The sequence below is a fragment of the Hypanus sabinus genome, chromosome 5 (genome assembly GCF_030144855.1).
Source record: "Hypanus sabinus isolate sHypSab1 chromosome 5, sHypSab1.hap1, whole genome shotgun sequence".
Lineage (NCBI taxonomy): Eukaryota > Metazoa > Chordata > Chondrichthyes > Myliobatiformes > Dasyatidae > Hypanus > Hypanus sabinus.
In genome coordinates, this window is record NC_082710.1 from 157,692,294 (window position 1) to 157,836,472 (window position 144,179).

Here is a 144,179-nt window from a genome sequence, read left to right on the forward strand (position 1 = left end):
CATTATGTAGGCAGAGAATGGAGGTGCATGCACATTGTGTAAGCAGAGGATGGAGGGATATGGACATTCTGTAAGAAGAGAATGGGGGGAAGTGGACATTGTGTAAGCAGAGAATGGAGGGACGTGTACATTGCGTAGGCAGAGAATGGAGGGACATGGACAATTTGTACACAGGGAATGGATGCACATGAACATTGTGTAGGCAGAGAATGCAGGAACATGGATATTGAGCAAGCAGAGAATATGGGGAAAATGGACATTACGTAGGCAGAGAATGGAGGGACATGGAATATATGTAGCAGAGAATGGAGGGACATGGACATTGTGTAGGGAGAGAAAGGAAGGACATTGTGTAGGCAGAGAATGGAGGGACATGGTCAGTGTAAGCAGAGAATGAGGGGACGTGGACATTGTGGAGGCACAGAATGCAGGAAAATGGACAATGTGTACTCAGAGAATGGAGGGACATGGGCATTGTCTAAGCACGGAATGGGGGAAATGGACATTGTGTAAGCAGAGAGTGGAGGGTCCTGTACGTTGGGTAGGCAGAACATGGAGGTACTTGTACATTCTGTAATCAGAGAATCGGGGCATGGACATTGTGTAGGCAGAGAATGGAGTGAAAAGGACAATGTGTTACGAGAGAATGGAAGGACATGGACATTGTGAACAAAGAGAAGGAGGGACATGGACATTCTGAAAGCAGTCCGTGCAGGGACATGGACATTGTGTAAGCAGAGAATGTGGGGAAAATGGACATTGCTTAGGCAGAGAATGGAGGGACATGGTATTTGTGTAAGCAGAAATTGGATGGACATGGACATTGTGTAGGCTGAGAATGCAGGGACATGGTCAGTGCAAGCAGAGAATGGAGGGGACATGGACATTGTGTCGGCACAAAATGCAGTGAAATGGACAACGTTTACAGAGAGAATGGTTCTACATGGACATTGTTTAAGCAGAGAATGGGTGGAAATGGACAGTGTGTAAGCAGAGAATGGACGGACGTGATCATTCTGTAGGCAGAGAATGGAGGGAAATGGACAATGAATACACAGAGAATGAATGCACATTGACAATGTGTAGGCAGAGTATGGAGGGAAATGGACATTGAGTAGTTCGAGAATGGAGGGACATCGGCATTGTGTATGCAGAGAATGGAAGGATGTGGACATTGAGTAGTCAGAGAATAGGGCGACAATGAGTACACATAGAATGCATGCACATGGACGATGTGGAGGCAGTGAATGGAGGGGCCTGGACAATGTCCATACAGAGAATGGGGGGACGTGCACATAGTGTAAGCAGAGAATGGAGGTACATGTACATTGTGTCGGCAGAAAATGGAGGGACATGGACAATGGGTAAGCAGAGAATGGGGGACATGGACATTAGTTAACCAGAGAATGGGGGGACATGGACATTGTGTAGGCAGAGAATGGAGGCACCTGCGCATTGTTTAATAAGAGAATGGTGGCACCTGTGCATTGTTTAAGCAGAAAATGCAGGGGCATGGACAATATGTAAGCAGAGAATGGGCTGATATGCACATTGTGTAAGCAGAGAATGGAGGGACAATGACAATGTGTACACAGAGAATGGAGGGACATCAACATTGTGTAAGCAGAGAATGGGGGTCATTGACATCCTGTAGGCAGAGGATGGAGGGACATGGACAACGTGTAAGCTGAAAATGTGTGCCATGGACAATGTGTAAGCTGCAAATGGGCTGATATGCACATTGTGTAAGCAGAGAATGGAGGGACAAGGACAATGTGTACACAGAGAATGGAGGGACATCAACATTGTGTAAGCAGAGAATGGGGGTCATTGACATCCTGTAGGCAGAGAATGGAGGGACATGGACACTGTGTAAGCAGTGAGTGGAGGGACATGACAATCTGTAAGCAGGGAATGCGGGCATATGGACATTGTGTAAGCAGAGAATGGAGGGACATGGAAAATGGGTAAGCAGAGAATGGAGGGACGAACAATGTTATGGCAGAGCATGTGGGGACATGGACTGCAAGTAAGCATAGTATGTGAGGACATGGACATTGTGTAAGCAGAGAATGGGCTGATATGCACATTGTGTAAGCAGAGAATGGAGGGACAATGACAATGTGTACACTGAGAATGGAGGGACATCAACATTGTGTAAGCAGAGAATGGGGGTCATTGACATCCTGTAGGCAGGGGATGGAGGGACATGGACAATATGTAAGCTGAAAATGTGTGCCATGGACAATGTGTAAGCTGAAAATGGGTGCCATGGACTTTGTGTAGTCAGAGAATGGGGGGACATGGACAATGTCTAGGAAGAGAATGGAGGGACATGGACATTGTGTAAGCAGTGAATGGAGGGACATGACAATCTGTAAGCAGGGAATGCGGGCATATGGACATTGCGTAAGCAGAGAATGGAGGGACATGGACAATGGGTAAGCAGTGAATGGAGGGACGGACAATGTTATGGCAGAGCATGTGGGGACATGGACTGCAAGTAAGCATAGTATGTGAGGACATGGACATGTGTAAGCAGAGAATGGAGGGACATGGACAATGTGTACACAGAGAATGGAGGTACATGGACATTAGTTAACCAGAGAATGGGGGTCATGGACATTGTGTAGGCAGAAAATGGAGGAACATGCACATGGTGTAAGAAGATAATGGGTGGACATGGACATTGTGTAAGCAGAGAATGGAGGGGCATGCACATTGTGTAAGCAGAGGATGGAGGGATATGGACATTCTGTAAGCATAGAATGGAGGGACGTGTACATTGCGTAGGCAGAGAATGGAGGGACATGGAATATATGTAAGCAGAGAATGGAGGGACATGGACATTGTGTAGGGAGAGAAAGGAAGGACATTGTGTAGGCAGAGAATGGAGGGACATGGTCAGTGTAAGCAGAGAATGGCGGGACGTGGACATTGTGGAGGCACAGAATGCAGGAAAATGGAAAATGTGTACTAAGGGAATGGAGGGACATGGGCATTGTCTAAGCACGGAATGGGGGAAATGGACATTGTGTAAGCAGAGAGTGGAGGGTCCTGTACGTTGTGTAGACAGAACATGGAAGTACTTGTACATTCTGTAATCAGAGAATCGGGGCATGGACATTGTGTAGGCAGAGAATGGAGGGACATGGACATTGTGAACAAAGAGAATGGAGGGACATGGACATTCTGAAAGCAGTCCGTGCAGGGACATGGACATTGTGTAAGCAGAGAATGTGGGGAAAATGGACATTGCTTAGGCAGAGAATGGAGGGACATGGTATTTGTGTAAGCAGAAATTGGATGGACATGGACATTGTGTAGGCTGAGAATGCAGGGACATGGTCAGTGCAAGCAGAGAATGGAGGGGACATGGACATTGTGTCGGCACAAAATGCAGTGAAATGGACAATGTTTACAGAGAGAATGGTTCTACATGGACATTGTTTAAGCAGAGAATGGAGGGACATGGACAATGAATACACAGAGAATGAATGCACATTGACAATGTGTAGGCAGAGAATGGAGGGAAGTGGACATTGAGTAGTCAGAGAATAGGGCGACAATGAGTACACAGCGAATGCATGCACATGGACGATGTGGAGGCAGTGAATGGAGGGGCCTGGGCAATATCCATACAGAGAATGAGGGGACGTGCACATAGTGTAAGCAGAGAATGGAGGTATATGCACATTTTGTAAGCAAAGGATGGAGGGACATGCACATTGTGTCGGCAGAAAATGGAGGGACATGGACAATGGGTAAGCAGAGAATGGGGGACATGGACATTAGTTAACCAGAGAATGGGGGGACATGGACATTGTGTAGGCAGAGAATGGAGGGAAATGGACACATTGCACACAGAGAATGGAGACACCTGTGCATTGTTTAATCAGAGATTGGTGGCACCTGTGCATTGTTTAAGCAGAGAATGCAGGGACATGGACAATATGTAAGCAGAGAATCGGCTGATATGCACATTGTGTAAGCAGAGAATGAAGGGACAATGACAATGTGTACACAGAGAATGGAGGGACATCAACATTGTGTAAGCAGAGAATGGGGGTCATTGACATTCTGTAGGCAGAGGATGGAGGGACATGGACAATGTGTAAGCTGAAAATGGGTGCCATGGACTTCGTGTAGGCACAGAATGCAGGGACATGGACATGGTGTAATCAGGAAATGGAAGGACATGGACACTTTAACCAGAGAATGGAGGGACATGGACATTGTGTAGGCAGGAATGGAGGGAAATCGACATATTGTACACAGAGAATGGATGCACCTGTGCATTGTTTAAGCAGAGAATGGAGGGACATAGACAATGTGCAAGCAGGACATGGCGTGATATGGACATTGTGTAAGCAGAGACTGGAGGGACATGGACATTGTGTAGGCAGAGAATGGAGGGAAATGGACACATTATACACAGAGAATGGAGACACCTGTGCATTGCTTAATCAGAGAATGGTGGCACCTGTGCATTGTTTAAGCAGAGAATGCATGGACATGGACAATATGTAAGCAGAGAATGGGCTGATATGCACATTGTGTAAGCAGAGAATGGAGGGACATGGGCATTGTTTAAGCTCAGAATGGGGGGACATGGACATTGTGTAGGCAGAGAATGGAGGGACATGGACAATGTGTAAGCAGAGGTTGTAGGACATGGACATTGTGAAGGCAGAGAATGGAGGGACATGGACAATGGGTCAGCAGAGAACGCGGGGACATGGACATGGTGAAAGCAGAGAATGGCCGGATATGGTCTTTGAGTTGGCAGGGAATGGAGTGACATGGAAAATGTGTACACAGAGAATGGATGGACAAGGACATTGCATAAGCTGACAATTGGGGGTCATGGACACTGTGGAGACAGAGAATGGAGGGACATGCACATTGTGTAAGAAGAGAATCGGGGGACAAGGACATTGTGTAAGCAGAGAATGGAGAGAACTGGACAATGTGCACACAGGGAATGGATGCACATGGACATTGTGTAGGCAGAGAATGCAGGAACATCGATATTGAGCAAGCAGTGAATATGGGGAAAACGGACATTACGTAGTCAGAGAATGGAGAGACATGGGCTATATACAAGCAGAGAATGGAGGGACATGGACATTGAGTAGGGAGAGAAAGGAAGGACATTGTGTAGGCAGAGAATGGAGGGACAGAGACAGTGTAAGCAGAGAATGGGGGGACTTGGACATTGTTCCGGGCACAGAATGCAGGAAAATGGACAATGTGTACTCAGAGAATGGAGGGACATGGACATTGTCTAAGCGCGGAATGGGGGGAAATGGACATTGTGTAAGCTGAGAGTGGAGGGTCATGTACGTTGTGTAGGCAGAAAATGGAGGTACTTTTACATTCTGTAATCAGAGAATGGGGGCATGGACATTGTGTAAGCCGAGAATGGACTGACATGGACGATGTGTAGGCAGAGAAAAGCGCGACATGGACAAGGTGTACACAGAGAAATGAGGGACATGGACATTCTGAAAGCAGTCAGTGCAAGGACATGGACATTGTGTAAGCAGATATTGTGGGGAAAATGGACATTGCTTAGGCAGAGAATGGAGGGACATGTTTTTTGTATAAGCAGAAAATGGATGGACATGGACATTGTGTAGGCTGAGAATGCAGGGACATGGTCAGAGCAAGCTGAGAGTGGGGGACATGGACATTGTGTAGGCACAAAATGCAGTGAAATGGACAATGTTTACAGAGAGAATGGTGCTACATGGACATTGTTTAAGCAGAGAATGGGGGGAATGGATAGTGTGTAAGCAGAAAATGGAGGGAGATGGACATTGTGTAAGCGGAGAATGGAGGGACGTGATCATTCTGTAGGCAGAGAATGGAGGGACATGGACAATGTGTACACAGAGAATGAATGCACATGGACGTTGTGTAGGCAGAGAATGGAGGGACATGGATATTGTGAAAGCATTCAATGCAGTGACATGGACATTGTGTAAGCAGTGAATGTGGGGAAAATGGACATTGCTTAGGCAGAGAATGGAGGGACCCTGACAATGTGTAGAAGGAGAATGCAAGGACATGGACATTGAGCAGGAAGAAAATGGGGGGACATGGACATTGTGTAGGCAGAGAATGGAGAGACATAGACAATGTGTACACTGAGAATGGAGGGACACGGACATTGAGTAGGTCGAAAATGGAGGGACATCAGCATTGTGTATGCAGAAAATGGAGGGACAAGGACAATGTGTAACGAGAGAATGGAGGGACATGGACAATGTGTAACGAGAGAATGGAGGGACATGGACAATGTGTAAGCATAGAATGGAGGGAAATGGACAATGAGTACACAGAGAATGAATGCACATGGACGATGGTAGGCAGAGAATGGAGGGAAATAGACAATGAGTACACAGAGAATGGATGCACATGGATGATGTGTAGGCAGAGAATGGAGGTACATGGACATTCTGTAATCAGGTAATGGAGTGACATGGACAATGGGTAAGCAGAGGAAGGACGGAAATGGACACAGTGTAGGCAGGAAATGGAGGGACAAGGACAATGTGTAACGAGAGAATGGAGGGACATGGACATTGTGTAAGCCGAGAATGGACTGACATGGACGATGTGTAGGCAGAGAAAGGCGCGACATGGACAAGGTGTACACAGAGAAATGAGGGACATGGACATTCTGAAAGCAGTCAGTGCAAGGACATGGACATTGTGTAAGCAGATATTGTGGGGAAAATGGACATTGCTTGGGCAGAGAATGGAGGGACATGGTTTTTGTATAAGCAGAAAATGGATGGACATGGACATTGTGTAGGCTGAGAATGCAGGGACATGGTCAGTGCAAGCTGAGAATGGGGGGACATGGACATTGTGTAGGCACAGAATGCAGTGAAATGGACAATGTTTACAGAGAGAATGGTGCTACATGGACATTGTTTAAGCAGAGAATTGGGGGAAATGTACAGTGTGTAAGCAGACAATGGAGGGAGATGGATATTGTGTAAGCGGAGAATGGAAGGACGTGATCAGTCTGTAGGCAGAGAATGGAGGGACATGGACATTGTGAAAGCATTCAATGCAGGGACATGGACATTGTGTAAGCAGTGAATGTGGGGAAAATGGACATTGCTTAGGCAGAGAATGGAGGGTCACTGACAATGTGTAGAAAGAGAATGCAAGGACATGGACACTGTGTAGGCAGAGAATGGGTGGACATGGACATTGTGTAGGCAGAGAATGGAGGGACATGGACGTTGAGTAGGTCGAGAATGGAGGCACATAGGCATTGTGTATGCAGAAAATGGAGGAATGTGGACTTTGAGTAGTCAGAGAATGGGGTGACTTGGACAATGTGTAAGCAGAGAATGGAGGGAAATGGACCTTGCATGAGCAGAGGATGGAGGGACATGAACATTCTATAAGCAGAGAATGTAGGGACATGGACAATGAATACACAGAGAATGACTGCACATGGAAGATGTGTACGCAGAGAACGGAGGGAAATGGACAATGAGTACACCGAGAATAAATGCACATGGACGATGTGTAGGCAGAGAATGGAGGGAAATGGACAATGGGTAAGCAGAGAATGGGGGGACATGGACATGGTGTAATCAGAAAATGGAGGGACATGGACAATGTTATGGCAGAGAATATGGGGACATGGACCGTAAGTAAGCATAGAATGTGGGGACATGGACATTGTGTAGGCAGAGAATGGAGGAACATGCACATTGTGTAAGAAGATAATGGGTGGAAATTGTGTAAGCAGAGTATGGAGGTACATGCAAATTGTGTAAGCAGAGGATGGAGGGATATGGACATTCTGTAAGCAGAGAATGGGGGGAAATGGACATTATGTAAGCAGAGAATGGAGGGACGTGTACATTGCGTAGGCAGAGAATGGAGGGACATGGACAATTTGTACACAGGGAATGGATGCACATGAACATTGTGTAGGCAGAGAATGCAGGAACATGGATATTGAGCAAGCGGAGAATATGGGGAAAATGGACATTACGTAGGCAGAGAATGGAGGGACATGGAATATATCTAAGAAGAGAATGGAGGGACATGGGCATTGTGTAGGGAGAAAAAGGAAGGACATTGTGTAGGCAGAGAATGGAGGGACATGGTCAGTGTTAGCAGAGAATGGGGGGACGTGGACATTGTGGAGGCACAGAATGCAGGAAAATGGAAAATGTGTACTAAGGGAATGGAGGGACATGGGCATTGTCTAAGCACGGAATGGGGGAAATGGACATTGTGTAAGCAGAGAGTGGAGGGTCCTGTACGTTGTGTAGACAGAACATGGAAGTACTTGTACATTCTGTAATCAGAGAATCGGGGCATGGACATTGTGTAAGCCGAGAATGGAGGGACATGGACATTGTGTAATCAGAGAATGGGAGGACATCTACAATGTCTAGGCAGAGAATGGTTGGACATGGAGATTGTTTAAGCAGTGAATGGAGGGACATGACAATCTGTAAGCAGAGAATGCGGGCACATGGACATTGTGTAAGCAGAGAATGAAGTGACATGGACTTTGTGTAGGCAGAGAATGGAAGGACCTGGACAATGTATATACAGACAATGGGGGGAAGTGCACGTAGTGTAAGCAGAGAATGGAGGTACATGCACATTGTGTAAGCAGAGAATGGGGGGACATGGACAATGTATAGGCAGAGAATACGGGCACATGGACATTGAGTAAGCAGAGAATGGAGGGACATGGACAATGGGTAAGCAGAGAATGGAGGACATGGACATGGTGTAATCCGAAAGTGGAGGGACATGGACAATGTATATACAGTGAATGGGGGAACGTGCACATAGTGTAAGCAGAGAATGGAGGTATATGTACATTGTGTAAGCAGAGGATGGAGTGACATGGCCAATGTGTAATCAGAGAATGGGGTGATATGGACATTGACTAAGCAGAGAATAGAGGGACAATCACAATGTCTACACGGAGAATGGAGGGACATAGACATTGTTTAAGCAGAGATTCGGGGGACATGGACATTGCATAGGCAGAAAATGGAGGGACATGGACAATGTGTAAGCTGAAAACCGGGGGACATGGACATTGTGTAAGCAGAGAACAGAGTGACATAGTCATTGTGTAGACAGGGAAAGGAGGGACATGGACAATGTGTACACAGAAAATGGAGGTACATGGACATTGTATAATCAGAGAATGGGGGGACATGGACAATCTCTAGGCAGAGAATGGAGGGACATGGACATTGTGTAAGTAGTAAATGGAGGAACATGACAATATGTAAGCAGAGAATGCAGGCACATGGACATTGTGTAAGCAGAAAATGGAGGGACGGACACTGTGTAAGCAGAAAATTGCACGTAGAATGGAGGGACATAGACATTGCTTAAGCAGAGATTCGGGGGACAATTGAGTAGGCAGAGAATGGAGTGACATAGTCATTCTGTAGACAGGGAAAGGAGGGACATGGACATTGTGTACACAGAAAATGGAGGTACATGGACATTGTGTAATCAGAAAATGGGGGGACGGACAATGTCTAGGCAGACAATGGAGGGTCATGGACATAGTGTAAGCAGTGAATGGAGGGACATGACAATGTGTAAGCAGAGAAAGCAGGCACATGGAAATTGTGTAAGCAGAGAATGGAGGGACATGATCAATGGATAAGCAGAGAATGGGGGGACATGGACAATGTTATGGCAGGGAATGGGGGGACATGGACTGTAAGTAATCATAGAACGTGAGGACATGGACATGTGTAAGCAGAGAATGGAGGGACATGGACATTGTGTAGGCAGAGAATTGGGTGACATGGACATTGAGTAGGCAGAGAATGGGCTTCATGGACATTGTGTCAGTGGAGAATGGGGGACATCGACATTGAGTAGGCAGAGAATGGAGGGACATGGACATTGTGTAAGCAGAGAAAGGAGGGACATGGCCAGTGTGTAAAGAGAGAATGGAGGGACATGTACATTGGGCAAGCAGAGAATGAATAGTCATGGATATTCTCTAAGCAGAGAAATCGGGACATAGACAATGTGTACACAGAGAATGGAGGTACATCGGCATTCTGTAACCAGAGGATGGGGGACATGGACATTGTGTAGGCAGAGAATGGAGGGAAATGAACACACTGTACACAGTGAATGGATGCACATATGCATTGTGTAAGCAGAGAATGGTGGGCCATGGACAACGTGTAAGCAGAGAATGGTGTGATATGTATATTGTGTAAGCAGAGAATGGAGGGACATGGACATTGTGTACGCAGAGAATGGAGGGACAGGGGCATTGTGTAAACAGAGAAAGAGGTGACATGGACTTTGTGTAGGCAGAGAATGGAGGGACATGGATAATGTGTCAGCTGAAAATGGAGGGACATGGACATTGTGTAGGCGGAGAATGGGGGGACACGGACATTGAGTAGGCAGCGAATGGAGGGACAAGGACATTTTGTGCACTGAAAATGGCGGGACTTGGACAATGTGTAATGGAGGTACATGCACATTGTGTAAGCAGAGGATGGAGGGACATGGACATTGTGTAGCAAGAGAATGGAGGGACATGGACAATGGGTAAGCAGAGAATTCAGGGACATGGACATGGTGTAATCAGGGAATGGAGGGACATGGACAATGTTATGGCAGAGAATGGGGGTACATGGACTGTAAGTAAGCATAGAATGTGGGGACACTGACATGTGTAAGCAGTTGATGGACGGACATGGACATTGTGTAGGCTGAAAACGGAGTGATATGGGCATTGTGTAAGCAGAGAATGGAGGGCCACTGACAATGTGTAGAAAGAGAATGCAAGGACATGGACATTCTGTAGGCAGAGAATGCGGGGACATGGGCAATGTGTAAGCAGTGAATGGAGGGACATGACAATCTGTAAGCAGAGAATGCGGGCACATGGACATTGTGTAAGCAGAGAATGGAGAGACATGGACAATGGATAAGCAGAGAATGGGGGGACATGGACATGGTGTAATCCGAAAGTGGAGGGACATGGACAATGTTATGGCAGAGAATGGGGGGTCATGGACTGTAAGTAATCATAGACTGTGAGGACATGGACAAGTGTAAGCAGAGAATGGAGGGACATGGACATTGGGTAAGCAGAGAATGGATGGACATGGACATTCTGTAAGCATAGAAAGGGGGACATGGACATTGAATAGGCAGCGAATGGAGGGACAAGGACATTGTGTACACTGAAAATGGAGGGACAATGTGTAATCAGAGAATGGGGGGATAGGGACATTGACTAAGCAGAGAATGGAGGGACTTGGTCATTGTGTAGACAGGGAACGGAGCGACATGGACAATGTGTACACAGATAATGGAGGTACATGGACATTGAGTAATCAGAGAATGGGAGGACATAGACAATGTCTAGGCAGAGAATGGATGGACATGGAGATTGTGTAAGCAGTGAATGGAGGGACATGACAATCTGTAAGCAGAGAATGCGGGCACATGGACATGTGTAAGCAGAGAATGAAGTGACATGGACTTTGTGTAGGCAGAGAATGGAAGGACCTGGACAATGTATATACAGACAATGGGGGAAGTGCACATAGTGCAAGCAGAGAATGGAGGTACATGCACATTGTGTAAGCAGAGAATGGGGGGACATGGACAATGTATATTCAGAGAAAGCGCTGATATGCACATTATGTAAGCAGTGAATGGTGGTACATGCACATTGTGTAAGCAGAGGATGGAGGGACATGGACTTTGCCTAGGCAGAGAATGGAGGGACCTGGACAATGTATACACAGACAATGGGTGGACGTGCACATAGTGTAAGCAGAGAATGGAGGGACATGCACATTGTGTAAGCAGAGGATGGAGGGACATGGACATTGTGTCGGCAGAGAATGGAGGGACATGCACATTGTGTAAGCAGAGAATGGAGGGAACTGGACAATGTATATACAGAGAAAGGGCTGACATGCACTTTGTGCAAGCAGAGAATGGAGGTACATGCGCATTGTGAAAGCAGAGGATGGAGGGACATGGGCATTGTGTGAGCAGAGAATGGGGGGACATTGACATTGTGTAGGCAGAGGATGGAGGGACATGGACAATGTGTAAGCTGAAAATGGGGGGCCTTGGACATTGTGTAAGCCGAGAATGGAGGTACATGGACATTAGTTAACCAGAGAATGGGGGGACATGGACATTGTGTAGGCAGAGAATAGAGGGAAATGGACACGTTGTACACAGAGAATGGAGGCACCTGAGCAATGTTTAATCAGAGAATGGTGGCACCTGTGGACTGTTTAAGCAGAGAAAGCAGGGTCATGGACAATGTGTAAGCAGAGAATGGGGTAATATGCACATTGTGCAAGCAGAGATTGGAGGGACAATGACAATGTCTAGGCAGAGGATCGAGGGACATGGACAATGTGAAACCGGAGAATGGTGGGACATGAACATTCGGTAAGCAGAGAATGGATGGACATGGACATTCTGTAAGCAGAGAATGGAGTGACATGGACATTGGGTAAGCAGAGAAAGGAGGGAAATGGACATGGTGCAAGCAGAGAATGCAGGGACATGGTCACTGCGTAGACAGGGAATGGAGCGACATGGACAAGGTGTACACAGAGAATGGAGGGACATGGACATTGTGTAATCAGAGAATGGGAGGACATGTACAATGTCTAGGCAGAGAATGGTTGGACATGGAGATTGTTTAAGCAGTGAATGGAGGGACATGACAATCTGTAAGCAGAGAATGCGGGCACATGGACATTGTGTAAGCAGAGAATGAAGTGACATGGACTTTGTGTAGGCAGAGAATGGAAGGACCTGGACAATGTATATACAGACAATGGGGGGAAGTGCACATAGTGTAAGCAGAGAATGGAGGTACATGGACATTGAGTAAGCAAAGAATGGAGGGACATGGACAATGGGTAAGCAGAGAATGGGGGACATGGACATGGTGTAATCCGAAAGTGGAGGGACATGGACAATGTATATACAGTGAATGGGGGGACGTGCATATAGTATAAGCAGAGAATGGAGGTATATGCACATTGTGTAAGCAGAGGATGGAGTGACTAGGCCAATGTGTAATCAGGGAATGGGGTGATATGGACATTGACTAAGCAGAGAATGGAGGGACAATAACAATGTCTGCACGTAGAATGGAGGGACATAGACTTTGTTTAAGCAGAGATTCGGGGGACATGGACATTGCATAGGCAGAAAATGGAGGGACATGGACAATGTGTAAGCTGAAAATCGGGGAACATGGACATTGTGTAAGCAGAGAACAGAGTGACATAGTCATTGTGTAGACAGGGAAAGGAGGGACATGGACAATGTGTACACAGAAAATGGAGGTACATGGACATTGTATAATCAGAGAATGGGGGGACATGGACAATGTGTACGCAGAGAATGGAGGGACAAGGGCATTGTGTAAACAGAGAAAGAGGTGACATGGACTTTGTGTAGGCAGAGAATGGAGGGACATGGATAATGTGTCAGCTGAAAATGGGGGGACATGGACATTGTGTAGGCGGAGAATGGGGGGACACGGACATTGAGTAGGCAGCGAATGGAGGGACAAGGACATTGTGTGCACTGAAAATGGCGGGACTTGGACAATATGTAAGCAGAGAATGGGGTGATAGGGACATTGACTAAGCTGAGAATGGAGGGACATGGTCATTGCGTAGACATGGAATGGAGCGACATGTACAATGTGTAAACAGAGAATGGAGGGACATGGACATTGTGTAATCAGAGAATGGGAGGACATGGACAATGTCTAGGCAGAGAATGGATGGACATGGAGATTGTTTAAGCAGTGAATGGAGGGACATGGACTTTGTGTAGGCAGAGAATGGAAGGACCTGGACAATGTATATACAGACAATGGGGGACGTGCACATAGTGCAAGCAGAGAATGGAGGTACATGCACATTGTGTAAGCAGAGAATGGGGGGACATGGACAATGTATAGGCAGAGAATACGGGCACATGGACATTGAGTAAGCAGAGAATGGAGGGACATGGACAATGGGTAAGCAGAGAATGGGGGGACATGGACTGTGCCTAGGCAGAGAATTGAGGGACATGGACATGGTGTAATCAGGAAATGGAGGGACATGGACAATGTTATGGCAGAGAATGGGGGGGACATGGACTGTAAGTAAGCATAGAATGTGGGGACACTGACATGTGTAAGCAGAGAATGGAGGGTCTTGGACATTGTGTAGGCTGAAAACGGTGGGATACGGACATTGTGTAAGCAGAGAATGGAGGGACATGGTCATTGTGTAGACAGTGAATGGAGGGACATGGACATTGTGTAAGCAGAGAATGGGGTGATATGCACATTGTGCAAGCAGAGATTGGAGGGACATTGACATTGTGTAAGCCGAGAATGGAGGGAAATGGACAATGTGTACACAGAGAATGGAGGGACATGGACATTCTGTAAGCAGAGAAAGGGAGACATGGACAATGTTTAAGCTGAATATGGGGGGCCATGGACAATGTGTAAGCTGAATATTGGGGGCCATGGACATTGGATAAGCCGAGAATGGAGGGACATGGACAATGTGTACACAAAGAATGGAGGTACATGAACATTGGGTAAGCAGAGAATGGATAGACATGGATATACTGTAAGCAGAGAAAGGGGGACATGGACAATGTGTACACAGAAAATGGAGGGAAATGGACACGTTGTACACAGAGAATGGAGGCACCTGTGCAATGTTTAATCAGAGAATGGTGGCACCTGTGGACTGTTTAAGCAGAGAAAGCAGGGACATGGACAATGTGTAAGCAGAGAATCGGGTGATATGCACATTGTGCAAGCAGAGAATGGAGGGACATTGACAATGTGTAGGCAGAGGATGGAGGGACATGGACAATGTGAAACCGGAGAATGGGGGGACATGGACATTGTGTAGGCAGAGAATGGAGGGAAATGGACAACGTGTACACAGAGAATAGAGGTACGTGGATATTGTTTAAGCTGCGAATAGGCGGACATGGACATTGTGTAAGCAGAGAATGGAGGGACATGGTCATTGTGTTGGCAGGGAATGGAGAGACATGGAAAATGTGTACACATGGAATGGATGGACAAGGCTATTGTATAAGCTGACAATGGGGTTCATGGACATTGTGTAGTCAGAGAATGGAGGGAACTGGACAATGTATATTCAGAGAAAGGGCTGATATGCACATTATGTAAGCAGTGAATGGTGGTACATGCACATTGTGTAAGCAGAGGATGGAGGGACATGGACTTTGCCTAGGCAGAGAATTCAGGGACATGGACATGGTGTAATCAGGAAATGGAGGGACATGGACAATGTTATGGCAGAGAATGGGAGGGACATGGACTGTAAGTAAGCATAGAATGTGGGGACACTGACATGTGTAAGCAGAGAATGGAGGGTCATGGACATTGTGTAGGCTGAAAACGGTGGGATATGGACATTGTGTAAGCAGAGAATGGAGGGACCTGGACAATGTATATACAGACAATGGGTGGACGTGCACATAGTGTAAGCAGAGAATGGAGGGACATGCACATTGTGTAAGCAGAGGATGGAGGGACATGGACATTGTGTCGGCAGAGAATGGAGGGACATGGAGATTGTTTAAGCAGTGAATGGAGGGACATGGACTTTGTGTAGGCAGAGAATGGAAGGACCTGGACAATGTATATACAGACAATGGGGGACGTGCACATAGTGCAAGCAGAGAATGGAGGTACATGCACATTGTGTAAGCAGAGAATGGGGGGACATGGACAATGTATAGGCAGAGAATACGGGCACATGGACATTGAGTAAGCAGAGAATGGAGGGACATGGACAATGGGTAAGCAGAGAATGGGGGGACATGGACTGTGCCTAGGCAGAGAATTGAGGGACATGGACATGGTGTAATCAGGAAATGGAGGGACATGGACAATGTTATGGCAGAGAATGGGGGGGACATGGACTGTAAGTAAGCATAGAATGTGGGGACACTGACATGTGTAAGCAGAGAATGGAGGGTCTTGGACATTGTGTAGGCTGAAAACGGTGGGATACGGACATTGTGTAAGCAGAGAATGGAGGGACATGGTCATTGTGTAGACAGTGAATGGAGGGACATGGACATTGTGTAAGCAGAGAATGGGGTGATATGCACATTGTGCAAGCAGAGATTGGAGGGACATTGACATTGTGTAAGCCGAGAATGGAGGGAAATGGACAATGTGTACACAGAGAATGGAGGGACATGGACATTCTGTAAGCAGAGAAAGGGAGACATGGACAATGTTTAAGCTGAATATGGGGGGCCATGGACAATGTGTAAGCTGAATATTGGGGGCCATGGACATTGGATAAGCCGAGAATGGAGGGACATGGACAATGTGTACACAAAGAATGGAGGTACATGAACATTGGGTAAGCAGAGAATGGATAGACATGGATATACTGTAAGCAGAGAAAGGGGGACATGGACAATGTGTACACAGAAAATGGAGGGAAATGGACACGTTGTACACAGAGAATGGAGGCACCTGTGCAATGTTTAATCAGAGAATGGTGGCACCTGTGGACTGTTTAAGCAGAGAAAGCAGGGACATGGACAATGTGTAAGCAGAGAATCGGGTGATATGCACATTGTGCAAGCAGAGAATGGAGGGACATTGACAATGTGTAGGCAGAGGATGGAGGGACATGGACAATGTGAAACCGGAGAATGGGGGGACATGGACATTGTGTAGGCAGAGAATGGAGGGAAATGGACAACGTGTACACAGAGAATAGAGGTACGTGGATATTGTTTAAGCTGCGAATAGGCGGACATGGACATTGTGTAAGCAGAGAATGGAGGGACATGGTCATTGTGTTGGCAGGGAATGGAGAGACATGGAAAATGTGTACACATGGAATGGATGGACAAGGCTATTGTATAAGCTGACAATGGGGTTCATGGACATTGTGTAGTCAGAGAATGGAGGGAACTGGACAATGTATATTCAGAGAAAGGGCTGATATGCACATTATGTAAGCAGTGAATGGTGGTACATGCACATTGTGTAAGCAGAGGATGGAGGGACATGGACTTTGCCTAGGCAGAGAATTCAGGGACATGGACATGGTGTAATCAGGAAATGGAGGGACATGGACAATGTTATGGCAGAGAATGGGAGGGACATGGACTGTAAGTAAGCATAGAATGTGGGGACACTGACATGTGTAAGCAGAGAATGGAGGGTCATGGACATTGTGTAGGCTGAAAACGGTGGGATATGGACATTGTGTAAGCAGAGAATGGAGGGACCTGGACAATGTATATACAGACAATGGGTGGACGTGCACATAGTGTAAGCAGAGAATGGAGGGACATGCACATTGTGTAAGCAGAGGATGGAGGGACATGGACATTGTGTCGGCAGAGAATGGAGGGACATGCACATTGTGTCAGAAGAGAATGGGTGGACATGGACATCGTGTAAGCAGAGAATGGAGGGAACTGGACAATGTATATACAGAGAAAGGGCTGACATGCACTTTGTGCAAGCAGAGAATGGAGGTACATGCACATTGTGAAAGCAGAGGATGGAGGGACATGGGCATTGTGTGAGCAGAGAATGGGGGGACATTGACATTGTGTAGGCAGAGGATGGAGGGACATGGACAATGTGTACATAAAGAATGGAGGTACATGAACATTGGGTAAGCAGAGAATGGATAGACATGGATATTCTGTAAGCAGAGAAAGGGGGACATGGACAATGTGTACACAGAGAATGGAGGGAAATGGACTCCTTGTACACAGAGAATGAAGGCACCTGTGCAATGTTTAATCAGAGAATTGTGGCACCTGCGGATTGTTTAAGCAGAGAAAGCAGGGACATGGACAATGTGTAAGCAGAGAATCGGGTGATATGCACATTGTGCAAGCAGAGAATGGAGGGACATTGACAATGTGTAGGCAGAGGATGGAGGGACATGGACAATGTGAAACCGGAGAATGGGGGGACATGGACATTGTGTAGGCAGAGAATGGAGGGAAATGGACAACGTGTACACAGAGAATGGAGGTACGTGGACATTGTTTATGCTGCGAATAGGCGGACATGGACATTGTGTAAGCAGAGAATGGAGGGACATGGTCATTGCGTTGGGAGGGAATGGAGGGACATGGACATTGTGTAGCAAGAGAATGGAGGGACATGGACAATGGGTAAGCAGAGAATTCAGGGACATGGACATGGTGTAATCAGGGAATGGAGGGACATGGACAATGTTATGGCAGAGAATGGGGGGACATGGACTGTAAGTAAGCATAGAATGTGGGGACACTGACATGTGTAAGCAGATGATGGAGGGACATGGACATTGTGTAGGCTGAAAACGGAGTGATATGGGCATTGTGTAAGCAGAGAATGGAGGGACATGGTCATTGTGTAGACAGTGAATGGAGGGACATGGACATTGTGTAGGCAGAGAATGGAGGGCCACTGACAATGTGTAGAAAGAGAATGCAAGGACATGGACATTCTGTAGGCAGAGAATGCGGGGACATGGGCAATGTGTAAGCAGTGAATGGAGGGACATGACAATCTGTAAGCAGAGAATGCGGGCACATGGACATTGTGTAAGCAGAGAATGGAGAGACATGGACAATGGATAAGCAGAGAATGGGGGGACATGGACATGGTGTAATCCGAAAGTGGAGGGACATGGACAATGTTATGGCAGAGAATGGTGGGTCATGGACTGTAAGTAATCATAGACTGTGAGGACATGGACAAGTGTAAGCAGAGAATGGAGGGACATGGACATTGGGTAAGCAGAGAATGGATGGACATGGACATTCTGTAAGCATAGAAAGGGGGACATGGACATTGAATAGGCAGCGAATGGAGGGACAAGGACATTGTGTACACTGAAAATGGAGGGACAATGTGTAATCAGAGAATGGGGTGATAGGGACATTGACTAAGCAGAGAATGGAGGGACTTGGTCATTGTGTAGACAGGGAACGGAGCGACATGGACAATATGTACACAGATAATGGAGGTACATGGACTTTGAGTAATCAGAGAATGGGAGGACATAGACAATGTCTAGGCAGAGAATGGATGGACATGGAGATTGTGTAAGCAGTGAATGGAGGGACATGACAATCTGTAAGCAGAGAATGCGGGCACATGGACATGTGTAAGCAGAGAATGAATTGACATGGACTTTGTGTAGGCAGAGAATGGAGGGACCTGGACAATGTATATACAGACAATGGGTGGACGTGCACATAGTGTAAGCAGAGAATGGAGGGACAGGCACATTGTGTAAGCAGAGGATGGAGGGACATGGACATTGTGTCGGCAGAGAATGGAGGGACATGCACATTGTGTCAGAAGAGAATGGGTGGACATGGACATTGTGTAAGCAGAGAATGGAGGGAACTGGACAATGTATATACAGAGAAAGGGCTGACATGCACTTTGTGCAAGCAGAGAATGGAGGTACATGCACATTGTGAAAGCAGAGGATGGAGGGACATGGACAATGTGTAAGCTGAAAATGGGGGGCCATGGACATTGTGTAAGCCGAGAATGGGGGGACATGGATATTCTGTAAGCAGAGAAAGGGGGACATGGACAATGTGTACACAGAGAATGGAGGTACATGGACATTAGTTAACCAGAGAATGGGGGGACATGGACATTGTGTTGGCAGAGAATAGAGGGAAATGGACACGTTGTACACAGAGAATGGAAGCACATGTGCAATGTTTAATCAGAGAATGGTGGCACCTGTGGACTGTTTAAGCAGAGAAAGCAGGGACATGGACAATGTGTACACAAAGAATGGAGGTACATGAACATTGGGTAAGCAGAGAATGGATAGACATGGATATACTGTAAGCAGAGAAAGGGGGACATGGACAATTTGTACACAGAAAATGGAGGGAAATGGACACGTTGTACACAGAGAATGGAGGCACCTGTGCAATGTTTAATCAGAGAATGGTGGCACCTGTGGACTGTTTAAGCAGAGAAAGCAGGGACATGGACAATGTGTAAGCAGAGAATGGGGTGATATGCACATTGTGCAAGCAGAGATTGGAGGGACAATGACAATGTCTAGGCAGAGGATCGAGGGACATGGACAATGTGAAACCGGAGAATGGTGGGACATGAACATTCGGTAAGCAGAGAATGGATGGACATGGACATTCTGTAAGCAGAGAATGGAGTGACATGGACATTGGGTAAGCAGAGAAAGGAGGGAAATGGACATGGTGCAAGCAGAGAATGGACGGACATGGTCACTGCGTAGACAGGGAATGGAGCGACATGGACAAGGTGTACACAGAGAATGGAGGGACATGGACATTGTGTAATCAGAGAATGGGAGGACATATACAATGTCTAGGCAGAGAATGGTTGGACATGGAGATTGGTTAAGCAGTGAATGGAGGGACATGACAATCTGTAAGCAGAGAATGCGGGCTCATGGACATGTGTAAGCAGAGAATGAATTGACATGGACTTTGTGTAGGCAGAGAATGGAGGGACCTGGACAATGTAGATACAGACAATGGGTGGACGTGCACATAGTGTAAGCAGAGAATGGAGGGACATGCACATTGTGTAAGCAGAGGATGGAGGGACATGGACATTGTGACGGCAGAGAATGGAGGGACATGCACATTGTGTCAGAAGAGAATGGGTGGACATGGACATTGTGTAAGCAGAGAATGGAGGTACATGCACATTGTGAAAGCAGAGGATGGAGGGACATGGGCATTGTGTGAGCAGAGAATGGGGGGACATTGACATTGTGTAGGCAGAGGATGGAGGGACATGGACAATGTGTAAGCTGAAAATGGGGGGCCATGGACATTGTGTAAGCCGAGAATGGAGGGACATGGATATTCTGTAAGCAGAGAAAGGGGGACATGGACAATGTGTACACAGAGAATGGAGGTACATGGACATTAGTTAACCAGAGAATGGGGGTCATGGACATTGTGTTGGCAGAGAATAGAGGGAAATGGACACGTTGTACACAGAGAATGGAGGCACCTGTGCAATGTTTAATCAGAGAATGGTGGCACCTGTGGACTGTTTAAGCAGAGAAAGCAGGGACATGGACAATGTGTAAGCAGAGAATGGGGTGATATGCACATTGTGCAAGCAGAGATTGGAGGGACAATGACAATGTCTAGGCAGAGGATCGAGGGACATGGACAATGTGAAACCGGAGAATGGTGGGACATGAACATTCGGTAAGCAGAGAATGGATGGACATGGACATTCTGTAAGCAGAGAATGGAGTGACATGGACATTGGGTAAGCAGAGAAAGGAGGGAAATGGACATGGTGAAAGCAGAGAATGGAGGGACATGGTCACTGCGTAGACAGGGAATGGAGCGACATGGACAAGGTGTACACAGAGAATGGAGGGACATGGACATTGTGTAATCAGAGAATGGGAGGACATGTACAATGTCTAGGCAGAGAATGGTTAGACATGGAGATTGTTTAAGCAGTGAATGAAGGGACATGACAATCTGTAAGCAGAGAATGCGGGCACATGGACATTGTGTAAGCAGAGAATGAAGTGACATGGACTTTGTGTAGGCAGAGAATGGAAGGACCTGGACAATGTATATACAGACAATGGGGGGAAGTGCACATAGTGTAAGCAGAGAATGGAGGTACATGGACATTGAGTAAGCAGAGAATGGAGGGACATGGACAATGGGTAAGCAGAGAATGGGGGACATGGACATGGTGTAATCCGAAAGTGGAGGGACATGGACAATGTATATACAGTGAAAGGGGAGACGTGCATATAGTGTAAGCAGAGAATGGAGGTATATGCACATTGTGTAAGCAGAGGATGGAGTGACATGGCCAATGTGTAATCAGGGAATGGGGTGATATGGACATTGACTAAGCAGAGAATGGAGGGACAATCACAATGTCTACAGGGAGAATGGAGGGACATAGACATTGTTTAAGCAGAGATTCGGGGGACATGGACATTGCATAGGCAGAAAATGGAGGGACATGGATAATGTGTAAGCTGAAAATCGGGGGACATGGACATTGTGTAAGCAGAGAACAGAGTGACATAGTCATTGTGTAGACAGGGAAAGGAGGGACATGGACAATGTGTACACAGAAAATGGAGGTACATGGACATTGTATAATCAGAGAATGGGGGGACATGGACAATGTCTAGGCAGAGAATGGAGGGACATGGACATTGTGTAAGTAGTAAATGGAGGAACATGACAATATGTAAGCAGAGAATGCAGGCACATGGACATTGTGTAAGCAGAAAATGGAGGGACGGACACTGTGTAAGCAGAAAATGGGGTGATATGGACATTGACTAAGCAGAGAATGGAGGGACAATAACAATGTCTGCACGTAGAATGGAGGGACATAGACATTGTTTAAGCAGAGATTCGGGGGACAATGACATTGAGTAGGCAGAGAATGGAGTGACATAGTCATTCTGTAGACAGGGAAAGGAGGGACATGGACAATGTGTACACAGAAAATGGAGGTACATGGATATTGTGTAATCAGAAAATGGGGGGACGGACAATGTCTAGGCAGACAATGGAGGGTCATGGACATAGTGTAAGCAGAGAATGAATTGACATGGACTTTGTGTAGGCAGAGAATGGAGGGACCTGGACAATGTATATACAGACAATGGGTGGACGTGCACATAGTGTAAGCAGAGAATGGATGGACATGCACATTGTGTAAGCAGAAGATGGAGGGACATGGACATTGTGTCGGCAGAGAATGGAGGGACATGCACATTGTGTCAGAAGAGAATGGGTGGACATGGACATTGTTTAAGCAGAGAATGGAGGGAACTGGACAATGTATATACAGAGAAAGGGCTGACATGCACTTTGTGCAAGCAGAGAATGGAGGTACATGCACATTGTGAAAGCAGAGGATGGAGGGACATGGGCATTGTGTGAGCAGAGAATGGGGGGACATTGACATTGTGTAGGCAGAGGATGGAGGGACATGGACAATGTGTAAGCTGAAAATGGGGGGCCATGGACATTGTGTAAGCCGAGAATGGAGGGACATGGATATTCTGTAAGCAGAGAATGGGGGACATGGACAATGTGTACACAGAGAATGGAGGTACATGGACATTAGTTAACCAGAGAATGGGGGGACATGGACATTGTGTTGGCAGAGAATAGAGGGAAATGGACACGTTGTACACAGAGAATGGAGGCACCTGTGCAATGTTTAATCAGAGAATGGTGGCACCTGTGGACTGTTTAAGCAGAGAAAGCAGGGACATGGACAATGTGTAAGCAGAGAATGGGGTGATATGCACATTGTGCAAAGCAGAGATTGGAGGGACAATGACAATGTCTAGGCAGAGGATCGAGGGACATGGACAATGTGAAACCGGAGAATGGTGGGACATGAACATTCGGTAAGCAGAGAATGGATGGACATGGACATTCTGTAAGCAGAGAATGGAGTGACATGGACATTGGGTAAGCAGAGAAAGGAGGGAAATGGACATGGTGCAAGCAGAGAATGGAGGGACATGGTCACTGCGTAGACAGGGAATGGAGCGACATGGACAAGGTGTACACAGAGAATGGAGGGACATGGACATTGTGTAATCAGAGAATGGGAGGACATGTACAATGTCTAGGCAGAGAATGGTTGGACATGGAGATTGTTTAAGCAGTGAATGAAGGGACATGACAATCTGTAAGCAGAGAATGCGGGCACATGGACATTGTGTAAGCAGAGAATGAAGTGACATGGACTTTGTGTAGGCAGAGAATGGAAGGACCTGGACAATGTATATACAGACAATGGGGGGAAGTGCACATAGTGTAAGCAGAGAATGGAGGTACATGGACATTGAGTAAGCAGAGAATGGAGGGACATGGACAATGGGTAAGCAGAGAATGGGGGACATGGACATGGTGTAATCCGAAAGTGGAGGGACATGGACAATGTATATACAGTGAATGGGGAGACGTGCATATAGTGTAAGCAGAGAATGGAGGTATATGCACATTGTGTAAGCAGAGGATGGAGTGACATGGCCAATGTGTAATCAGGGAATGGGGTGATATGGACATTGACTAAGCAGAGAATGGAGGGACAATCACAATGTCTACAGGGTGAATGGAGGGACATAGACATTGTTTAAGCAGAGATTCGGGGGACATGGACATTGCATAGGCAGAAAATGGAGGGACATGGACAATGTGTAAGCTGAAAATCGGGGGACATGGACATTGTGTAAGCAGAGAACAGAGTGACATAGTCATTGTGTAGACAGGGAAAGGAGGGACATGGACAATGTGTACACAGAAAATGGAGGTACATGGACATTGTATAATCAGAGAATGGGGGGACATGGACAATGTCTAGGCAGAGAATGGAGGGACATGGACATTGTGTAAGTAGTAAATGGAGGAACATGACAATATGTAAGCAGAGAATGCAGGCACATGGACATTGTGTAAGCAGAAAATGGAGGGACGGACACTGTGTAAGCAGAAAATGGGGTGATATGGACATTGACTAAGCAGAGAATGGAGGGACTATAACAATGTCTGTACGTAGAATGGAGGGACATAGACATTGTTTAAGCAGAGATTCGGGGGACAATGACATTGAGTAGGCAGAGAATGGAGTGACATAGTCATTCTGTAGACAGGGAAAGGAGGGACATGGACAATGTGTACACAGAAAATGGAGGTACATGGATATTGTGTAATCAGAAAATGGGGGGACGGACAATGTCTAGGCAGACAATGGAGGGTCATGGACATAGTGTAAGCAGTGAATGGAGGGACATGACAATGTGTAAGCAGAGAAAGCAGGCACATGGAAATTGTGTAAGCAGAGAATGGAGGGACATGATCAATGGATAAGCAGAGAATGGGGGACATGGACAATGTTATGGCAGAGAATGGGGGGACATGGACTGTAAGTAATCATAGAACGTGAGGACATGGACATGTGTAAGCAGAGAATGGAGGGACATGGACATTGTGTAGGCAGAGAATTGGGTGACATGGACATTGAGTAGGCAGAGAATGGGCTTCATGGACATTGTGTCAGTGGAGAATGGGGGACATCGACATTGAGTAGGCAGAGAATGGAGGGACATGGACATTGTGTAAGCAGAGAAAGGAGGGACATGGCCAGTGTGTAAAGAGAGAATGGAGGGACATGTACATTGGGCAAGCAGAGAATGAATAGTCATGGATATTCTCTAAGCAGAGAAATCGGGACATAGACTATGTGTACACAGAGAATGGAGGTACATCGGCATTCTGTAACCAGAGGATGGGGGACATGGACATTGTGTAGGCAGAGAATGGAGGGAAATGAACACACTGTACACAGTGAATGGATGCACATATGCATTGTGTAAGCAGAGAATGGTGGGCCATGGACAACGTGTAAGCAGAGAATGGTGTGATATGGATATAGTGTAAGCAGAGAATGGAGGGACATGGACATTGTGTACGCAGAGAATGGAGGGACAGGGGCATTGTGTAAACAGAGAAAGAGGTGACATGGACTTTGTGTAGGCAGAGAATGGAGGGACATGGATAATGTGTCAGCTGAAAATGGGGGGACATGGACATTGTGTAGGCGGAGAATGGGGGGACACGGACATTGAGTAGGCAGCGAATGGAGGGACAAGGACATTGTGTGCACTGAAAATGGCGGGACTTGGACAATGTGTAAGCAGAGAATGGGGTGATAGGGACATTGACTAAGCTGAGAATGGAGGGACATGGTCATTGCGTAGACATGGAATGGAGCGACATGGACAATGTGTACACAGAGAATGGAGGGACATGGACATTGTGTAATCAGAGAATGGGAGGACATGGACAATGTCTAGGCAGAGAATGGATGGACATGGAGATTGTTTAAGCAGTGAATGGAGTGACATGGACTTTGTGTAGGCAGAGAATGGAAGGACCTGGACAATGTATATACAGACAATGGGGGACGTGCACATAGTGCAAGCAGAGAATGGAGGTACATGCACATTGTGTAAGCAGAGAATGGGGGGACATGGACAATGTATAGGCAGAGAATACGGGCACATGGACATTGAGTAAGCAGAGAATGGAGGGACATGGACAATGGGTAAGCAGAGAATGGGGGGACATGGACATGGTGTAATCAGAGAATGGAGGGACATGGACAATGTTATGGCAGAGAATGTGGGGACATGGACTGTAAGTAAGCACAGAAGGTGGGGACACTGACATGTGTAAGCAGAGAATGGAGGGACAATGGCAATGTGTAGGCTGAAAACGGTGGGATACGGACATTGTGGAAGCAGAGAATGGAGGGACATGGTCATTGTGTAGACAGTGAATGGAGGGACATGGACATTGTGTAAGCAGAGAATGGGGTGATATGCACATTGTGCAAGCAGAGATTGGAGGGACATTGACATTGTGTAAGCCGAGAATGGAGGGAAATGGACAATGTGTACACAGAGAATGGAGGGACATGGACATTGGATAAGCAGAGAATGGATGGACATGAACATTCTGTAAGCAGAGAAAGGGAGACATGGACAATGTGTAAGCTGAATATGGGGGGCCATGGACATTGGATAAGCCGGGAATGGAGGGACATGGACAATGTGTAGGCAGAGGATGGAGGGACATGGACAATGTGAAACCGGAGAATGGGGGGACATGGACATTGTGTAGGCAGAGGATGGAGGGACATGGACAATGTGTACACAAAGAATGGAGGTACATGAACATTGGGTAAGCAGAGAATGGATAGACATGGATATTCTGTAAGCAGAGAAAGGGGGACATGGACAATGTGTACACAGAGAATGGAGGGAAATGGACACCTTGTACACAGAGAATGGAGGCACCTGTGCAATGTTTAATCAGAGAATTGTGGCACCTGCGGATTGTTTAAGCAGAGAAAGCAGGGACATGGACAATGTGTAAGCAGAGAATCGGGTGATATGCACATTGTGCAAGCAGAGAATGGAGGCACATTGACAATGTGAAACCGGAGAATGGGGGGACATGGACATTGTGTAGGCAGAGAATGGAGGGAAATGGACAACGTGTACACAGAGAATGGAGGTACGTGGACATTGTTTATGCTGCGAATAGGCGGACATGGACATTGTGTAAGCAGAGAATGGAGGGACATGGTCATTGCGTTGGCAGGGAATGGAGGGACATGGAAAATGTGTACACATAGAGTGGATGGACAAGGCTATTGTATAAGCTGACAAAGGGAATCATGGACATTGTGTAGTCAGTGAATGGAGGGAACTGGACAATGTATATTCAGAGAAAGGGCTGATACGCACATTGTGTAAGCAGTGAATGGAGGTACATGCACATTGTGTAAGCAGAGGATGGAGGGACATGGACATTGTGTAGCAAGAGAATGGAGGGACATGGACAATGGGTAAGCAGAGAATTCAGGGACATGGACATGGTGTAATCAGGGAATGGAGGGACATGGACAATGTTATGGCAGAGAATGGGGGGACATGGACTGTAAGTAAGCATAGAATGTGGGGACACTGACATGTGTAAGCAGTTGATGGAGGGACATGGACATTGTGTAGGCTGAAAACGGAGTGATATGGGCATTGTGTAAGCAGAGAATGGAGGGACATGGTCATTGTGTAGACAGTGAATGGAGGGACATGGACATTGTGTAGGCAGAGAATGGAGGGCCACTGACAATGTGTAGAAAGAGAATGCAAGGACATGGACATTCTGCAGGCAGTGAATGCGGGGACATGGGCAATGTGTAAGCAGTGAATGGAGGGACATGACAATCTGTAAGCAGAGAATGCGGGCACATGGACATTGTGTAAGCAGAGAATGGAGAGACATGGACAATGGATAAGCAGAGAATGGGGGGACATGGACATGGTGTAATCCGAAAGTGGAGGGACATGGACAATGTTATGGCAGAGAATGGGGGGTCATGGACTGTAAGTAATCATAGACTGTGAGGACATGGACAAGTGTAAGCAGAGAATGGAGGGACATGGACATTGGGTAAGCAGAGAATGGATGGACATGGACATTCTGTAAGCATAGAAAGGGGGACATGGACATTGAATAGGCAGCGAATGGAGGGACAAGGACATTGTGTACACTGAAAATGGAGGGACAATGTGTAATCAGAGAATGGGGTGATAGGGACATTGACTAAGCAGAGAATGGAGGGACTTGGTCATTGTGTAGACAGGGAACGGAGCGACATGGACAATGTGTACACAGATAATGGAGGTACATGGACATTGAGTAATCAGAGAATGGGAGGACATAGACAATGTCTAGGCAGAGAATGGATGGACATGGAGATTGTGTAAGCAGTGAATGGAGGGACATGACAATCTGTAAGCAGAGAATGCGGGCACATGGACATGTGTAAGTAGAGAATGAATTGACATGGACTTTGTGTAGGCAGAGAATGGAGGGACCTGGACAATGTATATACAGACAATGGGTGGACGTGCACATAGTGTAAGCAGAGAATGGAGGGACATGCACATTGTGTAAGCAGAGGATGGAGGGACATGGACATTGTGTCGGCAGAGAATGGAGGGACATGCACATTGTGTCAGAAGAGAATGGGTGGACATGGACATTGTGTAAGCAGAGAATGGAGGGAACTGGACAATGTATATACAGAGAAAGGGCTGACATGCACTTTGTGCAAGCAGAGAATGGAGGTACATGCACATTGTGAAAGCAGAGGATGGAGGGCCATGGGCTTTGTGTGAGCAGAGAATGGGGGGACATTGACGTTCTGTAGGCAGAGGATGGAGGGACATGGACATTAGTTAACCAGAGAATGGGGGGACATGGACATTGTGTTGGCAGAGAATAGAGGGAAATGGACACGTTGTACACAGAGAATGGAGGCACCTGTGCAATGTTTAATCAGTGAATGGTGGCACCTGTGGACTGTTTAAGCAGAGAAAGCAGGGACATGGACAATGTGTAAGCAGAGAATGGGGTGATATGCACATTGTGCAAAGCAGAGATTGGAGGGACAATGACAATGTCTAGGCAGAGGATCGAGGGACATGGACAATGTGAAACCGGAGAATGGTGGGACATGAACATTCGGTAAGCAGAGAATGGATGGACATGGACATTCTGTAAGCAGAGAATGGAGTGACATGGACATTGGGTAAGCAGAGAAAGGAGGGAAATGGACATGGTGCAAGCAGAGAATGGAGGGACATGGTCACTGCGTAGACAGGGAATGGAGCGACATGGACAAGGTGTACACAGAGAATGGAGGGACATGGACATTGTGTAATCAGAGAATGGGAGGACATGTACAATGTCTAGGCAGAGAATGGTTGGACATGGAGATTGTTTAAGCAGTGAATGAAGGGACATGACAATCTGTAAGCAGAGAATGCGGGCACATGGACATTGTGTAAGCAGAGAATGAAGTGACATGGACTTTGTGTAGGCAGAGAATGGAAGGACCTGGACAATGTATATACAGACAATGGGGGGAAGTGCACATAGTGTAAGAAGAGAATGGAGGTACATGGACATTGAGTAAGCAGAGAATGGAGGGACATGGACTGTAAGTAAGCACAGAATGTGGGGACACTGACATGTGTAAGCAGAGAATGGAGGGACAATGACAATGTGTAGGCAAAGGATGGAGGGACATGGACAATGTGAAACCGGAGAATGGGGGGGCATGGACATTGTGTAGGCAGAGAATGGAGGGAAATGGACAATGTGTTCACAGAGAATGGAGGTACGTGGACATTGTTTAAGCTGAGAATCAGCTTACATGGGCATTGTATAAGCAGAGAATGGAGGGACATGGTCATTGCGTTGGCAGGGAATGGAGGGAAATGGAAAATGTGTACACATAGAATGGATGGACAAGGCTATTGTATAAGCTGACATAGGGGTTCATGGACATTGTGTAGTCAGAGAATGGAGGGAACTGGACAATGTATATTCAGAGAAAGGGCTGATATGCACATTATGTAAGCAGTGAATGGTGGTACATGCACATTGTGTATGCAGAAAATGGATGATGTGGACTTTGAGTAGTCAGAGAATGGGGCGACTTGGACAATGTGTAAGCAGAGAATGGAGGGAAATGGACGTTGCATGAGCAGAGGATGGAGAGACATGAACATTCTGTAAGCAGAGAATGGAGGGACATGGACAATGAGTACATAGAGAATGAATGCACATGGACGATGTGTAGGCAGAGAAAGGAGGGAAATGGACAATGAGTACACAGAGAATAAATGCACATGGACGATGTGTAGGCAGAGAATGGAGGTACACGGACATTCTGTAATCAGATAATGGAGTGACATGGACAATGGGAAAGCAGAGAATGGGGGTACGTACACATGGTGTAATCAGGAAATGGAGGGACATGGACAATGTTATGGCAGAGAATGGGGAGGGACATGGACTGTAAGTAAGCATAGAATGTGGGGACACTGACATGTGTAAGCAGAGAACGGAGGGTCATGGACATTGTGTAGGCTGAAAACGGTGGGATATGGACATTGTGTAAGCAGAGAATGGAGGGACATGGTCATTGTGTAGACAGTGAATGGAGGGACATGGACATTGTGTAGGCAGAGAATGGAGGGCCACTGACAATGTGTAGAAAGAGAATGCAAGGACATGGACATTCTGCAGGCAGTGAATGCGGGGACATGGGCAATGTGTAAGCAGTGAATGGAGGGACATGACAATCTGTAAGCAGAGAATGCGGGCACATGGACATTGTGTAAGCAGAGAATGGAGAGACATGGACAATGGATAAGCAGAGAATGGGGGGACATGGACATGGTGTAATCCGAAAGTGGAGGGACATGGACAATGTTATGGCAGAGAATGGGGGGTCATGGACTGTAAGTAATCATAGACTGTGAGGACATGGACAAGTGTAAGCAGAGAATGGAGGGACATGGACATTGGGTAAGCAGAGAATGGATGGACATGGACATTCTGTAAGCATAGAAAGGGGGACATGGACATTGAATAGGCAGCGAATGGAGGGACAAGGACATTGTGTACACTGAAAATGGAGGGACAATGTGTAATCAGAGAATGGGGTGATAGGGACATTGACTAAGCAGAGAATGGAGGGACTTGGTCATTGTGTAGACAGGGAACGGAGCGACATGGACAATGTGTACACAGATAATGGAGGTACATGGACATTGAGTAATCAGAGAATGGGAGGACATAGACAATGTCTAGGCAGAGAATGGATGGACATGGAGATTGTGTAAGCAGTGAATGGAGGGACATGACAATCTGTAAGCAGAGAATGCGGGCACATGGACATGTGTAAGCAGAGAATGAATTGACATGGACTTTGTGTAGGCAGAGAATGGAGGGACCTGGACAATGTATATACAGACAATGGGTGGACGTGCACATAGTGTAAGCAGAGAATGGAGGGACATGCACATTGTGTAAGCAGAGGATGGAGGGACATGGACATTGTGTCGGCAGAGAATGGAGGGACATGCACATTGTGTCAGAAGAGAATGGGTGGACATGGACATTGTGTAAGCAGAGAATGGAGGGAACTGGACAATGTATATACAGAGAAAGGGCTGACATGCACTTTGTGCAAGCAGAGAATGGAGGTACATGCACATTGTGAAAGCAGAGGATGGAGGGCCATGGGCTTTGTGTGAGCAGAGAATGGGGGGACATTGACATTGTGTAGGCAGAGGATGGAGGGACATGGACATTAGTTAACCAGAGAATGGGGGGACATGGACATTGTGTTGGCAGAGAATAGAGGGAAATGGACACGTTGTACACAGAGAATGGAGGCACCTGTGCAATGTTTAATCAGTGAATGGTGGCACCTGTGGACTGTTTAAGCAGAGAAAGCAGGGACATGGACAATGTGTAAGCAGAGAATGGGGTGATATGCACATTGTGCAAAGCAGAGATTGGAGGGACAATGACAATGTCTAGGCAGAGGATCGAGGGACATGGACAATGTGAAACCGGAGAATGGTGGGACATGAACATTCGGTAAGCAGAGAATGGATGGACATGGACATTCTGTAAGCAGAGAATGGAGTGACATGGACATTGGGTAAGCAGAGAAAGGAGGGAAATGGACATGGTGCAAGCAGAGAATGGAGGGACATGGTCACTGCGTAGACAGGGAATGGAGCGACATGGACAAGGTGTACACAGAGAATGGAGGGACATGGACATTGTGTAATCAGAGAATGGGAGGACATGTACAATGTCTAGGCAGAGAATGGTTGGACATGGAGATTGTTTAAGCAGTGAATGAAGGGACATGACAATCTGTAAGCAGAGAATGCGGGCACATGGACATTGTGTAAGCAGAGAATGAAGTGACATGGACTTTGTGTAGGCAGAGAATGGAAGGACCTGGACAATGTATATACAGACAATGGGGGGAAGTGCACATAGTGTAAGAAGAGAATGGAGGTACATGGACATTGAGTAAGCAGAGAATGGAGGGACATGGACTGTAAGTAAGCACAGAATGTGGGGACACTGACATGTGTAAGCAGAGAATGGAGGGACAATGACAATGTGTAGGCAAAGGATGGAGGGACATGGACAATGTGAAACCGGAGAATGGGGGGGCATGGACATTGTGTAGGCAGAGAATGGAGGGAAATGGACAATGTGTTCACAGAGAATGGAGGTACGTGGACATTGTTTAAGCTGAGAATCAGCTTACATGGGCATTGTATAAGCAGAGAATGGAGGGACATGGTCATTGCGTTGGCAGGGAATGGAGGGAAATGGAAAATGTGTACACATAGAATGGATGGACAAGGCTATTGTATAAGCTGACATAGGGGTTCATGGACATTGTGTAGTCAGAGAATGGAGGGAACTGGACAATGTATATTCAGAGAAAGGGCTGATATGCACATTATGTAAGCAGTGAATGGTGGTACATGCACATTGTGTATGCAGAAAATGGATGATGTGGACTTTGAGTAGTCAGAGAATGGGGCGACTTGGACAATGTGTAAGCAGAGAATGGAGGGAAATGGACGTTGCATGAGCAGAGGATGGAGAGACATGAACATTCTGTAAGCAGAGAATGGAGGGACATGGACAATGAGTACATAGAGAATGAATGCACATGGACGATGTGTAGGCAGAGAAAGGAGGGAAATGGACAATGAGTACACAGAGAATAAATGCACATGGACGATGTGTAGGCAGAGAATGGAGGTACACGGACATTCTGTAATCAGATAATGGAGTGACATGGACAATGGGAAAGCAGAGAATGGGGGTACGTACACATGGTGTAATCAGGAAATGGAGGGACATGGACAATGTTATGGCAGAGAATGGGGAGGGACATGGACTGTAAGTAAGCATAGAATGTGGGGACACTGACATGTGTAAGCAGAGAACGGAGAGTCATGGACATTGTGTAGGCTGAAAACGGTGGGATATGGACATTGTGTAAGCAGAGAATGGAGGGACATGGTCATTGTGTAGACAGTGAATGGAGGGACATGGACATTGTGTAGGCAGAGAATGGAGGGCCACTGACAATGTGTAGAAAGAGAATGCAAGGACATGGACATTCTGCAGGCAGTGAATGCGGGGACATGGGCAATGTGTAAGCAGTGAATGGAGGGACATGACAATCTGTAAGCAGAGAATGCGGGCACATGGACATTGTGTAAGCAGAGAATGGAGAGACATGGACAATGGATAAGCAGAGAATGGGGGGACATGGACATGGTGTAATCCGAAAGTGGAGGGACATGGACAATGTTATGGCAGAGAATGGGGGGTCATGGACTGTAAGTAATCATAGACTGTGAGGACATGGACAAGTGTAAGCAGAGAATGGAGGGACATGGACATTGGGTAAGCAGAGAATGGATGGACATGGACATTCTGTAAGCATAGAAAGGGGGACATGGACATTGAATAGGCAGCGAATGGAGGGACAAGGACATTGTGTACACTGAAAATGGAGGGACAATGTGTAATCAGAGAATGGGGTGATAGGGACATTGACTAAGCAGAGAATGGAGGGACTTGGTCATTGTGTAGACAGGGAACGGAGCGACATGGACAATGTGTACACAGATAATGGAGGTACATGGACATTGAGTAATCAGAGAATGGGAGGACATAGACAATGTCTAGGCAGAGAATGGATGGACATGGAGATTGTGTAAGCAGTGAATGGAGGGACATGACAATCTGTAAGCAGAGAATGCGGGCACATGGACATGTGTAAGCAGAGAATGAATTGACATGGACTTTGTGTAGGCAGAGAATGGAGGGACCTGGACAATGTATATACAGACAATGGGTGGACGTGCACATAGTGTAAGCAGAGAATGGAGGGACATGCACATTGTGTAAGCAGAGGATGGAGGGACATGGACATTGTGTCGGCAGAGAATGGAGGGACATGCACATTGTGTCAGAAGAGAATGGGTGGACATGGACATTGTGTAAGCAGAGAATGGAGGGAACTGGACAATGTATATACAGAGAAAGGGCTGACATGCACTTTGTGCAAGCAGAGAATGGAGGTACATGCACATTGTGAAAGCAGAGGATGGAGGGCCATGGGCTTTGTGTGAGCAGAGAATGGGGGGACATTGACATTGTGTAGGCAGAGGATGGAGGGACATGGACATTAGTTAACCAGAGAATGGGGGGACATGGACATTGTGTTGGCAGAGAATAGAGGGAAATGGACACGTTGTACACAGAGAATGGAGGCACCTGTGCAATGTTTAATCAGTGAATGGTGGCACCTGTGGACTGTTTAAGCAGAGAAAGCAGGGACATGGACAATGTGTAAGCAGAGAATGGGGTGATATGCACATTGTGCAAAGCAGAGATTGGAGGGACAATGACAATGTCTAGGCAGAGGATCGAGGGACATGGACAATGTGAAACCGGAGAATGGTGGGACATGAACATTCGGTAAGCAGAGAATGGATGGACATGGACATTCTGTAAGCAGAGAATGGAGTGACATGGACATTGGGTAAGCAGAGAAAGGAGGGAAATGGACATGGTGCAAGCAGAGAATGGAGGGACATGGTCACTGCGTAGACAGGGAATGGAGCGACATGGACAAGGTGTACACAGAGAATGGAGGGACATGGACATTGTGTAATCAGAGAATGGGAGGACATGTACAATGTCTAGGCAGAGAATGGTTGGACATGGAGATTGTTTAAGCAGTGAATGAAGGGACATGACAATCTGTAAGCAGAGAATGCGGGCACATGGACATTGTGTAAGCAGAGAATGAAGTGACATGGACTTTGTGTAGGCAGAGAATGGAAGGACCTGGACAATGTATATACAGACAATGGGGGGAAGTGCACATAGTGTAAGAAGAGAATGGAGGTACATGGACATTGAGTAAGCAGAGAATGGAGGGACATGGACTGTAAGTAAGCACAGAATGTGGGGACACTGACATGTGTAAGCAGAGAATGGAGGGACAATGACAATGTGTAGGCAAAGGATGGAGGGACATGGACAATGTGAAACCGGAGAATGGGGGGGCATGGACATTGTGTAGGCAGAGAATGGAGGGAAATGGACAATGTGTTCACAGAGAATGGAGGTACGTGGACATTGTTTAAGCTGAGAATCAGCTTACATGGGCATTGTATAAGCAGAGAATGGAGGGACATGGTCATTGCGTTGGCAGGGAATGGAGGGAAATGGAAAATGTGTACACATAGAATGGATGGACAAGGCTATTGTATAAGCTGACATAGGGGTTCATGGACATTGTGTAGTCAGAGAATGGAGGGAACTGGACAATGTATATTCAGAGAAAGGGCTGATATGCACATTATGTAAGCAGTGAATGGTGGTACATGCACATTGTGTATGCAGAAAATGGATGATGTGGACTTTGAGTAGTCAGAGAATGGGGCGACTTGGACAATGTGTAAGCAGAGAATGGAGGGAAATGGACGTTGCATGAGCAGAGGATGGAGAGACATGAACATTCTGTAAGCAGAGAATGGAGGGACATGGACAATGAGTACATAGAGAATGAATGCACATGGACGATGTGTAGGCAGAGAAAGGAGGGAAATGGACAATGAGTACACAGAGAATAAATGCACATGGACGATGTGTAGGCAGAGAATGGAGGTACACGGACATTCTGTAATCAGATAATGGAGTGACATGGACAATGGGAAAGCAGAGAATGGGGGTACGTACACATGGTGTAATCAGGAAATGGAGGGACATGGACAATGTTATGGCAGAGAATGGGGAGGGACATGGACTGTAAGTAAGCATAGAATGTGGGGACACTGACATGTGTAAGCAGAGAACGGAGGGTCATGGACATTGTGTAGGCTGAAAACGGTGGGATATGGACATTGTGTAAGCAGAGAATGGAGGGACATGGTCATTGTGTAGACAGTGAATGGAGGGCCACTGACAATGTGTAGAAAGAGAATGCTAGGACATGGACATTCTGTAGGCAGAGAATGTGGGGACATGGACAATGTGTAAGAAGTGAATGGAGGGACATGACAATCTGGAAGCAGAGAATGTGGGCACATGGACATTGTGTAAGCAGAGAATGAAGTGACATGGACTTTGTGTAGGCAGAGAATGGAAGGACCTGGACAATGTATATACAGACAATGGGGGGAAGTGCACATAGTGTAAGCAGAGAATGGAGGTACATGCACATTGTGTAAGCAGAGAATGGGGGGACATGGACAATGTATAGGCAGAGAATACGGGCACATGGACATTGAGTAAGCAGAGAATGGAGGGACATGGACAATGGGTAATCAGAGAATGGGGGACATGGACATGGTGTAATCCGAAAGTGGAGGGACATGGACAATGTATATACAGAGAATGGGGGGACGTGCACATAGTGTAAGTAGAGAATGGAGGTATATGCACATTGTGTAAGCAGAGGATGGAGTGACATGGCCAATGTGTAATCAGAGAATGGGTGATATGGACATTGACTTAGCAGAGAATGGAGGGACAATCACAATGTCTACAGGGAGAATGGAGGGACATAGACATTGTTTAAGCAGAGATTCGGGGGACATGGGCATTGCATAGGCAGAAAATGGAGGGACATGGACAATGTGTAGCTGAAAATCGGGGGACATGGACATTGTGTAAGCAGAGAACAGAGTGACATAGTCATTGTGTAGACAGGGAAAGGAGGGACATGGACAATGTATACACAGAAAATGGATGTACATGGACATTGTGTAAGTAGTAAATGGAGGAACATGACAATATGTAAGCAGAGAATGGGGTGATATGGACATTGACTAAGCAGAGAATGGAGGGACAATAACAATGTCTGCACGTAGAATGGAGGGACATAGACTTTGTTTAAGCAGAGATTCGGGGGACAATGACATTGAGTAGGCAGAGAATGGAGTGACATAGTCATTCTGTAGACAGGGAAAGGAGGGATATGGACAATGTGTACTCAGAAAATGGAGGTACATGGACATTGTGTAATCAGAAAATGGGGGGACGGACAATGTCTAGGCAGACAATGGACGGTCATGGACATAGTGTAAGCAGTGAATGGAGGGACATGACAATGTGTAAGCAGAGAAAGCAGGCACATGGAAATTGTGTAAGCAGAGAATGGAGGGACATGGACAATGTTATGGCAGAGAATGGGGGGACATGGACTGTAAGTAATCATAGAACGTGAGGACATGGACATGTGTAAGCAGAGAATGGAGGGACATGGACATTGAGTAGGCAGAGAATTGGGTGACATGGACATTGAGTAGGCAGAGAGTGGGCTTCATGGACATTGTGTCAGTGGAGAATGGGGGACATCGACATTGAGTAGGCAGAGAATGGAGGGACATGGACATTGTGTAAGCAGAGAAAGGAGGGACATGGCCAGTGTGTAAAGAGAGAATGGAGGGACATGTACATTGGGCAAGCAGAGAATGAATAGTCATGGATATTCCCTAAGCAGAGAAATCGGGACATAGACAATGTGTACACAGAGAATGGAGGTACATGGGCATTCTGTAACCAGAGGATGGGGGACATGGACATTGTGTAGGCAGAGAATGGAGGGAAATGAACACACTGTACACAGTGAATGGATGCACATGTGCATTGTGTAAGCAGAGAATGGTGGGCTATGGACAACGTGTAAGCAGAGAATGGGGTGATATGGATATTGTGTAAGCAGAGAATGGAGGGACATGGACATTGTGTACGCAGAGAATGGAGGGACAGGGGCATTGTGTAAACAGAGAAAGAGGTGACATGGACTTTGTGTAGGCAGAGAATGGTGGGACATGGATAATGTGTCAGCTGAAAATGGGGTGACATGGACATTGACTAAGCTGAGAATGGAGGGACATGGTCATTGCGTAGACATGGAATGGAGCGACATGGACAATGTGTACACAGAGAATGGAGGGACATGGACATTGTGTAATCAGAGAATGGGAGGACATGGACAATGTCTAGGCAGAGAATGGATGGACATGGAGATTGTTTAAGCAGTGAATGGAGGGACATGACAATCTGTAAGCAGAGAATGCGGGCACATGGACATTGTGTAAGCAGAGAATGAAGTGACATGGACTTTGTGTAGGCAGAGAATGGAAGGACCTGGACAATGTATATACAGACAATGGGGGACGTGCACATAGTGCAAGCAGAGAATGGAGGTACATGCACATTGTGTAAGCAGAGAATGGGGGGACATGGACAATGTATAGGCAGAGAATACGGGCACATGGACATTGAGTAAGCAGAGAATGGAGGGACATGGACAATGGGTAAGCGGAGAATGGGGGGACATGGACATGGTGTAATCAGAGAATGGAGGGACATGGACAATGTTATGGCAGAGAATGTGGGGACATGGACTGTAAGTCAGCACAGAATGTGGGGACACTGACATGTGTAAGCAGAGAATGGAGGGACAATGACAATGTGTAGGCAGAGGATGGAGGGACATGGACAATGTGAAACCGGAGAATGGGGTACATGGACATTGTGTAGGCAGAGAATGGAGGTAAATGGACAATGTGTTCACAGAGAATGGAGGTACGTGGACATTGTTTAAGCTGAGAATCAGCTTACATGGGCATTGTATAAGCAGAGAATGGAGGGACATGGTCATTGCGTTGGCAGGGAATGGAGGGACATGGAAAATGTGTACACATAGAATGGATGGACAAGGCTATTGTATAAGCTGACATAGGGGTTCATGGACAATGTGTAGTCAGAGAATGGAGGGAACTGGACAATGTATATTCAGAGAAAGGGCTGATATGCACATTATGTAAGCAGTGAATGGTGGTACATGCACATTGTGTATGCAGAAAATGGAGGGATGTGGACTTTGAGTAGTCAGAGAATGGGGCGACTTGGACAATGTGTAAGCAGAGAATGGAGGGAAATGGACGTTGCATGAGCAAAGGATGGAGTGACATGAGCATTCTGTAAGCAGAGAATGGAGGGACATGGACAATGAGTACATAGAGAATGAATGCACATGGACGATGTGTAGGCAGAGAAAGGAGGGAAATGGACAATGAGTACACAGAGAATAAATGCACATGGACGATGTGTAGGCAGAGAATGGAGGTACATGGACATTCTGTAATCAGATAATGGAGTGACATGGACAATGGGAAAGCAGAGAGTGGGGGTACGTACACATGGTGTAATCAGGAAATGGAGGGACATGGACAATGTTATGGCAGAGAATGGGGGGGGACATGGACTGTAAGTAAGCATAGAATGTGGGGACACTGACATGTGTAAGCAGAGAACGGAGGGTCATGGACATTGTGTAGGCTGAAAACGGTGGGATATGGACATTGTGTAAGCAGAGAATGGAGGGACATGGTCATTGTGTAGACAGTGAATGGAGGGACATGGACATTGTGTAGGCAGAGAATGGAGGGCCACTGACAATGTGTAGAAAGAGAATGCTAGGACATGGACATTCTGTAGGCAGAGAATGCGGGGACATGGACAATGTGTAAGAAGTGAATGGAGGGACATGACAATCTGTAAGCACAGAATGCGGGCACATGGACATTGTGTAAGCAGAGAATGAAGTGACATGGACTTTGTGTAGGCAGAGAATGGAAGGACCTGGACAATGTATATACAGACAATGGGGGGAAGTGCACGTAGTGTAAGCAGAGAATGGAGGTACATGCACATTGTGTAAGCAGAGAATGGGGGGACATGGACAATGTATAGGCAGAGAATACGGGCACATGGACATTGAGTAAGCAGAGAATGGAGGGACATGGACAATGGGTAAGCAGAGAATGGAGGACATGGACATGGTGTAATCCGAAAGTGGAGGGACATGGACAATGTATATACAGTGAATGGGGGAACGTGCACATAGTGTAAGCAGAGAATGGAGGTATATGTACATTGTGTAAGCAGAGGATGGAGTGACATGGCCAATGTGTAATCAGAGAATGGGGTGATATGGACATTGACTAAGCAGAGAATGGAGGGACAATCACAATGTCTACAGGGAGAATGGAGGGACATAGACATTGTTTAAGCAGAGATTCGGGGGACATGGACATTGCATAGGCAGAAAATGGATGGACATGGACAATGTGTAAGCTGAAAATCGGGGGACAATGACATTGAGTAGGCAGAGAATGGAGTGACATAGTCATTGTGTAGACAGGGAAAGGAGGGACATGGACAATGTGTACACAGAAAATGGGGGGACGGACAATGTCTAGGCAGACAATGGAGGGTCATGGACATAGTGTAAGCAGTGAATGGAGGGACATGACAATGTGTAAGCAGAGAAAGCAGGCACATGGAAATTGTGTAAGCTGAGAATGGAGGGAAATGGACAATGTTATGGCAGAGAATGGGGGGACATGGACATGGTGTGCACTGAAAATGGCGGGACTTGGACAATGTGTAAGCAGAGAATGGGGTGATAGGGACATTGACTAAGCTGAGAATGGAGGGACATGGTCATTGCGTAGACATGGAATGGAGCGACATGGACAATGTGTACACAGAGAATGGAGGGACAAGGACATTGTGTAATCAGAGAATGGGAGGACATGGACAATGTCTAGGCAGTGAATGGATGGACATGGAGATTGTTTAAGCAGTGAATGGAGGGACATGACAATCTGTAAGCAGAGAATGTGGGAACATGGACATTGTGTAAGCAGAGAATGAAGTGACATGGACTTTGTGCAGGCAGAGAATGGAAGGACCTGGACAATGTATATACATACAATGGGGGACGTGCACATAGTGTAAGCAGAGAATGGAGGTACATGCACATTGTGTAAGCAGAGAATGGGGGGACATGGACAATGTATAGGCAGAGAATACGGACACATGGACATTGAGTAAGCAGAGAATGGAGGGACATGGACAATGGGTAAGCAGAGAATGGGGGGACATGGACATGGTGTAATCAGAGAATGGAGGGACATGGACAATGTTATGGCAGAGAATGTGGGGACATGGACTGTAAGTAAGCACAGAATGTGGGGACACTGACATGTGTAAGCAGAGAATGGAGGGACAATGACAATGTGTAGGCAGAGGATGGAGGGACATGGACAATGTGAAACCGGAGAATGGGGTACATGGACATTGTGTAGGCAGAGAATGGAGGGAAATGGACAATGTGTTCACAGAGAATGGAGGTACGTGGACATTGTTTAAGCTGAGAATCAGCTTACATGGGCATTGTATAAGCAGAGAATGGAGGGACATGGTCATTGGGTTGGCAGGGAATGGAGGGACATGGAAAATGTGTACACATAGAATGGATGGACAAGGCTATTGTATAAGCTGACATAGGGGTTCATGGACATTGTTTAGTCAGAGAATGGACGGAACTGGACAATGTATATTCAGAGAAAGGGCTGATATGCACATTATGTAAGCAGTGAATGGTGGTACATGCACATTGTGTATGCAGAAAATGGAGGGATGTGGACTTTGAGTAGTCAGAGAATGGGGCGACTTGGACAATGTGTAAGCAGAGAATGGAGGGAAATGGACGTTGCATGAGCAGAGGATGGAGAGACATGAACATTCTGTAAGCAGAGAATGGAGGGACATGGACAATGAGTACATAGAGAATGAATGCACATGGACAATGTGTAGGCAGAGAAAGGAGGGAAATGGACAATGAGTACACACAGAATAAATGCACATGGACGATGTGTAGGCAGAGAATGGAGGTACATGGACATTCTGTAATCAGATAATGGAGTGACATGGACAATGGGAAAGCAGAGAATGGGGGTACGTACACATGGTGTAATCAGGAAATGGAGGGACATGGACAATGTTATGGCAGAGAATGGGGGGGGACATGGACTGTAAGTAAGCATAGAATGTGGGGACACTGACATGTGTAAGCAGAGAACGGAGGGTCATGGACATTGTGATGGCTGAAAACGGTGGGATATGGACATTGTGTAAGCAGAGAATGGAGGGACATGGTCATTGTGTAGACATGGAATGGAGCGACATGGACAATGTGTACACAGAGAATGGAGGGACATGGACATTGTGTAATCAGAGAATGGGAGGACATGGACAATGTCTAGGCAGAGAATGGATGGACATGGAGATTGTTTAAGCAGTGAATGGAGGGACATGGACTTTGTGTAGGCAGAGAATGGAAGGACCTGGACAATGTATATACAGACAATGGTGGACGTGCACATAGTGCAAGCAGAGAATGGAGGTACATGCACATTGTGTAAGCAGAGAATGGGGGGACATGGACAATGTATAGGCAGAGAATACGGGCACATGGACATTGAGTAAGCAGAGAATGGAGGGACATGGACAATGGGTAAGCAGAGAATGGGGGACATGGACATGGTGTAATCAGAGAATGGAGGGACATGGACAATGTTATGGCAGAGAATGTGGGGACATGGACTGTAAGTAAGCACAGAATGTGGGGACACTGACATGTGTAAGCAGAGAATGGAGGGACAATGACAATGTGTAGGCAAAGGATGGAGGGACATGGACAATGTGAAACCGGAGAATGGGGGGGCATGGACATTGTGTAGGCAGAGAATGGAGGGAACTGGACAATGTATATTCAGAGAAAGGGCTGATATGCACATTATGTAAGCAGTGAATGGTGGTACATGCACATTGTGTATGCAGAAAATGGATGATGTGGACTTTGAGTAGTCAGAGAATGGGGCGACTTGGACAATGTGTAAGCAGAGAATGGAGGGAAATGGACGTTGCATGAGCAGAGGATGGAGAGACATGAACATTCTGTAAGCAGAGAATGGATGGACATGGACAATGAGTACATAGAGAATGAATGCACATGGACGATGTGTAGGCAGAGAAAGGAGGGAAATGGACAATGAGTACACAGAGAATAAATGCACATGGACGATGTGTAGGCAGAGAATGGAGGTACACGGACATTCTGTAATCAGATAATGGAGTGACATGGACAATGGGAAAGCAGAGAATGGGGGTACGTACACATGGTGTAATCAGGAAATGGAGGGACATGGACAATGTTATGGCAGAGAATGGGGAGGGACATGGACTGTAAGTAAGCATAGAATGTGGGGACACTGACATGTGTAAGCAGAGAACGGAGGGTCATGGACATTGTGTAGGCTGAAAACGGTGGGATATGGACATTGTGTAAGCAGAGAATGGAGGGACATGGTCATTGTGTAGACAGTGAATGGACGGACATGGACATTGTGTAGGCAGAGAATGGAGGGCCACTGACAATGTGTAGAAAGAGAATGCTAGGACATGGACATTCTGTAGGCAGAGAATGTGGGGACATGGACAATGTGTAAGAAGTGAATGGAGGGACATGACAATCTGGAAGCAGAGAATGTGGGCACATGGACATTGTGTAAGCAGAGAATGAAGTGACATGGACTTTGTGTAGGCAGAGAATGGAAGGACCTGGACAATGTTTATACAGACAATGGGGGGAAGTGCACATAGTGTAAGCTGAGAATGGAGGTACATGCACATTGTGTAAGCAGAGAATGGGGGGACATGGACAATGTATAGGCAGAGAATACGGGCACATGGACATTGAGTAAGCAGAGAATGGAGGGACATGGACAATGGGTAATCAGAGAATGGGGGACATGGACATGGTGTAATCCGAAAGTGGAGGGACATGGACAATGTATATACAGAGAATGTGGGGACGTGCACATAGTGTAAGTAGAGAATGGAGGTATATGCACATTGTGTAAGCAGAGGATGGAGTGACATGGCCAATGTGTAATCAGAGAATGGGGTGATATGGACATTGACTAAGCAGAGAATGGAGGGACAATCACAATGTCTACAGGGAGAATGGAGGGACATAGACATTGTTTAAGCAGAGATTCGGGGGACATGGACATTGCATAGGCAGAAAATGGAGGGACATGGACAATGTGTAAGCTGAAAATCGGGGGACATGGACATTGTGTAAGCAGAGAACAGAGTGACATAGTCATTGTGTAGACAGGGAAAGGAGGGACATGGACAATGTATACACAGAAAATGGATGTACATGGACATTGTGTAAGTAGTAAATGGAGGAACATGACAATATGTAAGCAGAGAATGGGGTGATATGGACATTGACTAAGCAGAGAATGGAGGGACAATAACAATGTCTGCACGTAGAATGGAGGGACATAGACTTTGTTTAAGCAGAGATTCGGGGAACAATGACATTGAGTAGGCAGAGAATGGAGTGACATAGTCATTGTGTAGACAGGGAAAGGAGGGACATGGACAATGTGTACACAGAAAATGGAGGTACATGGACATTGTGTAATCAGAAAATGGGGGGACGGACAATGTCTAGGCAGACAATGGAGGGTCATGGACATAGTGTAAGCAGTGAATGGAGGGACATGACAATGTGTAAGCAGAGAAAGCAGGCACATGGAAATTGTGTAAGCAGAGAATGGAGGGAAATGGACAATGTTATGGCAGAGAATGGGGGGACATGGACTGTAAGTAATCATAGAACGTGAGGACATGGACATGTGTAAGCAGAGAATGGAGGGACATGGACATTGAGTAGGCAGAGAATTGGGTGACATGGACATTGAGTAGGCAGAGAGTGGGCTTCATGGACATTGTGTCAGTGGAGAATGGGGGACATCGACATTGAGTAGGCAGAGAATGGAGGGACATGGACATTGTGTAAGCAGAGAAAGGAGGGACATGGCCAGTGTGTAAAGAGAGAATGGAGGGACATGTACATTGGGCAAGCAGAGAATAATAGTCATGGATATTCTCTAAGCAGAGAAATCGGGACATAGACAATGTGTACACAGAGAATGGAGGTACATGGGCATTCTGTAACCAGAGGATTGGGGACATGGACATTGTGTAGGCAGAGAATGGAGGGAAATGAACACACTGTACACAGTGAATGGATGCACATGTGCATTGTGTAAGCAGAGAATGGTGGGCTATGGACAACGTGTAAGCAGAGAATGGGGTGATATGGATATTGTGTAAGCAGAGAATGGAGGGACATGGAAATTGTGTATGCAGAGAATGGAGGGACAGGGGCATTGTGTAAACAGAGAAAGAGGTGACATGGACTTTGTGTAGGCAGAGAATGGAGGGACATGGATAATGTGTCAGCTGAAAATGGGGGGACATGGACATTGTGTAGGCGGAGAATGGGGGAACACGGACATTGAGTAGGCAGCGAATGGAGGGACAAGGACATTGTGTGCACTGAAAATGGCGGGACTTGGACAATGTGTAAGCAGAGAATGGGGTGATAGGGACATTGACTAAGCTGAGAATGGAGGGACATGGTCATTGCGTAGACATGGAATGGAGCGACATGGACAATGTGTACACAGAGAATGGAGGGACATGGACATTGTGTAATCAGAGAATGGGAGGACATGGACAATGTCTAGGCAGAGAATGGATGGACATGGAGATTGTTTAAGCAGTGAATGGAGGGACATGACAATCTGTAAGCAGAGAATGTGGGAACATGGACATTGTGTAAGCAGAGAATGAAGTGACATGGACTTTGTGTAGGCAGAGAATGGAAGGACCTGGACAATGTATATACATACAATGGGGGACGTGCACATAGTGTAAGCAGAGAATGGAGGTACATGCACATTGTGTAAGCAGAGAATGGGGGGACATGGACAATGTATAGGCAGAGAATACGGACACATGGACATTGAGTAAGCAGAGAATGGAGGGACATGGACAATGGGTAAGCAGAGAATGGGGGACATGGACATGGTGTAATCAGAGAATGGAGGGACATGGACAATGTTATGGCAGAGAATGTGGGGACATGGACTGTAAGTAAGCACAGAATGTGGGGACACTGACATGTGTAAGCAGACAATGGAGGGACAATGACAATGTGTAGGCAGAGGATGGAGGGACATGGACAATGTGAAACCGGAGAATGGGGTACATGGACATTGTGTAGGCAGAGAATGGAGGGAAATGGACAATGTGTTCACAGAGAATGGAGGTACGTGGACATTGTTTAAGCTGAGAATCAGCTTACATGGGCATTGTATAAGCAGAGAATGGAGGGACATGGTCATTGGGTTGGCAGGGAATGGAGGGACATGGAAAATGTGTACACAAAGAATGGATGGACAAGGCTACTGTATCAGCTGACATAGGGGTTCATGGACATTGTTTAGTCAGAGAATGGACGGAACTGGACAATGTATATTCAGAGAAAGGGCTGATATGCACATTATGTAAGCAGTGAATGGTGGTACATGCACATTGTGTATGCAGAAAATGGAGGGATGTGGACTTTGAGTAGTCAGAGAATGGGGCGACTTGGACAATGTGTAAGCAGAGAATGGAGGGAAATGGACGTTGCATGAGCAAAGGATGGAGAGACATGAACATTCTGTAAGCAGAGAATGGAGGGACATGGACAATGAGTACATAGAGAATGAATGCACATGGACGATGTGTAGGCAGAGAAAGGAGGGAAATGGACAATGAGTACACAGAGAATAAATGCACAAGGACGATGTGTAGGCAGAGAATGGAGGTACATGGACATTCTGTAATCAGATAATGGAGTGACATGGACAATGGGAAAGCAGAGAATGGGGGTACGTACACATGGTGTAATCAGGAAATGGAGGGACATGGACAATGTTATGGCAGAGAATGGGGGGGGACATGGACTGTAAGTAAGCATAGAATGTGGGGACACTGACATGTGTAAGCAGAGAACGGAGGGTCATGGACATTGTGTAGGCTGAAAACGGTGGGATATGGACATTGTGTAAGCAGAGAATGGAGGGACATGGTCATTGTGTAGACAGTGAATGGAGGGACATGGACATTGTGTAGGCAGAGAATGGAGGGCCACTGACAATGTGTAGAAAGAGAATGCTAGGACATGGACATTCTGTAGGCAGAGAATGCGGGGACATGGACAATGTGTAAGCAGAGAATGGAGAGACATGGACAATGTGTACACAGAGAATGGAGGTACATGAACATTGGGTAAGCAGAGAATGGGGGGACACGGACATGGTGTAATCCGAAAGTAGAGGGACATGGACGATGTTATGGCAGAGAATGGGGGGTCATGGACTGTAAGTAATCATAGAATGTGAGGACATGGACATGTGTAAGCAGAGAATGGAGGGAAATGGACATTGGGAAAGCAGAGAATGGATGGACATGGACATTCTGTAGCAGAGAAAGTGGGACATAGACAATGTGTAAGCTGAAAATGGGGGCCATGGACATTGTGTAAGCCGAGAATGGAGGGACATGGACAATGTGTACACAGAGAATGGAGGTACATGAACATTGGGTAAGCAGAGAATGGATGGAAAGGACATTCTGTAAGCCAACAAAGGGGGACATGGACAATGTCTACAAAGAGAATGGAGGGACATAGACATTGTGTAAGCAGAGGATGGGGGGACATTGACATTGTGTAGGCAGAGGATGGAGGGACATGGACAATGTGTAAGCCGAAAATGGGGGGACATGGTCATTGTGTAGGCAGGGAATGGCGGGACATGGACAATGTGTAAGCAGTGAATGTAGGGACATGACAATGTGTAAGCAGAGAATGGAGGTACATGCACATTGTGTCAGCAGAGGATGGAGGAACATGAACATTGTGTCAGTAGAGGATGGAGGAACATGAACATTGTGTGAGCAGAGAATGGGGGGACCTTGACATTGTGCAGGCAGAGGATAGAGGTACATGGACAATCTGTAGCTGAAAATGGGGGGCCATGGACATTGTGTAAGCCGAGAATGGAGGGACATGGACAATGTGTACACAAAGAATGGAGGTACATGAACATTTGGTAAGCAGAGAATGGATAGACATGGACATTCTGTAAGCAGAGAGAGGGGGACATGGACAAAGTATACACAGAGAATGGAGGTAGATGGACATTAGTTAACCAGTGAATGGTGGTCATGGACATTGTGTAGGCAGAGAATGGATGGAAATGGACACCTTGTACACAGAGAATGGAGGCACCTGTGCAATGTTTAATCAGAGAATGGTGGCACCTGTGGATTGTTTAAGCAAAGAAAGCAGGGACATGGACAACGTGTAAGCAGAGAATGTGGTGATATACACATTGTGCAAGCAGAGAATGGAGGGAAAATGACAATGTGCAGGCAGAGGATGGAGGGACATGGACAATGTGAAACCGGAGAATGGGGGGACATGGACATTGTGTAGGCAGAGAATGGAGGGACATGGTCATTGTGTAGGCAGGGAATGGGGGGACATGGACAATGTGTAAGCAGTGAATGTAGGGACATGACAATGTGTAAGCAGAGAATGGAGGTACATGCACATTGTGTGAGCAGAGAATGGGGGGCCATGGACATTGTGTAAGCCGAGAATGGAGGGACATGGACAATGTGTACACAAAGAATGGAGGTACATTAACATTGGGTAAGCAGAGAACGGATAGACATGGACATTCTGTAAGCCAAGAATGGAGGGACATGGACCATGAGTACACAAAGAATGGAGGTACATGAACATTGGGTAAGCAGAGAATGGATAGACATGGACATTCTGTAAGCAGAGAAAGGGGGACATGGACAAAGTGTACACAGAGAATGGAGGTACATGGACGATGTGTAGGCAGAGAAAGGAGGGAGATGGACAATGAGTACACATAGAATAAATGCACATGGACGATGTGCAGGCAGAGAATGGAGGTACATGGACATTCTGTAATCAGATAATGGAGTGACATGGACAATGGGAAAGCAGAGAATGGGGGTACGTACACATGGTGTAATCAGGAAATGGAGGGGCATGGACAATGTTATGGCAGAGAATGGGGGGGGACATGGACTGTAAGTAAGCATAGAATGTGGGGACACTGACATGTGTAAGCAGAGAACGGAGGGTCATGGACATTGTGTAGGCTGAAAACGGTGGGATATGGACATTGTGTAAGCAGAGAATGGAGGGACATGGTCATTGTGTAGACAGTGAATGGAGGGACATGGACATTGTGTAAGCAGAGAATGGAGGGCCACTGACAATGTGTAGAAAGAGAATGCTAGGACATGGACATTCTGTAGGCAGAGAATGCGGGGACATGGACAATGTGTAAGCAGAGAATGGAGAGACATGGACAATGTGTACACAGAGAATGGAGGTACATGAACATTGGGTAAGCAGAGAATGGGGGGACACGGACATGGTGTAATCCGAAAGTAGAGGGACATGGACGATGTTATGGCAGAGAATGGGGGGTCATGGACTGTAAATAATCATGGAATGTGAGGACATGGACATGTGTAAGCAGAGAATGGAGGGAAATGGACATTCTGTAGCAGAGAAAGTGGGACATAGACAATGTGTAAGCTGAAAATGGGGGGCCATGGACATTGTGTAAGCCGAGAATGGAGGGACATGGACAATGTGTACACAGAGAATGGAGGTACATGAACATTGGGTAAGCAGAGAATGGATGGACATGGACATTCTGTAAGCAGAGAATGGAGGGACATGGACAGTGTGTAAGCAGAGAATGGAGGGACATGGACATTGGGTAAGCAGAGAAAGGAGGGAAATGGACATGGTGCAATCAGAGAATGGAGTGACATGGACAATGTTATGGCAGAGAATGGAGGGACATGAACATTGTGTAAGCAGAGAAAGGAGGGACATGGCCAGTGTGTAAGCAGAAAATGGAGGGAAATGGACATTGGGTAAGCAGAGAATGGATGGAAAGGACATTCTGTAAGCCAACAAAGGGGGACATGGACAATGTCTACAAAGAGAATGGAGGGACATAGACATTATGTAAGCAGAGGATGGGGGGACATTGACATTGTGTAGGCAGAGGATGGAGGGACATGGACAATGTGTAAGCCGAAAATGGGGGGACATGGTCATTGTGTAGGCAGGGAATGGCGGGTCATGGACAATGTGTAAGCATGGAATGTAGGGACATGACAATGTGTCAGCAGAGGATGGAGGAACATGAACATTGTGTCAGCAGAGGATGGAGGAACATGAACATTGTGTGAGCAGAGAATGGGGGGACCTTGACATTGTGCAGGCAGAGGATAGTGGTACATGGACAATCTGTAGCTGAAAATGGGGGGCCATGGACATTGTGTAAGCCGAGAATGGAGGGACATGGACAATGTGTACACAAAGAATGGAGGTACATGAACATTTGGTAAGCAGAGAATGGATAGACATGGACATTCTGTAAGCAGAGAGAGGGGGACATGGACAAAGTATACACAGAGAATGGAGGTAGATGGACATTAGTTGACCAGTGAATGGGGGGACATGGACATTGTGTAGGCAGAGAATGGAGGGACATGGTCATTGTGTAGGCAGGGAATGGGGGGACATGGACAATGTGTAAGCAGTGAATGTAGGGACATGGACAAAGTGTACACAGAGAATGGAGGTACATGGACATTCGTTAACCAGAGAATGGGGGGCCATGGACATTGTGTAAGCCGAGAATGGTGGGACATGGACAAAGTATACACAGAGAATGGAGGTAGATGGACATTAGTTGACCAGTGAATGGGGGGACATGGACATTGTGTAGGCAGAGAATGGAGGGACATGGTCATTGTGTAGGCAGGGAATGGGGGGACATGGACAATGTGTAAGCAGTGAATGTAGGGACATGGACAAAGTGTACACAGAGAATGGAGGTACATGGACATTCGTTAACCAGAGAATGGGGGGCCATGGACATTGTGTAAGCCGAGAATGGAGGGACATGGACAATGTGTACACAGAGAATGGAGGTACATGAACATTGGGTAAGCAGAGAATGGATGGACATGGACATTCTGTAAGCAGAGAATGGAGGGACATGGAGAGTGTGTAAGCAGAGAATGGAGGGACATGGACATTGGGTAAGCAGAGAAAGGAGGGAAATGGACATGGTGCAATCAGAGAATGGAGTGACATGGACAATGTTATGGCAGAGAATGGAGGGACATGAACATTGTGTAAGCAGAGAAAGGAGGGACATGGCCAGTGTGTAAGCAGAAAATGGAGGGAAATGGACATTGGGTAAGCAGAGAATGGATTAAAAAGGACATTCTGTAAGCAGAGAAAGGGGGACATGGACAAAGTGTACACAGAGAATGGAGGTACATGGACGATGTGTAGGCAGAGAAAGGAGGGAAATGGACAATGAGTACACAGAGAATAAATGCACATGGACGATGTGCAGGCAGAGAATGGAGGTACATGGACATTCTGTAATCAGATAATGGAGTGACATGGACAATGGGAAAGCAGAGAATGGGGGTACGTACACATGGTGTAATCAGGAAATGGAGGGGCATGGACAATGTTATGGCAGAGAATGGGGGGGGACATGGACTGTAAGTAAGCATAGAATGTGGGGACACTGACATGTGTAAGCAGAGAACGGAGGGTCATGGACATTGTGTAGGCTGAAAACGGTGGGATATGGACATTGTGTAAGCCGAGAATGGAGGGACATGGTCATTGTGTAGACAGTGAATGGAGGGACATGGACATTGTGTAAGCAGAGAATGGAGGGCCACTGACAATGTGTAGAAAGAGAATGCTAGGACATGGACATTCTGTAGGCAGAGAATGCGGGGACATGGACAATGTGTAAGCAGAGAATGGAGAGACATGGACAATGTGTACACAGAGAATGGAGGTACATGAACATTGGGTAAGCAGAGAATGGGGGGACACGGACATGGTGTAATCCGAAAGTAGAGGGACATGGACGATGTTATGGCAGAGAATGGGGGGTCATGGACTGTAAGTAATCATAGAATGTGAGGACATGGACATGTGTAAGCAGAGAATGGAGGGAAATGGACATTGGGAAAGCAGAGAATGGATGGACATGGACATTCTGTAGCAGAGAAAGTGGGACATAGACAATGTGTAAGCTGAAAATGGGGGGCCATGGACATTGTGTAAGCCGAGAATGGAGGGACATGGACAATGTGTACACAGAGAATGGAGGTACATGAACATTGGGTAAGCAGAGAATGGATGGACATGGACATTCTGTAAGCAGAGAATGGAGGGACATGGACAGTGTGTAAGCAGAGAATGGAGGGACATGGACATTGTGTATGCAGCGAATGGAGGGACATGGGAATTGTGTAAACAGAGAATGAAGTGACATGGACTTTGTGTAGGCAGAGAATGGAGGGACCTGGACAATGTATACACAGAGAATGGGGGGACGTGCACATAGTGTAAGCAGAGAATGGAGGTATATGCACATTGTGTAAGCAGAGGATGGAGGGACAATCACAATGTCTACACGGAGAATGGAGGGACATAGACATTGGGTAAGCAGAGAAAGGAGGGAAATGGACATGGTGCAATCAGAGAATGGAGTGACATGGACATAGTTATGGCAGAGAATGGAGGGACATGAACATTGTGTAAGCAGAGAATGGAGGGACATGGCCAGTGTGTAAGCAGAAAATGGAGGGAAATGGACATTGGGTAAGCAGAGAATGGATGGAAAGGACATTCTGTAAGCCAACAAAGGGGGACATGGACAATGTCTACAAAGAGAATGGAGGGACATAGACATTGTGTAAGCAGAGGATGGGGGGACATTGACATTGTGTAGGCAGAGGATGGAGGGACATGGACAATGTGTAAGCCGAAAATGGGGGGACATGGTCATTGTGTAGGCAGGGAATGGCGGGACATGGACAATGTGTAAGCAGTGAATGTAGGGACATGACAATGTGTCAGCAGAGGATGGAGGAACATGAACATTGTGTCAGCAGAGGATGGAGGAACATGAACATTGTGTGAGCAGAGAATGGGGGGACCTTGACATTGTGCAGGCAGAGGATAGTGGTACATGGACAATCTGTAGCTGAAAATGGGGGGCCATGGACATTGTGTAAGCCGAGAATGGAGGGACATGGACAATGTGTACACAAAGAATGGAGGTACATGAACATTTGGTAAGCAGAGAATGGATAGACATGGACATTCTGTAAGCAGAGAGAGGGGGACATGGACAAAGTATACACAGAGAATGGAGGTAGATGGACATTAGTTGACCAGTGAATGGGGGGACATGGACATTGTGTAGGCAGAGAATGGATGGAAATGGACACCTTGTACACAGAGAATGGAGGCACCTGTGCAATGTTTAATCAGAGAATGGCGGCACCTGTGGATTGTTTAAGCAAAGAAAGCAGGGACATGGACAATGTGTAAGCAGAGAATATGGTGATATACACATTGTGCAAGCAGAGAATGGAGGGAAAATGACAATGTGCAGGCAGAGGATGGAGGGACATGGACAATGTGAAACCGGAGAATGGGGGGACATGGACATTGTGTAGGCAGAGAATGGAGGGACATGGTCATTGTGTAGGCAGGGAATGGGGGGACATGGACAATGTGTAAGCAGTGAATGTAGGGACATGACAATGTGTAAGCAGAGAATGGAGGTACGTGCACATTGTGTGAGCAGAGAATGGGGGGCCATGGACATTGTGTAAGCCGAGAATGGAAGAACATGGACAATGTGTACACAAAGAATTGAGGTACATGAACATTGGGTAAGCAGAGAACGGATAGACATGGACATTCTGTAAGCCAAGAATGGAGGGACATGGACCATGAGTACACAAAGAATGGAGGTACATGAACATTGGGTAAGCAGAGAATGGATAGACATGGACATTCTGTAAGTAGAGAAAGGAGGGAAATGGACATGGTGCAATCAGAGAATGGAGTGACATGGACAATGTTATGGCAGAGAATGGAGGGACATGAACATTGTGTAAGCAGAGAAAGGAGGGACATGGCCAGTGTGTAAGCAGAAAATGGAGGGAAATGGACATTGGGTAAGCAGAGAATGGATTAAAAAGGACATTCTGTAAGCAGAGAAAGGGGGACATGGACAAAGTGTACACAGAGAATGGAGGTACATGGACGATGTGTAGGCAGAGAAAGGAGGGAAATGGACAATGAGTACACAGAGAATAAATGCACATGGACGATGTGCAGGCAGAGAATGGAGGTACATGGACATTCTGTAATCAGATAATGGAGTGACATGGACAATGGGAAAGCAGAGAATGGGGGTACGTACACATGGTGTAATCAGGAAATGGAGGGGCATGGACAATGTTATGGCAGAGAATGGGGGGGGGACATGGACTGTAAGTAAGCATAGAATGTGGGGACACTGACATGTGTAAGCAGAGAACGGAGGGTCATGGACATTGTGTAGGCTGAAAACGGTGGGATATGGACATTGTGTAAGCAGAGAATGGAGGGACATGGTCATTGGGTAGACAGTGAATGGAGGGACATGGACATTGTGTAAGCAGAGAATGGAGGGCCACTGACAATGTGTAGAAAGAGAATGCTAGGACATGGACATTCTGTAGGCAGAGAATGCGGGGACATGGACAATGTGTAAGCAGAGAATGGAGAGACATGGACAATGTGTACACAGAGAATGGAGGTACATGAACATTGGGTAAGCAGAGAATGGGGGGACACGGACATGGTGTAATCCGAAAGTAGAGGGACATGGACGATGTTATGGCAGAGAATGGGGGGTCATGGACTGTAAGTAATCATAGAATGTGAGGACATGGACATGTGTAAGCAGAGAATGGAGGGAAATGGACATTGGGAAAGCAGAGAATGGATGGACATGGACATTCTGTAGCAGAGAAAGTGGGACATAGACAATGTGTAAGCTGAAAATGGGGGGCCATGGACATTGTGTAAGCCGAGAATGGAGGGACATGGACAATGTGTACACAGAGAATGGAGGTACATGAACATTGGGTAAGCAGAGAATGGATGGACATGGACATTCTGTAAGCAGAGAATGGAGGGACATGGACAGTGTGTAAGCAGAGAATGGAGGGACATGGACATTGTGTATGCAGCGAATGGAGGGACATGGGAATTGTGTAAACAGAGAATGAAGTGACATGGACTTTGTGTAGGCAGAGAATGCAGGGACCTGGACAATGTATACACAGAGAATGGGGGGACGTGCACATAGTGTAAGCAGAGAATGGAGGTATATGCACATTGTGTAAGCAGAGGATGGAGGGACAATCACAATGTCTACACGGAGAATGGAGGGACATAGACATTGGGTAAGCAGAGAAAGGAGGGAAATGGACATGGTGCAATCAGAGAATGGAGTGACATGGACATAGTTATGGCAGAGAATGGAGGGACATGAACATTGTGTAAGCAGAGAATGGAGGGACATGGCCAGTGTGTAAGCAGAAAATGGAGGGAAATGGACATTGGGTAAGCAAAGAATGGATGGAAAGGACATTCTGTAAGCCAACAAAGGGGGACATGGACAATGTCTACAAAGAGAATGGAGGGACATAGACATTGTGTAAGCAGAGGATGGGGGGACATTGACATTGTGTAGGCAGAGGATGGAGGGACATGGACAATGTGTAATCCGAAAATGGGGGGACATGGTCATTGTGTAGGCAGGGAATGGCGGGACATGGACAATGTGTAAGCAGTGAATGTAGGGACATGACAATGTGTCAGCAGAGGATGGAGGAACATGAACATTGTGTCAGCAGAGGATGGAGGAACATGAACATTGTGTGAGCAGAGAATGGGGGGACCTTGACATTGTGCAGGCAGAGGATAGTGGTACATGGACGATCTGTAGCTGAAAATGGGGGGCCATGGACATTGTGTAAGCCGAGAATGGAGGGACATGGACAATGTGTACACAAAGAATGGAGGTACATGAACATTTGGTAAGCAGAGAATGGATAGACATGGACATTCTGTAAGCAGAGAGAGGGGGACATGGACAAAGTATACACAGAGAATGGAGGTAGATGGACATTAGTTGACCAGTGAATGGGGGGACATGGACATTGTGTAGGCAGAGAATGGATGGAAATGGACACCTTGTACACAGAGAATGGAGGCACCTGTGCAATGTTTAATCAGAGAATGGCGGCACCTGTGGATTGTTTAAGCAAAGAAAGCAGGGACATGGACAATGTGTAAGAAGAGAATATGGTGATATACACATTGTGCAAGCAGAGAATGGAGGGAAAATGACAATGTGCAGGCAGAGGATGGAGGGACATGGACAATGTGAAACCGGAGAATGGGGGGACATGGACATTGTGTAGGCAGAGAATGGAGGGACATGGTCATTGTGTAGGCAGGGAATGGGGGGACATGGACAATGTGTAAGCAGTGAATGTAGGGACATGACAATGTGTAAGCAGAGAATGGAGGTACATGCACATTGTGTGAGCAGAGAATGGGGGGCCATGGACATTGTGTAAGCCGAGAATGGAGGAACATGGACAATGTGTACACAAAGAATGGAGGTACATGAACATTGGGTAAGCAGAGAACGGATAGACATGGACATTCTGTAAGCCAAGAATGGAGGGACATGGACCATGAGTACACAAAGAATGGAGGTACATGAACATTGGGTAAGCAGAGAATGGATAGACATGGACATTCTGTAAGCAGAGAAAGGGGGACATGGACAAAGTGTACACAGAGAATGGAGGTTCATGGACATTCGTTAACCAGAGAATGGGGGGACATGGACATTGTGTAGGCAGAGAATGGAGGGACATGGACAATGTGTACACAAAGAATGGAGGTACATGAACATTGGGTAAGCAGAGAATGGATAGACATGGACATTCTGTAAGCCAAGAATGGAGGGACATGGTCAATGTGTACACAAAGAATGGAGGTACATGAACATTGGGTAAGCAGAGAATGGATAGACATGGACATTCTGTAAGCAGAGAAAGGGGGACATGGACGAAGTGTACACAGAGAATGGAGGTACATGGACATTAGTTAACCAGAGAATGGGGGGACATGGACATTGTGTAGGCAGAGAATGGAGGGAAATGGACACCTTGTACACAGAGAATGGAGGCACCTGTGCAATGTTTAATCAGAGAATGGTGGCACCTGTGGATTGTTTAAGCAGAGAAAGCAAGGACATGGACAATGTGTATGCAGAGAATGTGGTGATATACACATTGTGCAAGCAGAGAATGGGGGGACATGGACAATGTCTAGGCAGAGAATGGAGGGACATGGCAAAGTGTAAGCAGAGAATGCGGGCACATGGACATTGTGTAAGCAGAGAATGGAGGGACATGGACATTGGATAAGTTGAGAATGGGGGGACATGGACATGGTGTAATCCGAAAATGGAGGTATATGGACAATGTTATGGCAGAGAATGGGGCGACATGGACTGTAAGTAATCATAGAATGTGAGGATATGGTCATGTGGAAGCAGAGAATGGAGGGACATGGACATCGTGTAGGCAGAGAATTGTGTGACATGGACATTGCGTAGGCAGAGAATGGAGGGACACGGACATTGTGTAAGCAGAGAAAGGAGGGAGATGGCCAGTGTGTAAGCAGAGAATGGAGGGATATGTACATTGGGTAAGCAGAGAATGAATAGACATGGATATTCTCTAAGCAGAGAAAGGGGGACATAGACAATGTGTACACAGAGAATGTAGGTATATGGACATACTGTAACCAGATGAACGGGGACATGGATATTGTATAGGCAGAGAATGGAGGGAAATGGACACACTGTACACCGAGAATGGATGCACATGTGCATTGTGTCAGCAGAGAATGGTGGGCAATGGACAAGGTGTAAGCAGAGAATGGGGTGATATGGACATTGTGTAAGCAGAGAATGGAGGGACATGGACATTGTGTATGCAGCGAATGGAGGGACATGGGCATTGTGTAAACAGAGAATGAAGTGACATGGACTTTGTGTAGGCAGAGAATGGAGGGACCTGGACAATGTATACACAGAGAATGGGGGGACGTGCACATAGTGTAAGCAGAGAATGGAGGTATATGCACATTGTGTAAGCAGAGGATGGAGGGACAATCACAATGTCTACACGGAGAATGGAGGGACAATGACATTGGGTAAGCAGAGAAAGGAGGGAAATGGACATGGTGCAATCAGAGAATGGAGTGACATGGACATAGTTATGGCAGAGAATGGAGGGACATGAACATTGTGTAAGCAGAGAAAGGAGGGACATGGCCAGTGTGTAAGCAGAAAATGGAGGGAAATGGACATTGGGTAAGCAGAGAATGGATGGAAAGGACATTCTGTAAGCCAACAAAGGGGGACATGGACAATGTCTACAAAGAGAATGGAGGGACATAGACATTGTGTAAGCAGAGGATGGGGGGACATTGACATTGTGTAGGCAGAGGATGGGGGGACATGGTCATTGTGTAGGCAGGGAATGGCGGGACATGGACAATGTGTAAGCAGTGAATGTAGGGACATGACAATGTGTAAGCAGAGAATGGAGGTACATGCACATTGTGTCAGCAGAGGATGGAGGAACATGAACATTGTGTCAGCAGAGGATGGAGGAACATGAACATTGTGTGAGCAGAGAATGGGGGGACCTTGACATTGTGCAGGCAGAGGATAGTGGTACATGGACAATCTGTAGCTGAAAATGGGGGGCCATGGACATTGTGTAAGCCGAGAATGGAGGGACATGGACAATGTGTACACAAAGAATGGAGGTACATGAACATTTGGTAAGCAGAGAATGGATAGACATGGACATTCTGTAAGCAGAGAGAGGGGGACATGGACAAAGTATACACAGAGAATGGAGGTAGATGGACATTAGTTGACCAGTGAATGGGGGGACATGGACATTGTGTAGGCAGAGAATGGATAGAAATGGACACCTTGTACACAGAGAATGGAGGCACCTGTGCAATGTTTAATCAGAGAATGGCGGCACCTGTGGATTGTTTAAGCAAAGAAAGCAGGGACATGGACAATGTGTAAGCAGAGAATGTGGTGATATACACATTGTGCAAGCAGAGAATGGAGGGAAAATGACAATGTGCAGGCAGAGGATGGAGGGACATGGACAATGTGAAACCGGAGAATGGGGGGACATGGACATTGTGTAGGCAGAGAATGGAGGGACATGGTCATTGTGTAGGCAGGGAATGGGGGGACATGGACAATGTGTAAGCAGTGAATGTAGGGACATGACAATGTGTAAGCAGAGAATGGAGGTACGTGCACATTGTGTGAGCAGAGAATGGGGGGCCATGGACATTGTGTAAGCCGAGAATGGAGGAACATGGACAATGTGTACACAAAGAATGGAGGTACATGAACATTGGGTAAGCAGAGAACGGATAGACATGGACATTCTGTAAGCCAAGAATGGAGGGACATGGACCATGAGTACACAAAGAATGGAGGTACATGAACATTGGGTAAGCAGAGAATGGATAGACATGGACATTCTGTAAGCAGAGAAAGGGGGACATGGACAAAGTGTACACAGAGAATGGAGGTACATGGACATTCGTTAACCAGAGAATGGGGGGACATGGACATTGTGTAGGCAGAGAATGGAGGGACATGGACAATGTGTACACAAAGAATGGAGGTACATGAACATTGGGTAAGCAGAGAATGGATAGACATGGACATTCTGTAAGCCAAGAATGGAGGGACATGGTCAATGTGTACACAAAGAATGGAGGTACATGAACATTGGGTAAGCAGAGAATGGATAGACATGGACATTCTGTAAGCAGAGAAAGGGGGACATGGACGAAGTGTACACAGAGAATGGAGGTACATGGACATTAGTTAACCAGAGAATGGGGGGACATGGACATTGTGTAGGCAGAGAATGGAGGGAAATGGACACCTTGTACACAGAGAATGGAGGCACCTGTGCAATGTTTAATCAGAGAATGGTGGCACCTGTGGATTGTTTAAGCAGAGAAAGCAAGGACATGGACAATGTGTATGCAGAGAATGTGGTGATATACACATTGTGCAAGCAGAGAATGGGGGGACATGGACAATGTCTAGGCAGAGAATGGAGGGACATGGCAAAGTGTAAGCAGAGAATGCGGGCACATGGACATTGTGTAAGCAGAGAATGGAGGGACATGGACATTGGATAAGTTGAGAATGGGGGGACATGGACATGGTGTAATCCGAAAATGGAGGTATATGGACAATGTTATGGCAGAGAATGGGGCGACATGGACTGTAAGTAATCATAGAATGTGAGGATATGGTCATGTGGAAGCAGAGAATGGAGGGACATGGACATCGTGTAGGCAGAGAATTGTGTGACATGGACATTGCGTAGGCAGAGAATGGAGGGACACGGACATTGTGTAAGCAGAGAAAGGAGGGAGATGGCCAGTGTGTAAGCAGAGAATGGAGGGATATGTACATTGGGTAAGCAGAGAATGAATAGACATGGATATTCTCTAAGCAGAGAAAGGGGGACATAGACAATGTGTACACAGAGAATGTAGGTATATGGACATACTGTAACCAGATGAACGGGGACATGGATATTGTATAGGCAGAGAATGGAGGGAAATGGACACACTGTACACCGAGAATGGATGCACATGTGCATTGTGTCAGCAGAGAATGGTGGGCAATGGACAAGGTGTAAGCAGAGAATGGGGTGATATGGACATTGTGTAAGCAGAGAATGGAGGGACATGGACATTGTGTATGCAGCGAATGGAGGGACATGGGCATTGTGTAAACAGAGAATGAAGTGACATGGACTTTGTGTAGGCAGAGAATGGAGGGACCTGGACAATGTATACACAGAGAATGGGGGGACGTGCACATAGTGTAAGCAGAGAATGGAGGTATATGCACATTGTGTAAGCAGAGGATGGAGGGACAATCACAATGTCTACACGGAGAATGGAGGGACAATGACATTGGGTAAGCAGAGAAAGGAGGGAAATGGACATGGTGCAATCAGAGAATGGAGTGACATGGACATAGTTATGGCAGAGAATGGAGGGACATGAACATTGTGTAAGCAGAGAAAGGAGGGACATGGCCAGTGTGTAAGCAGAAAATGGAGGGAAATGGACATTGGGTAAGCAGAGAATGGATGGAAAGGACATTCTGTAAGCCAACAAAGGGGGACATGGACAATGTCTACAAAGAGAATGGAGGGACATAGACATTGTGTAAGCAGAGGATGGGGGGACATTGACATTGTGTAGGCAGAGGATGGGGGGACATGGTCATTGTGTAGGCAGGGAATGGCGGGACATGGACAATGTGTAAGCAGTGAATGTAGGGACATGACAATGTGTAAGCAGAGAATGGAGGTACATGCACATTGTGTCAGCAGAGGATGGAGGAACATGAACATTGTGTCAGCAGAGGATGGAGGAACATGAACATTGTGTGAGCAGAGAATGGGGGGACCTTGACATTGTGCAGGCAGAGGATAGTGGTACATGGACAATCTGTAGCTGAAAATGGGGGGCCATGGACATTGTGTAAGCCGAGAATGGAGGGACATGGACAATGTGTACACAAAGAATGGAGGTACATGAACATTTGGTAAGCAGAGAATGGATAGACATGGACATTCTGTAAGCAGAGAGAGGGGGACATGGACAAAGTATACACAGAGAATGGAGGTAGATGGACATTAGTTGACCAGTGAATGGGGGGACATGGACATTGTGTAGGCAGAGAATGGATAGAAATGGACACCTTGTACACAGAGAATGGAGGCACCTGTGCAATGTTTAATCAGAGAATGGCGGCACCTGTGGATTGTTTAAGCAAAGAAAGCAGGGACATGGACAATGTGTAAGCAGAGAATGTGGTGATATACACATTGTGCAAGCAGAGAATGGAGGGAAAATGACAATGTGCAGGCAGAGGATGGAGGGACATGGACAATGTGAAACCGGAGAATGGGGGGACATGGACATTGTGTAGGCAGAGAATGGAGGGACATGGTCATTGTGTAGGCAGGGAATGGGGGGACATGGACAATGTGTAAGCAGTGAATGTAGGGACATGACAATGTGTAAGCAGAGAATGGAGGTACGTGCACATTGTGTGAGCAGAGAATGGGGGGCCATGGACATTGTGTAAGCCGAGAATGGAGGAACATGGACAATGTGTACACAAAGAATGGAGGTACATGAACATTGGGTAAGCAGAGAACGGATAGACATGGACATTCTGTAAGCCAAGAATGGAGGGACATGGACCATGAGTACACAAAGAATGGAGGTACATGAACATTGGGTAAGCAGAGAATGGATAGACATGGACATTCTGTAAGCAGAGAAAGGGGGACATGGACAAAGTGTACACAGAGAATGGAGGTACATGGACATTCGTTAACCAGAGAATGGGGGGACATGGACATTGTGTAGGCAGAGAATGGAGGGACATGGACAATGTGTACACAAAGAATGGAGGTACATGAACATTGGGTAAGCAGAGAATGGATAGACATGGACATTCTGTAAGCCAAGAATGGAGGGACATGGTCAATGTGTACACAAAGAATGGAGGTACATGAACATTGGGTAAGCAGAGAATGGATAGACATGGACATTCTGTAAGCAGAGAAAGGGGGACATGGACGAAGTGTACACAGAGAATGGAGGTACATGGACATTAGTTAACCAGAGAATGGGGGGACATGGACATTGTGTAGGCAGAGAATGGAGGGAAATGGACACCTTGTACACAGAGAATGGAGGCACCTGTGCAATGTTTAATCAGAGAATGGTGGCACCTGTGGATTGTTTAAGCAGAGAAAGCAAGGACATGGACAATGTGTATGCAGAGAATGTGGTGATATACACATTGTGCAAGCAGAGAATGGGGGGACATGGACAATGTCTAGGCAGAGAATGGAGGGACATGGCAAAGTGTAAGCAGAGAATGCGGGCACATGGACATTGTGTAAGCAGAGAATGGAGGGACATGGACATTGGATAAGTTGAGAATGGGGGGACATGGACATGGTGTAATCCGAAAATGGAGGTATATGGACAATGTTATGGCAGAGAATGGGGCGACATGGACTGTAAGTAATCATAGAATGTGAGGACATGGTCATGTGGAAGCAGAGAATGGAGGGACATGGACATCGTGTAGGCAGAGAATTGTGTGACATGGACATTGCGTAGGCAGAGAATGGAGGGACACGGACATTGTGTAAGCAGAGAATGGAGGGATATGTACATTGGGTAAGCAGAGAATGAATAGACATGGATATTCTCTAAGCAGAGAAAGGGGGACATAGACAATGTGTACACAGAGAATGTAGGTATATGGACATACTGTAACCAGATGAACGGGGACATGGATATTGTATAGGCAGAGAATGGAGGGAAATGGACACACTGTACACCGAGAATGGATGCACATGTGCATTGTGTCAGCAGAGAATGGTGGGCAATGGACAAGGTGTAAGCAGAGAATGGGGTGATATGGACATTGTGTAAGCAGAGAATGGAGGGACATGGACATTGTGTATGCAGCGAATGGAGGGACATGGGCATTGTGTAAACAGAGAATGAAGTGACATGGACTTTGTGTAGGCAGAGAATGGAGGGACCTGGACAATGTATACACAGAGAATGGGGGGACGTGCACATAGTGTAAGCAGAGAATGGAGGTATATGCACATTGTGTAAGCAGAGGATGGAGGGACAATCACAATGTCTACACGGAGAATGGAGGGACAATGACATTGGGTAAGCAGAGAAAGGAGGGAAATGGACATGGTGCAATCAGAGAATGGAGTGACATGGACATAGTTATGGCAGAGAATGGAGGGACATGAACATTGTGTAAGCAGAGAAAGGAGGGACATGGCCAGTGTGTAAGCAGAAAATGGAGGGAAATGGACATTGGGTAAGCAGAGAATGGATGGAAAGGACATTCTGTAAGCCAACAAAGGGGGACATGGACAATGTCTACAAAGAGAATGGAGGGACATAGACATTGTGTAAGCAGAGGATGGGGGGACATTGACATTGTGTAGGCAGAGGATGGGGGGACATGGTCATTGTGTAGGCAGGGAATGGCGGGACATGGACAATGTGTAAGCAGTGAATGTAGGGACATGACAATGTGTAAGCAGAGAATGGAGGTACATGCACATTGTGTCAGCAGAGGATGGAGGAACATGAACATTGTGTCAGCAGAGGATGGAGGAACATGAACATTGTGTGAGCAGAGAATGGGGGGACCTTGACATTGTGCAGGCAGAGGATAGTGGTACATGGACAATCTGTAGCTGAAAATGGGGGGCCATGGACATTGTGTAAGCCGAGAATGGAGGGACATGGACAATGTGTACACAAAGAATGGAGGTACATGAACATTTGGTAAGCAGAGAATGGATAGACATGGACATTCTGTAAGCAGAGAGAGGGGGACATGGACAAAGTATACACAGAGAATGGAGGTAGATGGACATTAGTTAACCAGTGAATGGGGGGACATGGACATTGTGTAGGCAGAGAATGGATGGAAATGGACACCTTGTACACAGAGAATGGAGGCACCTGTGCAATGTTTAATCAGAGAATGGTGGCACCTGTGGATTGTTTAAGCAAAGAAAGCAGGGACATGGACAATGTGTTAGCAGAGAATGTGGTGATATACACATTGTGCAAGCAGAGAATGGAGGGAAAATGACAATGTGCAGGCAGAGGATGGAGGGACATGGACAATGTGAAACCGGAGAATGGGGGGACATGGACATTGTGTAGGCAGAGAATGGAGGGACATGGTCATTGTGTAGGCAGGGAATGGGGGGACATGGACAATGTGTAAGCAGTGAATGTAGGGACATGACAATGTGTAAGCAGAGAATGGAGGTACATGCACATTGTGTGAGCAGAGAATGGGGGGCCATGGACATTGTGTAAGCCGAGAATGGAGGGACATGGACAATGTGTACACAAAGAATGGAGGTACATGAACATTGGGTAAGCAGAGAACGGATAGACATGGACATTCTGTAAGCCAAGAATGGAGGGACATGGACCATGAGTACACAAAGAATGGAGGTACATGAACATTGGGTAAGCAGAGAATGGATAGACATGGACATTCTGTAAGCAGAGAAAGGGGGACATGGACAAAGTGTACACAGAGAATGGAGGTACATGGACATTCGTTAACCAGAGAATGGGGGAACATGGACATTGTGTAGGCAGAGAATGCAGGGACATGGACAATGTGTACACAAAGAATGGAGGTACATGAACATTGGGTAAGCAGAGAACAGATAGACATGGACATTCTGTAAGCCAAGAATGGAGGGACATGGTCAATGTGTACACAAAGAATGGAGGTACATGAACATTGGGTAAGCAGAGAATGGATAGACATGGACATTCTGTAAGCAGAGAAAGGGGGACATGGACGAAGTGTACACAGAGAATGGAGGTACATGGACATTAGTTAACCAGAGAATGGGGGGACATGGACATTGTGTAGGCAGAGAATGGAGGGAAATGGACACCTTGTACACAGAGAATGGAGGCACCTGTGCAATGTTTAATCAGAGAATGGTGGCACCTGTGGATTGTTTAAGCAGAGAAAGCAAGGACATGGACAATGTGTATGCAGAGAATGTGGTGATATACACATTGTGCAAGCAGAGAATGGGGAGACATGGACAATGTCTAGGCAGAGAATGGAGGGACATGGCAAAGTGTAAGCAGAGAATGCGGGCACATGGACATTGTGTAAGCAGAGAATGGAGGGACATGGACATTGGATAAGTTGAGAATGGGGGGACATGGACATGGTGTAATCCGAAAATGGAGGTATATGGACAATGTTATGGCAGAGAATGGGGCGACAAGGACTGTAAGTAATCATAGAATGTGAGGACATGGTCATGTGTAAGCAGAGAATGGAGGGACGTGGACATCGTGTAGGCAGAGAATTGTGTGACATGGACATTGCGTAGGCAGAGAATGGGGGGATATGGACATTGTGTCGGCAGAGAATGGGGGGACATGGACATTGAGTAGGCAGAGAACGGAGGGACACGGACATTGTGTAAGCAGAGAAAGGAGGGAGATGGCCAGTGTGTAAGCAGAGAATGGAGGGATATGTACATTGGGTAAGCAGAGAATGAATAGACATGGATATTCTCTAAGCAGAGAAAGGGGGACATAGACAATGTGTACACAGAGAATGTAGGTATATGGACATTCTGTAACCAGATGAACGGGTACATGGATATTGTATAGGCAGAGAATGGAGGGAAATGGACACACTGTACACCGAGAATGGATGCACATGTGCATTGTGTCAGCAGAGAATGGTGGGCCATGGACAAGGTGTAAGCAGAGAATGGGGTGATATGGACATTGTGTAAGCAGAGAATGGAGGGACATGGACATTGTGTATGCAGCGAATGGAGGGACATGGGCATTGTGTAAACAGAGAATGAAGTGACATGGACTTTGTGTAGGCAGAGAATGGAGGGACCTGGACAATGTATATACAGAGAATGGGGGGACGTGCACATAGTGTAAGCAGAGAATGGAGGTATATGCACATTGTGTAAGCAGAGGATGGAGGGACAATCACAATGTCTACACGGAGAATGGAGGGACATAGACATTGTTTAAGCAGAGATTCGGGGACATGGACATTGCATAGGCATGAAATGGAGGGACATGGACAATGTGTAAGCTGAAAATCGGGGGACATGGACATTGTGTAAGCAGAAAATGGAGGTACATGGACACTGTGTAAGCAGGGAATGGGGTGATGTGGACATTGACTAAGCAGAGAATGGTGGGACAATCACAATGTCTACACGGAGAATGGAGGGACATAGACATTGTTTAAGCAGAGATTCGGGGGACAATGACATTGAGTAGGCAGAGAATGGAGTGACATAGTCATTCTGTAGACAGGGAAAGGAGGGACATGGACAATGTGTACACAGAAAATGGAGGTAAATGGACATTGTGTAATCAGAAAATGGGGGGACTTGGACAATGTCTAGGCAGACAACGGAGGGACATGGAGATTGTTTAAGCAGTGAATGGAGGGACATGACAATCTGTAAACAGAGAATGCGGGCACATGGACATTGTGTAAGCAGAGAATGAAGTGACATGGAGTTTGTGTAGCCAGAGAATGGAAGGACCTGGACAATGTATATACAGACAATGGGGGACGTGCACATAGTGTAAGCAGAGAATGGAGGTACATGCACATTCTGTAAGCAGAGAATGGAGGGACATGGACAATGGGTAAGCAGAGAATTGGGGGACATGGACATGGTGTAATCGGAAAGTGGAGGGACATGGACAATGTATGGCAGAGAATGGGGGGACATGGACTGTAAGTAATCATAGAACGTGAGGACATGGACATGTGTAAGCAGAGAATGGAGGGACATGTACATTGTGTAGGCAGAGAATTGGGTGACATGGACATTGAGTAGGCAGAGAATGGGTGTACATGGACATTGTGCCAGCGGAGAATGGAGGGACATGGACAATGGATAACCTGAGAATGGGGGGACATGGACATGGTGTAATCCGAAAATGGAGGGACATGGACAATGTTATGGCAGAGAATGGGGGGACATGGTCATATGTAAGCAGAGAATGGAGGGACATGGACATCGTGTAGGCAGAGAATTGTGTGACATGGACATTGTGTAGGCAGAGAATGGGGGGATATGGTCATTGTGTCGGCGGAGAATGGGGGGACATGGACATTGAGTAGGCAGAGAATGGAGGGACACGGACATTGTGTAAGCAGAGAAAGGAGGGACATGGCCAGTGTGTTAGCAGAGAATGGAGGGATATGTAAATTGGGTAAGCTGAGAATGAATAGACATGGATATTCTCTAAGCAGAGAAAGGGGGACATAGACAATGTGTACACAGAGAATGTAGGTATATGGACATACTGTAACCAGATGAACGGGGACATGGACAATGTATAGGCAGAGAATGGAGGGGAATGGACATTGTGTAAGCAGAGAATGGAGGGACAAAGACAATGTGTGCACAGAGAATGAAGTGACATTCACATTGTGTAAGCATAGATTGGGGGGACATGGACAATGTGTCGGCAGAAAAATGAAGGATATGGTCATTATGTAGACATGAACAATGTCTAGGCAGAGAATGAAGGGACATGGACATTGTTTATGCAGTGAATGGAGGGGTATGACAAACTGTAAGCAGAGAATGCGGGCACATGGACATTGTGTAAGCAGAGAATGGAGGGGCATGGACAATGTTATGGCAGAGAATGGGGCGACATGGACTGCAAGTAAGCATTGTATGTGAGCACATGGACAATGTGTAAGCAGTGAATGGAGGGACATGACAATCTGTAAGCAGAGAATGTGGGCACATGGACATTGTGTAAGCAGAGAATGGAGGGAAATGGACGCTGTGTAAGCAGAGAATGGAGGGACAATGACAATGTGTACACAGAGAACGGAAGGACATAGACAATGTGTAAGCAGAGAATGGGGGGACATTGACATTATGTAGGCAGAGGATGGAGGTACATGGACAATCTGTAGCTGAAAATGGGGGGCCATGGACAATGTGTAAGCAGTGAATGTAGGGACATGACAATGTGTCAGCAGAGGATGGAGGAACATGAACATTGTGTCAGCAGAGGATGGAGGAACATGAACACTGTGTGAGCAGAGAATGGGGGGACCTTGACATTGTGTAGGCAGAGGATGGAGGGACATGGACAATGTGTAGCTGAAAATGGGGGGCCATGGACATTGTGTAAGCCAAGAATGGAGAGACATGGACAATGTGTAGGCAGAGAATGGAGGGAAATGGACACCTTGTACACAGAGAATGGAGGCACCGGTGGAATGTTTAATCAGAGAATGGTGGCAACTCTGGATTATTTAAGCAGAGAAAGCAAGGACATGGACAATGTGTAAGCAGAGAATGTGGTGATATACACATTGTGCAAGCAGAGAATGCGGGGACATGGCAATGTGTAAGCAGAGAATGCGGGCACATGGACATTGTGTAAGCAGAGAATGGAGGGACATGGACAATGGATAAGTTGAGAATGGGGGGACATGGACATGGTGTAATACGAAAATGGAGGTATATGGACAATGTTATGGCAGAGAATGGGGGTCATGGACTGTAAGTAATCATAGAACGTGAGGACATGGACAAGTGTAAGCAGAGAATGGAGGGACATGGACATTGAGTAGGCAGAGAATTGGGTGACATGGACATTGAGCAGGCAGAGAATGGGTGTACATGGACATTGTGCCAGCGGAGAATGGAGGGACATGGACAATGGATAACCTGAGAATGGGGGGACATGGACATGGTGGAATCCGAAAATGGAAGGACATGGACAATGTTATGGCAGAGAATGGGGGGACATGGACTGTAAGTAATCATAGAATGTGTGGACATGGTCATGTGTAAGCAGAGAATGGAGGGACATGGACATCGTGTAGGCAGAGAATTGTGTGACATGGACATTGTGTAGGCAGAGAATGGGGGGATATGGACATTGTGTCGGCGGAGAATGGGGGGACATGGACATTGAGTAGGCAGAGAATGGAGGGACATGGACATCGTGTAAGCAGAGAAAGGAGGGACATGGCCAGTGTGTAAGCAGAGAATGGAGGGACATGTAAATTGGGTAAGCAGAGAATGAATAGACATGGATATTCTCTAAGCAGAGAAAGGGGGACATAGACAATGTGTACACAGAGAATGTAGGTATATGGACATACTGTAACCAGATGAACGGGGACATGGACATTGTATAGGCAGAGAATGGAGGGAAATGGACATTGTGTAAGCAGAGAATAGAGGGACAAAGACAATGTGTACACAGAGAATGAAGGGACATTCACATTGTGTAAGCATAGAATGGGGGGACATGGACAATGTGTCGGCAGAAAAATGAAGGATATGGTCATTGCGTAGACATGAACTATGTCTAGGCAGAGAATGAAGGGACATGGACATTGTTTAAGCAGTGAATGGAGGGGCATGACAATCTGTAAGCAGAGAATGCGGGCACATGGACATTGTTTAAGCAGAGAATGGAGGGACATGGACAATGTTATGGCAGAGAATGGGGCGACATGGACTGCAAGTAAGCATTGTATGTGAGCACATGGACAATGTGTAAGCAGTGAATGGAGGGACATGACAAGCTGTAAGCAGAGAATGTGGGCAAATGGACATTGTGTAAGCAGAGAATGGAGGGACATGACAAGCTGTAAGCAGAGAATGTGGGCACATGGACATTGTGTAAGCAGAGAATGGAGGGACATGTAAATTGGGTAAGCAGAGAATGAATAGACATGGATATTCTCTAAGCAGAGAAAGGGGGACATAGACAATGTGTACACAGAGAATGTAGGTATATGGACATACTGTAACAAGATGAACGGGGACATGGGCATTGTATAGGCAGAGAATGGAGGGAAATGGACACACTGTACACAGAGAATGGATGCACATGTGCATTGTGTAAGCAGAGAATGGTGGGCCATGGTCAAGGTGTAAGCAGAGAATGGGGTGATATGGACATTGTGTAAGCAGAGAATGGAGGGACATGGACATTGTGTATGCAGCAAATGGAGGGACATGGGCATTGTGTAAACAGAGAATGAAGTGACATGGACTTTGTGTAGGCAGAGAATGGAGGGACCTGGACAATGTATATACAGAGAATTGGGGGACGTGCACATAGTGTAAGCAGAGAATGGAGGTATATGCACATTGTGTAAGCAGAGGATGGAGTGACATGGCCAATGTGTAATCAGAGAATGGGGTGATATGGACATTGTGTAAGCAGAGAATGGAGGGACATGGTCATTGTGTAGACAGTGAATGCAGGGACATGGACATTGTGTAGGCAGAGAATGGAGGGCCACTGACAATGTGTAGAAAGAGAATGCTAGGACATGGACATTCTGTAGGCAGAGAATGCGGGGACATGGACAATGTGTAAGAAGTGAATGGAGGGACATGACAATCTGTAAGCAGAGAATGCGGGAACATGGACATTGTGTAAGCAGAGAATGGAGAGACATGGACAATATGTACACAGAGAATGGAGGTACATGAACATTGGGTAAGCAGAGAATGGGGGGACACGGACATGGTGTAATCCGAAAGTAGAGGGACATGGACGATGTTATGGCAGAGAATGGGGGGTCATGGACTGTAAGTAATCATAGAATGTGAGGACACTGACATGAGTAAGCAGAGAATGGAGGGACAATGACAATGTGTAGGCAGAGGATGGAGGGACATGGACAATGTGAAACCGGAGAATGGGGGGACATGGACATTGTGTAGGCAGAGAATGGAAGGACCTGGACAATGTATATACAGACAATGGGGGACGTGCACATAGTGCAGGCAGAGAATGGAGGTACATGCACATTGTGTAAGCAGAGAATGGGGGGACATGGACATGGTGTAATCAGAGAATGGAGGGACATGGACAATATTATGGCAGAGAATGTGGGGACATGGACTGTAAGTAAGCACAGAATGTGGGGACACTGACATGTGTAAGCAGAGAATGGAGGGACAATGACAATGTGTAGGCAGAGGATGGAGGGACATGGACAATGTGAAACCGGAGAATGGGGGGACATGGACATTGTGTAGGCAGAGAATGGAGGGAAATGGACAATGTGTTCACAGAGAATGGAGGTACGTGGACATTGTTTAAGCTGAGAATCAGCTTACATGGGCATTGTATAAGCAGAGAATGGAGGGACATGGTCATTGCGTTGGCAGGGAATGGAGGGACATGGAAAATGTGTACACATAGAATGGATGGACAAGGCTATTGTATAAGCTGACATAGGGGTTCATGGACATTGTGTAGTCAGAGAATGGAGGGAACTGGACAATGTATATTCAGAGAAAGGGCTGATATGCACATTATGTAAGCAGTGAATGGTGGTACATGCACATTGTGTATGCAGAAAATGGAGGGATGTGGACTTTGAGTAGTCAGAGAATGGGGCGACTTGGACAATGTGTAAGCAGAGAATGGAGGGAAATGGACGTTGCATGATCAGAGGATGGAGAGACAAGAACATTCTGTAAGCAGAGAATGGAGGGACATGGACAATGAGTACATAGAGAATGAATGCACATGGACGATGTGTAGGCAGAGAATGGAGGTACATGGACATTCTGTAATCAGATAATGGAGTGACATGGACAATGGGAAAGCAGAGAATGGGGGTACGTACACATGGTGTAATCAGGAAATGGAGGGACATGGACAATGTTATGGCAGAGAATGGGAGGGGACATGGACTGTAAGTAAGCATAGAATGTGGGGACACTGACATGTGTAAGCAGAGAATGGAGGGTCATGGACATTGTGTAGGCTGAAAACGGTGGGATATGGACATTGTGTAAGCAGAGAATGGAGGGACATGGTCATTGTGTAGACAGAGAATGGAGAGACATGGACAATGTGTACACAGAGAATGGAGGTACATGAACATTGGGTAAGCAGAGAATGGGGGGACACGGACATGGTGTAATCCGAAAGTAGAGGGACATGGACGATGTTATGGCAGAGAATGGGGGGTCATGGACTGTAAGTAATCATAGAATGTGAGGACATGGACATGTGTAAGCAGAGAATGGAGGGACATGGACAATGTGTACACAGAGAATGGAGGTACATGAACATTGGGTAAGCAGAGAATGGATGGACATGGACATTCTGTAAGCAGAGAATGGAGGGACATGGACAGTGTGTAAGCAGAGAATGGAGGGACATGGACATTGGGTAAGCAGAGAAAGGAGGGAAATGGACATGTTGCAATCAGAGAATGGAGTGACATGGACAATGTTATGGCAGAGAATGGGGGGACATGAACATTGTGTAAGCAGAGAAAGGAGGGACATGGCCAGTGTGTAAGCAGAAAATGGAGGGAAATGGACATTGGGTAAGCAGAGAATGGATGGAAAGGACATTCTGTAAGCCAACAAAGGGGGACATGGACAATGTCTACAAAGAGAATGGAGGGACATAGACATTGTGTAAGCAGAGGATGGGGGGACATTGACATTGTGTAGGCAGAGGATGGAGGGACATGGACAATGTGTAAGCCGAAAATGGGGGGACATGGTCATTGTGTAGGCAGGGAATGGCGGGACATGGACAATGTGTAAGCAGTGAATGTAGGGACATGAGAATGTGTAAGCAGAGAATGGAGGTACATGCACATTGTGTCAGCAGAGGATGGAGGAACATGAACATTGTGTCAGCAGAGGATGGAGGAACATGAACATTGTGTGAGCAGAGAATGGGGGGACCTTGACATTGTGCAGGCAGAGGATGGAGGTACATGGACAATCTGTAGCTGAAAATGGGGGGCCATGGACATTGTGTAAGCCGAGAATGGAGGGACATGGACAATGTGTACACAAAGAATGGAGGTACATGAACATTTGGTAAGCAGAGAATGGATAGACATGGACATTCTGTAAGCAGAGAAAGGGGGACATGGACAAAGTATACACAGAGAATGGAGGTACATGGACATTAGTTAACCAGAGAATGGGGGGACATGGACATTGTGTAGGCAGAGAATGGATGGAAATGGACACCTTGTACACAGAGAATGGAGGCACCTGTGCAATGTTTAATCAGAGAATTGTGGCACCTGTGGATTGTTTAAGCAGAGAAAGCAGGGACATGGACAATGTGTAAGCAGAGAATGTGGTGATATACACATTGTGCAAGCAGAGAATGGAGGGAAAATGACAATGTGCAGGCAGAGGATGGAGGGACATGGACAATGTGAAACCGGAGAATGGGGGGACATGGACATTGTGTAGGCAGAGAATGGAGGGACATGGTCATTGTGTAGGCAGGGAATGGGGGGACATGGACAATGTGTAAGCAGTGAATGTAGGGACATGACAATGTGTAAGCAGAGAATGGAGGTACATGCACATTGTGCAAGCAGAGGATGGAGGAAAATGAACATTGTGTGAGCAGAGAATGGGGGGCCATGGACATTGTGTAAGACGAGAATGGAGGGACATGGACAATGTGCACACAAAGAATGGAGGTACATGAACATTGGGTAAGCAGAGAACGGATAGACATGGACATTCTGTAAGCCAAGAATGGAGGGACATGGACCATGAGTACACAAAGAATGGAGGTACATGAACATTGGGTAAGCAGAGAATGGATAGACATGGACATTCTGTAAGCAGAGAAAGGGGGACATGGACAAAGTGTACACAGAGAATGGAGGTACATGGACATTCGTTAACCAGAGAATGGGGGGACATGGACATTGTGTCGGCAGAGAATGGAGGGACATGGACAATGTGTACACAAAGAATGGAGGTACATGAACATTGGGTAAGCAGAGAATGGATTGACATGGACATTCTGTAAGCCAAGAATGGAGGGACATGGACCATGAGTACTCAAAGAATGGAGGTACATGAACATTGGGTAAGCAGAGAATGGATAGACATGGACATTCTGTAAGCAGAGAAAGGGGGACATGGACAAAGTGTACACAGAGAATGGAGGTACATGGACTTTCGTTAACCAGAGAATGGGGGGACATGGACATTGTGTAGTCAGAGAATGGAGGGAAATGGACACCTTGTACACAGAGAATGGAGGCACCTGTGCAATGTTTAATCAGAGAATGGTGGCACCTGTGGATTGTTTAAGCAGAGAAAGCAAGGACATGGACAATGTGTAAGCAGAGAATGTGGTGATATACACATTGTGCAAGCAGAGAATGGAGGGACATGGACAATGGATAAGTTGAGAATGGGGGGACATGGACATGGTGTAATCCGAAAGTGGAGGGACATGGACAATGTATATACAGTGAATGGGGGGACGTGCATATAGTGTAAGCAGAGAATGGAGGTATATGCACATTGTGTAAGCAGAGGATGGAGTGACATGGCCAATGTGTAATCAGGGAATGGGGTGATATGGACATTGACTAAGCAGAGAATGGAGGGACAATCACAATGTCTACAGGGTGAATGGAGGGACATAGACATTGTTTAAGCAGAGATTCGGGGGACATGGACATTGCATAGGCAGAAAATGGAGGGACATGGACAATGTGTAAGCTGAAAATCGGGGAACATGGACATTGTGTATGCAGAGAACAGAGTGACATAGTCATTGTGTAGACAGGGAAAGGAGGGACATGGACAATGTGTACACAGTAAATGGAGGTACATGGACATTGTATAATCAGAGAATGGGGGGACATGGACAATGTGTACGCAGAGAATGGAGGGACAAGGGCATTGTGTAAACTGAGAAAGAGGTGACATGGACTTTGTGTAGGCAGAGAATGGAGGGACATGGATAATGTGTCAGCTGAAAATGGGGGGACATGGACATTGTGTAGGCGGAGAATGGGGGGACACGGACATTGAGTAGGCAGCGAATGGAGGGACAAGGACATTGTGTGCACTGAAAATGGCGGGACTTGGACAATGTGTAAGCAGAGAATGGGGTGATAGGGACATTGACTAAGCTGAGAATGGAGGGACATGGTCATTGCGTAGACATGGAATGGAGCGACATGTACAATGTGTAAACAGAGAATGGAGGGACATGGACATTGTGTAATCAGAGAATGGGAGGACATGGACAATGTCTAGGCAGAGAATGGATGGACATGGAGATTGTTTAAGCAGTGAATGGAGGGACATGGACTTTGTGTAGGCAGAGAATGGAAGGACCTGGACAATGTATATACAGACAATGGAGGACGTGCACATAGTGCAAGCAGAGAATGGAGGTACATGCACATTGTGTAAGCAGAGAATGGGGGGACATGGACAATGTATAGGCAGAGAATACGGGCACATGGACATTGAGTAAGCAGAGAATGGAGGGACATGGACAATGGGTAAGCAGAGAATGGGGGGACATGGACTGTGCCTAGGCAGAGAATTGAGGGACATGGACATGGTGTAATCAGGAAATGGAGGGACATGGACAATGTTATGGCAGAGAATGGGGGGGACATGGACTGTAAGTAAGCATAGAATGTGGGGACACTGACATGTGTAAGCAGAGAATGGAGGGTCTTGGACATTGTGTAGGCTGAAAACGGTGGGATACGGACATTGTGTAAGCAGAGAATGGAGGGACATGGTCATTGTGTAGACAGTGAATGGAGGGACATGGACATTGTGTAAGCAGAGAATGGGGTGATATGCACATTGTGCAAGCAGAGATTGGAGGGACATTGACATTGTGTAAGCCGAGAATGGAGGGAAATGGACAATGTGTACACAGAGAATGGAGGGACATGGACATTGGATAAGCAGAGAATGGATGGACATGAACATTCTGTAAGCAGAGAAAGGGAGACATGGACAATGTGTAAGCTGAATATGGGGGGCCATGGACATTGGATAAGCCGAGAATGGAGGGACATGGACAATGTGTACACAAAGAATGGAGGTACATGAACATTGGGTAAGCAGAGAATGGATAGACATGGATATACTGTAAGCAGAGAAAGGGGGACATGGACAATGTGTACACAGAAAATGGAGGGAAATGGACACGTTGTACACAGAGAATGGAGGCACCTGTGCAATGTTTAATCAGAGAATGGTGGCACCTGTGGACTGTTTAAGCAGAGAAAGCAGGGACATGGACAATGTGTAAGCAGAGAATCGGGTGATATGCACATTGGGCAAGCAGAGAATGGAGGGACATTGACAATGTGTAGGCAGAGGATGGAGGGACATGGACAATGTGAAACCGGAGAATGGGGCGACATGGACATTGTGTAGGCAGAGAATGGAGGGAAATGGACAACGTGTACACAGAGAATAGAGGTACGTGGATATTGTTTAAGCTGCGAATAGGCGGACATGGACATTGTGTAAGCAGAGAATGGAGGGACATGGTCATTGTGTTGGCAGGGAATGGAGGGACATGGAAAATGTGTACACATGGAATGGATGGACAAGAACATTCTGTAGGCAGAGAATGCGGGGACAGGGGCAATGTGTAAGCAGTGAATGGAGGGACATGACAATCTGTAAGCAGAGAATGCGGGCACATGGACATTGTGTAAGCAGAGAATGGAGAGACATGGACAATGGATAAGCAGAGAATGGGGGGACATGGACATGGTGTAATCCGAAAGTGGAGGGACATGGACAATGTTATGGCAGAGAATGGGGGGTCATGGACTGTAAGTAATCATAGACTGTGAGGACATGGACAAGTGTAAGCAGAGAATGGAGGGACATGGACATTGGGTAAGCAGAGAATGGATGGACATGGACATTCTGTAAGCATAGAAAGGGGGACATGGACATTGAATAGGCAGCGAATGGAGGGACAAGGACATTGTGTACACTGAAAATGGAGGGACAATGTGTAATCAGAGAATGGGGTGATAGGGACATTGACTAAGCAGAGAATGGAGGGACTTGGTCATTGTGTAGACAGGGAACGGAGCGACATGGACAATGTGTACACAGATAATGGAGGTACATGGACATTGAGTAATCAGAGAATGGGAGGACATAGACAATGTCTAGGCAGAGAATGGATGGACATGGAGATTGTGTAAGCAGTGAATGGAGGGACATGACAATCTGTAAGCAGAGAATGCGGGCACATGGACATGTGTAAGCAGAGAATGAATTGACATGGACTTTGTGTAGGCAGAGAATTGAGGGACCTGGACAATGTATATACAGACAATGGGTGGACGTGCACATAGTGTAAGCAGAGAATGGAGGGACATGCACATTGTGTAAGCAGAGGATGGAGGGACATGGACATTGTGTCGGCAGAGAATGGAGGGACATGCACATTGTGTCAGAAGAGAATGGGTGGACATGGACATTGTGTAAGCAGAGAATGGAGGGAACTGGACAATGTATATACAGAGAAAGGGCTGACATGCACTTTGTGCAAGCAGAGAATGGAGGTACATGCACATTGTGAAAGCAGAGGATGGAGGGACATGGGCTTTGTGTGAGCAGAGAATGGGGGGCCATGGACATTGTGTAAGCCGAGAATGGGGGGACATGGATATTCTGTAAGCAGAGAAAGGGGGACATGGACAATGTGTACACAGAGAATGGAGGTACATGGACATTAGTTAACCAGAGAATGGGGGGACATGGACATTGTGTAGGCAGAGAATAGAGGGAAATGGACACGTTGTACACAGAGAATGGAGGCACCTGTGCAATGTTTAATCAGAGAATGGTGGCACCTGTGGACTGTTTAAGCAGAGAAAGCAGGGACATGGACAATGTGTAAGCAGAGAATGGGGTGATATGCACATTGTGCAAGCAGAGATTGGAGGGACAATGACAATGTCTAGGCAGAGGATCGAGGGACATGGACAATGTGAAACCGGAGAATAGTGGGACATGAACATTCGGTAAGCAGAGAATGGATGGACATGGACATTCTGTAAGCAGAGAATGGAGTGACATGGACATTGGGTAAGCAGAGAAAGGAGGGAAATGGACATGGTGCAAGCAGAGAATGGAGGGACATGGTCACTGCGTAGACAGGGAATGGAACGACATGGACAAGGTGTACACAGAGAATGGAGGGACATGGACATTGTGTAATCAGAGAATGGGAGGACATGTACAATGTCTAGGCAGATAATGGTTGGACATGGAGATTGTTTAAGCAGTGAATGGAGGGACATGACAATCTGTAAGCAGAGAATGCGGGCACATGGACATGTGTAAGCAGAGAATGAATTGACATGGACTTTGTGTAGGCAGAGAATGGAGGGACCTGGACAATGTATATACAGACAATGGGTGGACGTGCACATAGTGTAAGCCGAGAATGGAGGGACATGCACATTGTGTAAGCAGAGGATGGAGGGACATGGACATTGTGTCGGCAGAGAATGGAGGGACATGCACATTGTGTCAGAAGAGAATGGGTGGACATGGACATTGTGTAAGCAGAGAATGGAGGTACATGCACATTGTGAAAGCAGAGGATGGAGGGACATGGGCATTGTGTGAGCAGAGAATGGGGGGACATTGACATTGTGTAGGCAGAGGATGGAGGGACATGGACAATGTGTAAGCTGAAAATGGGGGGCCATGGACATTGTGTAAGCCGAGAATGCAGGGACATGGATATTCTGTAAGCAGAGAAAGGGGGACATGGACAATGTGTACACAGAGAATGGAGGTACATGGACATTAGTTAACCAGAGAATGGGGGGACATGGACATTGTGTTGGCAGAGAATAGAGGGAAATGGACACGTTGTACACAGAGAATGGAGGCACCTGTGCAATGTTTAATCAGAGAATGGTGGCACCTGTGGACTGTTTAAGTAGAGAAAGCAGGGACATGGACAATGTGTAAGCAGAGAATGGGGTGATATGCACATTGTGCAAGCAGAGATTGGAGGGACAATGACAATGTCTAGGCAGAGGATCGAGGGACATGGACAATGTGAAACCGGAGAATGGTGGGACATGAACATTCGGTAAGCAGAGAATGGATGGACATGGACATTCTGTAAGCAGAGAATGGAGTGACATGGACATTGGGTAAGCAGAGAAAGGAGGGAAATGGACATGGTGAAAGCAGAGAATGGAGGGACATGGTCACTGCGTAGACAGGGAATGGAGCGACATGGACAAGGTGTACACAGAGAATGGAGGGACATGGACATTGTGTAATCAGAGAATGGGAGGACATGTACAATGTCTAGGCAGAGAATGGTTGGACATGGAGATTGTTTAAGCAGTGAATGAAGGGACATGACAATCTGTAAGCAGAGAATGGAGGTATATGCACATTGTGTAAGCAGAGGATGGAGTGACATGGCCAATGTGTAATCAGGGAATGGGGTGATATGGACATTGACTAAGCAGAGAATGGAGGGACAATCACAATGTCTACAGGGAGAATGGAGGGACATAGACATTGTTTAAGCAGAGATTCGGGGGACATGGACATTGCATAGGCAGAAAATGGAGGGACATGGACAATGTGTAAGCTGAAAATCGGGGGACATGGACATTGTGTAAGCAGAGAACAGAGTGACATAGTCATTGTGTAGACAGGGAAAGGAGGGACATGGACAATGTGTACACAGAAAATGGAGGTACATGGACATTGTATAATCAGAGAATGGGGGGACATGGACAATGTCTAGGCAGAGAATGGAGGGACATGGACATTGTGTAAGTAGTAAATGGAGGAACATGACAATATGTAAGCAGAGAATGCAGGCACATGGACATTGTGTAAGCAGAAAATGGAGGGACGGACACTGTGTAAGCAGAAAATGAGGTGATATGGACATTGACTAAGCAGAGAATGGAGGGACAATCACAATGTCTGCACGTAGAATGGAGGGACATAGACATTGTTTAAGCAGAGATTCGGGGGACAATGACATTGAGTAGGCAGAGAATGGAGTGACATAGTCATTCTGTAGACAGGGAAAGGAGGGACATGGACAATGTGTACACAGAAAATGGAGGTACATGGATATTGTGTAATCAGAAAATGGGGGGACGGACAATGTCTGGGCAGACAATGGAGGGTCATGGACATAGTGTAAGCAGAGAATGAATTGACATGGACTCTGTGTAGGCAGAGAATGGAGGGACCTGGACAATGTATATACAGACAATGGGTGGACGTGCACATAGTGTAAGCAGAGAATGGAGGGACATGCACATTGTGTAAGCAGAAGATGGAGGGACATGGACATTGTGTCGGCAGAGAATGGAGGGACATGCACATTGTGTAAGCAGAAGATGGAGGGACATGGACATTGTGTCGGCAGAGAATGGAGGGACATGCACATTGTGTCAGAAGAGAATGGGTGGACATGGACATTGTGTAAGCAGAGAATGGAGGGAACTGGACAATGTATATACAGAGAAAGGGCTGACATGCACTTTGTGCAAGCAGAGAATGGAGGTACATGCACATTGTGAAAGCAGAGGATGGAGGGACATGGGCATTGTGTGAGCAGAGAATGGGGGGACATTGACATTGTGTAGGCAGAGGATGGAGGGACATGGACAATGTGTAAGCTGAAAATGGGGGGCCATGGACATTGTGTAAGCCGAGAATGGAGGGACATGGATATTCTGTAAGCAGAGAAAGGGGGACATGGACAATGTGTACACAGAGAATGGAGGTACATGGACATTAGTTAACCAGAGAATGGGGGGACATGGACATTGTGTTGGCAGAGAATAGAGGGAAATGGACACGTTGTACACAGAGAATGGAGGCACCTGTGCAATGTTTAATCAGAGAATGGTGGCACCTGTGGACTGTTTAAGCAGAGAAAGCAGGGACATGGACAATGTGTAAACAGAGAATGGGGTGATATGCACATTGTGCAAGCAGAGATTGGAGGGACAATGACAATGTCTAGGCAGAGGATCGAGGGACATGGACAATGTGAAACCGGAGAATGGTGGGACATGAACATTCGGTAAGCAGAGAATGGATGGACATGGACATTCTGTAAGCAGAGAATGGAGTGACATGGACATTGGGTAAGCAGAGAAAGGAGGGAAATGGACATGGTGCAAGCAGAGAATGGAGGGACATGGTCACTGCGTAGACAGGGAATGGAGCGACATGGACAAGGTGTACACAGAGAATGGAGGGACATGGACATTGTGTAATCAGAGAATGGGTGGACATGTACAATGTCTAGGCAGAGAATGGTTGGACATGGAGATTGTTTAAGCAGTGAATGAAGGGACATGACAATCTGTAAGCAGAGAATGCGGGCACATGGACATTGTGTAAGCAGAGAATGAAGTGACATGGACTTTGTGTAGGCAGAGAATGGAAGGACCTGGACAATGTATATACAGACAATGGGGGGAAGTGCACATAGTGTAAGCAGAGAATGGAGGTACATGGACATTGAGTAAGCAGAGAATGGAGGGACATGGACAATGGGTAAGCAGAGAATGGGGGACATGGACATGGTGTAATCCGAAAGTGGAGGGACATGGACAATGTATATACAGTGAATGGGGAGACGTGCATATAGTGTAAGCAGAGAATGGTGGTATATGCACATTGTGTAAGCAGAGGATGGAGTGACATGGCCAATGTGTAATCAGGGAATGGGGTGATATGGACATTGACTAAGCAGAGAATGGAGGGACAATCACAATGTCTACAGGGAGAATGGAGGGACATAGACATTGTTTAAGCAGAGATTCGGGGGACATGGACATTGCATAGGCAGAAAATGGAGGGACATGGACAATGTGTAAGCTGAAAATCGGGGGACATGGACATTGTGTAAGCAGAGAACAGAGTGACATAGTCATTGTGTAGACAGGGAAAGGAGGGACATGGACAATGTGTACACAGAAAATGGAGGTACATGGACATTGTATAATCAGAGAATGGGGGGACATGGACAATGTCTAGGCAGAGACTGGAGGGACATGGACATTGTGTAAGTAGTAAATGGAGGAACATGACAATATGTAAGCAGAGAATGCAGGCACATGGACATTGTGTAAGCAGAAAATGGAGGGACGGACACTGTGTAAGCAGAAAATGGGGTGATATGGACATTGACTAAGCAGAGAATGGAGGGACAATCACAATGTCTGCACGTAGAATGGAGGGACATAGACATTGTTTAAGCAGAGATTCGGGGGACAATGACATTGAGTAGGCAGAGAATGGAGTGACATAGTCATTCTGTAGACAGGGAAAGGAGGGACATGGACAATGTGTACACAGAAAATGGAGGTACATGGATATTGTGTAATCAGAAAATGGGGGGACGGACAATGTCTAGGCAGACAATGGAGGGTCATGGACATAGTGTAAGCAGTGAATGGAGGGACATGACAATGTGTAAGCAGAGAAAGCAGGCCCATGGAAATTGTGCAAGCAGAGAATGGAGGGACATGATCAATGGATAAGCAGAGAATGGGGGGACATGGACAATGTTATGGCAGAGAATGGGGGGACATGGACTGTAAGTAATCATAGAACGTGAGGACATGGACTTGTGTAAGCAGAGAATGGAGGGACATGGACATAGTGTAGGCAGAGAATTGGGTGACATGGACATTGAGTAGGCAGAGAATGGGCTTCATGGACATTGTGTCAGTGGAGAATGGGGGACATCGACATTGAGTAGGCAGAGAATGGAGGGACATGGACATTGTGTAAGCAGAGAAAGGAGGGACATGGCCAGTGTGTAAAGAGAGAATGGAGGGACATGTACATTGGGCAAGCAGAGAATGAATAGTCATGGATATTCTCTAAGCAGAGAAATCGGGACATAGACAATGTGTACACAGAGAATGGAGGTACATCGGCATTCTGTAACCAGAGGATGGGGGACATGGACATTGTGTAGGCAGAGAATGGAGGGAAATGAACACACTGTACACAGTGAATGGATGCACATATGCATTGTGTAAGCAGAGAATGGTGGGCCATGGACAACGTGTAAGCAGAGAATGGTGTGATATGGATATAGTGTAAGCAGAGAATGGAGGGACATGGACATTGTGTACGCAGAGAATGGAGGGACAGGGGCATTGTGTAAACAGAGAAAGAGGTGACATGGACTTTGTGTAGGCAGAGAATGGAGGGACATGGATAATGTGTCAGCTGAAAATGGGGGGACATGGACATTGTGTAGGCGGAGAATGGGGGGACACGGACATTGAGTAGGCAGCGAATGGAGGGACAAGGACATTGTGTGCACTGAAAATGGCGGGACTTGGACAATGTGTAAGCAGAGAATGGGGTGATAGGGACATTGACTAAGCTGAGAATGGAGGGACATGGTCATTGCGTAGACATGGAATGGAGCGACATGGACAATGTGTACACAGAGAATGGAGGGACATGGACATTGTGTAATCAGAGAATGGGAGGACATGGACAATGTCTAGGCAGAGAATGGATGGACATGGAGATTGTTTAAGCAGTGAATGGAGTGACATGGACTTTGTGTAGGCAGAGAATGGAAGGACCTGGACAATGTATATACAGACAATGGGGGACGTGCACATAGTGCAAGCAGAGAATGGAGGTACATGCACATTGTGTAAGCAGAGAATGGGGGGACATGGACAATGTATAGGCAGAGAATACGGGCACATGGACATTGAGTAAGCAGAGAATGGAGTGACATGGACAATGGGTAAGCAGAGAATGGGGGGACATGGACATGGTGTAATCAGAGAATGGAGGGACATGGACAATGTTATGTCAGAGAATGTGGGGACATGGACTGTAAGTAAGCACAGAAGGTGGGGACACTGACATGTGTAAGCAGAGAATGGAGGGACAATGGCAATGTGTAGGCAGAGGATGGAGGGACATGGACTGTGCCTAGGCAGAGAATTGAGGGACATGGACATGGTGTAATCAGGAAATGGAGGGACATGGACAATGTTATGGCAGAGAATGGGGGGGACATGGACTGTAAGTAAGCATAGAATGTGCTGACACTGACATGTGTAAGCAGAGAATGGAGGGTCTTGGAAATTGTGTAGGCTGAAAACGGTGGGATACGGACATTGTGGAAGCAGAGAATGGAGGGACATGGTCATTGTGTAGACAGTGAATGGAGGGACATGGACATTGTGTAAGCAGAGAATGGGGTGATATGCACATTGTGCAAGCAGAGATTGGAGGGACATTGACATTGTGTAAGCCGAGAATGGAGGGAAATGGACAATGTGTACACAGAGAATGGAGGGACATGGACATTGGATAAGCAGAGAATGGATGGACATGAACATTCTGTAAGCAGAGAAAGGGAGACATGGACAATGTGTAAGCTGAATATGGGGGGCCATGGACATTGGATAAGCCGAGAATGGAGGGACATGGACAATGTGTACACAAAGAATGGAGGTACATGAACATTGGGTAAGCAGAGAATGAATAGACATGGATATACTGTAAGCAGAGAAAGGGGGACATGGACAATGTGTACACAGAAAATGGAGGGAAATGGACACGTTGTACACAGAGAATGGAGGCACCTGTGCAATGTTTAATCAGAGAATGGTGGCACCTGTGGACTGTTTAAGCAGAGAAAGCAGGGACATGGACAATGTGTAAGCAGAGAATCGGGTGATATGCACATTGTGCAAGCAGAGAATGGAGGGACATTGACAATGTGTAGGCAGAGGATGGAGGGACATGGACAATGTGAAACCGGAGAATGAGGGGACATGGACATTGTGTAGGCAGAGAATGGAGGGAAATGGACAACGTGTACACAGAGAATAGAGGTACGTGGACATTGTTTAAGCTGCGAATAGGCGGACATGGACATTGTGTAAGCAGAGAATGGAGGGACATGGTCATTGTGTTGGCAGGGAATGGAGGGACATGGAAAATGTGTACACATGGAATGGATGGACAAGGCTATTGTATAAGCTGACAATGGGGTTCATGGACATTGTGTAGTCAGAGAATGGAGGGAACTGGACAATGTATATTCAGAGAAAGGGCTGATATGCACATTATGTAAGCAGTGAATGGTGGTACATGCACATTGTGTAAGCAGAGGATGGAGGGACATGGACTTTGCCTAGGCAGAGAATTGAGGGACAAGGACATGGTGTAATCAGGAAATGGAGGGACATGGACAATGTTATGGCAGAGAATGGGAGGGACATGGACTGTAAGTAAGCATAGAATGTGGGGACACTGACATGTGTAAGCAGAGAATGGAGGGTCATGGACATTGTGTAGGCTGAAAACGGTGGGATATGGACATTGTGTAAGCAGAGAATGGAGGGACCTGGACAATGTATATACAGACAATGGGTGGACGTGCACATAGTGTAAGCAGAGAATGGAGGGACATGCACATTGTGTAAGCAGAGGATGGAGGGACATGGACATTGTGTCGGCAGAGAATGGAGGGACATGCACATTGTGTCAGAAGAGAATGGGTGGACATGGACATTGTGTAAGCAGAGAATGGAGGGAACTGGACAATGTATATACAGAGAAAGGGCTGACATGCACTTTGTGCAAGCAGAGAATGGAGGTACATGCACATTGTGAAAGCAGAGGATGGAGGGACATGGGCATTGTGTGAGCAGAGAATGGGGGGACATTGACATTGTGTAGGCAGAGGATGGAGGGACATGGACAATGTGTACACAAAGAATGGAGGTACATGAACATTGGGTAAGCAGAGAATGGATAGACATGGATATTCTGTAAGCAGAGAAAGGGGGACATGGACAATGTGTACACAGAGAATGGAGGGAAATGGACACCTTGTACACAGAGAATGGAGGCACCTGTGCAATGTTTAATCAGAGAATTGTGGCACCTGCGGATTGTTTAAGCAGAGAAAGCAGGGACATGGACAATGTGTAAGCAGAGAATCGGGTGATATGCACATTGTGCAAGCAGAGAATGGAGGGACATTGACAATGTGAAACCGGAGAATGGGGGGACATGGACATTGTGTAGGCAGAGAATGGAGGGAAATGGACAACGTGTACACAGAGAATGGAGGTACGTGGACATTGTTTATGCTGCGTATAGGCGGACATGGACATTGTGTAAGCAGAGAATGGAGGGACATGGTCATTGCGTTGGCAGGGAATGGAGGGACATGGAAAATGTGTACACATAGAGTGGATGGACAAGGCTATTGTATAAGCTGACAAAGGGAATCATGGACATTGTGTAGTCAGTGAATGGAGGGAACTGGACAATGTATATTCAGAGAAAGGGCTGATACGCACATTGTGTAAGCAGTGAATGGAGGTACATGCACATTGTGTAAGCAGAGGATGGAGGGACATGGACATTGTGTAGCAAGAGAATGGAGGGACATGGACAATGGATAAGCAGAGAATTCAGGGACATGGACATGGTGTAATCAGGGAATGGAGGGACATGGACAATGTTATGGCAGAGAATGGGGGGACATGGACTGTAAGTAAGCATAGAATGTGGGGACACTGACATGTGTAAGCAGTTGATGGAGGGACATGGACATTGTGTAGGCTGAAAACGGAGTGATATGGGCATTGTGTAAGCAGAGAATGGAGGGACATGGTCATTGTGTAGACAGTGAATGGAGGGACATGGACATTGTGTAGGCAGAGAATGGAGGGCCACTGACAATGTGTAGAAAGAGAATGGAGAGACATGGACAATGGATAAGCAGAGAATGGGGGGACATGGACATGGTGTAATCCGAAAGTGGAGGGACATGGACAATGTTATGGCAGAGAATGGGGGGTCATGGACTGTAAGTAATCATAGACTGTGAGGACATGGACAAGTGTAAGCAGAGAATGGAGGGACATGGACATTGGGTAAGCAGAGAATGGATGGACATGGACATTCTGTAAGCATAGAAAGGGGGACATGGACATTGAATAGGCAGCGAATGGAGGGACAAGGACATTGTGTACACTGAAAATGGAGGGACAATGTGTAATCAGAGAATGGGGTGATAGGGACATTGACTAAGCAGAGAATGGAGGGACTTGGTCATTGTGTAGACAGGGAACGGAGCGACATGGACAATGTGTACACAGATAATGGAGGTACATGGACATTGAGTAATCAGAGAATGGGAGGACATAGACAATGTCTAGGCAGAGAATGGATGGACATGGAGATTGTGTAAGCAGTGAATGGAGGGACATGACAATCTGTAAGCAGAGAATGCGGGCACATGGACATGTGTAAGCAGAGAATGAATTGACATGGACTTTGTGTAGGCAGAGAATGGAGGGACCTGGACAATGTATATACAGACAATGGGTGGACGTGCACATAGTGTAAGCAGAGAATGGAGGGACATGCACATTGTGTAAGCAGAGGATGGAGGGACATGGACATTGTGTCGGCAGAGAATGGAGGGACATGCACATTGTGTCAGAAGAGAATGGGTGGACATGGACATTGTGTAAGCAGAGAATGGAGGGAACTGGACAATGTATATACAGAGAAAGGGCTGACATGCACTTTGTGCAAGCAGAGAATGGAGGTACATGCACATGTGTAGGCAAAGGATGGAGGGACATGGACAATGTGAAACCGGAGAATGGGGGGGCATGGACATTGTGTAGGCAGAGAATGGAGGGAAATGGACAATGTGTTCACAGAGAATGGAGGTACGTGGACATTGTTTAAGCTGAGAATCAGCTTACATGGGCATTGTATAAGCAGAGAATGGAGGGACATGGTCATTGCGTTGGCAGGGAATGGAGGGAAATGGAAAATGTGTACACATAGAATGGATGGACAAGGCTATTGTATAAGCTGACATAGGGGTTCATGGACATTGTGTAGTCAGAGAATGGAGGGAACTGGACAATGTATATTCAGAGAAAGGGCTGATATGCACATTATGTAAGCAGTGAATGGTGGTACATGCACATTGTGTATGCAGAAAATGGATGATGTGGACTTTGAGTAGTCAGAGAATGGGGCGACTTGGACAATGTGTAAGCAGAGAATGGAGGGAAATGGACGTTGCATGAGCAGAGGATGGAGAGACATGAACATTCTGTAAGCAGAGAATGGAGGGACATGGACAATGAGTACATAGAGAATGAATGCACATGGACGATGTGTAGGCAGAGAAAGGAGGGAAATGGACAATGAGTACACAGAGAATAAATGCACATGGACGATGTGTAGGCAGAGAATGGAGGTACACGGACATTCTGTAATCAGATAATGGGTGACATGGACAATGGGAAAGCAGAGAATGGGGGTACGTACACATGGTGTAATCAGGAAATGGAGGGACATGGACAATGTTATGGCAGAGAATGGGGGGGGGACATGGACTGTAAGTAAGCATAGAATGTGGGGACACTGAAATGTGTAAGCAGAGAACGGAGGGTCATGGACATTGTGTAGGCTGAAAACGGTGGGATATGGACATTGTGTAAGCAGAGAATGGAGGGACATGGTCATTGTGTAGACAGTGAATGGAGGGACATGGACATTGTGTAGGCAGAGAATGGAGGGCCACTGACAATGTGTAGAAAGAGAATGCTAGGACATGGACATTCTGTAGGCAGAGAATGCGGGGACATGGACAATGTGTAAGAAGTGAATGGAGGGACATGGTCATTGTGTAGACAGTGAATGGACGGACATGGACATTGTGTAGGCAGAGAATGGAGGGCCACTGACAATGTGTAGAAAGAGAATGCTAGGACATGGACATTCTGTAGGCAGAGAATGTGGGGACATGGACAATGTGTAAGAAGTGAATGGAGGGACAGGACAATCTGGAAGCAGAGAATGTGGGCACATGGACATTGTGTAAGCAGAGAATGAAGTGACATGGACTTTGTGTAGGCAGAGAATGGAAGGACCTGGACAATGTATATACAGACAATGGGGGGAAGTGCACATAGTGTAAGCAGAGAATGGAGGTACATGCACATTGTGTAAGCAGAGAATGGGGGGAAATGAACACACTGTACACAGTGAATGGATGCACATGTGCATTGTGTAAGCAGAGAATGGTGGGCCATGGACAACGTGTAAGCAGAGAATGGGGTGATATGGATATTGTGTAAGCAGAGAATGGAGGGACATGGACATTGTGTACGCAGAGAATGGAGGGACAGGGGCATTGTGTAAACAGAGAAAGAGGTGACATGGACTTTGTGTAGGCAGAGAATGGAGGGACATGGATAATGTGTCAGCTGAAAATGGGGGGACATGGACATTGTGTAGGCGGAGAATGGGGGGACACGGACATTGAGTAGGCAGCGAATGGAGGGACAAGGACATTGTGTGCACTGTAAATGGCGGGACTTGGACAATGTGTAAGCAGAGAATGGGGTGATAGGGACATTGACTAAGCTGAGAATGGAGGGACATGGTCGTTGCGTAGACATGGAATGGTGCGACATGGACAATGTGTACACAGAGAATGGAGGGACATGGACATTGTGTAATCAGAGAATGGGAGGACATGGACAATGTCTAGGCAGAGAATGGATGGACATGGAGATTGTTTAAGCAGTGAATGGAGGGACATGACAATCTGTTAGCAGAGAATGCGGGCACATGGACATTGTGTAAGCAGAGAATGAAGTTACATGGACTTTGTGTAGGCAGAGAATGGAAGGACCTGGACAATGTATATACAGACAATGGGGGACGTGCACATAGTGCAAGCAGAGAATGGAGGTACATGCACATTGTGTAAGCAGAGAATGGGGGGACATGGACAATGTATAGGCAGAGAATACGGGCACATGGACATTGAGTAAGCAGAGAATGGAGGGACATGGACAATGGGTAATCAGAGAATGGGGGACATGGACATGGTGTAATCCGAAAGTGGAGGGACATGGACAATGTATATACAGAGAATGGGGGGACGTGCACATAGTGTAAGTAGAGAATGGAGGTATATGCACATTGTGTAAGCAGAGGATGGAGTGACATGGCCAATGTGTAATCAGAGAATGGGGTGATATGGACATTGACTAAGCAGAGAATGGAGGGACAATCACATTCTCTACAGGGAGAATGGAGGGACATAGACATTGTTTAAACAGAGATTCGGGGGACATGGACATTGCATAGGCAGAAAATGGAGGGACATGGACAATGTGTAAGCTGAAAATCGGGGGACATGGACATTGTGTAAGCAGAGAACAGAGTGACATAGTCATTGTGTAGACAGGGAAAGGAGGGACATGGACAATGTATACACAGAAAATGGATGTACATGGACATTGTGTAAGTAGTAAATGGAGGAACATGACAATATGTAAGCAGAGAATGGGGTGATATGGACATTGACTAAGCAGAGAATGGAGGGACAATAACAATGTCTGCACGTAGAATGGAGGGACATAGACTTTGTTTAAGCAGAGATTCGGGGGACAATGACATTGAGTAGGCAGAGAATGGAGTGACATAGTCATTCTGTAGACAGGGAAAGGAGGGATATGGACAATGTGTACTCAGAAAATGGAGGTACATGGACATTGTGTAATCAGAAAATGGGGGGACGGACAATGTCTAGGCAGACAATGGACGGTCATGGACATAGTATAAGCAGTGAATGGAGGGACATGACAATGTGTAAGCAGAGAAAGCAGGCACATGGAAATTGTGTAAGCAGAGAATGGAGGGACATGGACAATGTTATGGCAGAGAATGGGGGGACATGGACTGTAAGTAATCATAGAACGTGAGGACATGGACATGTGTAAGCAGAGAATGGAGGGACATGGACATTGAGTAGGCAGAGAATTGGGTGACATGGACATTGAGTAGGCAGAGAGTGGGCTTCATGGACATTGTGTCAGTGGAGAATGGGGGACATCGACATCGAGTAGGCAGAGAATGGAGGGACATGGACATTGTGTAAGCAGAGAAAGGAGGGACATGGCCAGTGTGTAAAGAGAGAATGGAGGGACATGTACATTGGGCAAGCAGAGAATGAATAGTCATGGATATTCTCTAAGCAGAGAAATCGGGACATAGACAATGTGTACACAGAGAATGGAGGTACATGGGCATTCTGTAACCAGAGGATGGGGGACATGGACATTGTGTAGGCAGAGAATGGAGGGAAATGAACACACTGTACACAGTGAATGGATGCACATGTGCATTGTGTAAGCAGAGAATGGTGGGCTATGGACAACGTGTAAGCAGAGAATGGGGTGATATGGATATTGTGTAAGCAGAGAATGGAGGGACATGGACATTGTGTAAACAGAGAAAGAGGTGACATGGACTTTGTGTAGGCAGAGAATGGAGGGACATGGATAATGTGTCAGCTGAAAATGGGGGGACATGGACATTGTGTAGGCGGAGAATGGGGGGACACGGACATTGAGTAGGCAGCGAATGGAGGGACAAGGACATTGTGTGCACTGTAAATGGCGGGAGTTGGACAATGTGTAAGCAGAGAATGGGGTGATAGGGACATTGACGAAGCAGAGAATGGAGGGGCATGGTCATTGCGTAGACATGGAATGGAGCGACATGGACAATGTGTACACAGAGAATGGAGGGACATGGACATTGTGTAATCAGAGAATGGGAGGACATGGACAATGTCTAGGCAGAGAATGGATGGACATGGAGATTGTTTAAGCAGTGAATGGAGGGACATGACAATCTGTAAGCAGAGAATGCGGGCACATGGACATTGTGTAAGCAGAGAATGAAGTGACATGGACTTTGTGTAGGCAGAGAATGGAAGGACCTGGACAATGTATATACAGACAATGGGGGACGTGCACATAGTGCAAGCAGAGAATGGAGGTACATGCACATTGTGTAAGCAGAGAATGGGGGGACATGGACAATGTATAGGCAGAGAATACGGGCACATGGACATTGAGTAAGCAGAGAATGGAGGGACATGGACAATGGGTAAGCGGAGAATGGGGGGACATGGACATGGTGTAATCAGAGAATGGAGGGACATGGACAATGTTATGGCAGAGAATGTGGGGACATGGACTGTAAGTAAGCACAGAATGTGGGGACACTGACATGTGTAAGCAGAGAATGTAGGGACAATGACAATGTGTAGGCAGAGGATGGAGGGAAATGGACAATGTGTTCACAGAGAAAGGAGGTACGTGGACATTGTTTAAGCTGAGAATCAGCTTACATGGGCATTGTATAAGCAGAGAATGGAGGGACATGGTCATTGCGTTGGCAGGGAATGGAGGGACATGGAAAATGTGTACACATAGAATGGATGGACAAGGCTATTGTATAAGCTGACATAGGGGTTCATGGACATTGTGTAGTCAGAGAATGGAGGGAACTGGACAATGTATATTCAGAGAAAGGGCTGATATGCACATTATGTAAGCAGTGAATGGTGCTACATGCACATTGTGTATGCAGAAAATGGAGGGATGTGGACTTTGAGTAGTCAGAGAATGGGGCGACTTGGACAATGTGTAAGCAGAGAATGGAGGGAAATGGACGTTGCATGAGCAAAGGATGGAGAGACATGAGCATTCTGTAAGCAGAGAATGGAGAGACATGGACAATGAGTACATAGAGAATGAATGCACATGGACGATGTGTAGGCAGAGAAAGGAGGGAAATGGACAATGAGTACACAGAGAATAAATGCACATGGACGATGTGTAGGCAGAGAATGGAGGTACATGGACATTCTGTAATCAGATAATGGAGTGACATGGACAATGGGAAAGCAGAGAATGGGGGTACGTACACATGGTGTAATCAGGAAATGGAGGGACATGGACAATGTTATGGCAGAGAATGGGGGGGGGGACATGGACTGTAAGTAAGCATAGAATGTGGGGACACTGACATGTGTAAGCAGAGAACGGAGGGTCATGGACATTGTCTAGGCTGAAAACGGTGGGATATGGACATTGTGTAAGCAGAGAATGGAGGGACATGGTCATTGTGTAGACAGTGAATGGAGGGACATGGACATTGTGTAGGCAGAGAATGGAGGGCCACTGACAATGTGTAGAAAGAGAATGCTAGGACATGGACATTCTGTAGGCAGAGAATGCGGGGACATGGACAATGTGTAAGATGTGAATGGAGGGACATGGACTTTGTGTAGGCAGAGAATGGAAGGACCTGGACAATGTATATACAGACAATGGGGGGAAGTGCACGTAGTGTAAGCAGAGAATGGAGGTACATGCACATTGTGTAAGCAGAGAATGGGGGGACATGGACAATGTATAGGCAGAGAATACGGGCACATGGACATTGAGTAAGCAGAGAATGGAGGGACATGGACAATGGGTAAGCAGAGAATGGAGGACATGGACATGGTGTAATCCGAAAGTGGAGGGACATGGACAATGTATATACAGTGAATGGGGGAACGTGCACATAGTGTAAGCAGAGAATGGAGGTATATGTACATTGTGTAAGCAGAGGATGGAGTGACATGGCCAATGTGTAATCAGAGAATGGGGTGATATGGACATTGACTAAGCAGAGAATGGAGGGACAATCACAATGTCTACAGGGAGAATGGAGGGACATAGACATTGTTTAAGCAGAGATTCGGGGGACATGGACATTGCATAGGCAGAAAATGGAGGGACATGGACAATGTGTAAGCTGAAAATCGGGGGACAATGACATTGAGTAGGCAGAGAATGGAGTGACATAGTCATTGTGTAGACAGGGAAAGGAGGGACATGGACAATGTGTACACAGAAAATGGAGGTACATGGACATTGTGTAATCAGAAAATGGGGGGACGGACAATGTCTAGGCAGACAATGGAGGGTCATGGACATAGTGTAAGCAGTGAATGGAGGGACATGACAATGTGTAAGCAGTGAAAGCAGGCACATGGAAATTGTGTAAGCAGAGAATGGAGGGAAATGGACAATGTTATGGCAGAGAATGGGGGGACATGGACATGGTGTGCACTGAAAATGGCGGGACTTGGACAATGTGTAAGCAGAGAATGGGGTGATAGGGACATTGACTAAGCTGAGAATGGAGGGACATGGTCATTGCGTAGACATGGAATGGAGCGACATGGACAATGTGTACACAGAGAATGGAGGGACAAGGACATTGTGTAATCAGAGAATGGGAGGACATGGACAATGTCTAGGCAGAGAATGGATGGACATGGAGATTGTTTAAGCAGTGAATGGAGGGACATGACAATCTGTAAGCAGAGAATGTGGGAACATGGATATTGTGTAAGCAGAGAATGAAGTGACATGGACTTTGTGCAGGCAGAGAATGGAAGGACCTGGACAATGTATATACATACAATGGGGGACGTGCACATAGTGTAAGCAGAGAATGGAGGTACATGCACATTGTGTAAGCAGAGAATGGGGGGACATGGACAATGTATAGGCAGAGAATACGGACACATGGACATTGAGTAAGCAGAGAATGGAGGGACATGGACAATGGGTATGCAGAGAATGGGGGGACATGGACATGGTGTAATCAGAGAATGGAGGGACATGGACAATGTTATGGCAGAGAATGTGGGGACATGGACTGTAAGTAAGCACAGAATGTGGGGACACTGACATGTGTAAGCAGAGAATGGAGGGACAATGACAATGTGTAGGCAGAGGATGGAGGGACATGGACAATGTGAAACCGGAGAATGGGGTACATGGACATTGTGTAGGCAGAGAATGGAGGGAAATGGACAATGTGTTCACAGAGAATGGAGGTACGTGGACATTGTTTAAGCTGAGAATCAGCTTACATGGGCATTGTATAAGCAGAGAATGGAGGGACATGGTCATTGGGTTGGCAGGGAATGGAGGGACATGGAAAATGTGTACACATAGAATGGATGGACAAGGCTATTGTATAAGCTGACATAGGGGTTCATGGACATTGTTTAGTCAGAGAATGGACGGAACTGGACAATGTATATTCAGAGAAAGGGCTGATATGCACATTATGTAAGCAGTGAATGGTGGTACATGCACATTGTGTATGCAGAAAATGGAGGGATGTGGACTTTGAGTAGTCAGAGAATGGGGCGACTTGGACAATGTGTAAGCAGAGAATGGAGGGAAATGGACGTTGCATGAGCAGAGGATGGAGAGACATGAACATTCTGTAAGCAGAGAATGGAGGGACATGGACAATGAGTACATAGAGAATGAATGCACATGGACAATGTGTAGGCAGAGAAAGGAGGGAAATGGACAATGAGAACACAGAGAATAAATGCACATGGACGATGTGTAGGCAGAGAATGGAGGTACATGGACATTCTGTAATCAGATAATGGAGTGACATGGACAATGGGAAAGCAGAGAATGGGGGTACGTACACATGGTGTAATCAGGAAATGGAGGGACATGGACAATGTTATGGCAGAGAATGGGGGGGGGGACATGGACTGTAAGTAAGCATAGAATGTGGGGACACTGACATGTGTAAGCAGAGAACGGAGGGTCATGGACATTGTGTAGACATGGAATGGAGCGACATGGACAATGTGTACACAAAGAATGGAGGGACATGGACATTGTGTAATCAGAGAATGGGAGGACATGGACAATGTCTAGGCAGAGAATGGATGGACATGGAGATTGTTTAAGCAGTGAATGGAGGGACATGGACTTTGTGTAGGCAGAGAATGGAAGGACCTGGACAATGTATATACAGACAATGGGGGACGTGCACATAGTGCAAGCAGAGAATGGAGGTACATGCACATTGTGTAAGCAGAGAATGGGGGGACATGGACAATGTATAGGCAGAGAATACGGGCACATGGACATTGAGTAAGCAGAGAATGGAGGGACATGGACAATGGGTAAGCAGAGAATGGGGGGACATGGACATGGTGTAATCAGAGAATGGAGGGACATGGACAATGTTATGGCAGAGAATGTGGGACATGGACTGCAAGTAAGCACAGAATGTGGGGACACTGACATGTGTAAGCAGAGAATGGAGGGACAATGACAATGTGTAGGCAAAGGATGGAGGGACATGGACAATGTGAAACCGGAGAATGGGGGGGCATGGACATTGTGTAGGCAGAGAATGGAGGGAACTGGACAATGTATATTCAGAGAAAGGGATGATATGCACATTATGTAAGCAGTGAATGGTGGTACATGCACATTGTGTATGCAGAAAATGGATGATGTGGACTTTGAGTAGTCAGAGAATGGGGCGACTTGGACAATGTGTAAGCAGAGAATGGAGGGAAATGGACGTTGCATGAGCAGAGGATGGAGAGACATGAACATTCTGTAAGCAGAGAATGGATGGACATGGACAATGAGTACATAGAGAATGAATGCACATGGACGATGTGTAGGCAGAGAAAGGAGGGAAATGGACAATGAGTACACAGAGAATAAATGCACATGGACGATGTGTAGGCAGAGAATGGAGGTACACGGACATTCTGTAATCAGATAATGGAGTGACATGGACAATGGGAAAGCAGAGAATGGGGGTACGTACACATGGTGTAATCAGGAAATGGAGGGACATGGACAATGTTATGGCAGAGAATGGGGGGGGACATGGACTGTAAGTAAGCATAGAATGTGGGGACACTGACATGTGTAAGCAGAGAACGGAGGGTCATGGACATTGTCTAGGCTGAAAACGGTGGGATATGGACATTGTGTAAGCAGAGAATGGAGGGACATGGTCATTGTGTAGACAGTGAATGGAGGGACATGGACATTGTGTAGGCAGAGAATGGAGGGCCACTGACAATTTGTAGAAAGAGAATGCTAGGACATGGACATTCTGTAGGCAGAGAATGTGGGGACATGGACAATGTGTAAGAAGTGAATGGAGGGACATGACAATCTGGAAGCAGAGAATGTGGGCACATGGACATTGTGTAAGCAGAGAATGAAGTGACATGGACTTTGTGTAGGCAGAGAATGGAAGGACCTGGACAATGTTTATACAGACAATGGGGGGAAGTGCACATAGTGTAAGCAGAGAATGGAGGTACATGCACATTGTGTAAGCAGAGAATGGGGGGACATGGACAATGTATAGGCAGAGAATACGGGCACATGGACATTGAGTAAGCAGAGAATGGAGGGACATGGACAATGGGTAATCAGAGAATGGGGGACATGGACATGGTGTAATCCGAAAGTGGAGGGACATGGACAATGTATATACAGAGAATGGGGGGACGTGCACATAGTGTAAGTAGAGAATGGAGGTATATGCACATTGTGTAAGCAGAGGATGGAGTAACATGGCCAATGTGTAATCAGAGAATGGGGTGATATGGACATTGACTAAGCAGAGAATGGAGGGACAATCACAATGTCTACAGGGAGAATGGAGGGACATAGACATTGTTTAAGCAGAGATTCGGGGGACATGGACATTGCATAGGCAGAAAATGGAGGGACATGGACAATGTGTAAGCTGAAAATCGGGGGACATGGACATTGTGTAAGCAGAGAACAGAGTGACATAGTCATTGTGTAGACAGGGAAAGGAGGGACATGGACAATGTATACACAGAAAATGGATGTACATGGACATTGTGTAAGTAGTAAATGGAGGAACATGACAATATGTAAGCAGAGAATGGGGTGATATGGACATTGACTAAGCAGAGAATGGAGGGACAATAACAATGTCTGCACGTAGAATGGAGGGACATAGACTTTGTTTAAGCAGAGATTCGGGGGACAATGACATTGAGTAGGCAGAGAATGGAGTGACATAGTCATTCTGTAGACAGGGAAAGGAGGGATATGGGCAATGTGTACTCAGAAAATGGAGGTACATGGACATTGTGTAATCAGAAAATGGGGGGACGGACAATGTCTAGGCAGACAATGGACGGTCATGGACATAGTGTAAGCAGTGAATGGAGGGACATGACAATGTGTAAGCAGAGAAAGCAGGCACATGGAAATTGTGTAAGCAGAGAATGGAGGGACATGGACAATGTTATGGCAGAGAATGGGGGGACATGGACTGTAAGTAATCATAGAACGTGAGGACATGGACATGTGTAAGCAGAGAATGGAGGGACATGGACATTGAGTAGGCAGAGAATTGGGTGACATGGACATTGAGTAGGCAGAGAGTGGGCTTCATGGACATTGTGTCAGTGGAGAATGGGGGACATCGACATTGAGTAGGCAGAGAATGGAGGGACATGGACATTGTGTAAGCAGAGAAAGGAGGGACATGGCCAGTGTGTAAAGAGAGAATGGAGGGACATGTACATTGGGCAAGCAGAGAATGAATAGTCATGGATATTCTCTAAGCAGAGAAATCGGGACATAGACAATGTGTACACAGAGAATGGAGGTACATGGGCATTCTGTAACCAGAGGATGGGGGACATGGACATTGTGTAGGCAGAGAATGGAGGGAAATGAACACACTGTACACAGTGAATGGATGCACATGTGCATTGTGTAAGCAGAGAATGGTGGGCTATGGACAACGTGTAAGCAGAGAATGGGGTGATATGGATATTGTGTAAGCAGAGAATGGAGGGACATGGACATTGTGTACGCAGAGAATGGAGGGACAGGGGCATTGTGTAAACAGAGAAAGAGGTGACATGGACTTTGTGTAGGCAGAGAATGGAGGGACATGGATAATGTGTCAGCTGAAAATGGGGGGACATGGACATTGTGTAGGCGGAGAATGGGGGGACACGGACATTGAGTAGGCAGCGAATGGAGGGACAAGGACATTGTGTGCACTGTAAATGGCGGGACTTGGACAATGTGTAAGCAGAGAATGGGGTGATAGGGACATTGACTAAGCTGAGAATGGAGGGACATGGTCGTCGCGTAGACATGGAATGGAGCGACATGGACAATGTGTACACAGAGAATGGAGGGACATGGACATTGTTTAAGCAGTGAATGGAGGGACATGGACAATGTTATGGCAGAGAATGTGGGGACATGGACTGTAAGTAAGCACAGAATGTGGGGACACTGACATGTGTAAGCAGAGAATGTAGGGACAATGACAATGTGTAGGCAGAGGATGGAGGGAAATGGAGATTGTTTAAGCAGTGAATGGAGGGACATGACAATCTGTAAGCAGAGAATGCGGGCACATGGACATTGTGTAAGCAGAGAATGAAGTGACATGGACTTTGTGTAGGCAGAGAATGGAAGGACCTGGACAATGTATATACAGACAATGGGGGACGTGCACATAGTGTAAGCAGAGAATGGAGGTACATGCACATTGTGTAAGCAGAGAATGGGGGGACATGGACAATGTATAGGCAGAGAATACGGGCACATGGACATTGAGTAAGCAGAGAATGGAGGGACATGGACAATGGGTAATCAGAGAATGGGGGACATGGACATGGTGTAATCCGAAAGTGGAGGGACATGGACAATGTATATACAGAGAATGGGGGGACGTGCACATAGTGTAAGTAGAGAATGGAGGTATATGCACATTGTGTAAGCAGAGGATGGAGTAACATGGCCAATGTGTAATCAGAGAATGGGGTGATATGGACATTGACTAAGCAGAGAATGGAGGGACAATCACAATGTCTACAGGGAGAATGGAGGGACATAGACATTGTTTAAGCAGAGATTCGGGGGACATGGACATTGCATAGGCAGAAAATGGAGGGACATGGACAATGTGTAAGCTGAAAATCGGGGGACATGGACATTGTGTAAGCAGAGAACAGAGTGACATAGTCATTGTGTAGACAGGGAAAGGAGGGACATGGACAATGTATACACAGAAAATGGATGTACATGGACATTGTGTAAGTAGTAAATGGAGGAACATGACAATATGTAAGCAGAGAATGGGGTGATATGGACATTGACTAAGCAGAGAATGGAGGGACAATAACAATGTCTGCACGTAGAATGGAGGGACATAGACTTTGTTTAAGCAGAGATTCGGGGGACAATGACATTGAGTAGGCAGAGAATGGAGTGACATAGTCATTCTGTAGACAGGGAAAGGAGGGATATGGGCAATGTGTACTCAGAAAATGGAGGTACATGGACATTGTGTAATCAGAAAATGGGGGGACGGACAATGTCTAGGCAGACAATGGACGGTCATGGACATAGTGTAAGCAGTGAATGGAGGGACATGACAATGTGTAAGCAGAGAAAGCAGGCACATGGAAATTGTGTAAGCAGAGAATGGAGGGACATGGACAATGTTATGGCAGAGAATGGGGGGACATGGACTGTAAGTAATCATAGAACGTGAGGACATGGACATGTGTAAGCAGAGAATGGAGGGACATGGACATTGAGTAGGCAGAGAATTGGGTGACATGGACATTGAGTAGGCAGAGAGTGGGCTTCATGGACATTGTGTCAGTGGAGAATGGGGGACATCGACATTGAGTAGGCAGAGAATGGAGGGACATGGACATTGTGTAAGCAGAGAAAGGAGGGACATGGCCAGTGTGTAAAGAGAGAATGGAGGGACATGTACATTGGGCAAGCAGAGAATGAATAGTCATGGATATTCTCTAAGCAGAGAAATCGGGACATAGACAATGTGTACACAGAGAATGGAGGTACATGGGCATTCTGTAACCAGAGGATGGGGGACATGGACATTGTGTAGGCAGAGAATGGAGGGAAATGAACACACTGTACACAGTGAATGGATGCACATGTGCATTGTGTAAGCAGAGAATGGTGGGCTATGGACAACGTGTAAGCAGAGAATGGGGTGATATGGATATTGTGTAAGCAGAGAATGGAGGGACATGGACATTGTGTACGCAGAGAATGGAGGGACAGGGGCATTGTGTAAACAGAGAAAGAGGTGACATGGACTTTGTGTAGGCAGAGAATGGAGGGACATGGATAATGTGTCAGCTGAAAATGGGGGGACATGGACATTGTGTAGGCGGAGAATGGGGGGACACGGACATTGAGTAGGCAGCGAATGGAGGGACAAGGACATTGTGTGCACTGTAAATGGCGGGACTTGGACAATGTGTAAGCAGAGAATGGGGTGATAGGGACATTGACTAAGCTGAGAATGGAGGGACATGGTCGTCGCGTAGACATGGAATGGAGCGACATGGACAATGTGTACACAGAGAATGGAGGGACATGGACATTGTTTAAGCAGTGAATGGAGGGACATGGACAATGTTATGGCAGAGAATGTGGGGACATGGACTGTAAGTAAGCACAGAATGTGGGGACACTGACATGTGTAAGCAGAGAATGTAGGGACAATGACAATGTGTAGGCAGAGGATGGAGGGAAATGGAGATTGTTTAAGCAGTGAATGGAGGGACATGACAATCTGTAAGCAGAGAATGCGGGCACATGGACATTGTGTAAGCAGAGAATGAAGTGACATGGACTTTGTGTAGGCAGAGAATGGAAGGACCTGGACAATGTATATACAGACAATGGGGGACGTGCACATAGTGCAAGCAGAGAATGGAGGTACATGCACATTGTGTAAGCAGAGAATGGGGGGACATGGACAATGTATAGGCAGAGAATACGGGCACATGGACATTGAGTAAGCAGAGAATGGAGGGACATGGACAATGGGTAAGCGGAGAATGGGGGGACATGGACATGGTGTAATCAGAGAATGGAGGGACATGGACAATGTTATGGCAGAGAATGTGGGGACATGGACTGTAAGTAAGCACAGAATGTGGGGACACTGACATGTGTAAGCAGAGAATGGAGGGACATGGTCATTGTGTAGACATGGAATGGAGCGACATGGACAATGTGTACACAAAGAATGGAGGGACATGGACATTGTGTAATCAGAGAATGGGAGGACATGGACAATGTCTAGGCAGAGAATGGATGGACATGGAGATTGTTTAAGCAGTGAATGGAGGGACATGGACTTTGTGTAGGCAGAGAATGGAAGGACCTGGACAATGTATATACAGACAATGGGGGACGTGCACATAGTGCAAGCAGAGAATGGAGGTACATGCACATTGTGTAAGCAGAGAATGGGGGGACATGGACAATGTATAGGCAGAGAATACGGGCACATGGACATTGAGTAAGCAGAGAATGGAGGGACATGGACATTGTGTAATCAGAGAATGGGAGGACATGGACAATGTCTAGGCAGAGAATGGATGGACATGGAGATTGTTTAAGCAGTGAATGGAGGGACATGGACTTTGTGTAGGCAGAGAATGGAAGGACCTGGACAATGTATATACAGACAATGGGGGACGTGCACATAGTGCAAGCAGAGAATGGAGGTACATGCACATTGTGTAAGCAGAGAATGGGGGGACATGGACAATGTATAGGCAGAGAATACGGGCACATGGACATTGAGTAAGCAGAGAATGGAGGGACATGGACAATGGGTAAGCAGAGAATGGGGGGACATGGACATGGTGTAATCAGAGAATGGAGGGACATGGACAATGTTATGGCAGAGAATGTGGGACATGGACTGCAAGTAAGCACAGAATGTGGGGACACTGACATGTGTAAGCAGAGAATGGAGGGACAATGACAATGTGTAGGCAAAGGATGGAGGGACATGGACAATGTGAAACCGGAGAATGGGGGGGCATGGACATTGTGTAGGCAGAGAATGGAGGGAACTGGACAATGTATATTCAGAGAAAGGGATGATATGCACATTATGTAAGCAGTGAATGGTGGTACATGCACATTGTGTATGCAGAAAATGGATGATGTGGACTTTGAGTAGTCAGAGAATGGGGCGACTTGGACAATGTGTAAGCAGAGAATGGAGGGAAATGGACGTTGCATGAGCAGAGGATGGAGAGACATGAACATTCTGTAAGCAGAGAATGGATGGACATGGACAATGAGTACATAGAGAATGAATGCACATGGACGATGTGTAGGCAGAGAAAGGAGGGAAATGGACAATGAGTACACAGAGAATAAATGCACATGGACGATGTGTAGGCAGAGAATGGAGGTACACGGACATTCTGTAATCAGATAATGGAGTGACATGGACAATGGGAAAGCAGAGAATGGGGGTACGTACACATGGTGTAATCAGGAAATGGAGGGACATGGACAATGTTATGGCAGAGAATGGGGGGGGACATGGACTGTAAGTAAGCATAGAATGTGGGGACACTGACATGTGTAAGCAGAGAACGGAGGGTCATGGACATTGTCTAGGCTGAAAACGGTGGGATATGGACATTGTGTAAGCAGAGAATGGAGGGACATGGTCATTGTGTAGACAGTGAATGGAGGGACATGGACATTGTGTAGGCAGAGAATGGAGGGCCACTGACAATTTGTAGAAAGAGAATGCTAGGACATGGACATTCTGTAGGCAGAGAATGTGGGGACATGGACAATGTGTAAGAAGTGAATGGAGGGACATGACAATCTGGAAGCAGAGAATGTGGGCACATGGACATTGTGTAAGCAGAGAATGAAGTGACATGGACTTTGTGTAGGCAGAGAATGGAAGGACCTGGACAATGTTTATACAGACAATGGGGGGAAGTGCACATAGTGTAAGCAGAGAATGGAGGTACATGCACATTGTGTAAGCAGAGAATGGGGGGACATGGACAATGTATAGGCAGAGAATACGGGCACATGGACATTGAGTAAGCAGAGAATGGAGGGACATGGACAATGGGTAATCAGAGAATGGGGGACATGGACATGGTGTAATCCGAAAGTGGAGGGACATGGACAATGTATATACAGAGAATGGGGGGACGTGCACATAGTGTAAGTAGAGAATGGAGGTATATGCACATTGTGTAAGCAGAGGATGGAGTGACATGGCCAATGTGTAATCAGAGAATGGGGTGATATGGACATTGACTAAGCAGAGAATGGAGGGACAATCACAATGTCTACAGGGAGAATGGAGGGACATAGACATTGTTTAAGCAGAGATTCGGGGGACATGGACATTGCATAGGCAGAAAATGGAGGGACATGGACAATGTGTAAGCTGAAAATCGGGGGACATGGACATTGTGTAAGCAGAGAACAGAGTGACATAGTCATTGTGTAGACAGGGAAAGGAGGGACATGGACAATGTATACACAGAAAATGGATGTACATGGACATTGTGTAAGTAGTAAATGGAGGAACATGACAATATGTAAGCAGAGAATGGGGTGATATGGACATTGACTAAGCAGAGAATGGAGGGACAATAACAATGTCTGCACGTAGAATGGAGGGACATAGACTTTGTTTAAGCAGAGATTCGGGGGACAATGACATTGAGTAGGCAGAGAATGGAGTGACATAGTCATTCTGTAGACAGGGAAAGGAGGGATATGGGCAATGTGTACTCAGAAAATGGAGGTACATGGACATTGTGTAATCAGAAAATGGGGGGACGGACAATGTCTAGGCAGACAATGGACGGTCATGGACATAGTGTAAGCAGTGAATGGAGGGACATGACAATGTGTAAGCAGAGAAAGCAGGCACATGGAAATTGTGTAAGCAGAGAATGGAGGGACATGGACAATGTTATGGCAGAGAATGGGGGGACATGGACTGTAAGTAATCATAGAACGTGAGGACATGGACATGTGTAAGCAGAGAATGGAAGGACATGGACATTGAGTAGGCAGAGAATTGGGTGACATGGACATTGAGTAGGCAGAGAGTGGGCTTCATGGACATTGTGTCAGTGGAGAATGGGGGACATCGACATTGAGTAGGCAGAGAATGGAGGGACATGGACATTGTGTAAGCAGAGAAAGGAGGGACATGGCCAGTGTGTAAAGAGAGAATGGAGGGACATGTACATTGGGCAAGCAGAGAATGAATAGTCATGGATATTCTCTAAGCAGAGAAATCGGGACATAGACAATGTGTACACAGAGAATGGAGGTACATGGGCATTCTGTAACCAGAGGATGGGGGACATGGACATTGTGTAGGCAGAGAATGGAGGGAAATGAACACACTGTACACAGTGAATGGATGCACATGTGCATTGTGTAAGCAGAGAATGGTGGGCTATGGACAACGTGTAAGCAGAGAATGGGGTGATATGGATATTGTGTAAGCAGAGAATGGAGGGACATGGACATTGTGTACGCAGAGAATGGAGGGACAGGGGCATTGTGTAAACAGAGAAAGAGGTGACATGGACTTTGTGTAGGCAGAGAATGGAGGGACATGGATAATGTGTCAGCTGAAAATGGGGGGACATGGACATTGTGTAGGCGGAGAATGGGGGGACACGGACATTGAGTAGGCAGCGAATGGAGGGACAAGGACATTGTGTGCACTGTAAATGGCGGGACTTGGACAATGTGTAAGCAGAGAATGGGGTGATAGGGACATTGACTAAGCTGAGAATGGAGGGACATGGTCGTCGCGTAGACATGGAATGGAGCGACATGGACAATGTGTACACAGAGAATGGAGGGACATGGACATTGTTTAAGCAGTGAATGGAGGGACATGGACAATGTTATGGCAGAGAATGTGGGGACATGGACTGTAAGTAAGCACAGAATGTGGGGACACTGACATGTGTAAGCAGAGAATGTAGGGACAATGACAATGTGTAGGCAGAGGATGGAGGGAAATGGAGATTGTTTAAGCAGTGAATGGAGGGACATGACAATCTGTAAGCAGAGAATGCGGGCACATGGACATTGTGTAAGCAGAGAATGAAGTGACATGGACTTTGTGTAGGCAGAGAATGGAAGGACCTGGACAATGTATATACAGACAATGGGGGACGTGCACATAGTGCAAGCAGAGAATGGAGGTACATGCACATTGTGTAAGCAGAGAATGGGGGGACATGGACAATGTATAGGCAGAGAATACGGGCACATGGACATTGAGTAAGCAGAGAATGGAGGGACATGGACAATGGGTAAGCGGAGAATGGGGGGACATGGACATGGTGTAATCAGAGAATGGAGGGACATGGACAATGTTATGGCAGAGAATGTGGGGACATGGACTGTAAGTAAGCACAGAATGTGGGGACACTGACATGTGTAAGCAGAGAATGTAGGGACAATGACAATGTGTAGGCAGAGGATGGAGGGAAATGGACAATGTGTTCACAGAGAATGGAGGTACGTGGACATTGTTTAAGCTGAGAATCAGCTTACATGGGCATTGTATAAGCAGAGAATGGAGGGACATGGTCATTGCGTTGGCAGGGAATGGAGGGACATGGAAAATGTGTACACATAGAATGGATGGACAAGGCTATTGTATAAGCTGACATAGGGGTTCATGGACATTGTGTAGTCAGAGAATGGAGGGAACTGGACAATGTATATTCAGAGAAAGGGCTGATATGCACATTATGTAAGTAGTGAATGGTGGTACATGCACATTGTGTATGCAGAAAATGGAGGGATGTGGACTTTGAGTAGTCAGAGAATGGGGCGACTTGGACAATGTGTAAGCAGAGAATGGAGGGAAATGGACGTTGCATGAGCAAAGGATGGAGTGACATGAGCATTCTGTAAGCAGAGAATGGAGGGACATGGACAATGAGTACATAGAGAATGAATGCACATGGACGATGTGTAGGCAGAGAAAGGAGGGAAATGGACAATGAGTACACAGAGAATAAATGCACATGGACGATGTGTAGGCAGAGAATGGAGGTACATGGACATTCTGTAATCAGATAATGGAGTGACATGGACAATGGGAAAGCAGAGAATGGGGGTACGTACACATGGTGTAATCAGGAAATGGAGGGACATGGACAATGTTATGGCAGAGAATGGGGGGGGACATGGACTGTAAGTAAGCATAGAATGTGGGGACACTGACATGTGTAAGCAGAGAATGGAGGGTCATGGACATTGTGTAGGCTGAAAACGGTGGGATATGGACATTGTGTAAACAGAGAAAGAGGTGACATGGACTTTGTGTAGGCAGAGAATGGAGGGACATGGATAATGTGTCAGCTGAAAATGGGGGGACATGGACATTGTGTAGGCGGAGAATGGGGGGACACGGACATTGAGTAGGCAGCGAATGGAGGGACAAGGACATTGTGTGCACTGAAAATGGCGGGACTTGGACAATGTGTAAGCAGAGAATGGGGTGATAGGGACATTGACTAAGCTGAGAATGGAGGGACATGGTCATTGCGTAGACATGGAATGGAGCGACATGGACAATGTGTACACAGAGAATGGAGGGACATGGACATTGTGTAATCAGAGAATGGGAGGACATGGACAATGTCTAGGCAGAGAATGGATGGACATGGAGATTGTTTAAGCAGTGAATGGCGGGACATGACAATCTGTAAGCAGAGAATGTGGAAACATGGACATTGTGTAAGCAGAGAATGAAGTGACATGGACTTTGTGTAGGCAGAGAATGGAAGGACCTGGACAATGTATATACATACAATGGGGGACGTGCACATAGTGTAAGCAGAGAATGGAGGTACATGCACATTGTGTAAGCAGAGAATGGGGGGACATGGACAATGTATAGGCAGAGAATACGGGCACATGGACATTGAGTAAGCAGAGAATGGAGGGACATGGACAATGGGTAAGCAGAGAATGGGGGACATGGACATGGTGTAATCAGAGAATGGAGGGACATGGACAATGTTATGGCAGAGAATGTGGGGACATGGACTGTAAGTAAGCACAGAATGTGGGGACACTGACATGTGTAAGCAGAGAATGGAGGGACAATGACAATGTGTAGGCAGAGGATGGAGGGACATGGACAATGTGAAACCGGAGAATGGGGTACATGGACATTGTGTAGGCAGAGAATGGAGGGAAATGGACAATGTGTTCACAGAGAATGGAGGTACGTGGACATTGTTTAAGCTGAGAATCAGCTTACATGGGCATTGTATAAGCAGAGAATGGAGGGACATGGTCATTGGGTTGGCAGGGAATGGAGGGACATGGAAAATGTGTACACAAAGAATGGATGGACAAGGCTATTGTATCAGCTGACATAGGGGTTCATGAACATTGTTTAGTCAGAGAATGGACGGAACTGGACAATGTATATTCAGAGAAAGGGCTGATATGCACATTATGTAAGCAGTGAATGGTGGTACATGCACATTGTGTATGCAGAAAATGGAGGGATGTGGACTTTGAGTAGTCAGAGAATGGGGCGACTTGGACAATGTGTAAGCAGAGAATGGAGGGAAATGGACTTTGCATGAGCAGAGGATGGAGAGACATGAACATTCTGTAAGCAGAGAATGGAGGGACATGGACAATGAGTACATAGAGAATGAATGCACATGGACGATGTGTAGGCAGAGAAAGGAGGGAAATGGACAATGAGTACACAGAGAATAAATGCACATGGACGATGTGTAGGCAGAGAATGGAGGTACATGGACATTCTGTAATCAGATAATGGAGTGACATGGACAATGGGAAAGCAGAGAATGGGGGTACGTACACATGGTGTAATCAGGAAATGGAGGGACATGGACAATGTTATGGCAGAGAATGGGGGGGGACATGGACTGTAAGTAAGCATAGAATGTGGGGACACTGACATGTGTAAGCAGAGAACGGAGGGTCATGGACATTGTGTAGGCTGAAAACGGTGGGATATGGACATTGTGTAAGCAGAGAATGGAGGGACATGGTCATTGTGTAGACATGGAATGGAGCGACATGGACAATGTGTACACAGAGAATGGAGGGACATGGACATTGAGTAATCAGAGAATGGGAGGACATGGACAATGTCTAGGCAGAGAATGGATGGACATGGAGATTGTTTAAGCAGTGAATGGAGGGACATGGACAATGAGTACATAGAGAATGAATGCACATGGACGATGTGTAGGCAGAGAAAGGAGGGAAATGGACAATGAGTACACAGAGAATAAATGCACAAGGACGATGTGTAGGCAGAGAATGGAGGTCCATGGACATTCTGTAATCAGATAATGGAGTGACATGGACAATGGGAAAGCAGAGAATGGGGGTACGTACACATGGTGTAATCAGGAAATGGAGGGACATGGACAATGTTATGGCAGAGAATGGGGGGGGACATGGACTGTAAGTAAGCATAGAATGTGGGGACACTGACATGTGTAAGCAGAGAACGGAGGGTCATGGACATTGTGTAGGCTGAAAACGGTGGGATATGGACATTGTGTAAGCAGAGAATGGAGGGACATGGTCATTGTGTAGACAGTGAATGGAGGGACATGGACATTGTGTAGGCAGAGAATGGAGGGCCACTGACAATGTGTAGAAAGAGAATGCTACGACATGGACATTCTGTAGGCAGAGAATGCGGGGACATGGACAATGTGTAAGCAGAGAATGGAGAGACATGGACAATGTGTACACAGAGAATGGAGGTACATGAACATTGGGTAAGCAGAGAATGGGGGGACACGGACATGGTGTAATCCGAAAGTAGAGGGACATGGACGATGTTATGGCAGAGAATGGGGGGTCATGGACTGTAAGTAATCATAGAATGTGAGGACATGGACATGTGTAAGCAGAGAATGGAGGGAAATGGACATTGGGAAAGCAGAGAATGGATGGACATGGACATTCTGTAGCAGAGAAAGTGGGACATAGACAATGTGTAAGCTGAAAATGGTGGGCCATGGACATTGTGTAAGCCGAGAATGGAGGGACATGGACAATGTGTACACAGAGAATGGAGGTACATGAACATTGGGTAAGCAGAGAATGGAGGGAAAGGACATTCTGTAAGCCAACAAAGGGGGACATGGACAATGTCTACAAAGAGAATGGAGGGACATAGACAATGTGTAAGCAGAGGATGGGGGGACATTGACATTGTGTAGGCAGAGGATGGAGGGACATGGACAATGTGTAAGCCGAAAATGGGGGGACATGGTCATTGTGTAGTTAGGGAATGGCGGGACATGGACAATGTGTAAGCAGTGAATGTAGGGACATGACAATGTGTAAGCAGAGAATGGAGGTACATGCACATTGTGTCAGCAGAGGATGGAGGAACATGAACATTGTGTCAGTAGAGGATGGAGGAACATGAACATTGTGTGAGCAGAGAATGGGGGGACCTTGACATTGTGCAGGCAGAGGATAGAGGTACATGGACAATCTGTAGCTGAAAATGGGGGGCCATGGACATTGTGTAAGCCGAGAATGGAGGGACATGGACAATGTGTACACAAAGAATGGAGGTACATGAACATTTGGTAAGCAGAGAATGGATAGACATGGACATTCTGTAAGCAGAGAGAGGGGGACATGGACAAAGTATACACAGAGAATGGAGGTAGATGGACATTAGTTAACCAGTGAATGGTGGTCATGGACATTGTGTAGGCAGAGAATGGATGGAAATGGACACCTTGTACACAGAGAATGGAGGCACCTGTGCAATGTTTAATCAGAGAATGGTGGCACCTGTGGATTGTTTAAGCAAAGAAAGCAGGGACATGGACAACGTGTAAGCAGAGAATGTGGTGATATACACATTGTGCAAGCAGAGAATGGAGGGAAAATGACAATGTGCAGGCAGAGGATGGAGGGACATGGACAATGTGAAACCGGAGAATGGGGGGACATGGACATTGTGTAGGCAGAGAATGGAGGGACATGGTCATTGTGTAGGCAGGGAATGGGGGGACATGGACAATGTGTAAGCAGTGAATGTAGGGACATGACAATGTGTAAGCAGAGAATGGAGGTACATGCACATTGTGTGAGCAGAGAATGGGGGGCCATGGACATTGTGTAAGCCGAGAATGGAGGGACATGGACAATGTGTACACAAAGAATGGAGGTACATGAACATTGGGTAAGCAGAGAACGGATAGACATGGACATTCTGTAAGCCAAGAATGGAGGGACATGGACCATGAGTACACAAAGAATGGAGGTACATGAACATTGGGTAAGCAGAGAATGGATAGACATGGACATTCTGTAAGCAGAGAAAGGGGGACATGGACAAAGTGTACACAGAGAATGGAGGTACATGGACGATGTGTAGGCAGAGAAAGGAGGGAAATGGACAATGAGTACACAGAGAATAAATGCACATGGACGATGTGCAGGCAGAGAATGGAGGTACATGGACATTCTGTAATCAGATAATGGAGTGACATGGACAATGGGAAAGCAGAGAATGGGGGTACGTACACATGGTGTAATCAGGAAATGGAGGGGCATGGACAATGTTATGGCAGAGAATGGGGGGGACATGGACTGTAAGTAAGCAAAGAATGTGGGGACACTGACATGTGTAAGCAGAGAACGGAGGGTCATGGACATTGTGTAGGCTGAAAACGGTGGGATATGGACATTGTGTAAGCAGAGAATGGAGGGACATGGTCATTGTGTAGACAGTGAATGGAGGGACATGGACATTGTGTAAGCAGAGAATGGAGGGCCACTGACAATGTGTAGAAAGAGAATGCTACGACATGGACATTCTGTAGGCAGAGAATGCGGGGACATGGACAATGTGTAAGCAGAGAATGGAGAGACATGGACAATGTGTACACAGAGAATGGAGGTACATGAACATTGGGTAAGCAGAGAATGGGGGGACACGGACATGGTGTAATCCGAAAGTAGAGGGACATGGACGATGTTATGGCAGAGAATGGGGGGTCATGGACTGTAAGTAATCATAGAATGTGAGGACATGGACATGTGTAAGCAGAGAATGGAGGGAAATGGACATTGGGAAAGCAGAGAATGGATGGACATGGACATTCTGTAGCAGAGAAAGTGGGACATAGACAATGTGTAAGCTGAAAATGGTGGGCCATGGACATTGTGTAAGCCGAGAATGGAGGGACATGGACAATGTGTACACAGAGAATGGAGGTACATGAACATTGGGTAAGCAGAGAATGGAGGGAAAGGACATTCTGTAAGCCAACAAAGGGGGACATGGACAATGTCTACAAAGAGAATGGAGGGACATAGACATTGTGTAAGCAGAGGATGGGGGGACATTGACATTGTGTAGGCAGAGGATGGAGGGACATGGACAATGTGTAAGCCGAAAATGGGGGGACATGGTCATTGTGTAGTTAGGGAATGGCGGGACATGGACAATGTGTAAGCAGTGAATGTAGGGACATGACAATGTGTAAGCAGAGAATGGAGGTACATGCACATTGTGTCAGCAGAGGATGGAGGAACATGAACATTGTGTCAGTAGAGGATGGAGGAACATGAACATTGTGTGAGCAGAGAATGGGGGGACCTTGACATTGTGCAGGCAGAGGATAGAGGTACATGGACAATCTGTAGCTGAAAATGGGGGGCCATGGACATTGTGTAAGCCGAGAATGGAGGGACATGGACAATGTGTACACAAAGAATGGAGGTACATGAACATTTGGTAAGCAGAGAATGGATAGACATGGACATTCTGTAAGCAGAGAGAGGGGGACATGGACAAAGTATACACAGAGAATGGAGGTAGATGGACATTAGTTAACCAGTGAATGGTGGTCATGGACATTGTGTAGGCAGAGAATGGATGGAAATGGACACCTTGTACACAGAGAATGGAGGCACCTGTGCAATGTTTAATCAGAGAATGGTGGCACCTGTGGATTGTTTAAGCAAAGAAAGCAGGGACATGGACAACGTGTAAGCAGAGAATGTGGTGATATACACATTGTGCAAGCAGAGAATGGAGGGAAAATGACAATGTGCAGGCAGAGGATGGAGGGACATGGACAATGTGAAACCGGAGAATGGGGGGACATGGACATTGTGTAGGCAGAGAATGGAGGGACATGGTCATTGTGTAGGCAGGGAATGGGGGGACATGGACAATGTGTAAGCAGTGAATGTAGGGACATGACAATGTGTAAGCAGAGAATGGAGGTACATGCACATTGTGTGAGCAGAGAATGGGGGGCCATGGACATTGTGTAAGCCGAGAATGGAGGGACATGGACAATGTGTACACAAAGAATGGAGGTACATGAACATTGGGTAAGCAGAGAACGGATAGACATGGACATTCTGTAAGCCAAGAATGGAGGGACATGGACCATGAGTACACAAAGAATGGAGGTACATGAACATTGGGTAAGCAGAGAATGGATAGACATGGACATTCTGTAAGCAGAGAAAGGGGGACATGGACAAAGTGTACACAGAGAATGGAGGTACATGGACGATGTGTAGGCAGAGAAAGGAGGGAAATGGACAATGAGTACACAGAGAATAAATGCACATGGACGATGTGCAGGCAGAGAATGGAGGTACATGGACATTCTGTAATCAGATAATGGAGTGACATGGACAATGGGAAAGCAGAGAATGGGGGTACGTACACATGGTGTAATCAGGAAATGGAGGGGCATGGACAATGTTATGGCAGAGAATGGGGGGGACATGGACTGTAAGTAAGCAAAGAATGTGGGGACACTGACATGTGTAAGCAGAGAACGGAGGGTCATGGACATTGTGTAGGCTGAAAACGGTGGGATATGGACATTGTGTAAGCAGAGAATGGAGGGACATGGTCATTGTGTAGACAGTGAATGGAGGGACATGGACATTGTGTAAGCAGAGAATGGAGGGCCACTGACAATGTGTAGAAAGAGAATGCTAGGACATGGACATTCTGTAGGCAGAGAATGCGGGGACATGGACAATGTGTAAGCAGAGAATGGAGAGACATGGACAATGTGTACACAGAGAATGGAGGTACATGAACATTGGGTAAGCAGAGAATGGGGGGACACGGACATGGTGTAATCCGAAAGTAGAGGGACATGGACGATGTTATGGCAGAGAATGGGGGGTCATGGACTGTAAGTAATCATAGAATGTGAGGACATGGACATGTGTAAGCAGAGAATGGAGGGAAATGGACATTGGGAAAGCAGAGAATGGATGGACATGGACATTCTGTAGCAGAGAAAGTGGGACATAGACAATGTGTAAGCTGAAAATGGGGGGCCATGGACATTGTGTAAGCCGAGAATGGAGGGACATGGACAATGTGTACACAGAGAATGGAGGTACATGAACATTGGGTAAGCAGAGAATGGATGGACATGGACATTCTGTAAGCAGAGAATGGAGGGACATGGACAGTGTGTAAGCAGAGAATGGAGGGACATGGACATTGGGTAAGCAGAGAAAGGAGGGAAATGGACATGGTGCAATCAGAGAATGGAGTGACATGGACAATGTTATGGCATAGAATGGAGGGACATGAACATTGTGTAAGCAGAGAAAGGAGGGACATGGCCAGTGTGTAAGCAGAAAATGGAGGGAAATGGACATTGGGTAAGCAGAGAATGGATTAAAAAGGACATTCTGTAAGCAGAGAAAGGGGGACATGGACAAAGTGTACACAGAGAATGGAGGTACATGGACGATGTGTAGGCAGAGAAAGGAGGGAAATGGACAATGAGTACACAGAGAATAAATGCACATGGACGATGTGCAGGCAGAGAATGGAGGTACATGGACATTCTGTAATCAGATAATGGAGTGACATGGACAATGGGAAAGCAGAGAATGGGGGTACGTACACATGGTGTAATCAGGAAATGGAGGGGCATGGACAATGTTATGGCAGAGAATGGGGGGGGACATGGACTGTAAGTAAGCATTGAATGTGGGGACACTGACATGTGTAAGCAGAGAACGGAGGGTCATGGACATTGTGTAGGCTGAAAACGGTGGGATATGGACATTGTGTAAGCAGAGAATGGAGGGACATGGTCATTGTGTAGACAGTGAATGGAGGGACATGGACATTGTGTAAGCAGAGAATGGAGGGCCACTGACAATGTGTAGAAAGAGAATGCTAGGACATGGACATTCTGTAGGCAGAGAATGCGGGGACATGGACAATGTGTAAGCAGAGAATGGAGAGACATGGACAATGTGTACACAGAGAATGGAGGTACATGAACATTGGGTAAGCAGAGAATGGGGGGACACGGACATGGTGTAATCCGAAAGTAGAGGGACATGGACGATGTTATGGCAGAGAATGGGGGGTCATGGACTGTAAGTAATCATAGAATGTGAGGACATGGACATGTGTAAGCAGAGAATGGAGGGAAATGGACATTGGGAAAGCAGAGAATGGATGGACATGGACATTCTGTAGCAGAGAAAGTGGGACATAGACAATGTGTAAGCTGAAAATGGGGGGCCATGGATATTGTGTAAGCCGAGAATGGAATGACATGGACAATGTGTACACAGAGAATGGAGGTACATGAACATTGGGTAAGCAGAGAATGGATGGACATGGACATTCTGTAAGCAGAGAAAGGGAGACATGGACAATGTGTAAGCTGAATATGGGGGGCCATGGACATTGGATAAGCCGAGAATGGAGGGACATGGACAATGTGTACACAAAGAATGGAGGTACATGAACATTGGGTAAGCAGAGAATGAATAGACATGGATATACTGTAAGCAGAGAAAGGGGGACATGGACAATGTGTACACAGAAAATGGAGGGAAATGGACACGTTGTACACAGAGAATGGAGGCACCTGTGCAATGTTTAATCAGAGAATGGTGGCACCTGTGGACTGTTTAAGCAGAGAAAGCAGGGACATGGACAATGTGTAAGCAGAGAATCGGGTGATATGCACATTGTGCAAGCAGAGAATGGAGGGACATTGACAATGTGTAGGCAGAGGATGGAGGGACATGGACAATGTGAAACCGGAGAATGAGGGGACATGGACATTGTGTAGGCAGAGAATGGAGGGAAATGGACAACGTGTACACAGAGAATAGAGGTACGTGGACATTGTTTAAGCTGCGAATAGGCGGACATGGACAGTGTGTAAGCAGAGAATGGAGGGACATGGACATTGGGTAAGCAGAGAAAGGAGGGAAATGGACATGGTGCAATCAGAGAATGGAGTGACATGGACAATGTTATGGCAGAGAATGGAGGGACATGAACATTGTGTAAGCAGAGAAAGGAGGGACATGGCCAGTGTGTAAGCAGAAAATGGAGGGAAATGGACATTGGGTAAGCAGAGAATGGATGGAAAGGACATTCTGTAAGCCAACAAAGGGGGACATGGACAATGTCTACAAAGAGAATGGAGGGACATAGACATTGTGTAAGCAGAGGATGGGGGGACATTGACATTGTGTAGGCAGAGGATGGAGGGACATGGACAATGTGTAAGCCGAAAATGGGGGGACATGGTCATTGTGTAGGCAGGGAATGGCGGGACATGGACAATGTGTAAGCAGTGAATGTAGGGACATGACAATGTGTCAGCAGAGGATGGAGGAACATGAACATTGTGTCAGCAGAGGATGGAGGAACATGAACATTGTGTGAGCAGAGAATGGGGGGACCTTGACATTGTGCAGGCAGAGGATAGTGGTACATGGACAATCTGTAGCTGAAAATGGGGGGCCATGGACATTGTGTAAGCCGAGAATGGAGGGACATGGACAATGTGTACACAAAGAATGGAGGTACATGAACATTTGGTAAGCAGAGAATGGATAGACATGGACATTCTGTAAGCAGAGAGAGGGGGACATGGACAAAGTATACACAGAGAATGGAGGTAGATGGACATTAGTTGACCAGTGAATGGGGGGACATGGACATTGTGTAGGCAGAGAATGGAGGGACATGGTCATTGTGTAGGCAGGGAATGGGGGGACATGGACAATGTGTAAGCAGTGAATGTAGGGACATGGACAAAGTGTACACAGAGAATGGAGGTACATGGACATTCGTTAACCAGAGAATGGGGGGCCATGGACATTGTGTAAGCCGAGAATGGAGGGACATGGACAATGTGTACACAGAGAATGGCTGTACATGAACATTGGGTAAGCAGAGAATGGATGGACATGGACATTCTGTAAGCAGAGAATGGAGGGACATGGACAGTGTGTAAGCAGAGAATGGAGGGACATGGACATTGGGTAAGCAGAGAAAGGAGGGAAATGGACATGGTGCAATCAGAGAATGGAGTGACATGGACAATGTTATGGCAGAGAATGGAGGGACATGAACATTGTGTAAGCAGAGAAAGGAGGGACATGGCAGGGTGTAAGCAGAAAATGGAGGGAAATGGACATTGGGTAAGCAGAGAATGGATGGAAAGGACATTCTGTAAGCAGAGAAAGGGGGACATGGACAAAGTGTACACAGAGAATGGAGGTACATGGACGATGTGTAGGCAGAGAAAGGAGGGAAATGGACAATGAGTACACAGAGAATAAATGCACATGGACGATGTGCAGGCAGAGAATGGAGGTACATGGACATTCTGTAATCAGATAATGGAGTGACATGGACAATGGGAAAGCAGAGAATGGGGGTACGTACACATGGTGTAATCAGGAAATGGAGGGGCATGGACAATGTTATGGCAGAGAATGGGGGGGACATGGACTGTAAGTAAGCATAGAATGTGGGGACACTGACATGTGTAAGCAGAGAACGGAGGGTCATGGACATTGTGTAGGCTGAAAACGGTGGGATATGGACATTGTGTAAGCAGAGAATGGAGGGACATGGTCATTGTGTAGACAGTGAATGGAGGGACATGGACATTGTGTAAGCAGAGAATGGAGGGCCACTGACAATGTGTAGAAAGAGAATGCTAGGACATGGACATTCTGTAGGCAGAGAATGCGGGGACATGGACAATGTGTAAGCAGAGAATGGAGAGACATGGACAATGTGTACACAGAGAATGGAGGTACATGAACATTGGGTAAGCAGAGAATGGGGGGACACGGACATGGTGTAATCCGAAAGTAGAGGGACATGGACAATGTTATGGCAGAGAATGGGGGGTCATGGACTGTAAGTAATCATAGAATGTGAGGACATGGACATGTGTAAGCAGAGAATGGAGGGAAATGGACATTGGGAAAGCAGAGAATGGATGGACATGGACATTCTGTAGCAGAGAAAGTGGGACATAGACAATGTGTAAGCTGAAAATGGGGGGCCATGGACATTGTGTAAGCCGAGAATGGAGGGACATGGACAATGTGTACACAGAGAATGGAGGTACATGAACATTGGGTAAGCAGAGAATGGATGGACATGGACATTCTGTAAGCAGAGAATGGAGGGACATGGACAGTGTGTAAGCAGAGAATGGAGGGACATGGACATTGGGTAAGCAGAGAAAGGAGGGAAATGGACATGGTGCAATCAGAGAATGGAGTGACATGGACAATGTTATGGCAGAGAATGGAGGGACATGAACATTGTGTAAGCAGAGAAAGGAGGGACATGGCCAGTGTGTAAGCAGAAAATGGGGGGAAATGGACATTGGGTAAGCAGAGAATGGATGGAAAGGACATTCTGTAAGCAGAGAAAGGAGGACATGGACAAAGTGTACACAGAGAATGGAGGTACATGGACGATGTGTAGGCAGAGAAAGGAGGGAAATGGACAATGAGTACACAGAGAATAAATGCACATGGACGATGTGCAGGCAGAGAATGGAGGTACATGGACATTCTGTAATCAGATAATGGAGTGACATGGACAATGGGAAAGCAGAGAATGGGGGTACGTACACATGGTGTAATCAGGAAATGGAGGGCATGGACAATGTTATGGCAGAGAATGGGGGGGGACATGGACTGTAAGTAAGCATAGAATGTGGGGACACTGACATGTGTAAGCAGAGAACGGAGGGTCATGGACATTGTGTAGGCTGAAAACGGTGGGATATGGACATTGTGTAAGCAGAGAATGGAGGGACATGGTCATTGTGTAGACAGTGAATGGAGGGACATGGACATTGTGTAAGCAGAGAATGGAGGGCCACTGACAATGTGTAGAAAGAGAATGCTAGGACATGGACATTCTGTAGGCAGAGAATGCGGGGACATGGACAATGTGTAAGCAGAGAATGGAGAGACATGGACAATGTGTACACAGAGAATGGAGGTACATGAACATTGGGTAAGCAGAGAATGGGGGGACACGGACATGGTGTAATCCGAAAGTAGAGGGACATGGACGATGTTATGGCAGAGAATGGGGGGTCATGGACTGTAAGTAATCATAGAATGGAGGTATATGCACATTGTGTAAGCAGAGGATGGAGGGACAATCACAATGTCTACACGGAGAATGGAGGGACATAGACATTGGGTAAGCAGAGAAAGGAGGGAAATGGACATGGTGCAATCAGAGAATGGAGTGACATGGACATAGTTATGGCAGAGAATGGAGGGACATGAACATTGTGTAAGCAGAGAAAGGAGGGACATGGCCAGTGTGTAAGCAGAAAATGGAGGGAAATGGACATTGGGTAAGCAGAGAATGGATGGAAAGGACATTCTGTAAGCCAACAAAGGGGGACATGGACAATGTCTACAAAGAGAATGGAGGGACATAGACATTGTGTAAGCAGAGGATGGGGGGGGACATTGACATTGTGTAGGCAGAGGATGGAGGGACATGGACAATGTGTAAGCCGAAAATGGGGGGACATGGTCATTGTGTAGGCAGGGAATGGCGGGACATGGACAATGTGTAAGCAGTGAATGTAGGGACATGACAATGTGTAAGCAGAGAATGGAGGTACATGCACATTGTGTCAGCAGAGGATGGAGGAACATGAACATTGTGTCAGCAGAGGATGGAGGAACATGAACATTGTGTGAGCAGAGAATGGGGGGACCTTGACATTGTGCAGGCAGAGGATAGTGGTACATGGACAATCTGTAGCTGAAAATGGGGGGCCATGGACATTGTGTAAGCCGAGAATGGAGGGACATGGACAATGTGTACACAAAGAATGGAGGTACATGAACATTTGGTAAGCAGAGAATGGATAGACATGGACATTCTGTAAGCAGAGAGAGGGGGACATGGACAAAGTATACACAGAGAATGGTGGTAGATGGACATTAGTTAACCAGTGAATGGGGGGACATGGACATTGTGTAGGCAGAGAATGGATGGAAATGGACACCTTGTACACAGAGAATGGAGGCACCTGTGCAATGTTTAATCAGAGAATGGTGGCACCTGTGGATTGTTTAAGCAAAGAAAGCAGGGACATGGACAATGTGTTAGCAGAGAATGTGGTGATATACACATTGTGCAAGCAGAGAATGGAGGGAAAATGACAATGTGCAGGCAGAGGATGGAGGGACATGGACAATGTGAAACCGGAGAATGGGGGGACATGGACATTGTGTAGGCAGAGAATGGAGGGACATGGTCATTGTGTAGGCAGGGAATGGGGGGACATGGACAATGTGTAAGCAGTGAATGTAGGGACATGACAATGTGTAAGCAGAGAATGGAGGTACATGCACATTGTGTGAGCAGAGAATGGGGGGCCATGGACATTGTGTAAGCCGAGAATGGAGGAACATGGACAATGTGTACACAAAGAATGGAGGTACATGAACATTGGGTAAGCAGAGAACGGATAGACATGGACATTCTGTAAGCCAAGAATGGAGGGACATGGACCATGAGTACACAAAGAATGGAGGTACATGAACATTGGGTAAGCAGAGAATGGATAGACATGGACATTCTGTAAGCAGAGAAAGGGGGACATGGACAAAGTGTACACAGAGAATGGAGGTACATGGACATTCGTTAACCAGAGAATGGGGGGACATGGACATTGTGTAGGCAGAGAATGGAGGGACATGGACAATGTGTACACAAAGAATGGAGGTACATGAACATTGGGTAAGCAGAGAATGGATAGACATGGACATTCTGTAAGCCAAGAATGGAGGGACATGGTCAATGTGTACACAAAGAATGGAGGTACATGAACATTGGGTAAGCAGAGAATGGATAGACATGGACATTCTGTAAGCAGAGAAAGGGGGACATGGACGAAGTGTACACAGAGAATGGAGGTACATGGACATTAGTTAACCAGAGAATGGGGGGACATGGACATTGTGTAGGCAGAGAATGGAGGGAAATGGACACCTTGTACACAGAGAATGGAGGCACCTGTGCAATGTTTAATCAGAGAATGGTGGCACCTGTGGATTGTTTAAGCAGAGAAAGCAAGGACATGGACAATGTGTATGCAGAGAATGTGGTGATATACACATTGTGCAAGCAGAGAATGGGGAGACATGGACAATGTCTAGGCAGAGAATGGAGGGACATGGCAAAGTGTAAGCAGAGAATGCGGGCACATGGACATTGTGTAAGCAGAGAATGGAGGGACATGGACATTGGATAAGTTGAGAATGGGGGGACATGGACATGGTGTAATCCGAAAATGGAGGTATATGGACAATGTTATGGCAGAGAATGGGGCGACATGGACTGTAAGTAATCATAGAATGTGAGGACATGGTCATGTGTAAGCAGAGAATGGAGGGACATGGACATCGTGTAGGCAGAGAATTGTGTGACATGGACATTGCGTAGGCAGAGAATGGGGGGATATGGACATTGTGTCGGCAGAGAATGGGGGGACATGGACATTGAGTAGGCAGAGAATGGAGGGACACGGACATTGTGTAAGCAGAGAAAGGAGGGAGATGGCCAGTGTGTAAGCAGAGAATGGAGGGATATGTACATTGGGTAAGCAGAGAATGAATAGACATGGATATTCTCTAAGCAGAGAAAGGGGGACATAGACAATGTGTACACAGAGAATGTAGGTATATGGACATTCTGTAACCAGATGAACGGGTACATGGATATTGTATAGGCAGAGAATGGAGGGAAATGGACACACTGTACACCGAGAATGGATGCACATGTGCATTGTGTCAGCAGAGAATGGTGGGCCATGGACAAGGTGTAAGCAGAGAATGGGGTGATATGGACATTGTGTAAGCAGAGAATGGAGGGACATGGACATTGTGTATGCAGCGAATGGAGGGACATGGGCATTGTGTAAACAGAGAATGAAGTGACATGGACTTTGTGTAGGCAGAGAATGGAGGGACCTGGACAATGTATATACAGACAATGGGGGGACGTGCACATAGTGTAAGCAGAGAATGGAGGTATATGCACATTGTGTAAGCAGAGGATGGAGGGACAATCACAATGTCTACACGGAGAATGGAGGGACATAGACATTGTTTAAGCAGAGATTCGGGGACATGGACATTGCATAGGCAGGAAATGGAGGGACATGGACAATGTGTAAGCTGAAAATCGGGGGACATGGACATTGTGTAAGCAGAAAATGGAGGTACATGGACACTGTGTAAGCAGGGAATGGGGTGATGTGGACATTGACTAAGCAGAGAATGGTGGGACAATCACAATGTCTACACGGAGAATGGAGGGACATAGACATTGTTTAAGCAGAGATTCGGGGGACAATGACATTGAGTAGGCAGAGAATGGAGTGACATAGTCATTCTGTAGACAGGGAAAGGAGGGACATGGACAATGTGTACACAGAAAATGGAGGTACATGGACATTGTGTAATCAGAAAATTGGGGGACTTGGACAATGTCTAGGCAGACAACGGAGGGACATGGAGATTGTTTAAGCAGTGAATGGAGGGACATGACAATCTGTAAACGGAGAATGCGGGCACATGGACATTGTGTAAGCAGAGAATGAAGTGACATGGAGTTTGTGTAGCCAGAGAATGGAAGGACCTGGACAATGTATATACAGACAATGGGGGACGTGCACATAGTGTAAGCAGAGAATGGAGGTACATGCACATTCTGTAAGCAGAGAATGGAGGGACATGGACAATGGGTAAGCAGAGAATTGGGGGACATGGACATGGTGTAATCGGAAAGTGGAGGGACATGGACAATGTATGGCAGAGAATGGGGGGACATGGACTGTAAGTAATCATAGAACGTGAGGACATGGACATGTGTAAGCAGAGAATGGAGGGACATGTACATTGTGTAGGCAGAGAATTGGGTGACATGGACATTGAGTAGGCAGAGAATGGGTGTACATGGACATTGTGCCAGCGGAGAATGGAGGGACATGGACAATGGATAACCTGAGAATGGGGGGACATGGACATGGTGTAATCCGAAAATGGAGGGACATGGACAATGTTATGGCAGAGAATGGGGGGACATGGTCATATGTAAGCAGAGAATGGAGGGACATGGACATCGTGTAGGCAGAGAATTGTGTGACATGGACATTGTGTAGGCAGAGAATGGGGGGATATGGTCATTGTGTCGGCGGAGAATGGGGGGACATGGACATTGATTAGGCAGAGAATGGAGGGACACGGACATTGTGTAAGCAGAGAAAGGAGGGACATGGCCTGTGTGTTAGCAGAGAATGGAGGGATATGTAAATTGGGTAAGCTGAGAATGAATAGACATGGATATTCTCTAAGCAGAGAAAGGGGGACATAGACAATGTGTACACAGAGAATGTAGGTATATGGACATACTGTAACCAGATGAACGGGGACATGGACATTGTATAGGCAGAGAATGGAGGGGAATGGACATTGTGTAAGCAGAGAATGGAGGGACAAAGACAATGTGTACACAGAGAATGAAGTGACATTCACATTGTGTAAGCATAGATTGGGGGGACATGGACAATGTGTCGGCAGAAAAATGAAGGATATGGTCATTATGTAGACATGAACAATGTCTAGGCAGAGAAAGAAGGGACATGGACATTGTTTATGCAGTGAATGGAGGGGCATGACAAACTGTAAGCAGAGAATGCGGGCACATGGACATTGTGTAAGCAGAGAATGGAGGGGCATGGACAATGTTATGGCAGAGAATGGGGCGACATGGACTGCAAGTAAGCATTGTATGGGAGCACATGGACAATGTGTAAGCAGTGAATGGAGGGACATGACAATCTGTAAGCAGAGAATGTGGGCACATGGACATTGTGTAAGCAGAGAATGGAGGGAAATGGACGCTGTGTAAGCAGAGAATGGAGGGACAATGACAATGTGTACACAGAGAACGGAAGGACATAGACAATGTGTAAGCAGAGAATGGGGGGACATTGACATTATGTAGGCAGAGGATGGAGGTACATGGACAATCTGTAGCTGAAAATGGGGGGCCATGGACATTGTGTAAGCCGAGAATGGAGGGACATGGACAATGTGTACACAAAGAATGGAGGTACATGAACATTTGGTAAGCAGAGAATGGATAGACATGGACATTCTGTAAGCAGAGAGAGGGGGACATGGACAAAGTATACACAGAGAATGGAGGTACATGGACATTAGTTAACCAGAGAATGGGGGGACATGGACATTGTGTAGGCAGAGAATGGATGGAAATGGACACCTTGTACACAGAGAATGGAGGCACCTGTGCAATGTTTAATCAGAGAATGGTGGCACCTGTGGATTGTTTAAGCAGAGAAAGCAGGGACATGGACAATGTGTAAGCAGAGAATGTGGTGATATACACATTGTGCAAGCAGAGAATGGAGGGAAAATGACAATGTGCAGGCAGAGGATGGAGGGACATGGACAATGTGAAACCGGAGAATGGGGGGACATGGACATTGTGTAGGCAGAGAATGGAGGGACATGGTCATTGTGTAGGCAGGGAATGGGGGGACATGGACAATGTGTAAGCAGTGAATGTAGGGACATGACAATGTGTAAGCAGAGAATGGAGGTACATGCACATTGTGTAAGCAGAGGATGGAGGAACATGAACATTGTGTGAGCAGAGATTGGGGGGCCATGGACATTGTGTAAGCCGAGAATGGAGGGACATGGACAATGAGTACACAAAGAATGGAGGTACATGAACATTGGGTAAGCAGAGAACGGATAGACATGGACATTCTGTAAGCCAAGAATGGAGGGACATGGTCAATGTGTACACAAAGAATGGAGGTACATGAACATTGGGTAAGCAGAGAATGGATAGACATGGACATTCTGTAAGCAGAGAAAGGGGGACATGGACAAAGTGTACACAGAGAATGGAGGTACATGGACATTCGTTAACCAGAGAATGGGGGGACATGGACATTGTGTCGGCAGAGAATGGAGGGAAATGGACACCTTGTACACAGAGAATGGAGGCACCTGTGCAATGATTAATCAGGGAATGGTGGCACCTGTGGATTGTTTAAGCAGAGAAAGCAAGGACATGGACAATGTGTATGCAGAGAATGTGGTGATATACACATTGTGCAAGCAGAGAATGGGGGGACATGGACAATGTCTAGGCAGAGAATGGAGGGACATGGCAAAGTGTAAGCAGAGAATGCGGGCACATGGACATTGTGTAAGCAGAGAATGGAGGGACCTGTGCAATGTTTAATCAGGGAATGGTGGCACCTGTGGATTTTTTAAGCAGAGAAAGCAAGGACATGGACAATGTGTATGCAGAGAATGTGGTGATATACACATTGTGCAAGCAGAGAATGGGGGGACATGGACAATGTCTAGGCAGAGAATGGAGGGACATGGCAAAGTGTAAGCAGAGAATGCGGGCACATGGACATTGTGTAAGCAGAGAATGGAGGGATATGTACATTGGGTAAGCAGAGAATGAATAGACATGGATATTCTCTAAGCAGAGAAAGGGGGACATAGACAATGTGTTCACAGAGTATGTAGGTATATGGACATTCTGTAACCAGATGAACGGGGACATGGATATTGTATAGGCAGAGAATGGAGGAAAATGGACACACTGTACTACGAGAAAAGATGCACATGTGCATTGTGTCAGCAGAGAATGGTGGGCCATGGACAAGGTGTAAGCAGAGAATGGGGTGATATGGACATTGTGTAAGCAGAGAATGGAGGGACATGGACATTGTGTATGCAGCGAATGGAGGGACATGGGCATTGTGTAAACAGAGAATGAAGTGACATGGACTTTGTGTAGGCAGAGAATGGAGGGACCTGGACAATGTATATACAGAGAATGGGGGGACGTGCACATAGTGTAAGCAGAGAATGGAGGTATATGCACATTGTGTAAGCAGAGGATGGAGGGACAATCACAATGTCTACACGGAGAATGGAGGGACATAGACATTGTTTAAGCAGAGATTCGGGGACATGGACATTGCATAGGCAGGAAATGGAGGGACATGGACAATGTGTAAGCTGAAAATCGGGGGACATGGACATTGTGTAAGCAGAAAATGGAGGGACATGGACACTGTGTAAGCAGAGAATGGGGTGATATGGACATTGACTAAGCAGAGAATGGAGGGACAATCACAATGTCTACACGGAGAATGGAGGGACATAGACATTGTTTAAGCAGAGATTCGGGGGACAATGACATTGAGTAGGCAGAGAATGGAGTGACATAGTCATTCTGTAGACAGGGAAAGGAGGGACATGGACAATGTGTACACGGAAAATGGAGGTACATGGACATTGTGTAATCAGAAAATGGGGGGACTTGGACAATGTCTAGGCAGACAACGGAGGGACATGGAGATTGTTTAAGCAGTGAATGGAGGGACATGACAATCTGTAAACAGAGAATGCGGGCACATGGACATTGTGTAAGCAGAGAATGAAGTGTCATGGAGTTTGTGTAGCCAGAGAATGGAAGGACCTGGACAATGTATATACAGACAATGGGGGGACGTGCAGATAGTGTAAGCAGAGAATGGAGGTACATGCACATTCTGTAAGCAGAGAATGGGGGGACATGGACAATGTTATGGCAGAGAATGGGGGGACATGGACTGTAAGTAATCAGAGAATGTGTGGACATGGTCATGTGTAAGCAGAGAATGGAGGGACATGGACATCGTGTAGGCAGAGAATTGTGTGACATGCACATTGTGTAGGCAGAGAATGGGGGGATATGGACATTGTGTCGGCGGAGAATGGAGGGATATGTAAATTGGGTAAGCTGAGAATGAATAGACATGGATATTCTCTAAGCAGAGAAAGGGGGACATGGACAATGTGTACACAGAGAATGTAGGTATATGGACATACTGTAACCAGATGAACGGGGACATGGACATTGTATAGGCAGAGAATGAAGGGAAATGGACACACTGTACACAGAGAATGGATGCACATGTGCATTGTGTAAGCAGAGAATGGGGTGATATGGACATTGTGCAAGCAGAGAATGGAGGGACATGGGCATTGTGTAAACAGAGAATGAAGTGACATGGACTTTGTGTAGGCAGAGAATGGAGGGACCTGGACAATGTATATACAGAGAATGGGGGGACGTGCACATAGTGTAAGCAGAATGGAGGTATATGCACATTGTGTAAGCAGAGGATGGAGTTACATGGCCAATGTGTAATCAGAGAATGGGGTGATATGAACATTGACTAAGCAGAGAATGGAGGGACAATCACAATGTCTACAGGGAGAATGGAGGGACATAGACATTGTTTAAGCAGAGATTCGGGGGACATGGACATTGTGTAAGCTGAGAATAGAGTGACATAGTCATTGTGTAGACAGGGAAAGGAGGGACATGGACAATGTGTACACAAAAAATGGAGGTGCATGGACTGTATAATCAGAGCATGGGGGGACATGGACAATGTCTAAGCAGAGAATGGAGGGACATGGACATTGTGTAATCAGAAAATGGGGGGACATAGACAATGTCTAGGCAGACAATGGAGGGTGATGGACATAGTGTAAGCAGTGAAGGGAGGGACATGACAATGTGTAAGCAGAGAAAGCAGGCACATGGAAATTGTGTAAGCAGAGAATGGAGGGACATGATCAATGGATAAGCAGAGAATGGGGGGACATGGACATGGTGTAATCCGAAAATGAAGGGACATGGACAATGTTATGGCAGAGAATGGGGGGACATGGACTGTAAGTAATCATAGAACGTGAGGACATGGACATGTGTAAGCAGAGAATGGAGGGACATGGACATTGTGTAGGCAGAGAATTGGGTGACATGGACATTGAGTAGGCAGAGAATGGGGTTCATGGACATTGTGTCAGTGGAGAATGGGGGACATCGACATTGAGTAGGCAGAGAATGGAGGTACATGGACATTCTGTAACCAGAGGATGGGGGACATGGACATTGTGTAGGCAGAGAATGGAGGGAAATGAACACACTGTACACAGTGAATGGATGCACATGTGCATTGTGTAAGCAGAGAATGGTGGGCCATGGACAATGTGTAAGCAGAGAATGGGGTGATATGGATATTGTGTAAGCAGAGAATGGAGGGACATGGACATCGTGTACGAAGAGAATGGAAGGACAGGGGCATTGTGTAAACAGAGAAAGAGGTGACATGGACTTTGTGTAGGCAGAGAATGGAGGGACATGGATAATGTGTCAGCTGAAAATGGGTGGACATGGACATTGTGTAGGCATAGAATGGGGGGACACGGACATTGAGTAGGCAGCGAATGGAGGGACAAGGACATTGTGTGCACTGAAAATGGCGGGACTTGGACAATGTGTAAGCAGAGAATGGGTGATAGGGACATTGACTAAGCAGAGAATGGAGGGGCATGGTCATTGCGTAGACAGGGAATGGAGCGACATGGACAATGTGTACACAGAGAATGGAGGGACATAGACATTGTGTAATCAGAGAATGGGAGGACATGTACAATGTCTAGGCAGAGAGTGGATGGACATGGAGATTGTTTAAGCAGTGAATGGAGGGACATGACAATCTGTAAGCAGAGAATGCGGGCACATGGACATTGTGTAAGCAGAGAATGAAGTGACATGGACTTTGTGTAGGCAGAGAATGGAAGGGCCTGGACAATGTATATACAGACAATGGGGGGACGTGCACATAGTGTAAGCAGAGAATGGAGGTACATGCACATTGTGTAAGCAGAGAATGGGCGGACATGGACAATGTATAGGCAGAGAAAACGGGCACATGGACATTGAGTAAGCAGAGAATGGAGGTACATGCACATTGTGTCAGCAGAGGATGGAGGAACATGAACATTGTGTCAGCAGAGGATGGAGGAACATGAACACAGTGTGAGCAGAGAATGGGGGGACCTTGACATTGTGTAGGCAGAGGATGGAGGGACATGGACAATGTGTAGCTGAAAATGGGGGGCCATGGACATTGTGTAAGCCAAGAATGGAGAGACATGGACAATGTGTAGGCAGAGAATGGAGGGAAATGGACACCTTGTACACAGAGAATGGAGGCACCGGTGGAATGTTTAATCAGAGAATGGTGGCAACTCTGGATTATTTAAGCAGAGAAAGCAAGGACATGGACAATGTGTAAGCAGAGAATGTGGTGATATACACATTGTGCAAGCAGAGAATGCGGGGACATGGTAATGTGTAAGCAGAGAATGCGGGCACATGGACATTGTGTAAGCAGAGAATGGAGGGACATGGACAATGGATAAGTTGAGAATGGGGGGACATGGACATGGTGTAATACGAAAATGGAGGTATATGGACAATGTTATGGCAGAGAATGGGGGGACATGGACTGTAAGTAATCATAGAACGTGAGGACATGGACAAGTGTAAGCAGAGAATGGAGCGACATGGACATTGAGTAGGCAGAGAATTGGGTGACATGGACATTGAGCAGGCAGAGAATGGGTGTACATGGACATTGTGCCAGCGGAGAATGGAGGGACATGGACAATGGATAACCTGAGAATGGGGGGACATGGACATGGTGTAATCCGAAAATGGAAGGACATGGACAATGTTATGGCAGAGAATGGGGGGACATGGACTGTAAGTAATCATTGAATGTGTGGACATGGTCATGTGTAAGCAGAGAATGGAGGGACATGGACATCGTGTAGGCAGAGAATTGTGTGACATGGACATTGTGTAGGCAGAGAATGGGGGGATATGGACATTGTGTCGGCGGAGAATGGGGGGACATGGACATTGAGTAGGCAGAGAATGGAGGGACATGGACATCGTGTAAGCAGAGAAAGGAGGGACATGGCCAGTGTGTAAGCAGAGAATGGAGGGGCATGTAAATTGGGTAAGCTGAGAATGAATAGACATGGATATTCTCTAAGCAGAGAAAGGGGGACATAGACAATGTGTACACAGAGAATGTAGGTATATGGACATACTGTAACCAGATGAACGGGGACATGGACATTGTATAGGCAGAGAATGGAGGGAAATGGACATTGTGTAAGCAGAGAATGGAGGGACAAAGACAATGTGTACACAGAGAATGAAGGGACATTCACATTGTGTAAGCATAGAATGGGTGGACATGGACAATGTGTCGGCAGAAAAATGAAGGATATGGTCATTGCGTAGACATGAACTATGTCTAGGCAGAGAATGAAGGGACATGGACATTGTTTAAGCAGTGAATGGAGGGGCATGACAATCTGTAAGCAGAGAATGCGGGCACATGGACATTGTTTAAGCAGAGAATGGAGGGACATGGACAATGTTATGGCAGAGAATGGGGCGACATGGACTGCAAGTAAGCATTGTATGTGAGCACATGGACAATGTGTAAGCAGTGAATGGAGGGACATGACAAGCTGTAAGCAGAGAATGTGGGCACATGGACATTGTGTAAGCAGAGAATGGAGGGACATGACAAGCTGTAAGCAGAGAATGTGGGCACATGGACATTGTGTAAGCAGAGAATGGAGGGACATGTAAATTGGGTAAGCAGAGAATGAATAGACATGGATATTCTCTAAGCAGAGAAAGGGGGACATAGACAATGTGTACACAGAGAATGTAGGTATATGGACATAATGTAACAAGATGAACGGGGACATGGGCATTGTATAGGCAGAGAATGGAGGGAAATGGACACACTGTACACAGAGAATGGATGCACATGTGCATTGTGTAAGCAGAGAATGGTGGGCCATGGTCAAGGTGTAAGCAGAGAATGGGGTGATATGGACATTGTGTAAGCAGAGAATGGAGGGACATGGACATTGTGTATGCAGCAAATGGAGGGACATGGGCATTGTGTAAACAGAGAATGAAGTGACATGGACTTTGTGTAGGCAGAGAATGGAGGGACCTGGACAATGTATATACAGAGAATTGGGGGACGTGCACATAGTGTAAGCAGAGAATGGAGGTATATGCACATTGTGTAAGCAGAGGATGGAGTGACATGGCCAATGTGTAAACAGAGAATGGGGTGATATGGACATTGTGTAAGCAGAGAATGGAGGGACATGGTCATTGTGTAGACAGTGAATGTAGGGACATGGACATTGTGTAGGCAGAGAATGGAGGGCCACTGACAATGTGTAGAAAGAGAATGCTAGGACATGGACATTCTGTAGGCAGAGAATGCGGGGACATGGACAATGTGTAAGAAGTGAATGGAGGGACATGACAATCTGTAAGCAGAGAATGCGGGAACATGGACATTGTGTAAGCAGAGAATGGAGAGACATGGACAATGTGTACACAGAGAATGGAGGTACATGAACATTGGGTAAGCAGAGAATGGGGGGACACGGACATGGTGTAATCCGAAAGTAGAGGGACATGGACGATGTTATGGCAGAGAATGGGGGGTCATGGACTGTAAGTAATCATAGAATGTGAGGACACTGACATGAGTAAGCAGAGAATGGAGGGACAATGACAATGTGTAGGCAGAGGATGGAGGGACATGGACAATGTGAAACCGGAGAATGGGGGGACATGGACATTGTGTAGGCAGAGAATGGAAGGACCTGGACAATGTATATACAGACAATGGGGGACGTGCACATAGTGCAGGCAGAGAATGGAGGTACATGCACATTGTGTAAGCAGAGAATGGGGGGACATGGACAATGTATAGGCAGAGAATACGGGCACATGGACATTGAGTAAGCAGAGAATGGAGGGACATGGACAATGGGTAAACAGAGAATGGGGGGACATGGACATGGTGTAATCAGAGAATGGAGGGACATGGACAATATTATGGCAGAGAATGTGGGGACATGGACTGTAAGTAAGCACAGAATGTGGGGACACTGACATGTGTAAGCAGAGAATGGAGGGACAATGACAATGTGTAGGCAGAGGATGGAGGGACATGGACAATGTGAAACCGGAGAATGGGGGGACATGGACATTGTGTCGGCAGAGAATGGAGGGAAATGGACACCTTGTACACAGAGAATGGAGGCACCTGTGCAATGTTTAATCAGGGACTGGTGGCACCTGTGGATTGTTTAAGCAGAGAAAGCAAGGACATGGACAATGTGTATGCAGAGAATGTGGTGATATACACATTGTGCAAGCAGAGAATGGGGGGACATGGACAATGTCTAGGCAGAGAATGGAGGGACATGGCAAAGTGTAAGCAGAGAATGCGGGCACATGGACATTGTGTAAGCAGAGAATGGAGGGATATGTACATTGGGTAAGCAGAGAATGAATAGACATGGATATTCTCTAAGCAGAGAAAGGGGGACATAGACAATGTGTTCACAGAGTATGTAGGTATATGGACATTCTGTAACCAGATGAACGGGGACATGGATATTGTATAGGCAGAGAATGGAGGAAAATGGACACACTGTACTCCGAGAAAAGATGCACATGTGCATTGTGTCAGCAGAGAATGGTGGGCCATGGACAAGGTGTAAGCAGAGAATGGGGTGATATGGACATTGTGTAAGCAGAGAATGGAGGGACATGGACATTGTGTATGCAGCGAATGGAGGGACATGGGCATTGTGTAAACAGAGAATGAAGTGACATGGACTTTGTGTAGGCAGAGAATGGAGGGACCTGGACAATGTATATACAGAGAATGGGGGGACGTGCACATAGTGTAAGCAGAGAATGGAGGTATATGCACATTGTGTAAGCAGAGGATGGAGGGACAATCACAATGTCTACACGGAGAATGGAGGGACATAGACATTGTTTAAGCAGAGATTCGGGGACATGGACATTGCATAGGCAGGAAATGGAGGGACATGGACAATGTGTAAGCTGAAAATCGGGGGACATGGACATTGTGTAAGCAGAAAATGGAGGGACATGGACACTGTGTAAGCAGAGAATGGGGTGATAAGGACATTGACTAAGCAGAGAATGGAGGGACAATCACAATGTCTACACGGAGAATGGAGGGACATAGACATTGTTTAAGCAGAGATTCGGGGGACAATGACATTGAGTAGGCAGAGAATGGAGTGACATAGTCATTCTGTAGACAGGGAAAGGAGGGACATGGACAATGTGTACACGGAAAATGGAGGTACATGGACATTGTGTAATCAGAAAATGGGGGGACTTGGACAATGTCTAGGCAGACAACGGAGGGACATGGAGATTGTTTAAGCAGTGAATGGAGGGACATGACAATCTGTAAACAGAGAATGCGGGCACATGGACATTGTGTAAGCAGAGAATGAAGTGTCATGGAGTTTGTGTAGCCAGAGAATGGAAGGACCTGGACAATGTATATACAGACAATGGGGGGACGTGCAGATAGTGTAAGCAGAGAATGGAGGTACATGCACATTCTGTAAGCAGAGAATGGGGGGACATGGACAATGTTATGGCAGAGAATGGGGGGACATGGACTGTAAGTAATCAGAGAATGTGTGGACATGGTCATGTGTAAGCAGAGAATGGAGGGACATGGACATCGTGTAGGCAGAGAATTGTGTGACATGCACATTGTGTAGGCAGAGAATGGGGGGATATGGACATTGTGTCGGCGGAGAATGGAGGGATATGTAAATTGGGTAAGCTGAGAATGAATAGACATGGATATTCTCTAAGCAGAGAAAGGGGGACATGGACAATGTGTACACAGAGAATGTAGGTATATGGACATACTGTAACCAGATGAACGGGGACATGGACATTGTATAGGCAGAGAATGAAGGGAAATGGACACACTGTACACAGAGAATGGATGCACATGTGCATTGTGTAAGCAGAGAATGGGGTGATATGGACATTGTGCAAGCAGAGAATGGAGGGACATGGGCATTGTGTAAACAGAGAATGAAGTGACATGGACTTTGTGTAGGCAGAGAATGGAGGGACCTGGACAATGTATATACAGAGAATGGGGGGACGTGCACATAGTGTAAGCAGAATGGAGGTATATGCACATTGTGTAAGCAGAGGATGGAGTTACATGGCCAATGTGTAATCAGAGAATGGGGTGATATGAACATTGACTAAGCAGAGAATGGAGGGACAATCACAATGTCTACAGGGAGAATGGAGGGACATAGACATTGTTTAAGCAGAGATTCGGGGGACATGGACATTGTGTAAGCAGAGAATAGAGTGACATAGTCATTGTGTAGACAGGGAAAGGAGGGACATGGACAATGTGTACACAAAAAATGGAGGTGCATGGACTGTATAATCAGAGAATGGGGGGACATGGACAATGTCTAAGCAGAGAATGGAGGGACATGGACATTGTGTAATCAGAAAATGGGGGGACATAGACAATGTCTAGGCAGACAATGGAGGGTGATGGACATAGTGTAAGCAGTGAAGGGAGGGACATGACAATGTGTAAGCAGAGAAAGCAGGCACATGGAAATTGTGTAAGCAGAGAATGGAGGGACATGATCAATGGATAAGCAGAGAATGGGGGGACATGGACATGGTGTAATCCGAAAATGAAGGGACATGGACAATGTTATGGCAGAGAATGAGGGGACATGGACTGTAAGTAATCATAGAACGTGAGGACATGGACATGTGTAAGCAGAGAATGGAGGGACATGGACATTGTGTAGGCAGAGAATTGGGTGACATGGACATTGAGTAGGCAGAGAATGGGGTTCATGGACATTGTGTCAGTGGAGAATGGGGGACATCGACATTGAGTAGGCAGAGAATGGAGGCACATGGACATTCTGTAACCAGAGGATGGGGGACATGGACATTGTGTAGGCAGAGAATGGAGGGAAATGAACACACTGTACACAGTGAATGGATGCACATGTGCATTGTGTAAGCAGAGAATGGTGGGCCATGGACAATGTGTAAGCAGAGAATGGGGTGATATGGATATTGTGAAAGCAGAGAATGGAGGGACATGGACATCGTGTACGCAGAGAATGGAAGGACAGGGGCATTGTGTAAACAGAGAAAGAGGTGACATGGACTTTGTGTAGGCAGAGAATGGAGGGACATGGATAATGTGTCAGCTGAAAATGGGTGGACATGGACATTGTGTAGGCAGAGAATGGAGGGACCTGGACAATGTATATACAGAGAATTGGGGGACGTGCACATAGTGTAAGCAGAGAATGGAGGTATATGCACATTGTGTAAGCAGAGGATGGAGTGACATGGCCAATGTGTAATCAGAGAATGGGGTGATATGGACATTGTGTAAGCAGAGAATGGAGGGACATGGTCATTGTGTAGACAGTGAATGCAGGGACATGGACATTGTGTAGGCAGAGAATGGAGGGCCACTGACAATGTGTAGAAAGAGAATGCTAGGACATGGACATTCTGTAGGCAGAGAATGCGGGGACATGGACAATGTGTAAGAAGTGAATGGAGGGACATGACAATCTGTAAGCAGAGAATGCGGGAACATGGACATTGTGTAAGCAGAGAATGGAGAGACATGGACAATGTGTACACAGAGAATGGAGGTACATGAACATTGGGTAAGCAGAGAATGGGGGGACACGGACATGGTGTAATCCGAAAGTAGAGGGACATGGACGATGTTATGGCAGAGAATGGGGGGTCATGGACTGTAAGTAATCATAGAATGTGAGGACACTGACATGAGTAAGCAGAGAATGGAGGGACAATGACAATGTGTAGGCAGAGGATGGAGGGACATGGACAATGTGAAACCGGAGAATGGGGGGACATGGACATTGTGTAGGCAGAGAATGGAAGGACCTGGACAATGTATATACAGACAATGGGGGACGTGCACATAGTGCAGGCAGAGAATGGAGGTACATGCACATTGTGTAAGCAGAGAATGGGGGGACATGGACAATGTATAGGCAGAGAATACGGGCACATGGACATTGAGTAAGCAGAGAATGGAGGGACATGGACAATGGGTAAACAGAGAATGGGGGGACATGGACATGGTGTAATCAGAGAATGGAGGGACATGGACAATATTATGGCAGAGAATGTGGGGACATGGACTGTAAGTAAGCACAGAATGTGGGGACACTGACATGTGTAAGCAGAGAATGGAGGGACAATGACAATGTGTAGGCAGAGGATGGAGGGACATGGACAATGTGAAACCGGAGAATGGGGGGATATGGACATTGTGTAGGCAGAGAATGGAGGGAAATGGACAATGTGTTCACAGAGAATGGAGGTACGTGGACATTGTTTAAGCTGAGTATCAGCTTACATGGGCATTGTATAAGCAGAGAATGGAGGGACATGGTCATTGCGTTGGCAGGGAATGGAGGGACATGGAAAATGTGTACACATAGAATGGATGGACAAGGCTATTGTATAAGCTGACATAGGGGTTCATGGACATTGTGTAGTCAGAGAATGGAGGGAACTGGACAATGTATATTCAGAGAAAGGGCTGATATGCACATTATGTAAGCAGTGAATGGTGGTACATGCACATTGTGTATGCAGAAAATGGAGGGATGTGGACTTTGAGTAGTCAGAGAATGGGGCGACTTGGACAATGTGTAAGCAGAGAATGGAGGGAAATGGACGTTGCATGATCAGAGGATGGAGAGACAAGAACATTCTGTAAGCAGAGAATGGAGGGACATGGACAATGAGTACATAGAGAATGAATGCACATGGACGATGTGTAGGCAGAGAATGGAGGTACATGGACATTCTGTAATCAGATAATGGAGTGACATGGACAATGGGAAAGCAGAGAATGGGGGTACGTACACATGGTGTAATCAGGAAATGGAGGGACATGGACAATGTTATGGCAGAGAATGGGAGGGGAAATGGACTGTAAGTAAGCATAGAATGTGGGGACACTGACATGTGTAAGCAGAGAATGGAGGGTCATGGACATTGTGTAGGCTGAAAACGGTGGGATATGGACATTGTGTAAGCAGAGAATGGAGGGACATGGTCATTGTGTAGACAGAGAATGGAGAGACATGGACAATGTGTACACAGAGAATGGAGGTACATGAACATTGGGTAAGCAGAGAATGGATGGACATGGACATTCTGTAAGCAGAGAAAGTGGGACATAGACAATGTGTAAGCTGAAAATGGGGGGCCATGGACATTGTGTAAGCCGAGAATGGAGGGAAAGGACATTCTGTAAGCCAACAAAGGGGGACATGGACAATGTCTACAAAGAGAATGGAGGGACATAGACATTGTGTAAGCAGAGGATGGGGGGACATTGACATTGTGTAGGCAGAGGATGGAGGGACATGGACAATGTGTAAGCCGAAAATGGGGGGACATGGTCATTGTGTAGGCAGGGAATGGCGGGACATGGACAATGTGTAAGCAGTGAATGTAGGGACATGAGAATGTGTAAGCAGAGAATGGAGGTACATGCACATTGTGTCAGCAGAGGATGGAGGAACATGAACATTGTGTCAGCAGAGGATGGAGGAACATGAACATTGTGTGAGCAGAGAATGGGGGGACCTTGACATTGTGCAGGCAGAGGATGGAGGTACATGGACAATCTGTAGCTGAAAATGGGGGGCCATGGACATTCTGTAAGCCGAGAATGGAGGGACATGGACAATGTGTACACAAAGAATGGAGGTACATGAACATTTGGTAAGCAGAGAATGGATAGACATGGACATTCTGTAAGCAGAGAAAGGGGGACATGGACAAAGTATACACAGAGAATGGAGGTACATGGACATTAGTTAACCAGAGAATGGGGGGACATGGACATTGTGTAGGCAGAGAATGGATGGAAATGGACACCTTGTACACAGAGAATGGAGGCACCTGTGCAATGTTTAATCAGAGAATTGTGGCACCTGTGGATTGTTTAAGCAGAGAAAGCAGGGACATGGACAATGTGTAAGCAGAGAATGTGGTGATATACACATTGTGCAAGCAGAGAATGGAGGGAAAATGACAATGTGCAGGCAGAGGATGGAGGGACATGGACAATGTGAAACCGGAGAATGGGGGGACATGGACATTGTGTAGGCAGAGAATGGAGGGACATGGTCATTGTGTAGGCAGGGAATGGGGGGACATGGACAATGTGTAAGCAGTGAATGTAGGGACATGACAATGTGTAAGCAGAGAATGGAGGTACATGCACATTGTGCAAGCAGAGGATGGAGGAACATGAACATTGTGTGAGCAGAGAATGGGGGGCCATGGTCATTGTGTAAGACGAGAATGGAGGGACATGGACAATGTGTACACAAAGAATGGAGGTACATGAACATTGGGTAAGCAGAGAACGGATAGACATGGACATTCTGTAAGCAGAGAAAGGGGGACATGGACAAAGTGTACACAGAGAATGGAGGTACATGGACATTCGTTAACCAGAGAATGGGGGGACATGGACATTGTGTAGGCAGAGAATGGAGGGACATGGACAATGTGTACACAAAGAATGGAGGTACATGAACATTGGGTAAGCAGAGAATGGATAGACATGGACATTCTGTAAGCCAAGAATGGAGGGACATGGACCATGAGTACACAAAGAATGGAGGTACATGAACATTGGGTAAGCAGAGAATGGATAGACATGGACATTCTGTAAGCAGAGAAAGGGGGACATGGACAAAGTGTACACAGAGAATGGAGGTACATGGACATTCGTTAACCAGAGAATGGGGGGACATGGACATTGTGTAGTCAGAGAATGGAGGGAAATGGACACCTTGTACACAGAGAATGGAGGCACCTGTGCAATGTTTAATCAGAGAATGGTGGCACCTGTGGATTGTTTAAGCAGAGAAAGCAAGGACATGGACAATGTGTAAGCAGAGAATGTGGTGATATACACATTGTGCAAGCAGAGAATGGAGGGACATGGACAATGGATAAGTTGAGAATGGGGGGACATGGACATGGTGTAAGCAGAGAATGGAGGGACATGGACATCGTGTAGGCAGAGAATTGTGTGACATGGACATTGCGTAGGCAGAGAATGGGGTTCATGGACATTGTGTCAGTGGAGAATGGGGGACATGGACATTGAGTAGGCAGAGAATGGAGGTACATGGACATTCTGTAACCAGAGGATGGGGGACATGGACATTGTGTAGGCAGAGAAAGGAGGGAGATGGCCAGTGTGTAAGCAGAGAATGGAGGGATATGTACATTGGGTAAGCAGAGAATGAATAGACATGGATATTCTCTAAGCAGAGAAAGGGGGACATAGACAATGTGTTCACAGAGAATGTAGGTATATGGACATTCTGTAACCAGATGAACGGGGACATGGATATTGTATAGGCAGAGAATGGAGGGAAATGGACACACTGTACACCGAGAAAAGATGCACATGTGCATTGTGTCAGCAGAGAATGGTGGGCCATGGACAAGGTGTAAGCAGGGAATGGGGTGATATGGACATTGTGTAAGCAGAGAATGGAGGGACATGGACATTGTGTATGCAGCGAAAGGAGGGACATGGGCATTGTGTAAACAGAGAATGAAGTGACATGGACTTTGTGTAGGCAGAGAATGGAGGGACCTGGACAATGTATATACAGAGAATGGGGGGACGTGCACATAGTGTAAGCAGAGAATGGAGGTATATGCACATTGTGTAAGCAGAGGATGGAGGGACAATCACAATGTCTACACGGAGAATGGAGGGACATAGACATTGTTTAAGCAGAGATTCGGGGACATGGACATTGCATAGGCAGACAACGGAGGGACATGGAGATTGTTTAAGCAGTGAATGGAGGGACATGACAATCTGTAAACAGAGAATGCGGGCACATGGACATTGTGTAAGCAGAGAATGAAGTGTCATGGAGTTTGTGTAGCCAGAGAATGGAAGGACCTGGACAATGTATATACAGACAATGGGGGGACGTGCACATAGTGTAAGCAGAGAATGGAGGTACATGCACATTTTGTAAGCAGAGAATGGGGGGACATGGACAATGTATAGGCAGAGAATACGGGCACATGGACATTGAGTAAGCAGAGAATGGAGGGACATGGACAATGGGTAAGCAGAGAATGGGGGGACATGGACATGGTGTAATCCGAAAGTGGAGGGACATGGACAATGTTATGGCAGAGAATGGGGGGACATGGACTGTAAGTAATCATGGAACGTGAGGACATGGACATGTGTAAGCAGAGAATGGAGGGACATGGACATTGTGTAGGCAGAGAATTGGGTGACATGGACATTGAGTAGGCAGAGAATGGGTGTACATGGACATTGTGCCAGCGGAGAATGGAGGGACATGGACAATGGATAACCTGAGAATGGGGGGACATGGACATGGTGTAATCCGAAAATGGAGGGACATGGACAATATTATGGCAGAGAATGGGGGGACATGGACTGTAAGTAATCATAGAATGTGTGGACATGGTCATGTGTAAGCAGAGAATGGGGGGACATGGACATCGTGTAGGCAGAGAATTGTGTGACATGGACATTGTGTAGGCAGAGAATGGGGGGATATGGGCATTGTCTCGGCGGAGAATGGAGGGATATGTAAATTGGGTAAGCTGAGAATGAATAGACATGGATATTCTCTAAGCAGAGAAAGGGGGACATAGACAATGTGTACACAGAGAATGTAGGTATATGGACATACTGTAACCAGATGAACGGGGACATGGACAGAGAATAGGCAGAGAATGGAGGGAAATGGACATTGTGTAAGCAGAGAATGGAGGGACAAAGACAATGTGTACACAGAGAATGAAGGGACATTCACATTGTGTAAGCATAGAATGGGGGGACATGAACAATGTGTCGGCAGAAAAATGAAGGATATGGTCATTATGTAGACATGAACAATGTCTAGGCAGAGAATGAAGGGACATGGACATTGTTTAAGCAATGAATGGAGGGGCATGACAATCTGTAAGCAGAGAATGCGGGCACATGGACATTGTGTAGGCAGAGAATGGAGGGACATGGACAATGTGTACACAAAGAATGGAGGTACATGAACATTGGGTAAGCAGAGAATGGATAGACATGGACATTCTGTAAGCCAAGAATGGAGGGACATGGACCATGAGTACACAAAGAATGGAGGTACATGAACATTGGGTAAGCAGAGAATGGATAGACATGGACATTCTGTAAGCAGAGAAAGGGGGACATGGACAAAGTGTACACAGAGAATGGAGGTACATGGACATTCGTTAACCAGAGAATGGGGGGACATGGACATTGTGTAGTCAGAGAATGGAGGGAAATGGACACCTTGTACACAGAGAATGGAGGCACCTGTGCAATGTTTAATCAGAGAATGGTGGCACCTGTGGATTGTTTAAGCAGAGAAAGCAAGGACATGGACAATGTGTAAGCAGAGAATGTGGTGATATACACATTGTGCAAGCAGAGAATGGAGGGACATGGACAATGGATAAGTTGAGAATGGGGGGACATGGACATGGTGTAAGCAGAGAATGGAGGGACATGGACATCGTGTAGGCAGAGAATTGTGTGACATGGACATTGCGTAGGCAGAGAATGGGGTTCATGGACATTGTGTCAGTGGAGAATGGGGGACATGGACATTGAGTAGGCAGAGAATGGAGGTACATGGACATTCTGTAACCAGAGGATGGGGGACATGGACATTGTGTAGGCAGAGAAAGGAGGGAGATGGCCAGTGTGTAAGCAGAGAATGGAGGGATATGTACATTGGGTAAGCAGAGAATGAATAGACATGGATATTCTCTAAGCAGAGAAAGGGGGACATAGACAATGTGTTCACAGAGAATGTAGGTATATGGACATTCTGTAACCAGATGAACGGGGACATGGATATTGTATAGGCAGAGAATGGAGGGAAATGGACACACTGTACACCGAGAAAAGATGCACATGTGCATTGTGTCAGCAGAGAATGGTGGGCCATGGACAAGGTGTAAGCAGGGAATGGGGTGATATGGACATTGTGTAAGCAGAGAATGGAGGGACATGGACATTGTGTATGCAGCGAAAGGAGGGACATGGGCATTGTGTAAACAGAGAATGAAGTGACATGGACTTTGTGTAGGCAGAGAATGGAGGGACCTGGACAATGTATATACAGAGAATGGGGGGACGTGCACATAGTGTAAGCAGAGAATGGAGGTATATGCACATTGTGTAAGCAGAGGATGGAGGGACAATCACAATGTCTACACGGAGAATGGAGGGACATAGACATTGTTTAAGCAGAGATTCGGGGACATGGACATTGCATAGGCAGACAACGGAGGGACATGGAGATTGTTTAAGCAGTGAATGGAGGGACATGACAATCTGTAAACAGAGAATGCGGGCACATGGACATTGTGTAAGCAGAGAATGAAGTGTCATGGAGTTTGTGTAGCCAGAGAATGGAAGGACCTGGACAATGTATATACAGACAATGGGGGGACGTGCACATAGTGTAAGCAGAGAATGGAGGTACATGCACATTTTGTAAGCAGAGAATGGGGGGACATGGACAATGTATAGGCAGAGAATACGGGCACATGGACATTGAGTAAGCAGAGAATGGAGGGACATGGACAATGGGTAAGCAGAGAATGGGCGGACATGGACATGGTGTAATCCGAAAGTGGAGGGACATGGACAATGTTATGGCAGAGAATGGGGGGACATGGACTGTAAGTAATCATGGAACGTGAGGACATGGACATGTGTAAGCAGAGAATGGAGGGACATGGACATTGTGTAGGCAGAGAATTGGGTGACATGGACATTGAGTAGGCAGAGAATGGGTGTACATGGACATTGTGCCAGCGGAGAATGGAGGGACATGGACAATGGATAACCTGAGAATGGGGGGACATGGACATGGTGTAATCCGAAAATGGAGGGACATGGACAATATTATGGCAGAGAATGGGGGGACATGGACTGTAAGTAATCATAGAATGTGTGGACATGGTCATGTGTAAGCAGAGAATGGGGGGACATGGACATCGTGTAGGCAGAGAATTGTGTGACATGGACATTGTGTAGGCAGAGAATGGGGGGATATGGGCATTGTCTCGGCGGAGAATGGAGGGATATGTAAATTGGGTAAGCTGAGAATGAATAGACATGGATATTCTCTAAGCAGAGAAAGGGGGACATAGACAATGTGTACACAGAGAATGTAGGTATATGGACATACTGTAACCAGATGAACGGGGACATGGACAGAGAATAGGCA